The sequence below is a fragment of the Prosopis cineraria genome, unplaced genomic scaffold (assembly GCF_029017545.1).
Source record: "Prosopis cineraria cultivar Desert tree isolate PC_DT_omini unplaced genomic scaffold, ASM2901754v1 PC14, whole genome shotgun sequence".
Classification (NCBI taxonomy): Eukaryota; Viridiplantae; Streptophyta; class Magnoliopsida; order Fabales; family Fabaceae; genus Prosopis; species Prosopis cineraria.
In genome coordinates, this window is record NW_026555345.1 from 23,581,836 (window position 1) to 23,709,360 (window position 127,525).

The 127,525-nt window shown below is 31.7% G+C and overlaps 9 protein-coding genes and 1 pseudogene across 17 annotated transcripts; 4 read left to right on the forward strand and 6 right to left on the reverse strand.

Annotated features, from left to right (window-relative positions):
* Positions 1-11,764: 11,764 nt before the first annotated feature.
* LOC129292383 (uncharacterized) lies at positions 11,765-17,513 on the forward strand. The gene is made up of 7 exons (XM_054929946.1): positions 11,765-12,411; positions 12,519-12,668; positions 12,953-12,994; positions 14,274-14,408; positions 14,527-14,700; positions 15,524-15,906; positions 16,758-17,513. Exons 1-7 carry the CDS (start codon positions 11,811-11,813, stop codon positions 17,358-17,360), a joined length of 2,088 nt encoding a protein of 695 aa, XP_054785921.1. The 5' UTR covers positions 11,765-11,810; the 3' UTR covers positions 17,361-17,513.
* Positions 17,514-22,785: 5,272 nt separating this feature from the next.
* LOC129292384 (uncharacterized) lies at positions 22,786-29,751 on the forward strand. The gene is made up of 8 exons (XM_054929947.1): positions 22,786-23,389; positions 23,973-24,122; positions 24,466-24,585; positions 24,930-25,022; positions 26,218-26,355; positions 26,457-26,633; positions 27,277-27,659; positions 28,864-29,751. The coding sequence occupies exons 1-8, from the start codon at positions 22,786-22,788 to the stop codon at positions 29,464-29,466; spliced, it is 2,268 nt and encodes a 755-aa protein (XP_054785922.1). The 3' UTR covers positions 29,467-29,751.
* A 7,761-nt stretch (positions 29,752-37,512) lies between these two features.
* Positions 37,513-41,602, forward strand: LOC129292021 (T-complex protein 1 subunit epsilon). Of its 2 annotated transcripts, none has more exons than XM_054929513.1 (9): positions 37,513-37,892; positions 38,636-39,008; positions 39,137-39,485; positions 39,642-39,774; positions 39,910-39,962; positions 40,322-40,424; positions 40,748-40,914; positions 40,983-41,096; positions 41,187-41,602. In XM_054929513.1, the coding sequence occupies exons 1-9, from the start codon at positions 37,694-37,696 to the stop codon at positions 41,355-41,357; spliced, it is 1,662 nt and encodes a 553-aa protein (XP_054785488.1). In that variant the 5' UTR covers positions 37,513-37,693; the 3' UTR covers positions 41,358-41,602. The 2 variants fall into 2 exon arrangements, with proteins under 2 accessions (XP_054785488.1, XP_054785489.1); XM_054929514.1 differs by having other exon boundaries at positions 37,514-37,892; positions 38,636-38,954.
* A 9,996-nt stretch (positions 41,603-51,598) lies between these two features.
* LOC129293132 (ultraviolet-B receptor UVR8-like) lies at positions 51,599-55,774 on the reverse strand. 5 transcript variants are annotated; one of them, XM_054930935.1, is made up of 7 exons: positions 55,517-55,774; positions 54,669-54,707; positions 54,312-54,558; positions 53,821-54,170; positions 53,329-53,730; positions 52,779-53,166; positions 51,599-52,148 (listed from the first exon to the last, which is right to left on the reverse strand). In XM_054930935.1, the coding sequence occupies exons 3-7, from the start codon at positions 54,495-54,497 to the stop codon at positions 51,906-51,908; spliced, it is 1,569 nt and encodes a 522-aa protein (XP_054786910.1). In that variant the 5' UTR covers positions 54,498-54,558; positions 54,669-54,707; positions 55,517-55,774; the 3' UTR covers positions 51,599-51,905. The 5 variants fall into 5 exon arrangements, with proteins under 5 accessions (XP_054786910.1, XP_054786906.1, XP_054786911.1 ...); XM_054930931.1 differs by having other exon boundaries at positions 54,277-54,558; XM_054930936.1 differs by having other exon boundaries at positions 54,669-54,724.
* Positions 55,775-60,518: 4,744 nt separating this feature from the next.
* LOC129292546 (ALBINO3-like protein 1, chloroplastic) lies at positions 60,519-65,565 on the reverse strand (annotated as a pseudogene).
* A 5,367-nt stretch (positions 65,566-70,932) lies between these two features.
* LOC129293356 (photosystem II core complex proteins psbY, chloroplastic-like) lies at positions 70,933-71,800 on the forward strand. The gene has a single exon (XM_054931268.1). It carries the CDS (start codon positions 71,071-71,073, stop codon positions 71,671-71,673), a length of 603 nt encoding a protein of 200 aa, XP_054787243.1. The 5' UTR covers positions 70,933-71,070; the 3' UTR covers positions 71,674-71,800.
* A 1,891-nt stretch (positions 71,801-73,691) lies between these two features.
* LOC129293205 (uncharacterized) lies at positions 73,692-79,577 on the reverse strand. 2 transcript variants are annotated; one of them, XM_054931025.1, is made up of 6 exons: positions 79,394-79,577; positions 78,937-79,004; positions 77,455-78,853; positions 75,555-77,273; positions 75,015-75,072; positions 73,692-74,179 (listed from the first exon to the last, which is right to left on the reverse strand). In XM_054931025.1, the coding sequence occupies exons 1-6, from the start codon at positions 79,521-79,523 to the stop codon at positions 74,035-74,037; spliced, it is 3,519 nt and encodes a 1,172-aa protein (XP_054787000.1). In that variant the 5' UTR covers positions 79,524-79,577; the 3' UTR covers positions 73,692-74,034. The 2 variants fall into 2 exon arrangements, with proteins under 2 accessions (XP_054787000.1, XP_054786999.1); XM_054931024.1 differs by having other exon boundaries at positions 77,440-78,853; positions 79,394-79,576.
* A 3,434-nt stretch (positions 79,578-83,011) lies between these two features.
* Positions 83,012-85,745, reverse strand: LOC129292492 (very-long-chain 3-oxoacyl-CoA reductase 1-like). The gene is made up of 3 exons (XM_054930042.1): positions 84,973-85,745; positions 84,727-84,796; positions 83,012-83,460 (listed from the first exon to the last, which is right to left on the reverse strand). The coding sequence occupies exons 1-3, from the start codon at positions 85,611-85,613 to the stop codon at positions 83,203-83,205; spliced, it is 969 nt and encodes a 322-aa protein (XP_054786017.1). The 5' UTR covers positions 85,614-85,745; the 3' UTR covers positions 83,012-83,202.
* A 19,208-nt stretch (positions 85,746-104,953) lies between these two features.
* Positions 104,954-107,942, reverse strand: LOC129292043 (very-long-chain 3-oxoacyl-CoA reductase-like protein At1g24470). The gene is made up of 2 exons (XM_054929553.1): positions 107,170-107,942; positions 104,954-105,304 (listed from the first exon to the last, which is right to left on the reverse strand). The coding sequence occupies exons 1-2, from the start codon at positions 107,814-107,816 to the stop codon at positions 104,977-104,979; spliced, it is 975 nt and encodes a 324-aa protein (XP_054785528.1). The 5' UTR covers positions 107,817-107,942; the 3' UTR covers positions 104,954-104,976.
* A 12,055-nt stretch (positions 107,943-119,997) lies between these two features.
* Positions 119,998-124,181, reverse strand: LOC129292257 (uncharacterized). Of its 3 annotated transcripts, none has more exons than XM_054929827.1 (8): positions 123,932-124,181; positions 122,651-122,709; positions 122,320-122,556; positions 121,858-121,918; positions 121,123-121,247; positions 120,895-120,957; positions 120,682-120,806; positions 119,998-120,416 (listed from the first exon to the last, which is right to left on the reverse strand). In XM_054929827.1, the coding sequence occupies exons 1-8, from the start codon at positions 124,011-124,013 to the stop codon at positions 120,281-120,283; spliced, it is 888 nt and encodes a 295-aa protein (XP_054785802.1). In that variant the 5' UTR covers positions 124,014-124,181; the 3' UTR covers positions 119,998-120,280. The 3 variants fall into 3 exon arrangements, with proteins under 3 accessions (XP_054785802.1, XP_054785801.1, XP_054785800.1); XM_054929826.1 differs by having other exon boundaries at positions 123,917-124,181; XM_054929825.1 differs by having other exon boundaries at positions 123,890-124,181.
* Between the last annotated feature and the right edge of the window lie 3,344 nt (positions 124,182-127,525).

Sequence of the window (127,525 nt, forward strand, 5' to 3'; positions counted from 1 at the left end):
GACACCATGTGGACATGTATGTGTGTATCTGATACTAAGAGAATGTACATGCAAAGTTTGGCAAATGTCTAGCATTCCTTGCCCACATTCTTGTGCAGCCATTAAAGAAGTACATGGGTAATGTGTATAACTATGTCGATGAATGTTATCTTCATAGCTCATAGGAGAAAATATACCATAGCATTATGCATCATGTTGAGACCCATGAGATGTCAAAGCCAAATGCATTGACAGTATCTAAGCTCATAAACCAAACCTTTTTATTGCCTCTTAGAACATCTCGATCAGCTGGTAGACCTCGTTGTGTGAGCATTGAGTCTCAATATCAGGAGAAGAAGGTTTATCATTATTCTTATTGTTATGAAGCAGGTTGTACACGAAAGAGGTGTAGAAATCCAAATTCAAGTTGATGTTATTGTAAATGGGTTACTATATGAGCTTGGATTTAGGTGATATACATATATGGGTAGTTTTAGATTAAGTTAGATTTGGTTAACATATATAGGTTTTTGTACATATATATTGGTAGTATTAGGGGATTTTTTTTTGTACATACCAGCCCCTCTTTTATAAATCCAAGTTCATGCTTTTGTGTATGTGGACAACTGATATGTGCAGATGCATTAGATGAATTAATACATGTAGCTTATCTGTACAGTTCATATCTTCTGTAATAACTAAAAGTGTGTTGTCTTAAAATTTCGAACAGAGGTTACAAATTATTTGTAAGGCAGTTGCAAAACTTGGTATGTCAATTGCAAATTACTGGAGCCATGTCCTAAAATAATTTGGTAGCTTTGCAAGTTTAAGAATTCAAAAGTTATTCCACTCAAAATTTCGAGAATGAGTTACAAATTATTCGTAAGGAAGTTGCAAACTTTAGTATGTTAGTTGCAAATTATTGGAGTCATATTCTAAAATAATTTGATAGTTTTGCAAGTTCAAGAATTTAAAAGTTATTTCACCCAAAATTTTGAGAATAAGTTGCAAATTATTCGTAAGAAAGTTGCAAAATTTAGTATGTTAATTGTAAATTACTAGAGCCATGTTCTAAAATAATTTAGTAGCTTTGCAAGTTCAATAATTCAAAAGTTATTCCACTCAAAATTATGAGAAGGAGTTGCAAATTATTCGTAATAAAGTTACAAAATTTGGTATGTCAGTTGTAAATTACTGGAGCGTTATTCTAAAATAATTTGGTAGCTTTGTAAGTTCAAAAATTTAAAAGTTATTCCACCTAAAATTTTGAGAAAGAGTTACAAATTATTTGTAATGAAGTTGCAAAATTTGGTATGTCAGTTGTAAATTACTGGAGTCATGTCCTAAAATAATTTGGTAGTTTTGCAAGTTTAAAAATTCAAAAGTTATTCCACTCAAAATTATGAGAAAGAGTTGCAAATTATTCGTAATAAAGTTACAAAATTTGGTATGTCAGTTGCAAATTACTAGAGCGTTATTCTAAAATAATTTGGTAGTTTTGTAAGTTCAAGAATTCAAAAGTTATTCCACCTAAAATTTTGAGAAGGAGTTGCAAATTATTTATAATAAAATTGCAAAATTTTGTATGTCAGTTACAAATTACTGGAGCCATGTCCTAAAATAATTGGGTAGCTTTGCAAGGTCAAGAATTCAATAGTTCTTCCACCCAAAATTTTGAGAAGGAGTTACAAATTGTTTGTAAGAAAGTTGTAAAATTTGGTATCTCAATTGCAAATTACTGGAGCATTGTCCTACAATAATAACTTTAAGAATTCAATAGTTCATCCACCCAAAATTTTAAAAAGTTGTAAATTCTTCATAAGAAAGTTGCAAAATTTGGTGTCTAAATTACAAATTACTAGTACGTTGTCCTAAAATAATAACTTTCTTAAGAATTTAATAGTTCTTCCACCTAAAATTTTGACAAGCAGTGGCAAATTTGTCTCGAGATAGTTGCAAAACTGGGTACCTAAGTTGCTTGGAAACTTGATTGATTGGATATAATGTATAACTTAAACATTACAAATACATTTCAATATTAGAAGTTAGGAATAAAATTGTGAAAATAAATTACAGAGTTACAAAGTTGCAAACTTGATTAATTGGGTACAATGTATAATTTCGAACTTAAAATCCATTTGAGCATGTCCTCACTTGTACAAACTATATAATCCCCCTTCAATTAAGACACTTAGGGAAAAAAATTGAAGAAGAAGCAATTTCTACATAATCGAAATGGTGAATGTTGATGAGGATCAGACTCTTCAACTAGGCAAATGTATCACACCTATCAAAGATTAATGACCAAAACAGATTATAGATTAATGACCTAAGCAACTGATCATTTAGGGCAGAGAAGAGATGTCAAATAGGACTAGAATAGAGATGACAGATAACTTTACTGGATAGCCCAGGGAAGAGACGACAGAGAACTTTACTCGCTTGCAATGAGACAGAGAAGAGATGATAAACAGGGCAAGGAAGAGACGACGAACAGGGCAGGGAAGAGTAGAGAAGGAGCAACTTCAAATTTTCATCAGCCAAATAAGGGTATTTCAGTCATTTTTCATTATATTAAGATACTACTCAAGGACTTAGAGACTTAGCTGGCCTTTCAAAATGTCTTGAGACTTACCTTGAATAAAATTGGTCCTTTGGGACTTAATTGTCATTTTTCTTTTAAAGTATTATGATGAAGAGGTTTTGGAATGTTTTGGAGATAAGATAAAGAAGACTATCAAAGTTAAACATGTCTACTACTATGAGATCTAAAGGAAGTTATACGAGGATTGCCATCCAAGTAGATTTGAATCAACCACTGTTGCCTAAGTACATTATTGAAGGTAAAGAATGATTGATTGAGTATGAAGGTTTGCATTTACTATGCTTTGAGTGTGGCAAGTTTGGTCACCTTGAAAAGGAGTGCCCAAATAAAAGGTAAGGATAATGGTGAGGGAGGTAGTTTTGGTTCAAGAGGGCAGGACAGCAGTATTGTGAAAGAGCAAATGTTGGGTTCTTAGTCTGTGGTTCAGAAAGGGAGAAGGTAGAGACCTAGTGAAGATGGTCATTTGGGGGGTGATAGATAGAAAAGAAATGTTCCTTTAAGGCAATCCTTTAATGATAATGGGTCACGTTTTAGGGGGTTAGAGAAGGAATTAGTTGGGGAAGAGGAGTTTGGTCGGCATAATGTTAAAGATCCTGTTATTCAACAAAATGTTAATGCTACTAAATTAGTTGTGGCGGCGGCTAAACAAATGATGGGAAAGTTAGTAACTTTAATAAGGGACAGAAGAGGAAGGGTAAAAATGGTAAAAGTGAGGCAAGGGATAAGGAAAATGAGTTTCAGAGTAGTATGGTTTAAGTGAGGCCTCAGTCTGCTGTTAGGAATGAGGAGCAGCAGCTTTAGTGGATGGTAGGGGATGAAATTACATGGGTCTTATTTTTGTTAATAATGATGTTATCGAAGTCTCTAAGAAGGCTAATGAGAGGTTTGTTTTGAAGGATGTTGATATGAATATACCTGTTGAAGGCAGGCAGATTAAGGTGGGGGCTTGATTACCAGTTCTTTTAATGCTAGACCACCTGATCCAGGTGATTTTATGGAGGCAGAGCAAGAGTTTAGAGATTGTGAAGGTTTTGGTGGTGATGGAGATGCAGTGATGACTGTAAGGGTCAATCTCTTAATTGACTAAGGTATTCTTTTTATCCTTGTCTTTTATGGATAAAAATATCTTAGTTTGGAATTATAAAGGAGCTGGAGGAAGGGAGTTTGAAAGAGGTTACAGAATGGTGGTTAATGACCATAGAATTGACCTGTTGGGTTTACCAGAAGTTAGAGTTCATTGTTCTAGAGCCAAAGATTTTTTTTTTCAAAAGGTGAATTTTGATGAGTTTGTTGCTATTAAAGGTTATGGTTTTACGAGAGGTATTTGGGTTGGGTGATGTCTAGTAGGATATCTGTCAACATGGTTGAGGAGAATATGTAGTTTGGGCTTTTTGAAGTGACCTTTCTCAATGAAAGGCCTTGATTTTTAACAGTAGCTTATATTGCTCCAAGGGAGGAGGGGAAGAGCTGTTTTTGGAGTGATATGCAGCATTTATCCCAAACAATGAGATGTGCTTGGTTAGTTGTTAGGGATTTCAATGATATTAGAAAGGAGTCAGAGAAATAAAGGAGGCTCCAGTCAATATCAATACATGTCTTAAATTCCAAGATTGAATTGATGATTATGGATTAATGGAAGTTAGGAGTTTTGGTCAATGTTTTACTTGGAAAGGTCCTTTGATCCCTAGTTATTAAAGGGTTTATGAGAAACTAGATCGTGGCCTTTATAATGATGTGTGAAGAAGTCATTTTGAAGATGTTGATGTTAAAATATTGCCAAGATTGGGTTGTCCTAATCATAATCCTCTTTTATTAAAGAAGAATGAGGTAAGGAAGATTGGAGGTGGACAACCGTTCAAATTTCAAGCTGCCTAGTTGATGCATAAGGATTTTTCACCTTTTTTAATGCACAGTTGGAAGAATGGGTATGATATGGGTGCGAATCTAGTCACTTTGAAGGAAGAACTCGAGATGTGGAATAAGGATGTGTTTTGAAATATTGAGGATAGAAAGAAGCATTTGATTGCTTGAATTGATGGGGTGTAAAAAAAGATTAATCAGTTGAAATGTCTTTATCCTCATTTGTTTAGAATGGAAGCTGATTTACAGAAGGAGTTAGATTTGGTATTGAGTCAAGAGGAAGTTTTATGGTTTCATAAGTCTAGAACTACTTGGTTGCAAGATAGTGACAAAAATACATGATACTACCATCTTAAAACTGTTAAGAGAAGGTGGAGGAATAAGGTTAAGATGTTGAAACAGGATGATGGTTTATGGGAGGAAAGTCAAATTGTTTTGAAAGATATGGCTTTTAATTTTTATAAGAATCTATTTACTGATGAAGGATATGAAGGGGAAAATATTGAAACTCTTTCCACCTTTAAAAGCATTAATGCTAGGGAGAATGAAGCATTGGGTCAACTTGTTATTGATGATGAGGTTAAAGAAGCTATGTTTGCTATTGGTGCTTTCAAAGCATCGAGTTTAGATAGCTTTCCTGTTGTCTTTTACTAGAAGTTATGGAATGTGGTGGGTGATGATGTGTGCAGAACTGTGAAAGGTTTGTTTAGTGGCGAGTTAGACATGAGGAGGTTTAACAGTACACTACTCTCTTTAATTCATAAGGTTGATCAGCCTGACAACTTGAAATAGATGAGACCAATTGGTCTGTGCAATGTAATCTATAAGTGTGTGTCGAATATTTTGGTGAAAAGATTGAGGTTTTTGCTTCTAAAGTTGATTTCTCCAAACCATCTAGAAGACATATTCAAGGGAATATTGTCATTGCGCATGAATTGTTGCACATTATGAAACGGATAAAGGATAAGTCTGGTTTCTTTGCCATTAAAATTGATCTAGAAAAAGCATATGATAGGGTGAGTTAGGATTTTATTAAAAGGGTGTTTGAAAAGGTGGGTTTGACTGCTAACTTCATAAATGTGGTTTTAAAGTGTGTGGAGTCTGTCTTTACTGGTGTTTTATGGAATGGAAGCTACTTTAATATGTTTTTTTCCTACATGTGGTATAAAGTAAGGGGATCCACTTTCTCCCTATATTGTTGTGTTGATAATGGAGAAATTGTCTCTTTTGATTAGTGATGCAGTAAGAAGTGGCTAGTGGAAACCAATCAGAGTTGGTAGAAGAGGCCCAATAGTAACTCAATTGCTATTTGTTGATGATCTTTTAGTCTTTCGAGAAGCTTCAATGAGTCAGATTGATTGCATAATAGAGTGTCCTTTAAATTTTGTAAGATCTCGAGTCAGAAGGTGAATGAAGGTAAGTCTGCTATTTTTTTCTAAAGAAATGTTTCTACTACTCATAAAAGGGAGTTGGTGGAAAAATCTTGTTTTGTTGAAGTTGATGATTTAAGGAAGTATCTAGGAATGTCACTCCAATATGGGCGTTCCAAAGGAAGAGTTTTGATTTTTTTAGTAGAGAAGGTGAAGAGAAGGCTTGCTGGCTAAAAGAAAAATACTATAAGCACAGCTGGGCGTGTGACACTTGCTAAATTCATACTATGTTCTTTGCCTATATACCATCTAATGGTAGCTAGTATTCTTAAGTCTATATGTGAAGAGATGGAACAAATGTAAAGGGCTTTCATTTGGAGGCATAAGGTAGAGGAGAGAAAATTGTGTTTAGTTAATTGGCATCAAATTCAAAGGCCAAAGGAGTATGGAGGTCTTGGAGTCTTGAATTTAAAAGCTATAAATGATGCATTTCTTTAGCATGGAAACTTTATTTAAATGATGGTAGCTTGTAGGCAAATATTTTGAAGTGGAGATATAATGGAGGTAAAAGTTTTTAGGATAAGATTAAGGTGAGGATGTCAAATTCTGGTGTGTGGAAGGATATTGGTTCAATGTCAAAATATTTAGAAGGAAATACATGGATAGAAATAGGGAATGGTAATAGTACTAGTTTTTGGGATGATGAATGGGTTAGTTTGGGTATTGTTTTAAGGAACAAACTTTTGCAGACTGTTCCTGAGATGTAGGGAAATTGGAGGGTTATCAATTTGGTTGATGATGAAGGGAAGTGGAATTTTCATTAGGTTGAGGAATTTCTACCTATTGAATTAGAAGAAGGATTGGATGTGTTTTTCCACCAGTTTTTGATGAAGATGTTGACAGGTTGAGGTGAAAAGGTGGAGTGAATGGGGAGTATGTTGCAAGGAGTGGTTATAGGCTGATTATGCAGGATTAGTGAGGGTTGAAGGAGAGCAAATGGGATTTGATTTGGAAGTGGCCTGGATTTGAAAGGGTTCAAATATTTCTCTAGTTACTGATGTATGAGAAATTGCACACAAATAATTTAAGGTGTGAGAGATGGGGTGCCTCAAATATGTGTAGTTTTTGCAGTAACGTTGAATCTACTTTACTTGTTATGAGGGAGTATGTGGTAGCTAAGGAGGTTTAGAGGAAAGTGGTACCATGTGAGAGGAGGAGTTATTTTTCTCTATGAGTTTGCAAGACTGGTTGTGTATTAATTTGAAAAAGGATAGTAGGAACAAATCTAAGGTGTAGTGGTGGATTTTATTTGCAATTATATGCTATTTTTTTGTGGAAGGAACATAATTTGAGAGTTTTTTTGGCTAATTATCAATAAGTGAATGCTAATGATTTATGTAAAAGGGCGGTATGTTTTTGTGTTGCTGTGGTTAATGTAGAAAAGAGAAAAGTTGTGGCGATGGGGCCAAGGAGAATGAGAGGTTCCTTCAGGTGGTTACCATCTGATGAAGGCTAGTTTAAATTGAATACTAATAGGGCGAGTTGGGGAAATCCTGGTTTGAGTGGATGTGGTGGGTTAGTGCAAGATTGTACAAGGAAGTGGATTTTTGGTTTTGCCAAGAAGCTTGGGAGATGTACTGCTCTTGAAGCTGAGTTTTGGGGTGTAGTTGAAGGCTTGGAGTTATGCTGGTCTGCTGGTGTAAATAAAGTAGTGCTTGAGGTTGATTCCATTGTGGTTTTGAAACAGGTGGAGGGAAGAAGCAAAGATCATTTTGCTAAAGGTTGTTGCTTGCTGAGAAGAACTTAGAGTTGGTTTGAGAGAGATTGGCAATTGTTGGTGGTTCATTCTCCTAAAGAAGGTAATGGCTGTGCTGGTGCTTTTGGCTAATATTAGTTTTAGACTTAGGAGGAGTTGATTGTTTGGGATAATGTTGTTGAGGAGATGCGATTAGCTTATTTAGTAGATTGTTATTTTAAGAGAGGTTGATTTGTTCTTTTTGCATTTTTGTTTTAGTTTTTGCTTGGGTGTTTAGCCCCTACTTGTACCAAAATAAATAAATTATATAGATATAGATTCTTACATAATTTTTGGTTAATATATTTTTTGTGACCATTGGCCAATTTATTCTTCTTAATATTATAAGAGGTTAACCTGTAAATGTAAGAAGTTTGAAATGTAAATCTTGAATATCTATTTATAAATATGTGAGAAAGCCATTGTCCATTAAAAGTTAAGCAAATAAATGAAAAAAGATCACAATTTCCCTACTTGGAGAGAATTGTATTTTCCACAAATGTACGATGCAAGTGAGAGCTGATATCAAATATAGTCACTTTAAGGATGTATGATCATCTTTTTTCCCCCTGGCCATACAGATGTATAATCATCTAATTCCAAACACATAAGTAAATTTGAAAAATGTTCTCTCTCAAAATTTTCCAAGCACATTATTTTATAGCCATTACTTTTTTTATCACAAAATATCGCTTAATTAACTCTTTTTTTTATTCTAATGGCCTAACATCCTAAAAAGCCTAGAGGTATTATTAGTATCACTATCCACCCAGATTAATTTGGATAATCGCTATGTAGGACCTAAGGTGTTCATAGGTTTGATACTAATCAATTCAACCAAGCTTGGAACCTACCTAGTTTTTACTTAATCGGTTTGGTTTGGTTTTCTCAACTATTAGGTTCAATTTGATTTAAATGTGGATCCAGTTTGAATGCTTTTTATTTTATTTTTTAAATTTATTTTTTGTTGGAATTTATAAAAGGCATTATTGTTGATAATTTTTAATTATTAATTAGCACAATTAATTAAAAAAAATCTCTTGAGGACAAGTGAGAAAAACATTTCAAGATTTTATTAGCATCATCAATTCCTTTTTCGATGAAGGAGAAGGAAGCAATGAAACAATATAAACTTGTTAAAAAAAATGAAACAGTATAAACAATGATTTTTTTAAAAAAAAGTATTTTGATTTTGGGCTCATGGGCTTTGAATTTTGGGCTTATTGAGTGAGAGGGTGGGTTAGTTTAGAATGTTTACACTGGGTTTGAATTTAGGGAAACTTCTGAATAGGTTTGGTAAAACAAATTTTATTGATAAATAAATCTTCTAAAATTCAAAAGTATAGCCAAATCTCTTAGAATTTGAGTAAAATTTGTGGTTGAGATGTAAAGACAATGCTACCCTTATTACTCTGACTTTCACTTATAACTGTAATTTCAAAATTTACCAGTGCAAAATTCAATTCATAAGTCAAACTTCTTGTTTAATGCATGATATAATATAGAGTTTTCATGAAATTAATTATGTCTACTAAATGTTATAATTGGTCTAACTGAGATGTAAGAAAAGTAATAGAGTTCATTTGGGATATACATATTTAGCATACAGCTTGTTTAAAGTTAGACTTAATTGATGAGACCATTGATAGCTAATTTAATTTTCACTTACAATTGCAATTTCACAATTTTCAAGTAAAAATTCATAATTTACAAGTTAAATTCTTGTTTAATGCTTGATATAATATAGAATCTCCTTGGAATTAAATACATGCCTAAGGCCATAAATGGTTTAATTGGGATATAAGGGAAGTATTAGGGCTCATCTGGAATTTACATATTTAACTTATGGGTTGTTTAAAGTAAGATTTAATCAATAAAGCTCTCAATAGTTAATGTGGCTTTCACTTACAATTATGACTTCATAATTTACAATTAAAAATTCATAATTCAAAAGTCAAATTTCTTGTGTCATGTTTGATATAATAAGGAGTTGCCATTGAATTAATTATGCCTAGTTACGACTATAATTAGTCTAATTGAGATTTAAATTTGTAATTCACTATGTAATTATAGGTTTGAGTAGGCATAATCAACTTCATGGAAACTCCATATTATATCAACAATTAAATAAGAAATTTAACTTGTGAATTACTTCCTCCGTTTAAAAATGTAAAATATTTTTAAAAAATTGAATGTTAAAAAATATAAAGCATTTTTAGTCTTTTAAAGCGTAATCATTGCCTTTTTTTAAAAAAAATACCCCTATTAATGAATGATTTTATATTTATTATAGAGTATTTAATAGGGGTAAATATAAAAAGATTGGGTTAGTTTAAAAGTAAGTAATTACTTTATTGGAAGGTGAGATTCAGTTAAAAATACCTTACATTTTTTAATAGAGGGAATACAAATTTTTACTTATAAAGTGTGAAGTTACAATTGTAAGTGAAAGTCAAATTAATAGGAGAAGTATTGTTTTTACACCCTAACTTCAAATTATACTCAGGTCCAAAGGGGTAATTTAGTTGTAGTTTCTGATCATTTTACAGGATTTATTTGTACATAAAATTCCTATATGGTGCCTATTCGTAATTTTTCTTTGAATTTATTTTAGGGATATTAAATAATATAAAAATTAAGAAGACATGATGATTTTCATGTTCAAAACCAAACTGCTCGATTTATCATGTTAAAACCATAATAGACCTTATTTCTAGTCGATTTCTTTGATTTATTTTGGTTTTGAACATATTTACAGTGATTTTTTTATCAACAGCAACCTCACAAATACCTCATGCTTTTGACATTTTTATTTAATATATGTATATATTCTAGGACTCAAATCTGAATTTTAAAATAAGTTGATCTAACTCTTTTGATTAGTCAAATTAAGCCTCTCTCAGTAATTATAACTTGTTTTTACCCTCTAAAACTTGAGGGCGCATCAATTCTACTGTATCTCATGCTATGCTCGCCTTAATTGGCAAACAGCATGTAAACAATATTGCTCTTGCTGGCCCAAAAAAAAAAAAGCATGTAAATATTGCTTCTTTTGCACGGCAACTTTGTAAAAGTATATCCCTCGCAAAAGTGCTGTCTCAATTAGCTTAGTTCAATTTGTCGCCGGAAAAGTATTAATTCATTTTTGTAATTTGCAAGATTGGTAAATCAAGATGCTTAATAATAATATATAAAGAGAAGAAAAGAGAATAAAAATATATTTTGTCCGTGATAAGTTTCATAGATTTATTGCTTTTTTTAACTTCTACACTTTAACTTTTAACCTGTATTCATATCAACGCTGTCTCCCCAACTCCGCCAATTTATCATATTTTCATATCTGAAGCTTAAAGTAGCATTTGGATGTATTGATCTTTTGTTAGAACAGCACATTAAATTAAATTTAAAATTATTTGTCGACAAATGATGATCCAATTGATAAAGATTTGACCTATAACTCACAAAATTATGTATTCAAATCTCATTGTTAATATAAGAATTTTGTTAATGAGCGATTGGTAAGTGACTTTGTAAGTATTTTTTGAGAATGGATGCATGCATGCACATCTTAACTTTTATAAGCTACCAAGGCCCAATTCATCCTAAACTTTCATTCATTTAAAAAGAAAAAAAGAAAAGTTTAAGACAGAGTTAATTACCAATAATTGTTATTCTCAAAGTGAATGTAATCAAATTTTTCTCAAACAAGGGCCGCCAAGGATTAAATCTTATTAAATAATACTCCTTTCATTTTTATATATAAGAAAAAAAATTGTATCACACTGTTAACCATAATAATTATGTCTGAAAATAAAAAATTAGACTAAAATATTCTATATTAATTAATATAAGTATGTATGAATTATTTTTTATTAATGTAAATTATGAGAGGTGATTTAAAAAATGTGTAATAAATGCTTATTAAAATATATAATTTTGCTTATATAAAAAAAAGTAAAAAGTGATAGTTTCTCTTTTAAATAAGTATGGAGGGAGTATATAGAAAAGACAATCATAAAAGACATTCCAACAATATTTGAATTAAAACCACCCAAAAGAAGAAAAAAAAAAGAGCAGCTTAGTTTGGTATAAATTGAGAACCCGTATCATCCTCTTCAAGAGTGAATTGGCATGTGTGTCTTGGCTTTGATCATTGATTAATCTATTCTTAGAAAAACTGGATTTTCCAGCTCCATCATCAATGATACCAAAAAGTGCCTCATCAAGTTTGGAGGATTCACCATATCTGCATCGTCCACCAGAGAGTAGCTATGGAGGAATTAGCATCGAACTTGCCATCAAGTCCAAAGAACTATCCCGGTACCTACGGCAGCGCGATTGGGGAAACGTGGTGCGACTATGCAAAGAGTGTCCAGAGCTTTTGAGTAAAGGGACGGAAAGCTCGAAGGACACGGCCTTGCATATTGCCATCAACGACGACAGAGGCAATATGGCGGAGACATTGGTGGATATAATCAGAACTCACAGAATAGAGAAGGCTCTGATAGCACAAAACAACAGGGAAGAGACCCCCTTGCATTGCGCAGCAGCCAGAGGGTCTGTGCAAATGTGCAAACTGATCCTCAAGGCAAGCGACGATATGGATATGGACAAGGATTTGCTGTTGAGTAAAACTAACAAATGGCATGAGAACCCGATCTTCGTGGCGGTTGTCCACAACCATAAACTTGCCTTCCAATGCCTCTGCGAAGCATTCCCAGACGGAGAAGTCTTCACATTCTTGTTTGGAGGCCCTGACGGAGATACTATCCTTCACTCCGCCATTAGGAGAGAACACTTGGGTAATGAGCATCCATCTATCATTCTCTGTGGTGTGTGTTTATTATATCGATGATTATCTGTGTTGTGTTATTAATATATTCATCTACGTACATACATATAAATTTAGATTTGGCATTTCAAATAATCCAAAAGTTTCCGGAGCTTTCTTGCCACTTTAACCAGAAGGGAAGGAGTCCTCTTGAAGTCCTTGCAAGAACACCTTCTGCTTTTAGAAGTAGCTACAACCTTTCCTGGTGGAAGCAAATCATATACTTTTGTAAGTATACTTTTTTGCCTTCAAATTGCAAGACATTTTTCATATATATATATATATATATATGTTAGTGTTTTTTTGTGAGCAATTAATTATATTTTCCCAAATATTTCAAGTTAATGAGGTTTTTATATTTATTTGTAATTAAGTTATTACCCTATTAATTATAGATATGAATAGAGCATGTAATTTTTAGAGATGGTACTTAAAAATACCTGATAATTTGGTGGATTTTATGAATATTGATAATAAATTAAATAATTGATTTTCCTTATTCTGCAAGCTAGGCATACAAGTTGATCCGCTGAAATATGATCATCACTTACATGGTAAGGTTTACTTTTATGTGATTTGGATACTCTCCATTTATACTAGACGTGGATCATATATAGTCTATCCAAAATTAATGAAGTTTATATATAATATAATAACAATAATTTAAAAAACTTTGTTAATTTAACAAGTCGTATCATTCATGAGTCCCAATTAAAAAAAATTCTATGGAAACGTTTTTTTGTTTTTAACCAATGAAAGCACTGTGAAAATGCGCAGTGTGTACATAAAGTTTAGGCCCGTGGACATTGCTTACCTATATGTTCACCTTATCACAATTATACATAAATGCTTCGACAACAACATTCCTTTTTAGGGTTTTTTTTTAATGATAGTGAGTTATATATATATATGTATGTATGTATGTATAGTTGGAACTTATTTTTTAAATTTTATATATAATATAAGAAAAATATATCTATAAGTCTTTATAGTTTTTCTCAATTTTTAATTAAGTATTTATAATTTATTTTATTTTAATTGAATTCTTATAGTTTGATCAATTGAATTTTTTAACCCATAAAAATTAAAATCCTTGAATTTTTTCTTTAAAAAATAAAATTAAGAACTTCTATATTTTTTAAATGATTATAAAACTTTAAAATTAATTACATAATTTTTATAACCTAGTTTATATAAGTAGGCTTTCTTTTAAATAATTTGTAATATTCATAGAATTTTCATAAAAAAATTAATAAAAATGTAAATAGTTTATAAAATAAAATTTTTATTTTTTTATTTTGGCTAAAAGTATTAAATTAAATTTTCTATAAACTCCAAAAGTATTTTTTTTTGGAAAATTTAATAAGGAGTTTTTGCAAATATAATCTATGTTATAAGATTGAACCAAGCAAACTGTCCAACATTTATTATATTTTGTATTATAGTTTAATTTATTATATTTTTTAATAATATACCATTGTACATCAATAATAAATCTCTTATAAATTTTTAAATTTTTAATAATAAATTTCTTGTATATTAATGTGAACTGGCTACAACTTTTACATTTTTAAAAATTTAGTCCATATTTTATGAGCATAAGATTTTTTTGGCCAATAGGCCAATTTATCCATTTAATAATTCACAACTAATTTTAATCTTAAAGCATTAACATATTTAATAAATCAAACTGTAAGGGCTTAATTAAAATAAAATAAACTAGTGGGACCTAATTCAAAATAAAGAAAAACTATAAGAACCTGTAAATTAATTTTCCTTACAATATATTCAATTGTCATCTAACCATGCTTCGATTTTTTTTTTCCCCGGCAGGATTAGAGAAGGAAGAAGGGGAATCAGCAATCCCAAATAAGCATGTTTTGAATAAAAGCTTTCCACAAAATTATGCTACATGTTTTGAGTTTCTAGCCTTTGTCTACCTACATTTTCTTGGCGTGTTAGGATTTGGTATGACACCTTCAAAATTTATAATTTCTTCATGTGTGTGTGTGTGTGTGTGTCTATCAAGACTAATAATTAATTAAGTTTCTATATCATATATGTAAATAAAAATGCATGCATGCAGGGAGGATATTTACCGACATAAAGAAAGTGAAGCAAAATTATAAATGGAGTCTTCAGCTATTGGATGAACTCTTGGAAAAGTCTTCTAATGAAGAATACATGAAACATGGGAATGACCTGGAATCCGCTTTCCCTGATGAATCTGAAACGTTTCCATTTGCTAGAAATCAATCTGGTAATTCATTTTCGTTTCATCTTCTCAAACCCATATGATACCTTGGGTGGGTTGGGGCCAGTAAAGCTCTTAGCCAATGTCCTAATTTACAATTAGAATTTTTGTCTACAATCAATTATCTGAATCAATATTTGTGATTAATAATTTTCAAACAATTTTAACTCCCTTTGTAGGGACTTTAATGGTGCATTTGGATTAATTGAGATTTAAATTTGGATCAAATCCTTATTAGGACACACAAAAATTCATAAATTTGGATTTGATTCAAATCAAAATTCATTTCTTATTATAAATTCTTTGTAATTTTAAATTCCCTTTATTTATATCTTAGTTATTTAAAACTTTAATAACTTCAAATATCTCATTCTTTTTATATTTTCATTATTGATACCTCTATGACTTTTGTATATTTATTTTCTCATTTCTCATTATAATCTTTCATTATTCTCAATTTTTCATTTTTGTCTGGGATCTCAACTCATCTCTCTTGTTTATTTAAAATTTTTTATATTATCTAATAAATAAAAAATTTTAAATACATGAATTTTAAATACAAAATTTAAAATCTAAATTCATCAATTCAGTGGCTACTTAAAGTCATTGTTTCCTAATGTTGCCGGGGGACAGGGACGAATGTCCCCCCCGCCGGGGGGGGGGGGGCTTCCCCCCTCACGATTTGATTGGCAACTTGACAAAATTTTAGAAATATTTTTATTTTACTTGTTAAAAAAAGTGAAATTTAATATCAGCTCCCCCATATTTTAAGCATTTTTCATTTCTCTCCCCCCCCCCATGTGTTCTTTTCTGGATTCGTGCCTGGCAGATGACGCGGTCAAAGGCAATAAGGTTGAGAGAATAAATAATAAAGCCCTGTTGGCAGCAACAAAGAACGGCGTGATTGAGGTGGTGGATGAGATTCTACGCAGATTCCCAGGAACGATCTCGGAAGACACCTTAGGATCATCGGACAAGAACATATTGATGGTGGCGGTGGAGAATCAGCAAGCAGAGATCTTCGTGGCACTTCGGCAGCACGTGACCAAAGTATTAGGGAAGCCTAACCTGTGGAGGGACCTCGTTCATGACGTCGACGAAAAGGACAACACCATTTTGCATATAGCAGCAAAGTACGACGAATCCTTGTCTCATGGTTGGCAAGCTTATGGCTCTGCCATGCAGCTGCAATGTGAAATCACCTGGTACGAGGTAATTACGTAATTCTAATACTACGTAGTAGTATACTACACACACACACATCATGATGTTGATCTAGAGTAAATATTCTTAGCCCTGATTCTAAAATTATCTTATCTTATCGAAATTACTTCTCATAATTAAAATGCTCTATAATGAGACAAAACTATATTGTACTCCACCTCTGGTCTTTATTAAGCTTATTAGGTATCTTCTAAAAGAGATTAATGATCTTTATAAGTACAACGCACTTGGTGGAATGTTAATTACATCTTTTTCAACATTACTTCTATTTAAACTTATTAATTATGAGAGATATATATAATGTAAATTTAAATTTTTTCATTTAAATATGGATTAAGAGTCATTTATTTTTTTTCTCAAATAAAGTTAATAATTTAACTATTTTTTTTAGTTCCGATGAAGTGCTTAAAACTGTATAGTGGCCAGAAGGAATATATCTTAATCCCCCCCCCACCCCCAGATTTTCACTTTTGCCCTCAATTATTTTGCTTACCGAGCATCTTATTAACTTTATTCCGAAGTATAGGGAAAGGTTATTAATTATGCTTCTAACATTTTGCAAATAATCTTTAATGTGTGTGTGTGTGTGTAGATATATGGGTAAACCACATTCTCCAAAATTTTATCTTATATATAATTAGGAAAAGAGAAAGTACTAATTTCTCTCTGGGATATTTTTGAGAAAAAACATATTAATTATTGTCTTTAGCTTTGTAAAACGTTTATATAAGAAGAAACACTAAAAACGTTTTATAAGAATTGTAAGAAGGAAAGAAAGGAGTATCAGATATGCTGATATCCTTAATTTAACTGTTCTAACAATTGAAATTGAAATGCAGTATGTGAAATCATTTCTGCCATCCCACTTCCTTTTCCTTGAGAACAGTGCTGGTCAAACTCCGGTGCAGATCTTCACTAAAGGCCATAAAGATCTCGTTGAAAAGGGCAGTACATGGCTTAAGGATACGTCTCAGTCTTGCTCGGTGGTGGCGGCGCTAGTGGCCGGAGTTTCCTTCGCGTCGAGAACAGTCCCCGGAGGCACGGACAACAAAGGTAAACCTACCTTGGAAGGACATCCAGCATTTGACCTTTTTGCTATCAGCGGACTCATGGGACTAGGATTCTCGGTCACTGCACTGGTCATGTTCCTCTCCATACTCACATCTCGAAAACAGCCTATAGATTTCAAAAGGAATCTGCCATTTAAGCTTCTCTTAGGGTTGAGCTCGTTGTTTGTGTCGATCGTGTCCATGTTCATATCATTCTGTGCTTCACATTTCTTCGTGCTTGAGGACAAGTTCAAGAAAGGACTGTTTCCTCTTTATGCTGTCACTTGCCTTCCTATTTCCTTCTATGCAATCGCTCAGTTTCCTCTTTACATGGATCTCTTGAAAGCCGTCATCAAGCACGTTCCTCGGTCACAAAAATATGTTGAGTTATGAACGATCTGGGGAATCTCTTCCCTCCTTTTTATTGTTTTTTCATGAATTTTATGTTTCCCAATAAGTTTGATTATATTTATTGTCTTTCTCCAACATTATTTTATTGGATTTTTGAGGTGTCAGAAATTTCATCTAATTCTCTTCTGAATGAAAGGCTGAGATTTTATATATTAGACACACAGTGGAGAGAGCAACAGACACCCCAAATCCTTTTTTTTTTCCTGATGTTATAATAATTGCTTTTCCTCCATTGATTTTGGAAGAGTCTTTATTATATATTGTGCTATTTATGCGGGTTTGTGTATATATATATATATATATATACATGACTCAAGTTACAATCTTTTTAATTTGCCCCAATTTTTATATTTAGTTTTCAGTTTGTAAAAAATTTATTTGTTAAAAGTTGATTTGTCACCAGTGAATTTGATATATCCAGGTGCTTCCAGATCATGCAGGAAAAAGCACAGAACATAAGTACTTGAAAAATTAAAAAAGAACTTCCATATTCTACCCTACTTCAAACCAAACAGAAAAAAGAAAGCCACTAGATAGCACAGCAAGCCTGCTCTGCTGGAGATATGTATGCAAATAATTTGAAAGTTAAACTTAGCAGTAGTATTAAAAATCATGAAACCAACTACCAGCATTATACTATTTGCTTTTCAGAACCAATCCAACGCTGAGACTAATTAAGAAGTGGCTTCATCACATCAGACCTAAACTGATGCTGGTCATGTATATATGCCAACACGTTAAACTCAGGCGTTTCTGTATCAGGGCCACCTTCTATGTTGTCAGGTTTCAATAAACCAGCCTGAAAATGAGAAGACAAAATATAACACAGATCATAAACACTTGACATTGGAAAATTACCGGGGGAAAAAGATCAAAGTTCGAAAGAAACTAATATGATGAGAGGAGCTCTGATCCCATCGTGAAGAAAGATCACCAACATTACGATCCCATATATAACCTGGTTTTAGGTCAAGATCATCACAAAGCTCTTTGCTTCTGTTCTCTCTCATTTTAATTTTCTGGTCCAGCGTCTCCCTCCCATGTGTGAATGTACAAAGCAATCAGTAATCAATAAGAATCTATGGAAGAAATGGTCTTCTATTTATAATTAATAAACAGAAAAATCAAGAAAACATCTTAATGAATGCACGTTCAGAAACATGTGAACATCTAACATACGACTTTGACAATAGCACTATATTGCACATAGAATGACTCTCATTTTATGTAAAAGATGATGATAAAAAGAAAAACTAAATCGGTTATGTGAGGCGACAAAAGGCCACTAGATCTGGGTGAGTAGTCAAGCCAATACTTTAGCAACTTTGACTATTAAAATTGACTTACAGAGTGAGAAATCTTCACTACATATATCACAAAGATCTCGTTCAAAAGGGTGGGACATGGCTTACGAACGCGTTTCAATCTTGCTTGGTGGTGGCTTCGCCGGTCATCGGAGTTTGCTTTGCAACGTCAAGCTCCTTAATTCCCCTGAGGCTTCAATATATAAGAAGGGTAAGCCAAACTATGAAGGACATGCATTAGCTTGCATTTAAACTTATTTCAATATCACTGCACTAATCGTCTGCTAATATTGTAAAAGTATTATGCTATTTTTGCTGGTTTCTATGTTGAGGGATTTCGAGCTTTATGAGGTAAAAAAAATAAAAAATAAATGCTCTCAATTTAAAAATTATTTTTGATAAATTGGCTAATTGGAAGAAAAAAATTTTTGTGCCCATAAAATATGAACCAAATTTCTGAAAATTTGAGAATATGACTAATTTACATTGATATATAAAAGGTTTGAAAATTTACATGTAGTTCATCATTAATGTGAAACAGTATATCATTGACAAATATAATAAATTAGTCATAATATAAAATATAATAAATGTTAGGTTGTTTATTTGATTTGGTCTTATAACATGGGCTATATCTGCAAAAATCAAAAATATTTTTGTTAAAATATCAATAATTTAATCTTTACAATTCAAATATCACATACTAACAAATAAATATTCAAGATTTGCAAGTAAAACTTATTACATTTAAAAATGAGGAAATTAGCTTAATAACTTCAAAAAAATATAGCTCCTACAAATTATGGATGAGATTTTTGAATCTTTTAAAATATAGCCCATTCATAAAGTCAATTAGATATATTTTACTCTTTTATCCTTAGATTAAATTTATTATTAAAATGCAATATATCTATTATTAGATTAAATTACTAGTGCCTTTTTTCATTGCAGAGCTTTTCTTCTCTCTTCTTCTCTATTTTTTCCAGGAACACTAGGAAGAGGACATTAGATATTAAAGAGGAATATCCATTTCTAGAAGTAAAAGGCTAAGCTGAAATCTATTATTTGTTATCAGATTTTCACCACCTTCACATTTCTCAGTAACATTAAATTTTTTATGGGTTGTGTTTGATTCATTTTGGGCAAATGATTATATATTTTTTGTGTTGCTGATATGCAATACTACATCATTAATATACTTGATAAACAAATTTATGTTTAATTGTCTAGTTATGTTGATCTGTGATAATATATCAGTGATATACAATAGTATATCAACAATGTAGTATTGTGAATCAGTAACACAAAAAACATATAATCATTTGTCTAAAATGGATCAAATACAGTCCATAAAAATTTTTGGACTTTTAATTTATTACAGAGAGTCAAATACCTAAACTAGTAAAATAAAAAATCATGAATTTATAGCTCCATTTCCTCACCAACGTGATCTGTTCCATCGAGTACCATCAATATATCTCACGTCGTGTTTGTCTCTCACGATCATGATTGTGGCTCCCTCACACTGCTGTGTTGTCTCATGTTCATCTCTCTTGTGTCCAGTTCTGTCTTCTCTCTCACATTCATATTTAAAAAAGGCCATTTTAGACTATGTATCTCACATTCATTACGTCAGTTTTAGAGATTTCTTGCATTTTAAATCTTTTAATATTTACAAAAGGCAGATATTAAAAGGGCAGTTTTGTAAATTAATTAAAACAAAATATTAACAAGGCCATTTTTGAAATTTAAAAAATGATATGCTATTTCTTTTACTTAGTCTTATAATATGGGCTATGTGTGCAAAAGCCCCTTTAAAAATTAATCTATTACAATATTAATATTTTAATATTTACAAATAAAAGTTCACAAATTTATAAGTTATACTTACAAATTAAAATGTTTAACTTGTAAATTTGGCTTTCTCTTACAATTGTAACTTCAAAATTTACAAGTAAAAAATTTTAATTTATAAGTCAAATTTTTTATTTAATGCATGATATAGTATGGAGTTTTTGTAGAATTAATTATGCATACTTAATATTATAATTGGTCTAATTGAGATGTAAAGAAAATAATAGAACTCATTTGGGATATAAATATTTAACATACAGCTTATCTAAGGTTAGACTTAATTAATAAAACTATAGTGGCAGTTAATTTTGCTTTCACTTATAACTACAACCTCATAATTTACAAGTAAAAAATCATAATCTATAAGTCAAATTTCTTGTTTAATGCTTAATATAATATAAAATCTCCATGGAGTTAATTATGCATGCTTAAGACTATCAATAGTATAGGGATATAAGGAAAATAATAAAGCTCATTTGGGATTTACATATTTAAGTTATGGGTTGTTTAAAGTAAGGTTTAATAAATAAAACTTTTAACAGTTAATTTGGCTTTCACTTAGAATTGTAATTTCATAATTTACAGTTAAAAATTCATAATTCAAGAGTCAAATTTCTTGTTTAATGTTTGATATAACAAGGAGTCTTCTTTGAGTTAATTATACCTACTTAAGACTATAATTGGTCTAATTGGGATGTAAAATTTGTAATTCATTGGGTAATTCTAGCCTTGACTAGACACAATTAACTTCATGAAAACTCCATGTTTTATCAAGGTTTAAACAATGAATTTGATTTGTGAATGACAAATTTTTACTTATAAATTATAAAGTTACAATTATAAATGAAAGCCAAATTAACAGGAAAAATATTATTTTTACATCCTAACTTCAAATTATACTCAAGTCCTAAGGGATAACTTGGCTGTAATTTTTAAAATTGTACGAGACTTATTTATAAATAAACTTTCTATGTTGGCCCTATTATTAATTTTCCCTTGAATTTATTTTAGGTGATATTAAATAATATAAAAATTAAGAAGACGTGGTTCCGTTTATCATGTTGAAAAACCATAATAGACCTTATTTATAGTCCATTTTTTCAATTTAGTTTGGTTTTGGACATTTTTAGTGTAATCTTTTTATCAACAACAGTCTCACAAATGCCTCATGTTTTCGGCATTTTTATTTAATGTGTGTGTGTATTTCAGGACTCAAATTTAAATTTTAAAATAAGTTAATTCAACTCATTCTATCAGTTAAACCAAATCTCTCTGAGTGATTATAACTTTTCCTTACCCTCTAAAACTTGAGGACGCATCAATTCAGCTGTATCTTATGCTATGGTCGCCTTGATTGGCAAGTAGCATGTAAACATTGCTTCTTTTGCACGGCAACTTTCATTTCTCTCTCGAAAGTGCTGTCTCAATTAACTCAGTTCAATTTGTCGCGGGAAAAGTCTTAATTAATTTTTGTAATTTGCAAGATTGGTAAAGCAAGATGCTTAAGAATAATACATAAAGAGAAGAAAAGAGAATAAAAATATCTTTTGTCCATGCAAGTTTGGTAGATTTATTGTTTTTTTTAATTTCTACACTTTAGCTTTTAACCTTTATTCAAATTAACGCTGTCTCCCCAACCCCACCAATTTATCATATTTTCACATCCGAAGCTTAAAGTAGCATCTTGATTCTAGGTGTATTGATCTCTTGTTAATTAGAACAACAAATTAAATTAAATTTAAAACTATTAGCCGGCAAATGATAGTTCGGTTGATAAGAATTTGACTTATAACTCAAAAAGTTATGGATTCAAATCCTATCGTCAATATAAAGATTTTGTTTGTGGACCATTTTAATAAGCATTCTTTGAGATTAGATGAATATCTTAGCTCTTGTGAACCTCTTAGAACCCAATTCTCCTTAAACTTTTTTTTTTTTTGAGAAAAAACCATCAAGTAGATAGAGTTACCAATGATTGTTAGTCCCAAGTGAATGTAATCAGATTTTTTTTCAAACAAGGTCTACTAAGGTTTAAATCTTATTATTAATGTATAGAAAAAAATAATCATAGAAGACATTCCGACAATATTTGAATTAAAACCACCCAAAAGAAACCAAAAAAAAAAAGCAGCTTAGTTTGGTATAAATTGATGGGGCACTTATTGAATCCATATCATCCTCCTCAAGAGTGAAGTGGTGTGGTGTGCGCGCGTGTCATTGACCATTGATTAATCTACTGTTCATTACCAATGGATTCAATAAGTGACTTATCAGGTTTTGAGGATTTTCCATATCTGGATCTTCGAGAGAGTAGCAATGGAGGAGGAGGAGGAACCGAACTTGTCTTGTTGAAGTCCAAATCAGAGCTATCCTGGTACCTATGGCAGCGCGATTGGGGAAAAGTGGTGCAACTATGTGAAAACCGTCCGGAGCTTCTGAGTGTAGGGATGGGAAGCTCAAACGACACGGCCTTGCACGTTAGCATCAACGATAACAGAGGCGATATCGCAGAGACATTGGTGGACATAATCAGAACTCACAAAATAGAGCAGGCACTGATAGCACAAAACAGCAAAGGTGAAACCCCATTGCATTGCGCCGCAGCCAGAGGGTATGTGCAAATGTGCCAACTGATCCTTGATGCAAGCCACGATATGGATAAGGATGTGGATTGGCTGTTGAGTAAAACTAACAGATGGCATGAGAACCCGATCTTCGTGGCGGTTGTCCACAACCGTAAACTTGCCTTCATATGCCTTTGCAAAGCATTTCCAGAAGGAGAAGTCAAATACTTTTTTGGAGGCCCTGACGGAGATTCTATCCTTCACTCTGCCATTAGGAGAGAACACTTAGGTGAGCTATCTGTCTGTGGTCGGTAATGTAGATTTTTGAATATTTGTCTTGCAAATTTAATTGATATTTTTTTTTAGATATTTGTTTTGAAAATGTTGTTTTTTAGTTGATATGTTTTTATTGAATATCTTTATACTGGTCTTTAGAGCTGTTGTTTATATATTAATGCAGATTTTATAAGTAAGGAATATGTATAGCTATATGTGATTTTTTAATTAATGCAGGTTTTATAAGTAAGTAATACATGTAGTTATAGGTTTTTTTTTTTAAAAAAAATAGTATTTATGACCATAAGTGTGGCTATAACTATCACCATAAATAACTCCTTACTCTTTTTACGGCCACAAGTTCTAGATTGACCTATAGTAAAAAGTGTTATTTTTGTCACAGTTTTGTTATGACTTATTGCAAAAACTTTTCATTTGCTATTACATAATCTTCTACTACACACCATCTTTTGTCGTGAAAAATACCTTTTAATTATGGTGAAAAATACTTTTACATTAGTGGGTGTATGTTTAATATATCGATGATTATTTGTGTTGTATTATTAACATATTCATACACACACACATCAATTTAGATTTGGCATTCCACGTGATCCAAAAGTTCCCGGAGCTTACGCACCACTTTAACATGATGGCAATGAGTCCTCTTGAAATCCTTGCAAGAACACCTTCTGTGTTTAGAAGTAGCTACAACCTTTCCTGGTGGAAGCAAATCATATACTCTTGTAAGTATACTTTTTTCCTTCAAATTAAATTACAAGACATTTTTTAATAGATCCAATATTGAAAAATATAAGTTATTCTAGTGTTTTTTTATGAGTAATTAATTAATTATTTTTCAAAAATATGTATCCTTCATGAATATTTCAAGTTAATGAGCTTTTCATATTTATTTGTAATTAAGTTATTAACCTATTAATCATGGATATGAATAAAGTAAGTAATTTTTAATGATATTAACTGTTTTCTTAGAGATGGTACTTAAAAATACCTCATATAATTTGGTGGATTGTATGAATATTATTGATAAGAAATAAAATAATTAATTTTTCTTTTTGTGCAAGCCAGGCATAAAAGTTGATCCGCTGAAGTATGATCCCAATCCTTCTTGTGAAGCAAGACCAGATCGCAGAAGCTCCAAATCTTATTGTCCTGAAAACTACCTCTTGTGTCATCACTTCCTCTCATGTTGGTTCCCCTGGTTATGCTTATAATTATATATTCCAATTATTAACTTAATTTTTTAATTTCTCATTATTATTATATCTTGGGCTGATTCGGCTTTTCTGTTAATTATATTGTTTGTCGTCTGCACTTCAAAATATAATATCTTTTGTGATGATGGAAGAAAAGGGTAAATATACTGTCTTTATTAAGATTCTTGTAACAATCATTTTTACGTTATGATCTTTTATTTTTGGAAGATATGCTATATATGAGCTTTGTTATTTGCAACAAATCTTCTATCTCTCTCTCTCTCTCCCTATATATATATATATATATATATCTTTTGACGCTAAATATTATAACAGCTTTTGAGAGAATAGTCTCAAGAACTTGGAGGAGGTCGAACAATTCTTCAAACCACGAAGCTAAAAGCCAACATCCTGATCATCACTTACATGGTAAAGTTTACTTTAATGTGATTTGGATACTATAATCTATACAAAACCAGTGAAGTTTGTATATGATAAAATAATAATATAAAAAATTTATTAATTTAACAAGTTTTATCATTCATGAGTCACAATTATAAAAAAAAAAAATCTACAGAAATAATTTGTTTTTTTTAAACCTATGGGAGCACTTTGAAAATGCTCGACATGTGCAGAAAGTTTAGGCCCATGGACATTGCTTACCTATGTATGTTCACCTTTTCACAATTATACATAAATGCTTCGATAACAACATTCTTTTTTAGGTTTTTGTTTTTGTTTTAATGATAGTGAGATTATATATATATAGTTGGTAATTATTTTTTAAATTACATATATATAATATAAGAAAAATATATCTGCAAGTCTTTATAGTTTTTCTTAATTTTGAATGAGGTATTTGTAATTTATTTTGCTTTAATTAAATCTTTATAGTTTGATCAATTAAATTTTTTAACCCTTAAAAATTTAAATCCTTAATTTTTTTCTTTAAAAAATAAAATTAAAAAAGTTTATATTTTTAAATTATTATAAAACTTTAAAATTAATTACATAATTTTTATAACTTAGTTTATATAAGTAGGTTGTCTTTTAAATATTTTTTATACAGCTTATCGATTTTTCATAAAAAATTATAAAAATGTAAATAGTGTATAAAATCATTTTTTTATTTTTGCTAAAAGAATTAAGTTAAATTTTCTATAAACTTCAAAAGTATTTTTGATTGGAAAATTTAATGAGGATTTTTTGCAAATATAGTATATGTTATAAGATTAAACCAAGCATATTATGGTCGGTTTATTATGTTTGTCAATCATTAACATTTTGTAAATTTTTAAATTTTTAATAATAATTCTTTTGTATATTAATGATAAATTCTTGTATATCAATGTGAACTAACCACACTTTTAATTTTTTAAAAATTTGATCTATAAACAAGATTTTTTTGACCATTAGGCCAATTTATTCATTTAATAATTCATTATTAATTTTAATCTTCAAGTATTAACATATTTAATAAATCAAACTGTAAGAGGCTCACTTAAAATAAAATAAACTATTGGACCTAGTTCAAAATCGAGAAAAAATTATAAGAACTTGTAAATTGATTTTTCTTGCAATATATTCAATTGTCATCTAACCATGCTTCAAATTTTTCCGGCAGGATTAAAGAAGGAAGAAGGGGAATCAGCAATAATCCCAAATAAGCATGTTATGAATAAAAGCTTTCCACAAAATTATGCTACATGTTATGAGTTTCTGGCCTTTGTCTACCTAAATTTTCTTGGCATGCTAGGATTTGGTATGCCACCTTCAAAATTTATAATTTCTTCATATATGTCTATCATGACTAATTAATCAAGTTTCTGTATCATACATGTGAATAAAAATGCATGCATGCAGGGAATATATTTACCGACATAAAGAAAGTGAAGCAAAAGTACATGTGGAGTCTTCAGCTATTGGATGCACTCTTGGAAAAGTCTTCAAATGAAGAATACATGAAACATGGGAATGACCTGGAATCCGCTTTCCCTGATGAATTTGATATGCTTCCACCGTTTGCTCGAAATCAATTTGGTAATTCATTTGCTTTTCATCTTCTCAAACCCATATGATATCTTGGGTGGGTTGGGACCAGTACCTCTTAGCCAATGTCTTTGTTTACAATTAGAATTTTTATTTATAATTGTTTGAATCAATATTAGTGAGCGATTAATGATTTTCAGACAATTTTGTCAAAGGGACCAAATTGTCATTAATTTCTTCAGTAGGGATTTTAATTATATATATTTGGATTAACGGGGATTTGTATTTAGACCAAATGCCTCATTGGAACCCACAAAAATTCATGAATTTATATTTAATTTAAATTTAAATTTATTTCTTATTATAATTTCTTTTAATTTCAAACTCCCTTTACATTTTAATCATTTAAAATTTTAATTACTTTAAATATCTCATTCTTTTCATGTTTTCACTATTTACATCTCTATGACTTTCATATATTTTTTCATTTCTCATTATAATCTCTAGTGGTTCTCAATTTTTCATTTTTATCTTGAATCTCCACTCTTTTTTTTTCACTTGAAATTTTTTAAACTATTCAAATAAAGAATTTTAAATATATGAATTTTAAATATGAATTTTGAAATGCAAGATTTTAAATCCAAATCCATCAATCCAATCGCTATTTAAAGTCATTCTCTCCCAATATTGGCAGGTGAAGTGGGCAAAGACAATAAAGTTGAGGAAATAACTAATAAAGCCCTGTTTGCAGCAACAGAGAACGGTGTGATTGAGGTAGTGGATAAGATTCTACGGAGATTCCCAGGAATGATCCCGGAAGATACCTTAGGATCATCGAACAAGAACATATTGATGGTGGCGGTGGAGAATCAGCAAGCAGAGATCTTTGTGGCACTTCGGCAACACTTGAACAACGTATCAAGGAAGCAAAACCTGTGGAGCGACCTCATTCACGCCGTGGACAAAGAGGACAACACCATTTTGCATATAGCAGCAAAGTACGACGAATCCTTGTCTCATGGCTGGCAAGCTTATGGCTCTGCCATGCAGCTGCAATGTGAAATCACCTGGTACGAGGTAATTACTTACTTATAATACATCAACACTACGTAGTAGTACACTGCACTCACACACGTGGTGATGTTGATCTGGAGTACTAAATATTCTTAGCCCTGATGTCTCTGAAATTATCTCATCTTATCGAAATTACTCCTCATAATTAAAATGCTCTATCTCTTCCTTTTTAATGAGACAAAACTATTGTACTCCCTCTATTCTTTATTATGCTTATTAGGCATTTTCTAACAGAGATTGATGATCCTTAAAAGTACAAGGCACTTGAGGTATTAATTATATTTTTTCATCATTACTGTTATTTAAACTTATTAATTGTGAGAGATAATATAATATAGTGTAAATTTAATTTTTTATTTATTTAAATATGGGTAAACTTAGCAATCATTTATTCTTTTTTAGACAAAGTTAACGATTTAACTATTTTTTCTTAAATATACCTTATGATAAAAACTGAAAGGACTATATCTTAATCTGCCCCCCCCCCCCTCATATTTTTACTTTTGCCCTAAATTATTTTGCTTGCCATGCATTGTCTTAACTTTATTTCAAAGTAGGCCCAGCCATTTTATTCACTGATTAGGGTAATTTTAGGGAGTTGTTAATTATGCTTCTAACATTTTTTAAATCATCTTATATATATATATATATATGGAAATACCACATTCTCCAAAATTTTCTCTTATACTCCTTTCAGACCAAAATATAGGGCATTTACAACTAATTTATTATTATAAAAAATGTTAGTTGAAACTTTAATTTTTTTCAAAAAAATTTACATATTTTCAATTTCACCCTCATTAAATTGTAAGTGCATGATAATAATAATTAAAATTTTAATACATTATTTTTTAAAAAATAATAACAAATGAAGTAGGAGTATAATTTGAAAAACAATTATAAAAGTTATTCAATACTTTATATTTTAGATTAAGTAAAATTTTAAAAAAATGCCTTATACTTTATATTTTAGATTAAGTAAAATTTTAAAAAAATGCCTTATATTATATTTCAGAAGGAGTATATAATTAGGAATAGAGGAAGTACTATTTTCTCTCTCGGACAATTTTGAGAAAAAACATATTAATTATTGTCTTAAATTTTGTAAAACGTTTTATTAAGAAGAATTATAAGAACGAAAGAAAGGAGTATTAGATATGCTTATATCCTTAATTTAACTGTTCTAACAATTGAAATTGAAATGCAGTATGTGAAATCATTTCTGCCATCCCACTTCCTTTTCCTTAAGAACAGTGCTGGTCAAACTCCGGTACAAATCTTCACTAATGGCCATAAAGATCTCGTTGAAAAGGGCAGTACATGGCTTAAGGATACGTCTCAGTCTTGCTCGGTGGTGGCGGCGCTAGTGGCCGGAGTTTCCTTCGCGTCGAGAACAGTCCCCGGAGGCACGGACAACAAAGGTAAACCTACCTTGGAAGGACATCCAGCATTTGACCTTTTTGCTATCAGCGGACTCATGGGACTAGGATTCTCTGTCACTGCACTGGTCATGTTCCTCTCCATACTCACATCTCGAAAACAGCCTATAGATTTCAAAAGGAATCTGCCATTTAAGCTTCTCTTAGGGTTGAGCTCGTTGTTTGTGTCGATCGTGTCCATGTTCATATCATTCTGTGCTTCGCATTTCTTCGTGCTTGAGGACAAGTTCAAGAAAGGACTGTTTCCTCTTTATGCTGTTACTTGCCTTCCTATTTCCTTCTATGCAATCGCTCAGTTTCCTCTTTACATGGATCTCCTGAAAGCCGTCATCAAGCACGTTCCCCGGTCACAAAAATTTGTTGAGTTATGAACGATCTGGGGAATCTCTTTCCTCCTTTTTATTGTTTTTTCATGAATTTTATGTTTCCCAATTAGTTTGATCATATTTATTCTCTTTTTCCAATATTATTTTATTGGATTTTTGAGGTGTCAGAAATTTCATCTAATTCTTCTGAATGAAAGGCTGAGATTTTAGATATTAGACACACAGTGGAGAGAGCAACAGACACCCCAAATCCTTTTTTTTCCTGATGTTATAATAATTGCTTTTCCTCTATTGATTTTGGAAGAGTACTCTTTACTATATATTGTTCTATTTGTGCTGGTTTGTATTTATATATATATATATATATACATATATAACTCAAGTTACGATCTTTTTAATTTGCCCCAATTTTTATATTTAGTTTCAGTTTGTAAAAAATTTATTTGTTAAAAGTTGATTTGTCACCAGTGAATTTGATATATCCAGGTGCTTCCAGATCATGCAGGAAAAAGCACAGAACATAAGTACTTGAAAAATTAAAAAAGAACTTCCATATTCTACCCTACTTCAAACAAACAGAAAAAAGAAAGCCACTAGATAGCACAGCAAGCCTGCTCTGCTGGAGATATGTATGCAAATAATTTGAAAGTTAAACTTAGCAGTAGTATTAAAAATCATGAATCCAACTACCAGCATTATACTATTTGCTTTTCAGAATCAGTCCAACGCTGAGACTAATTAAGAAGTGGCTTCATCACATCAGACCTAAACTGATGCGGGTCATGTATACATGTCAACACGTTAAACTCAGGCATTTCTGTATCAGAGCCACCTTCTGTGTTGTCAGGTTTCCAGCCTGCAAATGAGAAGACAAAATACAACACAGATCATAAACACTTGACATTGGAAAATTACTGGGGGAAAAGATCAAAGTTCAAAAGAAACTAATGATGAGAGGAGCTCTGGTCCCATCCTGAAGAAAGATCACCAACATTACGATCCATATATAACCTGGTTTTAGGTCAAGATCATCACAAAGCTCTTTGCTTCTGTCTCATTTTAATTTTCTGGTCCTGTGTCTCCCTCCCATGCGTGAATGTACAAAGCAATCAGTAATCAATAATAATCTATGGAAGAAATGTTCTTCTATACATAATTAATAAACGGAAAAATCAAGAAAACATCCTAATGAATGCACGTTCAGAAACATGTGTGAAAATCTAATATACGACTTAGACAATAGCACTATATTGCACATAGAATGACTCTCATTTTATGTAAAAGACGATAAAAAGGAAAAAGAAAAACGAAATCGGTTATGTGAGGCCTTACAAAAGGCCATCAGATCTGCGTGAGTAGTCAAGCCAATGCTTTAACAACTTTGACTATTAAAATTGACTTGCAGAATGAGAAATCTTCACTACATATATCACAAAGATCTTGTTAAAAAGGGTGGGACATGGCTACGAACGCGTTTCAATCTTGCTTGGTGGTGGCTTCGCCGGTCACCGGAGTTTCCTTTGCAACGTCAAGCTCCTTAATTTCCCCGGGGCTTCAATATATAAAAGGGTAAGCCAAACTATGAAGGACATGCATTAGCTTGCATTTGAACTTATTTCAATATCACTGCACTCACTAGTGCAAAAATCATCTTTCGCCACAGTTAAAATGTATTTTTGACGACAGAAAATATTATATAATAAAAAATCATGTGGTAGTAAATAGACATTTTTCACCATAAGTCAAAAGAAACTATGGCAAAATATAATATTTTTTGCCATAGGTGCCATCTGACCTGTGGCAATAAAAATTGCCACAGGTCCAAGACCAGTTGTGGTAAAAAATTATTCTAGAGCTCATTTATGACCATAGTTCTATCAATAACTGTCGCCATAAATGGCTTTTTACCATAGTGTAACAACTATGGTCGTAAATATAATATATTTTTTTACTTATACAATTATATCTAATATACATTCCCTTACTTACAAAACTTGTATTAATTAAGAAACAGTAGCTCCAAAGACCAATACAAATATGTTTGGTATATGAACTAAACTTACATTTCCAATACAAAATATCTAAAAAGTTTATACTCTAATCCTGTTAATTTTAAGAAAAAACTAAACCACAAATTGCATATATATCTCAACTCTTGCTTAGAATATGGTTCTAAACTTTGAAAGTGCTGTAAATTCAATAACAATATATGTATGAATAATAACTCAAGTATATGGAAAACTTCATAATTATAAATTGTTATTTATAAATTATTACCTGATCAAATGAGTGAACAATACCTTGAGTAATGATTTTATACATAAAAATCATCACATAATAACCGCATTCTACATTTCCTAGTTGTTGAGGACACTATAAAGAAAATAGAAATAATTAAATTCATTAAATCAATATTATAATCTTCATTATAATTAAGGAATAAATTTAAAATACTTACTTATATTGGTACAAACTTGATTTCATTTTTTTATTGTCAACCATTCCCGCTAATTTTTAATATGTCACTAAAGATCTATTTATCAAATATACACACTTAGAAAATATTAAATATATATTATTAATAATACAATGGAATTATTTAAAAACTTACAATTCAATCAAAGACTTCATGTCATCGCTTACTTTCCTTTTCAATGAACAAAACTAGTATATAGTATTTTCATACGAGCAAATGACAGGAAGCATCCAATGATAACTACAATATATTAATTTATATTAATATCACATTATTAAGCAAATATTTTTATAAATTGAGTGACGAATTTAAAATTTGATACCTCTCAATAATTGGTAAAAATCAGCATATCTTTTTTTGCTTACATATCGTCTTTTCAATATAAGAAGCTCTTTGATTCACTTTGCTAGTGGAGGTTAAAAGTGGAGATAAGAACCCATAATTCTCATCGACATCAAGTTCAGTGCATATCTTGTGAAGGTACCTTTGATAATTAGACATATATTAGTAATAAAATAAAAATATCAAATATTAATTTAGAAATAAAAAAGAATACTTACATGATAAAAACTTGAATTATTGACAAGTCCAACTACTAAAAAATAATGAGGTCATTAATATCTTTTCTGGAAACTTTAAAAGTAATAGGCTTCCCAATAATCTTTTCGATTACGTTAATTTTATTAGACAATTCATTTATATCAACCACCACTGAAGCCAATCATTTCAAATCATCTTGTATCGGTTGGGGATTGAAACCCAAAGATTCTTTTGATTGTAAGAGTTCCTATAATTAACATATAATAAAAATTAGAAATACCTATGTTATTAATTAAAAAAATAAAAAATTATAACATTTTCATACCTCTTCAGTAACTTGTCGGACTAGCTTTTTCAACCAAATAGTGAAATTCAAACATACATTCTTCGCGCTTGTCATCGAAGATGTCTGAATTTCAAACATATTAATTATGTCTAAAATTCAGACATATTAACCTAAAATAAGATAAATTAATTTCAAAAATACTTAATTAATTTAATTTATTTAATAAAAATTAATTTACCTAAAATAAGAAATACTTAATAAATATAATTTATTAGAATTATATTATTAATTACTAAATTTCATTTTAATTTATTAAAATTAAATTTTTTAATAAGTAATTTACTTATTTATGTCTTAATTAATTTAATTTATTATAGTTATTTTTAAAATTAATTATATTTAGGTAATAAACAATTGAGTAATAATTTACTTTAACTAATTAATTAAATTAAATGATTTATTTTTTAAAATTAATTAAATTAATTTACTTTAACTAATTTCATTTATGGCGATAGTTAATTTTGGGATTGTGGCTATAAATGAAATACATAAGCATTTAATTATGAAAAAACTACTTGCGCATATATTGCCACAGGTTTTTGAAAAACTATAGTGAAAAATGTGTTATTAAAATTTTATTTTTGCACTAGTGACTAATCGTCTACTAATATTGTAAAAGCATTATGCTATTTTTGTTGGTTTGTATGTTGAGCGATTTCAAGCTTTATGAGGTTAAAAAAAATTACAATTCTCTCAATTTGTGATGCATGCATGTGATTTTTTAGATAAGTAGCTTCATTTGAAATGAATTATAAGAAATATATATTACATTCCTATCATTCAAAGAGGGGGAAAAAGTAACAATCCAAATCTATAATATACACATAAATTAAGAGAGAAATAAATATTGCCTAAAATTTTTATATATTATATGTACCATCTTGGTGAATTATGTCTTGCACTATACCAAGTTTTATAGATCAGTTATGGTATTTTTAATTTAATTTATGAATAATATAATCTATTTCAAAATTTATAATTTATACTGGTATTGAAATTGATTTGATTTTGTTAATATTAGTGAAAATAGGTACTTTTCAATTGACCCAAATATAAAAATGTAAGAATTGCTCGCTTCCACAAAAAATAATGACGAGGATGAATGAATAATATAAGTATATCTGAAAAAAATATGAGAAAGAAATAACCAAAAATACAATCTTTATAACAATTTTGCATGATCACCACCATATGAACACGCACACATGCTTTCCTCTCCCATCATCATCATGAAACTACATGCACGCATGAAGTTTTATCAGTCCAAGCTCAATTAGAAGTAGAGGGCGCCGGCGAGAGCGGCAGCTCCGGCGACGGAAGAGAATCGGAGAGTAGATGCATCGCTGGACCCTGAATCAGTAGAATCGTAGGCACCGGGAGGTACTGGTCCGCCCATAGGAGCGGCGACGACGCTGTCAGGTGAATCAGCAGCTTCTAGGACTCCAATGGCTCCGCCGGTGGGAGGCTCAGCGAGGTCGGCTTCGGAGTTTGAGGAAGACGGAGCTGGAGTGGATGCGGCGGCGACGGCATAAGCCTGAACGACGGCGAGCAAGAGGAAAGCGAGGACCACAACCTGCCGACGAGCCATTTGGAAGAACGAATAATTTGGAAGAAATAATAATTAATTATTCCTTTTCTTATTATTTTTTATTGGTTGTGGTTGAGATTGTGAATGAGAAATGTTTGTTTATATAGGAAATGGCGAAAACAAGTGATGAGGGAAATGTTCCGAAGGCTGAGGGAGACCACTAATACTGTGTGGTTAATGTAAGCTTTTAAGTTGGTAATTACTATAATGACGGGCATGTATGTGTGTGATTTTTAGCGCGCGCGCATATATTCATATATATGATCTCGTGTTTACAATTATTAATTACTGGTTCTTATACAAATTACTTTATTAAAATAATTTTAAGAACTAGCTAGCTTTACTTGAGACTTCAGGGAGACAATTCTGTACAATATCTATTATCTATCTATTAATCTAGAGAAAACATAGCTTTTAATTTTTATACTTTACTCGTGTTTTACTTTTAATTCATATATTTTTTCTAGTATTTTTAAATTCTTACATTTTTAATTTTTTTATTATTTTTTATTCCTCCAAAATCCTTATACTTTATTCATATGGGGATCAAAGATAATAAAAAATAAAAATGTAAGAATCTAAAATATAAAAAAATACGAACATAAAAAGCAAAATGAAAGTAAAGTGAAAAATCAATATATTTTCCCATTAATCTATTAATGAGTTGCAAAGCATATGGACTGATTATTACTATTACATTTTAATTTTAATATTTTAGATTGTCATTGTCACAACGATTGTTTTTCCTAAGGAAATGTTTTTATTTGATGGTTTTTTAAATAAATAATTTTTCCCTCAAAGACTGTCGTTAATTATATATATATATATATATATAAAAAACTATTGAATAAGTTATGAAAACTACAATCAAATCAAAATTTATTATCTTCTGACAAAAAATCAATTCTTATTATCCAGGCATGAACATGTTTGATTTGCTCAGATATGAATTAAAATAATAATCAATATTTGAATATTTTAAAAACAAAATATTTCCAAACAAATCATGGTAAAAATAAGTTTTAAAAGGGCATTTTTATCTCACTCATCAATCGTGAAGATGTGAATTCAAATTCACACCCTTCATAAGACATGAAACTCATTTTTATTGGTTGAATCAATCTTTACTTCTTCCACACGTTGGGAATTGGTTTGGGTGCCATGCTGCTCGTTATTGTGGTGAGATTTGGATTATTTAAATTTTGATCTAGATGATTTATATTTAATGAATTATTATATATTATATTTTTTAAAATAAAAATTATAAAATAATTTTAATAAATTTTTTATGTTTAATATAGTCTAGGTTTAATTTGAAAGATTTAATTTAATATTAAAATTTTAATTATTAGTATATATTGACTATTCATGCATACTCTGCATAGTCTAGATTAACACTAAATTAAATTTGAACTATGCAGAGTAAATCTGAATAATCAATATATATTTATTATAAAAATTTTATTATTAGATTAGACTCTTTAAATTAAATTTAGATCATATTAAAATAAAAAATTTATCAAAATTATTTTATAACTTTTATAAATTTTTGTTTTAAAAAGCATAATATATAATAATGGGTTAAATCTGAATGGTCTATACCCAAATGGGGTCCTCACACATTGACTCTATTTGACTAATTCTACAATATTCTTATATTTTAAAAGAGAATTACTCTCAAGTTTTATTCAATACAATTAATTTCTCATAAATTTTTTGACAACTGAGTTTGGGTTGTGTTGTCATTTTTTCAAGTTTAGTTATCAATGAATATGAGAGTAATTAATTGTATTGAGTAGAATTTATATGTAATTCTTATTATATTCTAACGTAAAACTACATTCAATAAATATTTTTTTAGAAAACATTTTTAGGAGAGATACTTCTAATTGAACTTAACAATGTTCAAATTTGATCCAATTAAATAACCATTAGAAACCCTTTGAAAAAAATATTAATATTTAAAAAAATATTACACATGCCAATGGCTAAAGTCAAAGGAAAAAAACCCTTTGAAAAAAAAAACCCATGAACACGCAACCATAACAAAGAAACTAACAAGCAGTATAAATGGGCTTCATAATCATTTAAATGAATTAAAATGAGATCATATGATATTTAATTACCAATAAACAAAAAGTATCTCAACCAGTCTATTCCTTCCTTCTTTCTGCAGCAATTATCATAATCCATATCAAAAATTTTTCCAGCTGGTAGACGTGCAAGTAGATTCCTAGACCAAAAACATATAGCTTAAATTAAATAGAGAAATTTTTAGATGAACCCGGTATACCATGTTATCCATAATCTATCTAATAAAAACATAATATTTAAATATAATTAAATAAAAATTATTCTAATATTATTGATAATAGAGTGAAAAAATGTAAGAAATTAAATAAATTTTTTTGCTGAAATTAAATAGGCATTTTATTAATTATAAAAATAAAGTCATTAAAAATAAGTATAATTTTATTGAATGGATGATGGATGATGGATGATATGGCACACCTGATCCATTCAAGAATTTATCGCTTCAATAAATGTTATTTATGTAAATGTTCATGTAAATTTATACCACATTAACTGGTTGTCATGGCTAAAGTATATTTTTTTGGTCTTTTAACTTTATATAAAATTTTAATTTGATCATTTAATTTTGTAAAGTATTTTTTTTAGTTTTTTAATCCTAATATCATTAATTTTAAATAATTTTTTGTGTGTTAATTATTGTCATATTGAAAACAAATTAAATATAATATATCAACATTTGAAAATATTTTATTAATATTTAAAATTTCAACATAAAAATTTTTTGAGATAAAACTAATAATGTTAAGGTTAAATGATTAAAAAAATACTTTATAAAGTTAAGGGATTAAAATGAAATGTTATGTAAAGTTAAAAAATTAAATATATACTTTAGTCAGCTGTTCACATAAAATTAAATGATATCATAATTATTAAAATATAAATACAAATGAAGATTCTGTTTTTCTTTTTTGCCAAAATACATATCAAGATTCAAATTTTTATAATATATATTAAAAAAATTAATCAGGACAAAAAGGAGAGAACATGTATTTTTTCAGGTCCAGCAAGCCGGGGCCCAAATATATCAATGTCCCTCAAAGCTCCGATTCGAGAGTCGAATAGCGAGGGAGTGAGAAGAAACGGACCGATTCGTGAGGCGTTAGGGCTTTTCTTTCCCAGCGGAACACATTATCGTTCACTTGCGGTGCCTTCCCAGAACTCGCACAACAACAGTGTTTGCTTCTGAGAGGGGCGTAACAGTGAAAGTGATCGTCTTCATCTTCAAGTAATGGCGTTGGCTTTCGACGAGTTCGGAAGGCCCTTCATTATCCTCAAGGAGCAGGAGCAGAAGACCAGGTTGAGGGGCCTCGATGCTCAGAAAGCCAACATTTCTGCCGGCAAAGCTGTTGCTCGCATTCTCAGAACCTCTCTTGGACCCAAAGGCATGGACAAGATACTTCAGAGCCCTGATGGCGATGTCACCATTAGTCAGTTCCTTCTTTTCTCTTTCTTTACTTTTATTATTTTTGTTTTTTTCCTGTCTTTTTGGGATCGATTTTGCTTACACCTAGAAAATATACTTTCTTTTCTTTTCCTTTATTGGGTTATTTTGGTTTTGCAATTTCGATATGTAACAATGACTTCGCCTATTTGTATGAGTTTGTAGTTGCAATGTTATTTGTAATCACAGTTCGGTGGTTTCCTTAGAGATCTATGAGTTATACGAAATGAAATTGTGACCATTGTAGAAATGGTGAATTTAATATAGTGTTACCTCTAATTTGAAGTTGGAAACCACTAAGATATTGAGAACATTAGTTCTTATTGGTTTCATTAAAGCTACTACTGGCTAAATGATTCATTAACCTTAGAATTCAAAGTGATGTGCTCAATTTGGATAATTATCCTTGAGGAAGAGTAAGATGAAGTTTCCTAACGTGGCAGTTCAGCTAATTTTGAATAGTCAACGTGTAGTGGCAGCGCCCATTCATTTGATGTCGTTTAGTATGCCTCTGAGTTAGTAATTACCTAAGTTTGATACCTACATCCCTATCTTGGGATGGATGGCTGTACTTTGCAGACCCAAACTGAAATTGAATATTAATTTGACATTTGAGATGGTGAAATGGATTCTCCATATTATAAGATTATTTGCAATTCATGCAAGGTGTGTGGCTTTGCATTCTTATTGCAACTGAGATTCCTGAACAGTGATATTGTGAGTTTACAGCCAATGATGGTGCAACAATCTTGGAGCAGATGGATGTTGACAACCAAATTGCAAAACTGATGGTTGAATTATCTAGGAGTCAGGATTATGAGATTGGTGATGGCACCACTGGAGTTGTTGTTTTGGCTGGAGCACTTCTTGAGCAAGCTGAGCGGCTGTTAGAACGAGGAATTCATCCCATTAGAGTTGCTGAGGGCTATGAGTCTGCATCCAGAATTGCTGTTGAACATTTGGAGCGTGTCGCTCATAAGTTTGAATTTGGACCAAGCAATCTGGAGCCTCTGGTTCAAACTTGTATGACTACCCTCTCCTCAAAAATGTGCGTACAGTTGATTCCATTTTGTGATACTTCATGGAACCATGAACCGAATGCGTGAGATAATTGTTGCTTTACACTAAATAATAATAAATTAGTCATACATGTATGTGTATTGATAAATTAGTTATATTATTATAAAGTGGCAAATTTTAATAGTAGAATCAATCATCTTGATTTTGCAGTGTGAATCGGTGTAAGCGTAGCTTGGCTGAGATTGCTGTCAAAGCGGTTCTTTCTGTTGCTGATCTGGAGAGAAAAGATGTTAACCTAGATCTAATTAAAGTAGAAGGAAAGGTTGGGGGTAAACTGGAAGACACAGAGCTGATATATGGAATTCTTGTTGACAAGGATATGAGCCATCCACAAATGCCAAAGCAAATTGAAAATGCTAAAATTGCTATCTTGACTTGCCCCTTTGAGCCTCCTAAACCAAAGACTAAGCACAAGGTTGATATTGATACAGTGGAGAAGTTCCAAACATTACGGAAGCAAGAGCAGCAGTATTTTGATGACATGGTTCAAAAATGCAAGGTAGCATTTTATTATCAATCCCATGATTTTTCTGTCAACTTTAGGTTTTGGCTGATATATAAATTTTCTTGTTTAACAACAGTAGCAACTTTTGACTTTTTCTTGCTAGAATTTGTTTGGATTTTTATAAAAGGTAACATTTACTCTTTTTTGTAGGATGTAGGTGCCACTTTGGTTATCTGCCAGTGGGGTTTTGATGATGAAGCAAATCATCTCTTAATGCACAGGAACCTGCCTGCCGTCAGATGGGTTGGTGGTGTAGAGCTGGAATTGATAGCAATAGCAACAGGTTTGGTTTATTTAAACTTCTAATGTTTCGAAGATATCTTCTTTAAAATAACTTAACTTTATTTATGAATGAAACCATTTCTATAGTATTTATCTATTGGCCTATGTCAATATGATGATCTGTTTGTTGATGCAGGAGGAAGAATTGTGCCTAGGTTCCAGGAATTGACTCCAGAAAAGTTGGGAAAGGTATCGTGTCATCCATTATTTGTCAATACTTGTTCCTTTTTTGTTGTTGGAAATAGAACTTGTTTTCTTTTCTGTTCTGATGTCAATATTTTTTTCATCTTTTTATTGGGGGGAAACTGATACACCTTCCACTCGTTATTTTTACATGTTGATTTTACATGCATATGTGAGGTAAAGTTGTTGAAACTCGTAGGAGACACCTTTCCCCAGAAAACTTGGTTGAATTTCCTAACTGTGGTATCATTTTTCCTGTCTCCGTTGTTGGGTAGGAATGTTAGAATGTTGTACACCAAGAACTCATTCTTTATGTGCATTTGGTTATAACCTACATTAATTTGTGATCTTATCTTATATTTAAGGCTGGTCTAGTTCGAGAAAAATCATTTGGTACAACAAAAGATCGAATGCTGTATATTGAGCACTGTGCAAATTCAAGGGCTGTAACAATATTTATTCGAGGAGGTGAAGACATGTACCTATTATTGTATTTCTATCTGACTGGTTTATATTGTATTTCATTTAGTTTTGATTAGCCATTATGTAACGAGTTACCTGTTTGGAGAAAACAATTGAGTGTCAAACTGTTCAATATTCCAGTTGGTTTTGGATTTTAAATCTCATTCATTCTTTGTATATATGGTCCTGTATTATTGGCCTTGCCAATTTGAGTTCGTGGGTTGAGGCTTTGAGAGTGCAACTTCTTTAAGATACTGTTTACCAAGGAGTGATTAGTTAGTTCTGTACAGCAATCTTGACAAACTAATGGAAGCTGTCTATTTTGGTAGGTAATAAAATGATCATAGAGGAGACAAAAAGGAGTCTTCATGATGCCTTGTGTGTGGCTAGAAATCTCATTTGCAACAATTCAATTGTATATGGTGGTGGCTCGGCTGAGATATCTAGTTCTATTGCCGTGGAGGCAGCTGCGGACAGATATCCTGGAGTAGAACAGGTTTGAGATTATTGTTTTTGCTAATTGTAATGCAGTATTAATTGCTGACAATTTCCTTTCTCCTGCAGTATGCTATCAGAGCATTTGCCGATGCACTGGATTCTGTCCCGATGGCCCTCGCTGAAAATAGCGGTCTCCAACCCATTGAAACTCTATCGGCTGTGAAGTCTCTGCAAATAAAGGTAAATCAAGCATGATGATTGTTTTACTTGCACATGTCTGTCAATTTCTGGATTCTTGAATATGTTGTAGCACTAACTTCGAATTTGCAGGAGAACAATCCCCACTTGGGCATTGATTGCAATGACATTGGCACGAATGACATGAGGGAGCAAAATGTCTTCGAGACATTGACCGGAAAGCAGCAACAGATTCTGCTTGCTACTCAAGTCGTCAAGATGATACTGAAAATTGATGATGTTATTTCTCCTTCTGCGTACTGATTCATTAGTTGTAACTCGGTATTTCTGATGGGTTGATTTGGTTTCTTAGAGCAGGAGACTCATATGGTTCCCCTGATTAAATTTGTATCATGGATTTTGTCTTGGCTTTGTGTTGGAGATGCTTGACCTTTTTTCTTTTGTTTGATGGTCCCATTTTTTAACCTTGAAAATTATGGATTAATTTATTGTCGTTCTGAGCTTGTAACAGTCGACAACAGTGGAAATGAAGTGGGCTTGTTTTTGTTGGTCTCGCGTGTTACTATTGTTTCAGAGTTTCGATTCCTCACATCTTACTTTTATTGGATTAGTGGTTTGTACTATCCGTTTGATAAATGTGTTACTTTTTGTAGGATTTATATTTATTGATGTTACTTTTTTAATTAGAATTATCATATCTGACATTTATAACACCAAGCTTCAATTTCACAGTTCTTTGTGCCAAGCGGATGTTAATCTTGATTTTCAAGGATCGGTGAGTCTTATATTTGGTAATTTTATTTTTCATGTATTGAGAAAACCAAAGATTTTAAAACTAAACTTGTAATTAAATCAGATAAGGCATTGGTTTGTGGATTACTGATTAGAAACGTGATTGAACAAATTATAATTGAGTATTATTTCTAATTTTGCAAGTTATATGTAACATTACAGGTAAGATTTTATAAAATATCATCCTACAAAAATAGATTTATAGAATGAGTTTTAATAATTTTGTTTTTATTATTAAATATCATTTTATTAGTACGTAAAAATTGAAAGGTAAAAAAAGAGGGGGGTTGTTTTCTTTTCAAGTTGGCAAAAATGTGATCATAGCGCAGGACTTCAAAAATATAATTAAAAAAAGTTAATTAATATTTTACAATTTTAAAAATAAAAAGAAAATGAGTTAAGAGATATAATATTTTATGATGTATATAATTATTTTAAATTTTATAGTCTTATTATAAATACACCCCCCAACCATATTTCTTATACATTTTTCACGAGTCTTCTTTAATGTTAATAATGTATGGATATGCATAAAATATAAGGAGAATTGCATTGAGAGCTATTGGAAGAGAATTTATAACATGAAAGGCCTATGCATTTTGAAATTAAATAAAGGGCCAAAGTCCTTAAATATAATTAAATTATATAAATCAATTACCTAAATGCCCATAAGAAAATATATTAGCAAAGCTACTTGTGTCCAAGGGTGGGCAGATGCACCCCTTGGAATTTTAGAAATATACATATAATTAATGTTAGAGGGCGTATATGTTTTAGTTGTCTCTCTCCCTGGTGTTCTAATTTTGCACCCTCTAACGTCTAGTCTCCACTCCGTCTTTTTTTTTTTTTTTTTGAGGGGGGGGGGGGGGGCCGAGGCAAGTGGCTGCTTGGGTGATTGATGGGAAATTGGAAGATATAGTTTTTTTTTTTAATATTATATTTGTGATACTTGTAAAATTTTGAGAAAACAAACATTTTTTTATATTTGTTGTTTAAATACTATCTTAAATTTGTATTTTTTTACTTTTTAATTAATTGAATATTAAAGATACTCTATATATATGTTAAAATATGATTTACATTAAAGTGAAATTGTCATTAGAGCTTGGAGGAGGAATAATCTTTAAACAATATAAATCTAATTTGTATAACAATGAATTAAAATAAATTTTAAAAAATCACTATCAAAATCAAGATCATAATAAGATACATAATTTATATATAATTAAAATTAATTGTTTAATATTTAAATAATATCATGCCCCCCTTGGCTAAAGATCCTGGCTCCGCTACTGCCGATTACTAGAGTTCTAGCACTAACAAAATAATCAATAGTAGTCAACTTTAAAAACTAAAGAATAGGGGTCCAAGGGAGTTTGAACCCAAAATCCTATGCTTCTCTAAAATGTTAAAGACCAGTAAGCCAAGTAATTCTTTAAAATACATAATGCAAAATAATGTAAGTTTTGTTACCAAGCATATCCATGACCATTATTAATTCTTGACATATTGTTCAAATTTGAATAAGCATTTGTTAATATTTGGATTTGGCTTGTCAACATTCAAAAAATAAGTTGTTAATTTTCAAAAGCCAACTTGTTCATTAATTATTGACAATATGTATGTGTTATAAGTTTTGTTCCAAGCATTTCTGTAACATCCTAGATTTTAAGCTTTGACAAAAATTAAGTGCTTACAAAGAGTAAATTGGTAAATTGAGTAAATTATGAGTTAACAGTGTTTTTAAAATACCATCTAAGTAAAAATTCAAGTAACAAGGTTAGGGTTTGTTCAAACCCTAAGTAAAAATTGAAAGATTGGAAGTAATGTAAGAGGAAATTTGTGTTTATTTAAGTGTTTGGGTGTTAAGTAAAATTAATGGAGTGTGATAGAAGTGTTAATGGTGTTAAAGTAGAATTCTTTGTATAATAAGTACCTAAAATTAAAGTAAAAATGAGTTAATTGGAGTGAGAATTGATGATCAAATGTTTAGTCCCTAAGGACTAAGGGATATGACTGGTGGCATATCCACGGCGACCTAGTAGTAAGAGGTAGTCAGGCTCTTTTACTAGATCAGATACCCCCTTTGTTGTTGTCGAATTTTATCAGCCAGCTACCTTTTAGGAAACCTAAAGTTTCTCCTTTGTCTAAACAGCAACTTTCCTTGAAGTCGAGGCATGACTTTGTTCAAAAGTTACCCAGGGGAGATGTATAGATTAAATATTGTTCGAGTATTGTTACGCTAGTAGACACTTATGGAGCTAGTATTTGACCACATTAACTCTGTTAGTGACAAAAGGATTGAGGTAATCGAATTATCTAAACTTTCTATTTGTGTGTTTGGATAGTTGTGTGGATTTGCGAAAGCTATGCTACTATTGTTTTGGACTAGTATATTATTATTATAAAAAATGATTGAAATTTAAAAATTTTATGTGAAGTGGAATGTGTATCTATGTTGACACATTTGGGATTTTGAAAGATTTTTACTAAAGCCTAAATTTACATGTATACTTGTGAAATCATATGATTTGGTATAGAAATAAATCGTTTGAAAAGAATTCATGTTTAAATGGCTATATGTGTGGAATGTTTGAGCATAATAATTGTGAGAGGGTCCGTGTTCACTATAGAGTTATCAGGGGACATTGTTTGAAATCCATATGGTACATTGACACCTTGAAAGCCCCGCTGTACAATTTTATTATTGTTTAAAAGTTTCAGTACTATTTGGGATAGATTGGGCATATGACACCCCAGGTATTCGAGGAAAAGGGAAATTTGTGGTCCATAATAGGTGAAGGCATTCTTGGTTGTTGCCTCCTATAATTGGTGAGCTTGAGCTGGTTCAGTCACATAGACCTAGTTCTAATGAATTGTAGCCCACAAATTCAATCGGATGAAATAAGGAAGATATAAGGCGGTGTGAGGATTATGCCTGTGTTATAGCTGTATAGCCAATGTGCATGATATATGTTGATTAAATCACATGTTTTTGCCACTTCACATACCTATATATTGTTCTTCCAAGTAAGTTGCTAGTTTAGATTATTTAGTTACTGAGTCATCGATTCATTCCGTAGTTATATTTTATAGGTAAAGGTTTCGATAGAGGCAAAGAAAAGGAATGGGCTATGGAGAACTGAAAAACTTAAGTTTGTATGGCTCTTCCTCTTCTTTTGATAATTTATAACAAATATTATATGATATTGATGCCAACTTGGGATCATGTTATGTTTTGGGGCTACTTGCATGAGAATATGTGATTTTTAAGGTATCTCATCATAGAGAAATGTTATTGTAATGCAATTAATGTAAGAGGTCATGACACTAGTGCAAATAGTGTGGTGATGGTGTTTGTATGTGTTAGTGAGTCTAAGAGATTATTAATTGTGATTAATTGTTACCCTTTGAATTATTATGAGAAATGGGGTTTTGATGGTCATATTGTATTTGAAATGTATGTAATGACGTATGATTGGTTAATTGGGTTTTTTGTGGTCCATTTAAATTGGTTCAAGTGGTGTTAAGCTTATTGGATTAGGTTAGAGAGTTGGGACACTCTTATATGTGTTTTGAAAGGAAAATGGACAATTTTATGTTCGGATATCCAACTTTTAAATGATTTAGTGTATGGTTGTGAAATTATGTCAATAGCTAGGTAGCTTAAATAGCTACGTGTGGATACTTGAATTGCTTGAATTGGACATCAAATGGTAAAACGATGTGCTTCGAAAATTGGTCTTAGAGTATTGTCATGATAGCTGGGGTGTGCTGCAATGTAGGGTGTGTGCGCCGTTGCTCACTGCATAGCAAAGGGCTACCCACTTTGTGCCATTTGCCATGGTGGATGATATATGAGCCGCGGCGAATGGAGTAGTTTGGCAGATGTCTAAATTGCTCTCTTTGGTGCTTAAATGTAATGTTAATTTGTTTTTAAGCTTTCGCTATTTCTTTGCACTTGTTTTAAATTATTATTTGAGCTTAAACATCACTTCAAAAAGGGTTTCTTGAGATCCAAATATTTCAAACTTATTTTGTTAAACCTTTATTTATGATCACTTATGATAAGAAAATAATTAATCTCAATTATCATAATGATGTTGTGTGTTTTGTTCTATGTCCTGACAATGTTAAGGTGAACATTACAATTTTCAAATCCATTATTAATTTTGGACCAGTATTAATTTTAGATGTATTGTTATTCAAATCCAAACAATTACTTGTTAATATTTAGACTAACTCGTCTATAATAAAAAAAAAATAAGTTGTCAAATTTTTAAGATCAACCTTGTAAGGTCTCCCTTATTAATCTCCAATTAACTTCAAAATCAAAGAAATCAAGAGGCTAACCTAAAAGATTTCCAAAATTGTAAGTCTTAGAAAACAAAATCTCAAGTTTACAAAATTTAAAACACTTCAATATACCATCATAAATTCAAAAATCAAAGTAGAAAGTGTACATGGAACATGGGATTTTAAACAAGTTAAAGCATTTCCAATATGGTGAAAAATAGCAAATGCTGTGACTTGTTGTATGTGTGTCGCAACACATTTGCCTTTATGCCATATGTTGGGATGCATTACCTATTTTTTACAGCATTGTTGCTATTATGTGATAGCAATTGGGGCGAACTTCCCATGTGCCCCATTTCATAGTGCGACAATTGATTAAGCGATTTAGGTGTCTATAAAAAACTTTTTTCTAACTCTAGCTAACGGCACTAGTTTCACAATTAAATTATTTCACAGTCAAAAATTGAACACTCATTTCTCAACTTACTTCTTTTCATAGCTTAAACACAACTTGGGCGTCCTAATTTTGTTCCAAGTGCCAAAAGCTCAAATTACCTTGGACCACACTCAGTAAACTATAATAGACTTGTATAATACACCATGTCTTACAAATAACATATCTAACACATTTTCAATGCTCAAAACTTTAATTGAAAAAAAAACAAAAAGGGGAGCCTCAATAGCTTAATCATTCATTAATCATTATCAATCACATGCAATATTCATCTCTCACTTATATTAGTATTTTAGCTCTTTTCCAAAATTCACAATAAGCACATACATAACCTAGGGCCTAAAATGTATAATTTAACTTAACATTTACATAATGTAAGTAAGTAACCATGAATTATTCTAGTTAGCAATATTAAAGTAAATTATACACATAAGTAGTCAAATTGAATGAGGCTTGCAATTTATGATAGAAATTCTAAGTCTCAGTCTATTTCCCTCCACTTTGTCCCAATGAGCTAGCTCTTATAACATTGAAGAGAGAGAGAGAGAGAGAGGTGAATATAATTACTCAATAATTAAAATATGTCTAACTTATACCAATGAATGTCAATTAATTTAGATGTAAGTGGCAATTCATTATCATACTTATGTCATTTTAGCATGTTCAAAACACACATTTGCAATTTTCATCATTAATAGCATAAATTCATGAAATGACAACACGATAGCCAATTTTTCATATTAATATAAGAGTAACTACATGTTTTCATCACAAGGTCATAATACAGGCAACCATGTGTCCTTTTATCATAATATACATGATCACGCCTCCCTTATATCTTCTTTTTACCTTTGACATAAAATCATGGGATATTACATACTAGGATCATCTATGTAATGAGAATACCCTAACTAGTCACGGTATGAGAAGCTAACTAGCCAAGATTGCTTAAATAGCTTGTGGATCATGATTTTCTCCAAATCTCACACTTGAGGTGTCTTTCTCCTTAAAGTAGTTTTCTCGTCGAACAAATAAAAACTAGAGTAAGTTCAAGTCCCTTATTACACAATGAAATAGTCTCTTTTCGAACAAATGAGACAATAAGTATAAATAAATTTTAGCAAACCATCAAACTCCAATAGTAGCCTTACCATGTAGATTTTAAACTCATTACTCTCTTCCTAAGTAAACTCCTACCTCTCATGATCATGCAATGCATAAAATGAGATATTCCTTTGTATGCAAAATACTCAATTTATAAGCATACTTAATATTATCATTATACTTACATCATATATGATTATCATATAAACACAAAATAATAAATCATTAAACACCATATCATATTACATTATTGAATTCCACAAAACATCTCGTTGAACTCCACTTACCAACATTCATTGAACTCTACATTTTACACTAGTGCTAGTATTTCAAGTAACCCAGGCTCAATCCAGGTTGGGTTTATTCGGATCGGCTTGAAGTATCCTACCCTCTTAAAAAAGCCCATATAGTCAAGGCTAGCTCTAAATTTTTTTAGCTAAGTTTGAGCTGGCTTGTCAAACTTAGCCAAAATTATCTACTCTACATATATAAACAGTCAAAAATTCTAAAGGTTGGGCTCAATTCAGGCTGAGCTTATTCGAATCGAGTTTAAAGTATCATATCCCTTTAAAAAAAACCTATATTGCCAAACTCAGCTTTGACTTTTTTCAGATGGGTTCGAGTCAGCCTATTAGGCTTGGCCTGAATTACTAGTCTATTTTACACATCCACATTTCATAGAACTCCATACGATTCATGTCATTAAATTCTCCAAATTCATGATGTTTGATTTTCAAATATTTTATGTTGTACTCACATTTCAAATAATTTCACACATTATAATGTATAAATTAATAAATCAATTAATACACAAAAGTATAAGAGAGATTTTTCCTGCTTACCTCAAACCTTTAAGAGGTCAAAGGTTTATCCCTTAAATACATACTTTTAAAGTTTTTTCAAAACTTGAATGGTACCTATAATTGATTAGTTTAAAATTAATCACATTAACCATTATTAATATCATTTTCAAGAAAATTTTCAATATTTAAGTCAACAGTTTTAACTCTCATAACTCAATCTCCTCATACAAAAAGGTACCTATAGGATTTATTAGCTTTTTCTAACTCACATTAACTTCGTTGAACTCCCAACTAGCCATTAATGGCTTCACATTGCTCCAACCACCTTATTTATGGTAGAATTTGGAGCATTTATTATCTCATAACTACCAAAACTCATAATGCCATAAATTTTAAGTTTAAATAACTTAAACAATTCCTACTAATTCTATTTAAGTAAATGGTTTCGGATCATAGCCTTTATAGGCCAAAAGTTATTTTTTCTAATAAACCCAAACTTTCAACATCAAGAAAATATAAGAGGAGGAGAGGGAAAGAGCTTAAGAACCTTACATTTGATGGTTAGAGGCTTAGCATTGCTCCTAATTCCTCAACTTTGCAAGCCCTAGTAGAGGAAATCTCAAGCCTTTCATTTTTCTCCTTCTCTTTCTCTTTCTTTCAGTCTATTTTGCATTCTTATTTCTTTAAAAATGTGATCATGCATCGTGGCACATGCACTACACTTCATAGTATGTGGTATAGAGAAGAGATCCTTGCATTCTGATGGCTTTTGTACCGCGGCATGTGGCACAGAACCATTCTCCTTTGTTTTTCTCACTTTTTGACTTCGGGTGGCCCGATTTTGCACTAAACTCAATCCTAGGACTAAAATCACAACACATAACATCCATTAGCTTTATGTAACCACACACCACACTAATTACTTAATTAAACTCATTTACTCAACTAATTAGAGGTTAAATTTTTCAGGATGTTACAAACTTATTTCTTAATTATTAACAAGTTATCAATATTATATTGTATCGATTGTGACAATTGAGGAATTTAGATGCATGTAGGCATCAACAAGGAGAGAGATGGTGGATGGTGCGATGACAATGATGATCTGATGATTCTAATCCCATGAAGATTATTGTAAATTGTTGACCTCCTCTAAATAGTAGGTACCATGTGAATATTCTAATTGTTTTCTGAAAAAAAAAATTGATTGGAAGAGTATTCATTTGTTATTTTAACTAGGGCGTTCACGTTCGATTTGGTTTGATTTTGGATAAAAGTCAGACCGAACTGAACCAATCAGTTTGGTCATGGGTGAAACTTGATCGGTTTCTATAGAAGTCGGTTTAGTTAAGGTCTGAATCAAGTTTTGATGAATTTATTTGACTTTTCCCCCCTTTTTTCCTGTTGTTATAATAGCTGGTTTTTTTTTAAATTGATTTATGCATTGTTTTCTCTTTTATTGTATAAAAGGTCCTTGCTTATCTCATGTTTTATTTCAATCATAACATATTTATGGAAGGTCTTTGAACCTTGATTAATCACATATCTTATACATACATGTTCATTCTTTTTTTTTTTCATTTTTTTCATTTATTTATCTTACACCTTTATTTATTTTTTGCAAATTAATTTTATAATCGCAAGCAACAAAAGATCAAAATAATGATGGTGATCAACTAATCATTTTCATGATTATATTAAATGTACTATTTAAATCTTCATGGAAAAAATTCATCACCAAATAGCAAGTAGCAAACTTACAAATATCTCAAGTCTAAGTATCCAAAATTCCAAATATATGCTATTTAACATTAATACTTATATTCATAGTTCCATACATATATATTTAAAACATAATATTGATCTCTCAATGTCATAATATCAACTTAAACTATACCTATTGTTTATTATAAACAAACTGATATATTTAATTACAACTTATTCTTAAACAAAAAAGAGACATTAATATGCTTAAAATTATCCAAAAAATCATTCCATGTCAAGCATCAATCTATGATTATATGAGGCATAACAACTAAAACGAAGGAAGAAAACAAGTCAACACAACTAAAAAAATATTGGATTGGGTCAATGGGTTGGGTGACTAGGTGTTAGAATTAATTAGATAGATATTATATAAACAAATATTATTTGTTAATCAGGCTTGGTTCAAGTTCGATTCGGTTTTTAGATCTCACCACCAAAACCAAACTGAACAAATCAGTTTGTATGTCATAAAAATTGAAGTAAACTTAATCAATGGTTGGTTTTAGTTAGTTCATTTCAATCAGTTTTAAACACCCTTAATTTCAACCAAGTTGTAATATTTCTTAAGAGAAAAAAAACTAGAACAAATGTTTTGCCCAAAAATAATTAGATAAATATTTCTTCGTATAAAAAATGTAGGACATTTTTTGTTTTTTCAAGCTATTGTTGATTTAAAATATAAGACATTTTATAGTTTTATGAAATATTTTTTTTCATCATAGTGTTGATTAATGTGTGTTGAGTAATTATTAATGAAAAATTGTGAGTTTTAGTCATGGACAAGAGTAAACTTAAAAAAAAAAAATCAATTTTTCATAAGACTTTTAAGGGGAAAAAACCTAGAACAAATGTTTTGCCCCCCAAAATACACTAGGTAAATACTTTGTGTCAATATTGTAGGACATTTTTTTTAAAGTTATTATTGATTTAAAATATAAGACATTTTATTGTTTTTAACAAATATTTTTTTTATCAGTATCGATTAATGTGTGCTGAGTAATCATAAATGAAAATTTGAAGGTGTTAGTTGTGTAAAAGAGTAAAGCATTAAAAAAAAAAGATCAAATTTTCATAAAAATTAACAAAACATTAAATTTTTTTAATGTACATTTTATAATAACTAATTTAATTTTTTTTTAACTAAATGATATTTTATTTAAGCTCGTCGAAATTGGTTCTCATTTTTATCCTCCGTCCAAAACTGGATATTAGGCCAGTTCCCAATCCAATTGATTGGATGTTTGTTTGGATTAAAAATCCAGCTGAGTCACCACCTCGGCCATGAAGATTCCTTACCGTGCAAGTAACATTAGTTTTCAAGACCACAATGAGAATAAAAGGCCAATTTTAACCAAATTGTTGCTAAGCAAATGATCTATAAAAATAAAACCAGCATGAAACAACAAAAGCAGTAAATGAAAGCTTCAACAATGTATCAACTATCAACAACTAGTTGGAGCCTATGAGTAATCATATCAACAATCATAGTGCAGCACCATGAGGCCCTTGTTAGCTGTTTTCCCTACCATACTCCTTTCATGATGCTTTCTTTAATTCCCAATTTACAGAATGCTAAATGCTAAACCATGCATTGTGACCATAAATTAGTGGATATAATATATGACCCACAGAAATTTAACTGAGATCAATATCAACCCTCTCTGGTTTTCCCCTCTCAGTCTGGTTCGCAGTGAGCTCGATTCCTAGCTGTCCTTTATCCCCGGCACCAAACGCGTATAGCTTGCCTGATTCGGTGAGCGCAAAGGTATGGGCGTTCCAGTATATAGAGTTGGTCAGGCTGATCTGAACCACCCTTTCATTCTTCTGTTTCAGTGATGTTACAAGCTTTGGACTTAGAACATTTGAGTGGCCGTTGCCCTGTACACGTACAAACATTGAATAGATGAGCAACTTAGCAAAGTCAATATATTATTGGCAAACAAGGAACATAACTTGTAATAGAATGTGTCAATAATAGCAAGTAAACAATATTACAATCTGGTTTTGAAGCTACAATAAGATATACAGTCTAAAAAAGAACTTAGCAATAATGTATAATGTAAACTTGAATTTCGTTATTAGAAATCATCTACTAGTCTACAATTGGTTGCTTGGATCAATTGGCTAGAGGGTTGATCCAACTTAACCAAAGGTCTTGCGTTCGAGCCTTAGGTATGCAGTAGCGATTATATTCTTGATAAGAGGTCTGCCCTTCAAAATGGTGCTTGCAAGTTGTCAACTGGATCACTCTAGGTTAAAGACCTAAGATACCAGAGCTAAAGTAAAAATCGTAGACTAGTCTCACGAAGAGAAGCAGATTATATGTAAGATTTCTGTCCTCAAGATTGTGTTTTCTCACCAGTAGATCTACCTTGAGATCCAAACTCTAATATTTCACCCAACAGTAAAGTGATAATCTCAAAGTGCATCTAATGGTGAGACTTGAAAGGTGAAGCTCTCCATAGAATCATCCAAGAACATACAAAAAAGTGCAAAAGCAAAGCAGACCTGTCCATCATCATTTCCGGCGTTATGGCCAAGACTAGAAGATTCTCCACAACCAAATGAATACACATCACCATTGTCGGACACTACAAAGGTTGTGTAATCTCCTGTAGCAACATGAACTGCTTTGACATCGCTCAACGCTTCCACCACCTTAGGTACTGATTCACAATCTTCATTACCATGACCCAAGCAGCCATAGCGGCCCCATCCCCACGTGCAAACACGGCCGTCCTGCCCCACTATAGCAGCATGCCACGCACCAGCTGCAACTACCATGGGTTGAAGATTTAAATTCTGGAACTGTTCGATTAAACGAGGATACTTCTCATCAGTTCTTGAACCATGTCCAAGCTTCCCACCTAAGCCACACCCAACTGAGTACACTGACCTGTTATGTATTCAAGAGAGAATCATGAGATCAATAAAACTCAGCTATAAGTAATAACAATGATCTAAACTACATTCATCAGGTTCTCATGCAAGAACACGAAGATGTCAGAAATTCTGTATAAATTGACAGTCAAGGTAAGGAGTCACAGTTGGAACTCACATTCCACTAGGTTGACATGCCAGACAAAGTAGGTAGCAGTATCCAGCAGCTATTTGCACAACTGGTATGTGTTCAAGAGCTCCTAACAAAGGATGGGGTTGCTTATCATTCAGATCAGTATGATGACCGAGTCTCGCATCACTGCCCCAAGAAAATGTATAAACCCTGCCTTCTCTTGACAACACAGCTGTGAAGAAGTTTCCAATCACAGCTTGAACCACGAATATGTTCTTCAAAGACTCAACTAACAAGGGAGTTGTAACAATCTTTGGTCCTTGAGCTCCAATCTCAGCTTCCCCAAAGGAGTCTTTCCCAAAGGCATATACCTGCCCAGAATCACTGATTAACATTGTCCTCCCAGCCCCACAAGCTGCTTGTATAATTCGAATTCCTTGCAACGATCTGCAAAATAATGAAGCTCTGTAAACATTTAATCAACTATTGACCTTCCAATTAAGCTGCAATGAGTTAGATAAGGCCAAATGAACTAGCCTGATAGGGCAAGGTCGCCATTGCTCTTCAGTAGTACCATGCCCAAGTTGTCCTGAATTGTTGGAACCGAATGAATAAACAACCCCTTTTGATGTCACAGCAATACTATGACCAGGACCTGCTACTGCCTGTGATTTCTCCCTCCTACTACATGCTTCTCCTGCAAGCAGAAATCTCAGAACCAGTTTCCAAGAATCTCCACATATTTGCTTCAATTCTTGCTTCTGTTCTGTTGTCATTGGCCGAAAAATGGCTCTCTTTTGGCACATGTCGAATGCAGCAATCTCTGACAGGGACAAACTAAAGTCGGGGGTAAAGTTTGCAGGCTGTCTAAAGAAGGAGCATGTTGCCTGCAGCATCAGCAGCCGCATTCAAAATGGAACCAGCATTTTTAATATTAGTATCGCCATTCAAGAACAACTTCAAAATTGAAATGCAGACAAGTATAGCACTTGCCTCTAAATTAGCAAGGTCTTGAGGATCCAAATTACATGTTGTAAGGACATGAAGTACAATGGAGGGATTAGCGGACAAGGGAAATTCTCCAGGACTAGAGTCCCCATAGCAATGGCGTTGTTGTCGTTCAAATGGTGGTAGAGGTGAGGCAACAATGGCAGTAATTGGCTGGTCAGGAATGTTATGGTATTGAATAGCAGGGGTTCCGCTAGTTGTGGCATCCATGGGCACTGCTGATCTTATGCAGTGCCCAAAACTTTGCAGAAGAAAAGGTCTAAACTTCTGGGAATTATGAAAATTGTGCAAATTTTATTACTACATTAATTTCTCAATTAGTCCAATTATAGTATCTGAAACTCTAGATATTCTTCCAACTTGCAAAAAGTGTGTACCTCAAAATATAATTGACTAGCAAATCTCAGGTCTCAAACCTACAAAGAGAAACATGCTAATAGAAACTCATTATGTGACACAAACGTTAAAAAGAGAGGGGAAAAGAAAAAAGAGAGAGACACACACACAAAAGAAACAAAGAGAACTGAATTACAAGGCAATCTTTCACCATCTAGTATATTAACTAATAAATTTAATGCACCAGATGGCATACACTTGGACCATGGAAGCGGAGAATCAGAAAGCCATATCATCCCACAAAAAACCACTTGAAAAATCGGAGCCAGACAAGAAAATCAGGAGCCGTGGTTTAAGGCAACTTTTAGTTTATGTAACCCAGAGGAAGGAAAAGCTTGAAAGATGGAAGGTGAAAAACGCTGAGGCAAGGCGAACCATAAACGGAAACCTTGAGAACAAGTATACTATTCCAAAACGATGGGATATTCTATATCCAAAAAGGAATTTCAAAATCGGAGTCGTTAAGTCTAGTCTATTCATTCACGTGAAGTCATCATAACTCGTTGAAGTAAAAAGATCCCAATCAAAACGAACCAAACCAGCAAAATCATCCTCCATGGCTGAAAAACCCAGAAACAGAGATTGTAATTGCAATCGGCTTTGCAATCAATATTTCTGGAGGGAAAAGCGAAAGAAAACCACTTTTTTTTAGCTTTTCCCAGATCAGAGAATTGTCGGTGATCCAATCAACAAGTATACTTGTTGAAAACGCAACCAGAAAAAGGGCATTAGAAAACAAAAAATCTAAATCACAGGCTTAACAAGTTAGCGATAAGTGGATTATGATCGTTAACAGATCGAGGCATAAAAAACTCGGAAACGTGATTACATATCAGGGGCATCCACGATTCCTGAAAATCAGTCAGCATCCGTCAACGATTGCACAGAAATTCACGTTTTTCTTAACCAAAAGCAGCGAAATTTGGATCATTAAACAGCAGCAAGGTGGGTGTTCGATTAATGTCTATATCTATTAATGCATGTATGTATACAGACAAGTGAAAGTGAGGGTGTTTGAGTTTCAAGGAGATCAGGAGGAGAGAAACGAAGAGAGGATGGAGGGTTTTGTTTCTTGTCTTGTGTGATGTGGGTGGATGAATTGAAAAATTCTAGCTTTATCACGGGAAGCTTCTCTCTCTCGTTTCTCAGAGGTGATGATGACGTGTAATTTAGGATGAGCATTATTTACACGCAAGCATTCCCTCTCAATTAGAGAAAAAATTACTCATTTGGATTTCAACGAACAAAAATGGAATATAAAAAAATTAATTAACAGAATATGATTATATATGGATAATATTTTTTAAAATTGATTTTGATAATTAAAAATGTTTAAATAATTTTTTTAAAATCAATTATAAAAGCTCAAGTGGAAGGAAAAAAAAAGTTCAATTGATAATAATTGATTCTCAAATTCAAAAATAAAAATTAATTATTTGATACTTATAATTTTAGCTTAATTATAATTCAATTGTTAAACTTTGACTCATTATAACTTTAGACTATGAGAGCTCTCAATCATATGAATAGTTCAATGTGCACATTGGCACCTAAATGTGGATCATCCAAAGTACATTAGCATGGCCCCTAAATTTTTGACTCGATTTTAAATCAATTTTTAAATTTTAACTCTTACAACTTAATCCTTATATTTTTAATCATTTAAATATTGATCCTTATATCTTAAAAAATGGAATTATAAAAATTAAAATTATGTTAACATTTATTGTTGATATTTTAAATTACCAAACACTTTTAATCTTTAGAAGAATCAATATTTAAATGGTTGAAACTATAAAAACTAAATTACAAGAAGTAAAATTCAAGGACTGAATTAAAATTGAATTAAAACTATAAAAATTGAGTTATAACAAATTAAAATTTAAAAATGAGTTATAATTTAGTCAAAACTAGAGAGATCAAATAACTAATTTTTCTTTAAAAAAAAATTTGCCAAAAGAAATTTTATAAGGCAAATGAAATTTGAAAAAATTAAGGGTGTTGGATAATATTTTCCAAAACTATAGTTTTGTAGTAAAAATTGATTCTATACATATATCCAAACAAATCTCACATCATTTTAAGAACAAGGCTAATATATTTAATATAATTTTATCCAATCAAATTAAGACATGTAAACTTTAATATGTTAATAGTATTAATAAAAATTTATTATAGAATAAATAATTTATCATAGATACACATTTTTGATTTAATCAAAAACAAGCATATTAAATATATAAAGTTAAGTATGAAAGTTTTTTCTTTTAAATTCGTGTTTAATTAGAAATGGGTGTTGGTCCTAGGATAACCAAGTGTCATCGTCTAAATACCAATGTAAAAAAAAAAAATATATATATATATATATATATCTATATATATATATATTATTGTGAGAATTATTTTTAATTTAACCTTACAATATTTCAATCTAACCCAATTATATTATCATATTTTTTTTAAAAAAAAATCGTTTTGATTATCTCTTTCTTTCCATACTCTTCTTTCTCCTGAAATACATTAGTACATATTTTATTTTATTTTTCTCTATTTCAAAATATTATCTGTTATAGGATTATCCAACCAGAAATGGAAGGGAAGGGAAGTGCTGTGAGAAGAAATTCGTGAGTTGGATCATTTGCTAGTCTTCGAATCAATCCAACAATTCCTATCACCAAGAGATGGCTTCATGATTGATTATACAAATTGTGTAGCATTCTTTATTGAGGTCAATCTCATTATCTCACACATCCAGTGGAACTTTTCCCAGTTAAGTAGGTCAATAACTTCCATATTTAATACTAATAGAAAACAGTAAAATAGAAGATAAGGACATGGCAAATAATGTTCGGTTTGTATTTTTTTTTTTTTTCTTCCAAAAAACCATTTTTTAGCTATAATGATTATGCAATTAGAGATTTAGGTCAAGTTAACACGTGTTTTGTTTTTATAAATCTAGGCTTTGGAATGAAGTGTATGTGTGAGTAAACAAGGAAGCATCAGACATGCGATGCGTATTAATTGGCTTAACTTGAGGGCGAAAGGTAGTTTTGATCAAAACCAATGCAATATCAAGCGAACTAAAAGTCTTTTTTTTCTTGATATGGTTACCTAAACAAAGCAAATTCAAGTATTATTAAGCTCGCTTGAGAGTAGCTTTTATTGTTAAATTTATTTGAAGATAATTCTTTTAAAAATATTTTCTATATTTGTATATTTAAATTTCAAAATTAAAACATTATATTTGAACGACAACAATTCTTATTAAAATCAACATCTGTTTATAGCACATTATAAGTCTTAAATTGTGTAAAACAAAAAGTTTTTTTAACATTTGAAGAAAAAGTTTAAACAGGTTTGGCTCAACGACTCGCCAAGATCAAAATATATCTTTAAATTTAATGAATGCTTATAAAAGTGCTTATACATTACCCATTAACAACCATAATTTTATAAATTATGAGTGAAATTTTATCAATTAAATCAACTTTTATTGGTTGAACAAAAGGTTTTCTTTGTCTTCAAGATGGGAAGAGAGTGAAGATGAGGGAGGTAGATGAAGAGCATCTAATGAATTCATGGACAGACAAAAAGGAATGAGTGCTTTGTTCTCAATCATTTCATCATGTAAGCCTTCTTCATAGCCTTCGTAGAAAGAAATTAAGTAGGATCTGACATTTGTCCGAACGTAAAGCCAAGCTAGTTTCCCAAACATACGTAACTCGCGCAATTGATCAAATCCGATTGTTATTAGTATCATTTTAACTGGATCACGCAATTTACTCCTTTTCAATCCTGGCCATCAGCAACTGAACTTTCATTATTATCATATAGACATAATTTCTTTAGAAATCACTTAAACAAAATTATTTTATACACGTGTTTAACGATCATTGGTTGGATGTTGGATTTTTCCACCCCAAAAATACTAACCCCTAGTGGCTTCTGACATAGAACGTTGACTAAATAACGGCGGCGTGATAATCATGCCATTAAATAAAACCAATTTTTGAAATTGACGTCTCCTCGTCTTCTTATATATTTCTGAGGCAAAACTATTGGAAACAGTAATACATCAACATAACCAAAAAAATTAAAAAAAAAACATAAAATACAATGCAGTAAATCATGTTGGGTACCAGATAAAATTAAATGACTATAAACATATATATTATTAGTATGCAACAATCGATATAAGGAACATTTGTGAAGGAGAGAGAAGTGTCCGGCAAGTTTTTTCATGCTTAGTTTTTGCATTCATCACATGATGATATCATCAGAGTTTTTATGAATCTTACTCTATAACTCTCTATCTTGATTACTTGACGTTGCAGTTACAGTATACACAATGTTTTAATTATTGTTAACATCTATTGAGAATTTTGTTCATATAGATATATATATATATATTTAAACATGATGTATTAAGACCGATATGGCTCTGTGTTTTGCTCCCAATTTAATGAACAAAGTTTATTTTCTCTACCAAGTTGAGCCTAGTTCTAAATAAAATAATCGTGCGCACATTCCTTTATTCTCAGGCACAATATGGAGAACCCATGTTAGCACGTTTATTTTAAATCCTCTAAACATGAAGCTCATATTTCATGCCTAAAATAAAAAAGAATGGCAAACAAAATTTAAATATATAATTTATTTTATATTCTCTCTCTACTCTCCTAAGGCATGACGCTTTCAAGGGGAAGAAAAATACAACACATTGCCCAACTACATCCCTTCTCTTAATTATTGAGCATGCCAATTGACATTAATGATCACTATATCTTCCTAAAGTGAACATAGAAGCTTCCTGATCAGTTAAGGATCAAATAATGCAAAATTCCCACATATAACAATGAGTTATATGATTTCCAAAGGTTGCCTGTGTTCATATCGTGTATGTGTCAATGGCGAAGCTGGGAAGATCCATGTGAAAAGAAATAGCTTTGGGCCTCATGAAGAGAGCAGTTTGATTCCACAATGTTCATGAAGAAAGCTTTCTAGTGTATAGGAACCAGCAACAAATCTAACTACTCAATGCACACAATTGCCTGAAATAATAATAGGATATAAAAAGGGCCCCATAAATTTCCAACAACACGACTACAAATTGAGTATGAGATCAATGCCCAACACCCATAAATTCCCAGCAATAAATAAATTCACCTGCAAGTTATTGTGGGCTGTGGTAGGCTGACTAAAAAACACAAAATATAGTAAAAGGAACAAGCAGTCAACTTGAAAACGATGGACTAAGCCAAAAAGAAAATTGAAAAACTGTGGAAGCCTTCATTGTTTCATTTTGTATAATTGTCTCTAGAAATAACTTCACCTCAAAGTTGTCCTAGAGCATGGCCGATCTTGAACTAAACCCTGAAAGTTCAAAACATGCAAATTAATACAAGTCAATGACCCAAAATATCCTGGAAAATTTTAAATTGAGAAAATATAATTATCAATTCTTATAATTTAATTAAATTTTAATTTTAATCCTTGAAATTTTTTTCAATAATTTCAATTCTTATAGTTTTAAAAAAATTAAATGATGTTTGTTTCTTAAATCCTTGTAATTTCAGTTTTTTTAATATTTGAAGTCCTTATGAGGACTGAAAACACTAGAAAAAAAATAAAAGAATTAAAGTAAAACTCAATAAAATTATAGAAATTAAAAATTATATTTTTCTAAAAAAAGCAAACGTCCGGTGTCATACCACAAAAAAATACCTTGAGTCATGGAAATTCCTGAACGAAAATATCTCCTCTATAAGATCAAAACCAAGGCACGTATAAGAATACTTTAGGCGACAAGTTGGCAAAGGTAATCCGAAGCATCCGTTTCTAATAAGGATGCCTTTATCATTCTTTTTATTCATGGAATTGAAGGGGGAAAAAATTACATATAATACAAACTCCAACTACGAAGCTACAAAAATCAGCCATCATGATGACACTCACATTTCTATCACGCTGATGATACTACCATTTCTATCAGGCTGATGGACAATGGCAACCAGGATTCCAAAATGCAAAAGGAGGCTGTGTTTTTAAAATTTCTCTAGTTGGAAAATGGGCCAGTCGTTCTTGGCACAGTGAAATTCCTATATCTTCTGGTTTCTCAATCCTTTGTTGATTGATCTCCGTCTTCAGCAGGAGCCTTGCTGTCTGTGGCAGCAGGTGTGTATGCTTCTGTTTCCTGTGATATAGTGAATTTGGCTCATAAAAAAAACTGCATGATCTGTAAAAATGTTAACTTAAACAACAACAACAACAACAAAAACAACAAGCCTTTGTCCCACTAGATGGGATTGATTATATGGATTGCAAGACGACATTGTACTCTATCATTTACTAAACTTTTAGAAATATTATTAATTAAGAGATAGCGTTCAACAACTTTCAAAAATATCCTCTTAGACCTTTCTCTACTCTTCTTAATAGGGCTCAAAGTTATATGTTCCACTCTTTTTATTGGTGCCTCCTGCGGTCTTCTTTTTACATGCCCAAATCATCTCAAATGATTTTCTATCATTTTTCCTCAATAGGTGTTACCCCCATTTTTTCGAGTACGCGCTCACTTTTTTTTTTTTAATCATGTTAACAATTTTTGTCACATCATTAACTTCAAAGTGACAAAAATTGTCAACATGATAAAAAAAAAAAAGAAGTGCAAAAAAGAATTCAAATTCCAAATATTCTTGTCATATTCTCAACCAGAAGATATTTTTGTCAAATATAATATCATTTGGTAGGCTGATCTATTGCATATTCTCGACCATCACAATACCTGAAAGCATCGTAAGAGCAAGATATTGCACTCTAAGAATGATCATAAAATAAGTGAGAAAAATTGCAGAGCAAACCATCCAAAATAGAGGACACAACAATGCGCTTAGAATGAATTTGGACATGCTTTTAAGGTTCCAATCAAATAATAAACCCTTAGAAAAGAAGGGAGTGTTTGAAACTTCCCCAAACTTCCTCATTCTCATACATTGTGACAGGAACCAACAAACACATCTGCACCATATTGAATGTTTTATACACCAATTTAAATGAAAATAGCAATCATACCTTTTCTAGACTTCTCTCATTCCTTTCATTGAACTGGAAATTAGCAGAACCATTATTTTCTGCCTGCAATGTAGATGTGGCATTTTGATGTCTTCCAGAATCCTCACTAGATGGATTGCCATTTACAACAACACCAGAAGTAGAAGGATCATTATTTGCGGTCACAGCCTCAGACTTCACAACAATTAAATCATCTCCATCCCCATGTCCCCCCTGAACTGTTTTGTCCCTTGCCTCATGTACTTCAGTTGCTTTACCTGCTGCCTCCTCTGCTTTCCTTTTTTCTTCTTCTCTCTGTCGTCTTCTCTTTGCCTCTTGCTCCTTTATTTGCTTAAATCTGCAAAAGGAGAGTAAAGCAGTGTTATGATATGAGGGGTGGAAAAAATACTAAGACATGGCAAAATGAGGCTGTCCACAATCACTTACCTGTCACCTGGTTTTGGCCCCTCTGATGTTGACTTCTCAACTAGACTGGCCTCTCCTTTAGGGGGAGGATTTAGCTCAGAGACTGACTTCTGGATCTGCATTAAGTCATCGTTTACTGTGCTATCACGTACTTGCATCACTGGTTTTTAGCCCCTCCAAGTTTTTGAAGCCATACTTGTTGTGCTGTGCTCAATATATTATTTGTGAACCTGCACAACTTAAAACAAAATATATAAATATATATATAATATATAGGTAGGGACAGCAGATGATCAAATAAATAATGCCAAATTAAAGGCCTTCTACTTTTGCCTACCAGTAAAGGCTTAAACCAGAAGGAACTGACAGGGCAAAGTAACCAATCATTAAAGGAAGGACCTTAGTTAGGGCCTGAGAACTCTTCATATTGGGATCATTAGGCTGAAAGTCAACATGAAAAACAATGAGAAACTAAGCTACATAAATGGGCAAACACAAAAAAGGAACCTCGTTTTCTTTCCCTTCATGAATAGGATGAAGCTTAGAACCTGGATCTATCAGATTGAATTATGCATACAACAAGACTAACCTGTGACGACTGCATTATTTGGACAGAAATGTACTGAGTGACAACCAGTAATACAGGCAACACAAGGTAGGCCAATGTATCCGACCATCCAAGAGGTGGGTGACCATCCTGATGAAAAAAGAAAGAGTAAAGAAACCCATTATGGAACAGAGACCACGCTGAGATCCAACCTGAAGCACTAGAAAAAAATATATAAAAATTTAAACAATATTATCTTCTATTCCATTCGTATAACAAAAAAAATTGCAATTCAACCTCAAATGATTTAAAGATGAAAAATGAAATATAATGGTAGCCATAATACACAAACACTAAAATCCTCGAAAGATGTGACATACCACAAAAGGAAACAGCCAGGAGATACCACTTCCATTTTGACGAGCAGCAATTGTAGTTGGGCCAGCAAGGAAGGAATCCAGAAGAAGCCCTCTGTAAGAAGTCCCTTGTGTATTCAACAAAAGTGTAAAATCAGTCGTGGAAAGTAGCAACATATAACCTCCCTCAACAAGTCAAAATTAAATTTTGTAGTAGCAAATCAACTTAAATGCAAGCTACCTCATCAGCCACATTTGAAAGTGCTCTATATAGCCCAATCCATACAGGTATTGTTGCAAGCGTAGGCAGGCATCCTGGAACAGAGAGAGGTGGAAATATTACAAAAGGAATTACCAATTTAATTTCATGAGCACCAGCTTAATGCTTTATACATGGTTGGTAGATGCCTACCACTGCCTAAGCCATTAAAAGAGTTCTTATCCAATCAAGGATACAATGATGCTTGCACTTTTAGATGAATTTGAAGAACATACAAAATTACAGGAGCAAGGTTCTGAAATTAGTCACAGGAAGCCTCATCCTGATTTACAAACTTTGTTGTAGTCAAATTATGTCATGAATACCTGCTAGAGGATTAATGCCAGCCAATTTATATAACCGAGCAGTCTCAAGTTGGATCCTTTCCTGCAAGGAGAAAGGTTATATAACATATGGATAAACAAGATCACATTGGTGACTAGTATTGAAAAGCTACCAAAAGAAGTAATAGGATTGAAATTTGATCAACAGTGTAGTAGCCACTTCATTTTTTTTAATAATAAAAACAAAAATTAGGTTGATTTAAAGCTTCCTTGGTTAAAAGGTTTCAATGGAACATCCTAAAGTTTTTAAAGATTGTTTCCCAACACCACAGTAGTACAGTCATAAATCATAAAAGAAGTTTCATTTGAGAAAGTAAATTAAAGAGGCCAAAAAAAATTACCTGATCACCAGCATAACGTTGCTGAATAGCCTTTATTTGAGGTTGCAAAGACCGCATGGCTAAGGAAGATTCTACCTGTACAATGTCATTCACTTTTACATAATGAATTGATGATAAATATGAAATGAGAAACTACATAGCCTGTTAAGGCTTGAGAACCTTGCTATTGTCAATAGCAGTGTTATTCAGAACCACACATTTTTTATGAGAAAGAAAACATGCAAAAAAATTCACAAATGCCATGGATTATTATAAAAAATAAGTCCTTCAGAAATACAGACATGAGATCGGTTATTTACTGAAGTTTGCAAATCAGCAAGAGTGATTTATATTTCAACAAGGACAAACCTGTTTCTTTGTCAATGGAAATGTAAGAGCCTTAACGAGAATCGTAAGGAGTATAATAGCAAAACCATAAGCATATGGTACGTGCAAGACAGAAAGCCCATCCTTTAGTACCTGAAAGTTTAAGTTACTTCTTAACATAAGTATCAGACCTTGACAGAATATGATGATAGATTGCAGAAATACATTCATTAGATGATTGAAGGGCAATGAGATGATTAAGTTGTATTATCTTTATTCTAATACTCTCTTCTATTTTAGCTGGGTTCCAATAGGAAAGAGGAGGCATTCAACTTGTATTACTTTTAAATTATTAATAATAATCTACACATAACGAGGAATAGCTGAAAAGTTTTGCTAAAATTCTTCATATACATGATATGCTAACCCCCCATCCTTCTTCTTTTTGTAGTTTTCCACACAATACTCAAATCTGGATCCGTCCCTGATAATAATTCTAAGTCTTGAAATGACATGGGAACGAAAACTGCGGAAAGGCAAACGCGGAACTGCCTTTCAAGTTATTAGCTTAAGCTCAGATAGTCCATCGATTGTTCAATTGGTGTTTTCAAAAACAAAAAATTTGACAATTACGAGGAAAGCAAATTCAACAGAGTCAAAGAGCACAGGAGTTCAAAGTTCAAACCTTGAGAACGCTCTCCATGTAACCGGTAATACCAGAAAGCCAGTCGTTGCTCTGTTTGGCGGTGGTAGTCACCGTATCGGAAGATGAGACAGCGGCATCGGCAAGAGTGTACAGAAAAGCGTCAGCTCGATCAAGCAAGTCCTTGACGAGCTCCTCAGCACCATGAGGTTCCGGAAGGAAACCAGGCTTGAAGGCGAACCTGGTGACGGAAAGCGAACCAGGAAGGAAGTGCCTGGAATGGAAGAGATTAGTATGGTGATGAGGTCGATGAAGGAGAGGGCCGGGCGTTGAAGTCGGCCGGCAAAAGAAAGGAGAAGAGGTCGCGCTCGGCGCGAAGAATAGCAGAGTCGCCATGTGGAAGAAGAAGAAACCCTAGCTATGAGCTACAGCTATTGATGCTTGTGGTGAAGAAGACGGAGCATAGAAGAGGAAGAGAAGGAGACTGGGCGGGTTGTCTTCAATGGCGGTATGGTTAGAGTTGCATTCGAGTGCTTTTGTTGTGTGATGAACTGATGATATCTCTGGAGCGCAAATATTGGAGTCTTTTTTCCTGAGTTTCTGGGTTTTAGGACTTTTGGGGAAGGACAAATATTAAAAAATAAATAAATAAATATCTCCTTTGTTTAGTAAGGGAAAGAAAAATATTTTTAAAAAAACAAGTCGCTCATAATTCATTAAGTGCAAGAAGCGCTATATTTCATATTAGGATAGGATTCATGCCGCTAAAGTGAAAATTTTCTAGTTACAATTAAATGAAATTTAATAATAAAATAGTTGTGCTTTTTTATATAATCAAAAGTATAGGTGAGTTATATTTTGATGGCTCATTGAAAGTATGATATACCTCCATGTGTTTAAAAAAATATTTATAGGTGTATTTATAGATTCTCCATTAATAAAAATTTTATATCAGTAATGATATTTAATCTCATAACTTCATTGATTATTGATCAAATTATTATTAACTGAATTAATTTTTACTGGTTAAAATGATTGTGTTGCGAAAAACTTGTAAATTGAACGAACACATGATTGTTTCAGTAAAAAGTCTCAAGATTTTACCTTTTTTTTTTTTAATTTTTTAAGTCTACACATGTCTTCAAGTCCATCATGATAGTGATGATGCCCTTTACTTTAATTAACCTTTATAAATGCAGAGAATTTTTTTGAAAAATTTACTCTCAAGTAAGTCAACAACATTCAAATCTAACTCATTGAATGATCATATAAAAATTTGTAAATTGAGATGGATGCAATATATATATATATATATATATATAAACTAACACATTAATACTCAAACATAAAGATTACCATATGGGATCACACATTTGAATTTCAAAGTTACAGGAAATAAATTGCATATGACTTCCAATTAAGAAGGATAACGTGTAAATGGATCTTATTAAAGTGTTAATGATTAATGAATTTTTTTTTTTTTACATGACATGTCTATTGTCCAACTCCCTGTCTATAGAAAATGAGATTATTCAGCTTTAATATTAATATTATATTTTAACTAATGCAGAATTTAAAATCAAAATATTCTTTTAATTGATATTCTATAAAAAAATATTTTTATTTAAAAAATAGCTAATTAAAAGTTTTGAATCTTTCTTTTTAGTTACCTACATGTATTTTTTTATTAAAAATAATTTTATTTAAAATATTAGTAAATAATAAATGTGAACACATCTGCTAGCAAAACTTAATTCTTAAATTTAATTATTATAGTGATATGCAACCAAAAGCCCAAACCATACCATACCCATTAATAATTTGTTGGATAAAGGAGTAAATTTACTGATAAGTTATTTTTCAAAAAGCAAATTAAAAGGTGGAGCAAAGAAATTCCTCAAGGGTAAAAAAATAGAGCATTTAACACCTTACATCCATTCTCAACAAACAACTATTATCTTTGATTGGAATAAAAAGCTGGCATGCCACGTGTGGTCTCTCATCTTCCACTCACTCACTCCACGTCTACACTCTCATTCTCTCTTTGCTGTCTCCTCCTCTCCCTTCCATGATGCCAGAACCTGCGTTGCTCGTCGGAATGCTTGGTGCCTTCTTCGGGTTCCTACAAAATGAGGAGTTTATAGAAACATGAGATCATCAAGCAAGCCTCATTTCTCATGCACAGTTAAACATACTCGAAGTCGGTGGCAAAGGATACAACTTAACATTTGCCGATTAATAGACAAAGCCAAGTAATCAGAACTCAGTAAAAACGACTAACAACTTCATATTTTGAAGTAGGACTTGACATTGAAACTAGTTCAAATTCAATTATAGCTAAGCTATTTTGTGATGATGGCTGAGATGTTCATTGGAGAGGCATAGCTTTGTCTAAGGTCAAGTCTTGCCTCTTTACAAATCTTCTCTTTTCACTTTGGGTTGCTTCTCAGTGTAAGCCTTCCTGTAAGCATATCTGATTCTCTTCTCGAACTTTCTATATTTCTTCTTCTTCTTGTATTTTTTCACTCCAGCTTTCCTGTTCATCTGCCTAAAGTGGATCTGCATTGGAACTAAAACACTCAAGAATATCTCTATTCCTTTGCCAAATCTGCAGCCTGCCATGTCATTCCAGTCCCTCTCTACAGACATTGCTTTCTAGAACCTCATTTTGATTCGATCAAGTCATTACAAAAAAAACCTATCAACAATGGCAGAAACATTTTTGTCAATGCTCCCGGATGATTTTGTTCTCCACATCTTCCTTAGCCTTAAACACAATCCTTGACATCGGACTTGCCTTGCCTGTGCACCAAAATTTCCTCCTTGATTCGCAATTTTTGCTAGAAAATCAAGTGCTCCCACAACATCTCATCCATCGTCTCTGATTCTTCTGTTCTACTCGGCAACTAGGGTTCCCTACATAAGCTCTCTGTTTGTTGTCTCGGCCTCCTGCATGCTAGGGTACTCTTAGAGATCTCGGATTTTAGGTTGATGGTAGTGGGATGCTGGCAGTGAAGGAGTTCCAACAAGGTGTCGTGGAAAATGTACAAAAGGCACTAAGTTGAAAAGGTGAATGAACGTGGGCTCTACACTTATGTAGAAATCCCCATTTGTGGAAAATAAATTGAAGGTGCCAGATGCTCTCTGCTTTTAGTATTTGATAAATTTTTTTGCACCACTTCATAATATAAAATATTAAATAATCTTTGAAAGATAATTCACAATTAAATTTGCTCATTTATCCTAATTTGTTTAAGCATATTAAAGTAAACTCATTTTATTGAAAAAATAATAAAATTAGATCACAAAGTCTCTTTAAACTTATTTATCACTCACGGATGACTTATTTAAAAGTAAAAAAATTAAGTAAAATATGACCTAATTAATTGGGCCATCTTTCAATACTAATGTTTTCTTTGATCAAAAGGAAAATTTATCTTAAAAAATTTCTGCTAGGTGCAAGTGATATTTTTAACTTTTCATCGATGTAATGTTATCTTAAAAATTTAAAAAAAAATGATATAATGTTATTTTATAGTAACATTTGACTAGCTTTAAATGTTATTATGACCATTAAAGGATAGTTTTGTCCTAAAAATTTACCTAAAAGAATAAGCAATATTTTAAACTTTCGATTGATATAATATTTTTTGGGTTATCAACTTTTAAATTAGAAGAATGATCCAACAATCCATTACCCAAAATTAGAAAAAAAATTTTAGATTAAATTACATTGAACACCTATAAATCAAAATTCAAACTAGTTTGTATTACTCATGAGCAAATCCGAACATGTCTATATTTCCTTATGGTTAAGCCTGCACAAGTCAAGGGCTACTCATGAACACATGAATAGACTCTAAGCTGTCTTGTGAGCAAAATAAGAGTAAGTCCGAAATTTCCTTGAGGGAAAATCCATCAAACACTTTCAAAGAGTTGGTTTAGTGCTCAAGCAACATTGGGGAAGGTTTTAGTCAAAATCTAAAAATACAAACTATTTTTAAACATTGATAACTGATTATTAGATTTTTCTTTATTTAATTATTGATAATTTAAAAATATTACATTAATCAAAAGTTACCATTTACTCTTAAAAAAACTTTCAAGGGTAAACTTACTTGCTTTTGTCTTGTATTTTCCTTGTATAAAAAAAAATTTCAATTAATAAGCTACATTTGTCAAACATTATTATGAAATGATATTGTATCATTTTTAAAACTTTTAAAATAATATTACACCAACCAAAAACTAAAAACACTAGCTTTACCTAGCGAAGAAAACTTACCGTGTAAATTCACTTTTTAACCCATATTTGTTTTATTATGTACGTATATCACTTTATTAAAAGTAATTTTATTTAAAACATGACAGATGTTACAAAAGTATGGGCACATCTTGCCGTGCATATATCACTCTATTATTCATGATAAGCTCATATCTTTTGATTATGTATTGTTTGTGTGTGTGTATATATATATATATATTTTGGGCAGAGGTTATGTAATATTTTTTTAAAAAAGCGGATTATCTTTTTGATTCTGCCGATGGTTTTGTAGGATGATAGAGTTATTATGTTTTGTGCCTTAAAATAAAAAAAAATAAGAATTATTTTAAAGTCTCACTTAACGTAATTAATTCTTCTTAATTTCATTAGCAATTGAGTTTAGGAAGGGATTTATATATAATTTTTTCAAAAAAAAATCCAAAGTCAACGATTCGTAATGCTGATAATAATTTACCAAACTCTTAATGCTGTTCAGATTACCATTGTGCGTTGATGTCAACAAGAAACAGTACCTCCACATTTTTTTGCCCCAACATATTTAACTCGGACATTGACTTATTTTTGTGTCATCTGATTATAATTTATTTATTCTTCTTTCTTCGTAGAAAAATGGGTCTCAAGAAGTTCATTTGTAATTTTATTCCCTCATTAATCATTGAAAAGGCCTTAGTACTTGTATCTTCACCTTTAAAATAAAACTTCTTCAATATATATAATATTTTTTTTTACAAAATTTATCAAAATTACACATATTTCCTTTTCATTTTCACTATTTTCATATTTTTAAAATAAAAAAATTACGTAAATCTCTCGTGAATGTAATTAAAAACTACGCGGAATTCTATTTTATAATGCGAGGATACTTGTAAGCATATATTTAAAATAAAAAATATATATAATTTCAACAACAATAAATTAAGTTAATAATTGGTGGGAATAAATTTAAATTTTCCATTCAAATTATTATTGATTAATAAGATATCTATCATAGTTTCATTTTTTAATCATTATATATATGTATGTATACATACATTTCTTCTGTTTAATATTATAAGATATTTTTTAAAATTATCATATTTAAAATATAAGATATTTTGGATTTTTTAAAGTGTAGTTAATAAGATCTTTTTTAAAAAAAAATACACTGAGTTATGAGGCGTAATTAATAAAAAAATTTAATTAATAAATTATATTAAATAAAGATAAATATGAAAAAAATGTGTAATTTTAAGACTAATTAACTACTTTATAAGAAAATTAACTAATTTATAAGAACATAAATCAGTTAAAAATATTCATAATGCGAAACAAAAAGAGTACTGTATACGTGCATATTATTTGTGTCTCTGGACTCTCTTCCAAATAAGTTGGGCAATGAGGCCTAAAATTGAGTTGGGCCCAATTCAAAAGAAGTCCAAAACTATACGGGCAAATCTGCTACAATACCACTAAACCCACGACACGACATGTCGTTTCTCTAACTTGGTTTTGGGTGATGAGAACGTCGTTTCTTGAACTCTCTACTAAAATTTATCATGCAACAATTCAGGTGGCAAAATGTCACGTTGGAACAAATGTGATAAGAGAGGTCGGGGTGTGGAACGTGAGGTCCATAACTCACCAATAACAATATTCGGATAAGAAAAGAATCCAGAAACCACAATTTTATTGGTTCTCATTTCTCACACTTGGCCTTAGCTTAGCTTTTTCTTCCGCAAATCTTTATTCTACTTCCCTCCATTCATTCCTTTGCTATTGCTCCATATCACATAGAAGTGTATCATCCATCATCTTCATTGCACGAAGCTTGATTTACAGGTCCAACAATGGCGGCAACCGTAGCAGCAATGGCCATGACCAGCGCAAAATGCTTCAATTCATCAAAACTCCCCAGCCCCACCAAGCTATCCTCCAAACCCGCCTCTCTCCTTTCTTTGCAAAACCTCCCAAAGGGCCTAACCTCTGAAACCACCACCGTCTCCACAAACCCATCAACCACATTCGCCGGAACCGCCATTGCCGGGGCTGTATTTGCCGCTCTGAGCAGCTCCGACGCGGCCTTGGCAGCCCAACAGATCGCTGAAATAGCAGATGGAGGGGATAACAGGGGGCTAGCTCTGCTGCTACCAATAATCCCAGCAATAGCATGGGTTCTGTTCAACATTCTTCAGCCAGCACTGAACCAGCTGAACCGGATGAGAAGCACCAAGGGGGTGATCGTTGGGTTAGGGCTCGGTGGTTTGGTGGGGTCAGGCCTCTTGGGGTGGGCCCCAGAGAGTTCAGCTGCTGAGGTGGCAACCATTGCTGAGGCTGCAAGTGACAACAGGGGCCAGCTTCTGCTGTTTGTGGTGGCACCAGCGATTCTGTGGGTGTTGTATAACATATTGCAGCCTGCTCTCAACCAGATCAACAGGATGAGATCTCAGTGAGTTTTGGTTCGTGTTGATGATGGTAAGAGGGGATTTTTGTGGAATGTATAAAAATTATACAGTTTCATCTTTGTGACTTGTATTGTAAGGTACTGAATGCTGGAATCAACTTTTCCATCTTGTCTTACTCTTGGTTTGGATCCTTAGTGCCAAGGATTAGCTTTTGATTCTCTAAATATGCACTTTAAAGCCAACCATATGACTAGTTAAGGGGATATATCTATAGTAATATTTATTGTTGAAATGGCCTCTGCGTTTCTGTTCCATGAACATGGATGATCATACGTGATTTCACAGTTGGCTTGAAATGGTTTTGCAACATCTTTAAATACCCTTTTTTCATAAGGCCAAGTCTTAACTCTTGTTCATGCATGATAATGTCATGAACCGGTATGGCTCCATTTGGAGTCAGAGATTTTGACTTTTGAGTATTAGAATGTAGCGAGACCTTCTTGTAGAAGGAACAGCTATAGAGACAACAGCTGAGGTTGAAGTTTCTGAGAAGGAAAAACCTCTTAAAAAGTCTTACCCTTTCTTGTTATTTATCTGACCTTGCAGAGTATAGATAACATGCTCTAAAATATTCATAACCTTGCAGAGTAGATAACATGCTAGTCATACTACTAATACTATAGAGTACCATACTGTTAACAAGTGGTGGATGATGGGAAGCTGCAATCACTTTCTACGAACTGATTTGTAATCGTTTTTCTGATTAATGTATCTCTTTTCCCATTCAAATATATAAATATATATAGCGTGTCTATGCTAAAGTCATTACATGTACTTCGTTTTCTTGAAGAAAGTAAGAAGGTTAGCTAATTTGTTTTCACTTTTGATTTGATGAAACTGGATGCATGAGTAATGCAACTTGAGAATATTTTTGGTCATGAAATAAATTCTTATGATTTATGTCTCTGCATGAATGTGGGGGATTTTTTTTTTTTTTTTTGGTTGTTCCACTTAACTTTGGTCTTTATCAGTCAAGGTTTACCAATGGAGCCTTAATGAAATCACTATTTAGAAAATAAGCTTTTGACAGATGGTAGCTGAGACCAGGGTGTTAAGAAACAATTATCATGAAGCCTTCCTTCTTCCTGGCCAATCTCAATTTTTATTTTATTTCTACGTGGTTTCATATAACAAATCAGAACAACTTTGATGCTTCAAAACATACAATGCTCAGTTTAATATTGTGGAACCATAGGAATTCCTGCTCGGTCAAAGAGTGCCATGTGATAAATCAGATGCAGATTTCATTTGATTGTCACTCAAGAATTTTGACTCTTACAATTCACTTTCTATAATTTTAACCATTTAAAATATTAACCTCTATATTTTAAAAAATAAATTATAAAGATTACAAATATTTTAAAATTTTAATCTTTATAAAGATTAAAAAGATTTGATAATTTAAAACATTAATCCTATTTTTTTAACAGTTTAAATCTCTGTATCTTTTTTTTTTAAACTATAAGGATCAATATTTTAAATAGTAAAACTATAAAAACCATATTGTAAGAGTTGAAGTTTACAAAGTGAGTTACAACTATAACAAATCAAGTTATAACTAATTAAAATTTAAAAATTTAAAAATTAAATTACAACTGAGTTAAAATTAAAAAATTAAATAATTCATTTTTTCAATAATATATAAAGAATGAGTATTTTGGTCAAGATATTTTTTTTATGAAAAAACACAATCATCCATTCCTATAGTTTCATCAAGTTTTTAATCCCTACAGTTTTTCTTTCATTTTTTTCCTCATAAAACTACAGGGATTTAAGTAACAAATATCATCCAATCTTGCAAAAATTGTAAACATTGAAAACACTAAAAAAAAATACCTATGGGGCCTCAAAGCAAAATATGATAAAATTACAAGGAATGATAATTGCATTTTTTTTAAATTAAAGTAAATTTAATGGATGAGATGACAGAACTTGAGCATAGACAAGAGTTCTGTAGAACTTTTGGGTTAATGGAACCTTGAAATGCTATCATTTTCGCATTGTCATTCAACATTCATCCAAACTTCAACCAAAGCAATTACTTTGGCAAAACGCTTTCTTTATATTTTGTATCCTCAGACCAAAATTTAAGTTACTATTTGTAACATTTGTAATAAAATGCACCAATGAGACATAAATTGACCCATGATTGGTGTCTGAAGAACTTAAACAGCAAACCAAACTCAATTTTCTATGCTGAAACGAGGTAAAGGGAAAATCGCTCCAGCAAAAGTAGAGTTTTTGTAGGCTCTTCTTACATGATCTCATGTGAACAAAATCTTGTAGCTGCAACGAGGATATAGAGAAAACACCGGCAGAGATAAATGAAGAACGACCAGAACTCAATGCTTACATGTCTGCCAGGCTGTCTGGAACAAAATCAACGGGTTGATTTTCACTTTCTTCAAATTGAGAGGCTGTCAGTTTAGCCTTCTTATACCTGCGAGAGCTTCTAAGAATGCTATCAATGGGCATCCCTTTTTTGACTGACAAGCTGCCAAAGTAAAGAAAGATTCAGATACTGCTCTAACCAAAGCATGCGGAACACACAACAATGGAAATTCCCTAAAACATCTACTCAAGTCAAGTGCATAATGTATAAAGGAACAATATGTAAAAGATAAAGGTTAAGAATCTAATTAGGCACACTTTCAAGAATCTTGACTCTAACACAAACTTCTGATCAGTTATAGTTGCCAACTAAATGAAATCACACCATTCACACTTAAACAGTAGATTTTGATTTTAGTGCAGAAGGGCTCAAAGACTTGGTCAAATCAGATTCTACCGCAACACCGAAGGGTAAATAGTGCAACTCCAAATGATGTGGTGACCTTTTCAGAATTAATTCTTGGGCAAAAAAGTTCAACAGTTCTGTCCTCTAAAATCTGTTGTTCTTTATAATTGTTCGTTCAGCGGAGGAACATATATCTATAGATACTGCAAATACCCAGCCCAACTCTTTGAAAACAAGATAATCTGTCCCATGAGAAATTGAGATTAGATGGGAAAGGCTCATTCCATTGAATAAACCATCCAAATAGCACGCATATGCACAATAATCTTGACCAAGTAAATTGAGCCTGTGCCTGACTAAGATTATAGATGATAGACATATATCTTGGAAGATATTAAGTGTATCTCGTCTATTTTCAGCATATGTAAATAGCATAAAATGTATTTTAATATAGAGATGACTCAACATGTTATACTTGCATGTGCTTTTAGTAACCACCAAAAAAAAACATGAAGATTTATTGAGGAAAATAGCCATTTAATCATTTAAAACTGCCAAATTTTAGCTGCATGAATGCAATAAATTAACTTACCGTGATTCTTCTATACGGCTTTCTCCACCATTTTCCAGCCCTGTCCCACCATGTGAACCTGTTGCAATTTAGTTAGAGAGAGAGAGAAAGAGAAAAGAAAACAAATTAGTTTGAGGTCCCATAATCATCAGTTCTATGAAGAAATGAAGAAAATTGAGAACGAAGCTGCATGAATATTTCGTTCAACATTTTTTTTTTTTTTGGTTGGGGGGCGGTGGGGTGGCTCCAAAATTGCCATCCAAACCATCCACATCAAAATCCTAAAACAGAAATAGAACAAGATCCATGTTCTAAGTAAAAGAAACAAAAAATGATGGAACGACAATACTTCAGAGATTAATACTAACTTTCCACTTCTGGTTTCCCTTAACTTCAAAAGTAACACCTTGAGCACATTAACCTAAGAATTACCAAAACCAGAAGTCATTGAATTTTCTACCTGTTCCTCAATCATCCACCCAGGGTCCAGCCACATACAGACAGACAGAAAGTCTCCCAATTAAAAAAGATTTCAGTTTATACTTTGTATAGAATTCACACCTGCATCACTATCATCATCTGAGTAATCAGGCGAGAGTGAAGCATCTGATGGACTTCTAGTGCTGGAACTGGAATCATTAACTTCTTCATCTTTGTCATCAGAGGTGCCACTACTATCATCCTTGAAAATTGTTCCTGCTAACAAGCTCTTCTTTTGCTCTTTTTTACCCACAACTCCCTGAATATTATTCCTAGAAGCTTTGCCAACTTTAGTTTGAACTGTTTTCTTTAGGGCTTTCAGCTTAGAATTTGATACAGGAAAAACTTCACTATTTTTCTCCAAATTCATGCTTTCCCCAGAAGATTTGTTATCTTGAGGCCTTTTGTTTTCTTCAATGGTGGACGTGAAACTATTAGACTGACTAGACAAATAAGCTTCTTGTCTAGTTCTGCGTGCTTTTGGAACTTTCTCATCAGGATTAATCCCAAGTCCATTACCCACCGTTGACAATAGTTGCTTTGTGGATCTTAGTTTCCCAACATGAGTATTTCCTTTCATTACGTCATGCACTTTTCTGTTCTTTCCAGGCATTGGCTCAATGTCTGTTCTATCAGCACCATTCTTGTCAACAAGAATGTCATCTGATACAATATCTTTATGCTGCTCTTGCCCAGATGAAATATGTTGTTCAGCATTAATCATCTCCGTTTTGGTTGGAGCTTTCAAGTGGTTATCATCTTCATGTCCAAAAGAAGACACTGAATTTATATCAGTTTCTTTAGCTCCAGAAGGGGATTTGTGATTTCCTTTGGGCGCATTTGAAGGAGAATGGGGAGGTTCAGTTTCAACATCTCCCACAGGTTCCAAAATTGGTCCACTTGATTTATTAGTGGACTTTGTACTAGTGGACTTGCTTTTCTTTTTCTTCTTAGATCTTAGTTCCATAGTCGCTTCACAAGCAGGTGATGGCTCTTTACAATCAAGAACTTGATCTTTTGTCAGCATTTCTGACACATCTTTTGCGGTAGGAGTTTGTTTCTTCTTGGCTTTCTTGCTCCTTTTCTCACTTGGATTTTCAGCACGAGCTTCAGTTTTGCTGATGTTTTCCATGGAGCCAACATTTATGTCATTTACTTCCTTGTCAATATCTGAAGTCCCTTTTATTTGTTCTGGAGGTACCTCTTTCCCCTCTGTTTGATTTAAAAGACTTTCCTCTTTCATTGTGTCTGCAAAGGTAGGATCATCATTTGTTGCTTGATACGATTCCATTAAAACAGTATCATTCTTAGAAGCATCTACATGGCTAAAGTCTTCTGTAAGTAAAGATCCTCCATCTGCATCCTTAGCCTTTCTTTTCTTCCTTCTCTTCTTCTCTGATTTTCCACATTCAGTAGTTTCATTTGCCTTTGGAACCTCTGAAGTCTCTGACAACTCTCTGATGTTTGCATGTGCGTTATTCTGGTTGGATGTCATGCAATTTTCTGACAGCAAATGCTTAGGATCATCTAATGGAGGTAGCTTTCTTCCTTCTTCTGCTAGCACAGTCTGACCAGCTTCACTTACATGACAATTGTCAAGGTCAATATTCTCATCCATGTGGAGGCCGTTACTCTCAGTTAGCTCCCTTGTCTCATCCAAATCAGAAGGATTTATTCCCACATCAATGGAACAATGATCCTTAGAATTTCCCGTTCTTTTCACTTTATACATAGTGACTTCTTTGGATGTGTTTGTTACAACTTCAAAGTTGTCACCAGCATTTTTACTGGCGCTGTTATCTACAAAAGCAAAAACGTATATCATTAGAATCAGAAACATATATAACATATATTTCAACTTTAAGATTCTTTCATCTACATAAAAATGCCCTCTTTCATTTCTGTTTCATTTCAAATGAAGTAATTATATCAGATTTTTTTCCAAACCAATCCCAAGTAGAAGCACCTTTAGAGATCTGACCATCTTTGAGTATTTCCTCCTGAACACCATATAGCCTGGAATCCTCTGCATCACCATTCCTGGAAGAAGTACTTGTGGCTGTTTGATTATTTGATGAGTTTTTCTTTCTCTTCCTCTTAGAACCTATCACACTTGTTCTCAGTGGATCAGCATCACCGCATTGCTCGGTTGGTTGGCCAGCACTGCTGTCTTTAATCTTCGGTAGGTCTTCCAAAGAGTGCTGACATGCATTCTCTGGCCTCAAGCTCTCTTTATTAGAATCACCAACCAAAGATCTCTCTTCCTTCAAAGCACTTTCATATCCACTCCTCTCTTTTCCCTTCCGCTTTTTCTTTGCAGGAGATCCAGCATCTGAAGGTTCTTGAGAAACCATATCATGTTGAAATTCAATCATGCCCTCAGATTTGTCATGGTTAGTTTCAACATGTTCCTTTGGTTCTTCAATTTTCTTTTGTTCCTCATCGGACTTGTGTACTTCAGCCTGCTGAGATGCACCCTCTACCTTCTGCATCTTGTCTTCTAAATCATGAGTCAAAGATCTCTTCCTTTTCTTATGTTTTTTACTTACAGTAGATGCATGTTCAGAAGGCGCTGTCCTTGACTTATCATATTCAGCATTGATGTTTTCCTTACCATTATTCCTGCATTCAGACTGCTCCTTTGGAGCTTCAGTTTCCTTAACTGCATCATTTGACATCTGTACTACAGATCTTGTGTTCTTTAAATTCCCGCCTAGTTCATCTCTGCTTGCATTCTCTGAAGGGTTTTCAGGGACTAAATTACCTTCCTGCTCAGCCATTGATATACCAGTTCCCAGAACAGAAGCATTATTGTCCTTGCAAACATCATCCCATACTGTGTCTTCCTTTCCCCCAATACCCTTGCATTTTTTCTTTGCACTTGATAAAGATTTTAAGGTTCTTTCATCATATAAATTGGTTTCATCTTTATTTCCCTTACTGAATCCATCTCCCTGACATCCAGGAATTGAACCAGTTGATGGAATCACAGTGTCATCAGTGCCAGAGAGTTTGACAACTGTCTCAAGATTATCAACAAACCCTTTTCCACTATGTTCTGAAACACGTGGGCTAACACAAGAAACCTCCTTTTCACCATGTCCATTCTCTAATTGTGGCAATTTGAAACAATTGAAGTCAGACGCCCTTTTAGAAGGATGACTGGGAGGAATATCAATAGCACCAATCGAAGCATTAGTTGCAATGCCATGACAAGCTATCTGGTTACTAGAATCAGGAGAAATTGAAATCTGGGTTTTTTCATTCTCCGTTACTGCAGATGCATCCATGCTAAGAAACCAGGTCTTTTTGAACCCACTAAATGCACTTCTCACCAACATGGAATCTGCTAGGTGATAAAAGTAGCCCCTGCGCTTTACCTAGCATAGTAGAAAATTTTGTAAATAATATGATTTAGTCAAAAACCATGATTACAACAGCGGAACAGGATCAAGAAGCATACCTTTATGGCATGGATCTTTATCTGTCCAATCTTTGGAAAGCACAATGGGTGTTCTAACATAATTCTCTCTGCGTGCCAACGGCAGGCATATATCATTTGAACAGGTCAGAACTTGTACAAAAAGTAAAAGAAGAGCACTGAAGTCATGCCATACTAACATAATCTTATGACTAGGCACAGAGAATATAGGGAAATGTTTCTCACAACTTATGCAGAGCGCAGAGCAAGACTAAGTTAACTTCATGTTATCACCATTCTGGGTGATCGTCTAAAGTCCAATAAAGGATGGGAAAAAAAAAAAACATCCGAACCAACGCTCAATAGAGAATCGCTTTGGTTTATTGAACTTAAATTCATATCAAGGAAATAAAGAATTAAATCATCAAGAACAGAGAACCACTCAAGGTTAAAGGTAAGAACAGATTCGTAAGCATGAGAAAGGAGAAAAGGGCATTACTTTTGAGATCAGAAACAGTGTCGGCGTCGTAAGCAATCATAGCGAGGTGAGTGTCGAGGCTGGTGTCTATGAAGACCGTGAAGCGGTCGGCCTTGCCGTCGCCGTCAGAAGCTGAACTCTGAAGAGCCATTCAGAGGGAGGAGCTCCGGCTTGAGGTTTATGGATTGGCGGCAAGCTGCTACGATATTCAAGGTTTTACATTTATAGGCCCAAATCAAGCGAGTGAATGGACCTTTTTCTTTAAAAACAGAAATTAAAAAAATTGAGCAAAAATGACAATTAGGGACCCCCAAGGCTATTAATTATAATTAAGGATCCTAAATTATTGAAATTTTAATAATAGACCATGATACTTACTTGGAATTAAAAATATACATGAGTTTACAAAATTGCCCTCCACTTGAAAATTAAAGAAATGACACTGCTGAAATTATTATCATATAAAGAAAATATTGTTAATCTCAATTGAAAAACTAAAGAATAATAATTGAGCATGGATTGCTTCTCAATATAAAACTAAAATTTACTTTTGAAATTTTTTAATGACACTTGTAAATATAGAATAGTTGTTATTTAAAAATTTACTAAAGTCACTTTTGAATATGAACCTAATCACTTATAAATTTTTATGTTTGTTAATATATAGGCAGATCGCTTGAAAAATAAAAAAAAATGACATTGCTAAAATTACTCTTATGAATAGAAATATTTGTTAATTTTAGTTACGAAACTAAAGAGTAATAGTTGAGAATGTATTGTTTTTTAATATAAAACTAAAATTTATTTTTAAAACTTTCCAATAGCACTTGTAAATATACAATAACTATTTGGAAATCTACTAAAGTCATTTCTAAATATGAACTTAATCAACTATGAATTTTTACACTTGTTAATATATAGACAGACCACTTGAAAAAAAATGACATGGGATTGAAATTTTGTTAATTTTAGTTAAAAAACTAAAGAACAATAGTTGGAAATTGATTGTTTTCTAATATGAAACCAAAGTTCACTTTTGAAACTTTCCAAAGGTACTTATAAATATAGGGTTCGTTTGGATTTCAGTTGGATATAATAAATTATGAAAATAATTGATTAAGTAGTAAATTTTAATCAGAATTGATTATGTTATAATGCAACCTGTTTGGATATTAAAATTGATTTCAACTGCGCAAATTATCATAAAATACATTGCTTTTTGAAATTAAATTATTAATAAAGTTGCATTTAATATTAATAAATTTGTTAAATTTTATTTAACACAATTATGAATTATTTACAAATTATTTATTATTAACATGGTAAAATGGAAACCAGAAGCAGGTATGAATAGATTAACAAAAAAATCAATTTCAGCATGTTTAATCGATTATGTCATTATTATGCTATTTGGCAAATTTTGTTTTGAAAATCGATTAAACCCCAAAAATTGATTCTTGACGCAAACCAAATGGGCACATACAATAGTCATTTGAAAATTTATTAAAGTCACTTTCGAAGAGTATTTTAAACTATTCATATTTTTTTAGTTCCAAGTAAAAATCATATTCCATTATTAAGATTTCAATAATTTAGAGCCCCTAATTGTAATTGATGACCTTAGAGGGCCCCTAATTGTCATTTTTGCAAAAACTAATACATGGTCTTTCTTTTTTAAAATTTTAAATTATATTTTTACACTTTATTTCAAGGATAACCAAACTCTTAAGCTAGGTTTGGTAGTGTGAAATCCTTAACATGGAAAAGGAATTGATGTAGGAATCCAAATGCATTAATTATATTCCATCCTTGCCCTTATGGAATTGGGTCAAACACCCTGGAATTCAACATTTTTTCTCTTCTAACCTTAAACTCTTCATCCATTGTTGTCGAACTCTGCAACCGTTATTGGTTCACTGCCATTAATCTACTACCTCGCTTTGTTGTTGGCAATGAGAAAGGAAGGGAGCACCATCACAATTCACTGCCATTTAACTCCATCACTACTATCGCAAGTTGCCATGGAACAGCAACAATAAGCTTCTCGGATCTCCACCTTTAGTCTCCATCAACGGCGATAATCCACCTTAGATTTGTCAACGACTAACACCTACTATAAACCATTGAGGAGGACAAAAGATCTTTGACGACTCGTCGAGCTATTTACTACTATCGTAGGTTTAGCAAATCTTGAGTTTCTTCATTGTTGAGATGCTCTCCACTAATCTCTTCGATCTTCTTCACAAGTTTAGTAGCAAATTGCATATGATATATTTTTGTAATTTGTTTTCAAATTTGTGAAACAAGTATTTGTGATTTCTGGATATAGTCGATTATATAGGTTATGATATGATTCTGATTTCTAGTTCAATTTTAAATATGTGGCTAGCTTTGATTCCATAGTAGACAACAGTTATTTTTCAATATTAAGGGTATTTTGGACTTTTGCTAACATAAACACATTTTTTTAAATAAAATTTTATTAGGATTACATTCACTTACCAAACATATATTCATAATCCAATTCTATTCTGATTTTGATTTTGATTTCGATTCCAATGCCATAAAAAACTCTTCCATCATACAAAACGAGGCTATAGTCCTTTAAGTTTGTCTCAATTATCAATTGATCTCTTAAATTTAATTTTTATCTATTTAGTCCTTCACATTTTCTTAAATTACTAAGTTGGTCCTTTAAATTTTAAAATACAAATTGACTTTCAAAATAATCTAATGTTAAAATATGTCAATGATTTGACATGTATATGTAACTAAATGAGAATTAATTAGCATTTAAATCAATCTAATTTTACTAATATAGTCCATCATACTACATTTTATTCTTTTATTCTTTGAAATTTTTCAATATATTTTTCCCTACATAAATAATTAAACTTCTTTCTATTAATTTACATAGATATTATCAATATTCCAATATCTATATTAGTAGATTTTAACAGTGTTAAATTCTTTTTAAACAATAAAGACAAAATCTATTACTTAGGTAAATTCAAAGAACCAAATCAATAAAAATTAAATATATTAATTCTTGAAACTTTAAATTATTAATAAATAATTAATTTTTAAAATAAAAATATTTTTAAAGTTTATCAAAAATTGGTTTATTATTTTTGGTCAAAAGAGAAAAACATTGATTTAATACCATGTTCATATTTTTAATAATTTTTTATAAAAATTCTATATGTATACCATACCAATTATTTGGAATACATAATCTAATTATATAAATTTTGAATTGTAAAATTATATAATAGTTGTAAAGTTATATAATCTTGTAAAATTATAATTCTAAGAAACATCCTTTGCCAACATAATATATATATATATATATATATATTGGAAACTCACATTTTCGACCCGGCTGCTATAGGAATAAACTTAAGCCATTAACCGGCTACTTTTCTCAAGCTAAAAGCTCGTTGAATTTCTACCAAAGCAAATACTAAAGTAGATTTATGCATTCGTTTGTACATTAGAAGAGGTATCGTGTAATTTATACAGTCCAACCCACTTGGTAGAATAAAGTTTCTTCTTGTATTTGGACTTTAGAAAAGGGTGTGATGTTAATACATGTGAAGCTCAAGTCTATCTTTTTTTTTTTTTTTTGCCTTCAATCCCTCCACAAATATCCATGTTCATTTTTGCAAATATAGAACACTCACAGTCCACAAGTACAGTAAGCTGAAAACAGAAACATATAACCAGCATTTGAAACTTGAAACATATAATGAATGTGCTAACATTCTTGGGAAAAGACCAAGAAGGAGAACAACATGCTCTAACATTATAAAGAACTATCAAATCTTCAATCATTCCTTCTTTATTCTGGAGTCTTTGAGTTGGCCTCTCTTGCGGATACCAAGGCAGAAACCAAAGCGCCAAGTATCAATAATGAAGTCAGGCAATACAGATGTCAACGCCCAGAGAAGAGAATGAGGCCAATATGGCGTGCAACGAGGCTCATATCCTATCCACCTCAAACCTGCTTTTGCATATCCATCTGTTGATGGAACAAAGAACGACGATCTCCTTATTGATGCCATCTTCGTCGCCACGTATAAGGGAACCTGAGTTTTCAGAAATTTTTTACCACAAATAACACATGCATGGCCTGCTAATTGAAGAAGGTACTCTATGCCAACGGCAAGCTGTCTCAATAGCACTACCTCTCTTACCTACAAGAGGTCCTGAGTTTCGACCTCAGCATTGACATGATTGTGTGCATGTTTAATTTGAATGCACTTCTTTGATCCTATTTATAAAGCAAAAGGAGAAAAAAAAGTTGATCCTATTTATAAGGCACTTGTCAATTTTTAATGCTCTTCTTTACATCTTTTGTTTTATTAAATGCTTTGAATAAAAATATCAATAATAGAATTTAGAGGTAAAGATGAAAACTTATTAAATTTTAAGACAAAATTAATGAGATTTAAAGTTTTTTCTTAGTTTCGGTGAAACAAACTAAAAGTGATTTATAAATAGGATCAGAGAGAGTATAAAAAAAAAAAGCTATTCTTGCATATATGCAAAAGCCTATATATTCAGGTCACAACGATATCAATCAGAAGAGAAAATTTAGGAACAGGAAATAACTACTGGCATCTAAGGATCTTACACCTAATAATTCACAACTAAATAAGTTTTTGGTAAATTCAATCCATAGAAGACAATTAATTAGATGATGCTCAGACTAATCAGGTTTAGTAGATGAATGTTTATATGTTTGTTTATGACTGAAATCATCCACCTATATTTTGTAGAATATCTTAATAATGATCTCCCTCCATAATCAAGTAATTAATTATATGCAATTCATTTTTGCAAGTAGTCCACTATGATTGAGGCCGGAAAACATCTGAGATGGATCATTCTTTATCAATACCAGGTCAGAAACAGGCTTTGTTAGTGCACATAAGCTTGTAGTTTTTAAAAAAAAAGTGCTAATGAAGGGCAGAGAAGTAAGAAAGTACCCCCCCCCTTTGCATTAGAGGAGCCAGCACTTATGAATTGAAATTACAAACGAAATTGAATTCACAACCTCTCACTTCAACGGGAACTTTCACGTCTTCACTGGGTCGTACGCAAAAGAGTTTTGGTTAGAAGCACTAAATTGATGACTTCTTTGTTAAAAATCACTAATAAAGATTGAATATTATTTGCAAATAAACAATAGTCCCATATTAGACATATGCATACTCTTAATTTTTCCAAAATAATGTGATCATTTAAAGGAAAGCAAGCATATGAAATTTTTGAAAGAAGTACATAATTTTAAACAGAAAGAAAGAGCCAAATCAAAATCATAATCAAATTGTGCGTGTAAAAGATAATACCTGACATTGCACATCAATCCCACTCTTCTTGTACTCAACATATAAGCATCTCGAAAACTGATCGATGTACCTGAAAGAAATGATCAGAGCACCTCATTTCAGTACATATAAAACATAATATTGAAAATTAAGTCAATCCGGTAATCACTAAACTCTCTTGAACCAGCGCCCGTATAAAACAACAAATCAAACAAGAAACTAAACATAACACGTCATTGCTTGAAGTGAAACAATCAAGAAACTCACGCTTTTGTGCCTGCATATACAGAATAAAGTGGATCTGAAGGAATCACAGTAGCTGCTCCAGAGCCAATGTTTACTATTGCTCCCTTCTTCCTGCTAAGCATGCCGGGAAGAACAGTTTGTGTGACCTTTGTAGTACCCTCAACATTTATCTTAATCAGATTCTTCAAGAGCTCGTCATCTACTTCATGGAAAAATCTGGCATAAGGATACGACATTCCCACGTTGTTAATCAACACTCCCACATCCAATCCTTCAATCGCCTCACGAATCCTAACCATACCCTCTGAAAGATCGCCGGAAAAATCAACAACGACAGATTTAATCTGGATTTTCCCGAACTTGGCAAGAATCGAATCGGAAACATCCTTCAACTTATCAGGATTTCGACCCACCAAGACAAGATTAAGCCCTTTGCGAGCCAACTGAAACGCAAAACTCTTTCCAATACCGTCGGTGGGTCCGGTAACGAGTGCCCAAGCTCCGTATTTCTTCAGATTTTTGGGAGGCCTGAGAAAATTTGCGTACACCCATCTGACAAAAGCAAGTGAAAATTTCAGAAGCGAGAGGGAACCCAAAGCGCAAAGCACGAGAAACCAGGAAGGGTGATCAGTTTTCAGCTTATCGAAGAAACAAGACTCCATGTTCCTAGTGAAGCGAGTGTAATAGTGGACACAGAGAGAGAAGAAAGAGGGGATATAAGAGTTCAAATGAAGGAGAAGAAAGAGTGGAAGGTGGTGATAGTGGTGAGGAAGACGAAGGAGGTAATGGTATTTATGGTGGAAGGAATCGACGTGGGTGAAGTAGATGAGCGAAAAACAACCAACATTAAGAGTGGCGTCGATTGATTCGATGCAGAGTTGAAGAATTGCATTTAATGGATTAAGGGGCACCACATGGCGCGCGAAGACTGTGAATTTGGTTTGGCTCTGACCTGCTTTCACAATCAAAGCAGTTGTTCAGCTTTCAAGAAGTAGTTATGGCGTTTGGGAACCTACTAGTGGTCCTTTAATTTAGGATTTAACAATCAATTAAAAAAATATTTAATTAATTCAGAAAAAATTTTAATTAAGAATCATAAAATTTAATTATTAAAAGGTCTAAAAAATTTAAAACTTCACTTCAATCCAAAAAAATTAAGTGAAAATAATTTTAATGGTAAAAAAAATAAAATACTTTTTACTTATTATATAAATTATTAATTATTAATTTTTTTACTTTACTTATTAATTTACAATATGAGTTATAAATTATATACATTTACATGTTAATAATTATATAATACTTTATGTTAGTTGTTCAATCACAAACTGTATTATAAATTATTAAATTATTAATTTTATTTATTAATTTACTAACATTATTTATAAATTACTAATAGATATTATAACTTATAATTGATATTACTACTTTTGTGATAAATGAATATAATTTATAACTAATTTTTCATAGCAAGTAAAGTAACAAGTGAAATAAAAAATTAATAATTAATAATTCTGTATAATAAATAAAAAGTAATTTAATTTTTTTACTGTTAAAATTATTTTTATTTAATTTTTTTAAATTGAACTAAAATTTAAATTTTTTTAAACCTACTAGAAATTAAATCCCATCTATGATCCTTAATTAAAATTTTTACAATTATTAATGATTAATAATTAATTATTAACATTAAAGTATTCATTATTATTACTATTACTATTACTGTATTGTCTCTCGGTGCTACTAACTTTCTTTTCAAACTTTCAAGAATTATAAATTTCATCTCAAACTATATATAAAATTTACTTTTTAAAAGAATTTATAATCTTTTATAAATCATGTTTTATAAAAGTATAGATTATTAATTAATTTTATTCTTTCACAATTTTTAGGTAATAAATTAAACTGTTATAGAAAAAATTATTTTTAAAGATGATATATTTAAAATGATAAATTGAGAAAATTTTTCAGGCAGTATGAATAATTTAATTATTTTTTAATTTTAGTGAGAGAGTTATAAGTGATGTGTATATAAGATCGGAAAAGTAATTTTTTTAGGAGGAATGACATCAAAATTTATGTTGATATTTTTTATTTTCAAAGTGAGATGGAATTTTTTTATGAAAAAAAATACCCTTAATCAAACTTTTTTTTTTTTACAGAGGAAAAAGATACATGCCAAGACCTCTTAGAAAAAAAAAAAAAAAAAAGAGGTGGTGCAACTGTTGAGATAATAGCCATCAGTTGGCTTATGGATTATGTAGAAGTTTAGAGTTTGAAACTTAATATGCATGAAAGGAGAAGCCATTGGCATATTTCATCGATCTTGGTTGTAACATTTTTCTCATTTAAGTAATAAAATATTAAGTTTTCATTAAAAAAAACTTAATTATGTAACAAAAAATTCATGTAATGTTAAAGTATGCAAAAAAATTAAGAAAATTGGTTTCTCATTTTCAAAACTTACACACGTGTTGTACCAAAAAAATATATATACAAATATGTTTGTTGAATGCAAAAAACTATAGAATTGAAATTTTCATGGTATAATTTTATTAAGATGTTAGAAAACTCTTAGTCTTGAACAAATCATGCACTTGCTTGTTGCCACTCGCATAACGGGGCACTGATTGATTAAATTATTGTTGTTGTTTTTGTGTCCACCAAGCGCTTATCAGGTTATGAGCAATCCTAACTTTTTATTTCAATCTAAAATGATCTACCGTGCATTTAAATTAATTTTTAAATATTTTTAAATTTTTTTATTGAATAATAAAAATTAATATTAAATTTGGATTATTTAGAGTATATTTAAATAGCTAATTTGTAAAATTTATAAATTTATAATATTAAATTAGGTTATTCATATTATATATAAATTGTCTAGATTCTATCTAGATAATAAAATTATAAAATTATAAAAAAATTTAATATTAAATTGGAATGTGTAGATTAAATTTATACTGGCCATATTAGTAACAAACAGATTTATTAAAATTTTTTTATTTTTTTATTTTAATACATATATAATAAAAATAAAAATTTTAAATTTAAATGGTTTAAATCTCATCAAAAGTGATAAGTACTATAGTGCTTTTTCCTGATGAACACTGAAGACAGCCCAAATTTAATTTTAAAATTTTTGTATTTTTTATATTAATAAATAAAATATTTAAAAATTAATTTAAATGATAAGTAGAAATCATTTTAGGTTGAAATGGGTCTTGGCCTGACTAGTACTGCAAGGCCATGTTTGGTACATAGCATTGAGGGCTTAGGTCTGGGACTAGTATTGGGAATGGCCCAATTTAGTGTATTTGGTACAAGGTATTGAGTCTTACTTGGGTTTAAGCAAACCCACTTAGGAAGGATTACTCAAACCCACCTCCCTCTTGATATTGAGAAACCAGTCCCAGGATTGAAAAATTATTGAACAAAACTATCCTTGTTCAAAGTAATTTCAGACAAAACTGCCCCTCTAAATTTTGTCCAGATCTCCATCGCTGTGCGTCGTACAAAACTCAATCTCCATCGTCAATGATGCCCTTACTTCGTTGATCTCCATCATTCCATCATTGTACATCACCGATGAAGTCCCCAGTTTGTCAATCTTCTTCGATCTCTATCATTCCCTTAACATCCAAGAGATTCGTTGCTCCTTTAATTAATTTCTACCACATAGTAGTAATAATAACAAAAGCATGATTAAAAATTAAAAGAGCAGCAAGAAGAAGAATATGGGGAGGAGGAAGCAGAAGAGGAAGCAAGGGCATTTGATTTGACAGGTTGAAGAGGAAGAAGATAACTATGAGAAGCGGTGAAAGAGAGTGGTGAAGAGCAAAGGCAGAGACAAGGGGAGACAACGGCAGAGGCAAGGGGAGATGATAGTGAGGAGCAGTGAAAGAGAGTGGCCAAAAACCAGAGGCAGAGGCAAGATAAGGAGCGGTGAAGAAGATGAAAACTTGGGTTAGATGAGGGTTGGGTTATAATTTTTTTATTTTTATTATTTTAAAGGGTATCATTGTCTTTTTCTAATTTATGTTTAATTATAAAATAAAATAAAAATAAGTATTCCCTACAAATATTATTTCATACCAAACATAATTTTAAAGCCTCATTCTCATTTCCACTCTCAGTACCAATCTCAATCCCAATATCAATTCCAATCCCTCTAAATTGAGGTATGTGTACCAAATAGAGCCTAAGTTTGTACTCATCAGCAGACGCAATACTCAATTCCTTGCTATATTATACCATGGAGCAATTATGGGCCTATTTGAAATTGTTTTTGTTTTATTATTATGAGAATTGATGTTTTATAGAATATATTTTAAAAATAGTAATAAAAATGGATTTTTTTTTCATTATTCTTTGTTTTTCAAAACAATAATATCAAAACACCTAAAAAATATTTTTATTTTTCAGAATAATATTTTATTTTTTCTAAATTTTTTTTTAAAAACACATTATCAAATAGATTTTTTTTTTTGTCTTAGAGAATAGAAAACTGTTCCTAAAATAGGTTGTCAAACAAGCTCATCTTGTTGAAAAAAAAAAAATCATCTCAAAAGGACCTAACTTGTGAAGAAGTCAATTGGTCAAGTTATGGTTGATCAAACTATATTTTTTATATTAATAAATAAAATATTTAAAAATTAATTTAAATGATGAGTGGAAATCATTTTAGGTTGAAATGGGTCTTGGCCTTACTGTAAGTTTGTACTCATCAGCAAACGCAACACTCAATTCCTTGCTATATTATACCATGGAGCAATTACGGGCCTATTTAAAACTATTTCTGTTTTGATATTATGAGAATTGATATTTTGTAGAATATATTTTAAAAGTAGTAATAAAAATGGATTTTTTTATTATTTCTTGTTTTTCAAAACAATAATATCAAAACACCTAAAAATGTTTTCATTTTTCAGAACAATATTTTATTTTTTATTTTTTAAAACTTTTTAAAAAATACATTACCAAATAGATTTTTTTTATTTTAAAGAATAGAAAATTGTTCCTAAAATAGATTGTCAAACAGACTCATTTTGTTAGAAAAAAAATCATTTCAAAAGAACCTAACTTGCGAAGAAGTCAATCGACCAAGTTATGGTTGATCAAACTATGTTTTTAATTAGCTTTTAAACTATTTTTTTTCAAAAAATATTATGTTTTTAACTTTTAAGCTCTTATAAACTATTACCATTACTACTAATAATAAAGATTATATAATTTATGGATAACTTCAATTATTAAAAATTAAAAAATATTTAAAATTTGTCAAAATCTTTAATTCTTCTTGGCAACCAATGCCCATTACACATATCCCCAATGTCTCTGTTACTCTATTAGATGGGTCAACTGTAAAAAAAGCTTGTCGCATGAATAAGTCCTCCCTTTTTTGGTGGGCCAAATAGGAGCCCCACCTGTCGCCTAATTTCGATGTTTGAATGTGTGTCTTCATTTTATTTTGTAAATAATTCAACTTTCGCTTATATTTAGAAGAGCCATTGATTTGACTCCTCTAATCTATTTTTTTAAATGTTCCTATTTTGAATATCAAGTTAATCATATAAATTTTACAAGGCATATTAGTTGTGAAAAAAAGTTGGCATGTAAATTAGGTTGTTGATGTTGAATATACATGTGGATTAATAAAATTATAGATAAAACTAATATAAAAGTAAATATTTAAAATTTTATACGATGATAATAATATGTTTTTGACTATCAATATCTCAACTATTTAAAAATATATATAATTAATTATAAATGATTCTACAATATAATATTTTTAGTTAAATGACATTTTAGGAGAGTTAATTTTAAATTTTTAAAGGTAAAGGAGGTAATATATTATTTTAAAATTCAGATAAATTATATACATTTTAACCAAAAAAATAATGTTTCTTATAATATCAACCAATTGTTTTTTTTGAGTTTTGACAATTTCACTTTAAAGAATTGACAACCACTCTCCTAAAATTAAGAACTTTCATAGAAACATTTAAAAGCTAAATTTATAATATATATATATATATATATATTTTATTTTGTATAATATAACTGAAGGACTTTGTTAATCTAATGATCAAAAATCTTTTCGTGAGCCATGAGATCATAGTTTTAACCCCCTAATAACCCTAAAAGAGTTTATTACAGTTGACGACCTCGTTTGTGTTGGAACTCTAGTGACAACTTGTTACTCCAGTGACAATGATGCTTTTTTAATCACTGAAGGGTATTGTGACAATTGAACACCGTAAAATTATTTTCAATTAAGGACTTAAAGCATTTAATAAATTTTTAGACTATTGTGTACTCTGCATTTAATATGTTGATCTTGGGGTTCTAAATGATATTCTCCCCTCGTAAATGCCTCCATGAAAAAATATTTTTACCATTGTGCTCTTCCCTAAAATAATTTTGGACCATTTGACTCTTACCTCCCTTTTTTTTTTTTTAAAGAAAATTTAGAGGAGCAAGCATAACTAAACGTTACAAGTATGATTGAACTCACAAACTTTCACTTGTAGGCCAGTGTTTATCCTACTAGGCCATAAAATTATGGAAAAATGTCATTCAAAAATCATTATAGATATTTAATATCAAATGAGGACAAAAATCTTCTAAAATATTACTGTAGAATCAAGAGCTAATTTGAAAATAGTTTTATATAAAAAGACTATAATACCATTGCATTTCTTTTTTAATTGATCATTAATCATTCATTAATTAATAATATCCATTTACATTTGACAATAAGTCATTTGCTAATCGACAAGTCTATGAATTTGAAAGAGTTTAGTTGTATGAAGAGACAAGTGTAAATCATGTTTCAATAAGTAACATTCATTAATTAACAAATACTCATTCATATTTAACTAGAAACCATTCAGCAATTGACAAGTTTAAGAATATGAAAGAGCTTGATTGGGAAAAGAGATTATTGTATATTATATTTCAATAAGTAGTCATTCATTAAATAATAAATACCCATTTATATTTAATAAAAAATTATTAGCTAATTGACAAGTTTAAAAATATAAAAAACTTGGTTGTGAGAAGGGACATGTGTAAATTATATTTCAATAAGTGACCATTCATTAATTAATAAGTATCCATTCATATTTAATAAAAAACTATTCATTAATTGATAAGTTTTCTTTTTTTAAAAAAAAAACAAGAGTATTATAGTCCATTTAATCTAAAATTATTTTCGTATCAGCTCTTTTGATCCTACAGCAATATTTCAAAATATTTTTATCCTTATTTAATATTAAATTGCTTCAATAGTCTTTGAATGAAATTTTTGTAAAAATTATTGGCTACCTCTCTCTTATATGGTTCTTGCCCACTCCAATTTTCCGTTTGCCTTTTCTCTCTCCTTTCCCTCGCTTTCTCTTTCATCTTTAACAGGATTCAAATGCAAGTAGGTTGATGGACCAAATCAAAGTCGATCAATCGTCAAATTATGGTTTCAAGATTCTATAATGAAAAACTAAACTTTTAGTTCTTACACATTGTAATTTACTCTGTTAATCACATCAATTAATGGAAGAATTTCATTTAAGGACTAATGTAGAAAATTAATTTCAAGTAAATTTAAAAAAAATTTTAAAATTTCAGTTCAGTTCAAAGAAAAAAATTAAAAAAAAATTGATGGTAAAAAAATTAAAATACTCTTTATTTGTTATACAAAATCACTAATTAATAATTTTTTTATTTCACTTATATAGAATCACAATGATCCTTAACTAAAATTCTCCCTTAATCCTTACAACTCTAAATATTGAGAGGTGTAGAAGGATAGAAAGAAAGTTTTTTTTGTTATATTTTTTTATGGCATCTTTGTGATTTTTGCATCTGCCTTTATCATTTTGCCTCTATTAATTAAATTCTGAAAAAGTTATTAAGTATTAAAATATTTTAATTTTAAATTATATATATTTAATAGTAGTAAATATAAAAATTTATTAAAGTTTTAAAAATATTAATGATGTTTAAATTTTTTTAAATTATAATAAAATATGCTACAAATGACTTATAAATAAAATTAAAGAGAATAAATTGTTAGAACCTTCTCTCCTAAAACAAACTATAAGGACATATTTAAAAGTTCACTGAAATTATAGAAACTAAGAGTTAAATTCCAATCATTAAATATTTTCAATTTCGATATTTAATTGAATTTGTTAAAACGTTTAATTTTTCTTGGTACACACAGATTTTCCTAAGCTTTGGTTAATAAGGCTATTTTTAAGAAAGATCACCACATTAATGAGCCCCGCCTTTTCTTTTGGGCCAACAATGAGCGCTACCTCACGGTCCTATGATCCCTACCTACTAATGCCAGCGTCTAAATGTGAAACCACAATTTTTTTCAAAAGAACGTGGAACTGCAGGTTTGTTGTGGTTTTAGTGTGTGTTTGTGACTTTGGGTGCCCGTTTTGGAATATTTTAAATAATTTTTAAATAAAATTTTACATACCAATAAATTTTATCAAATATTTTTAATATATTTATTTTTAAAAATAAAAATATAAATTTTAAAAAATATATTTCATTTAATATATTGAAAAGCAGGATAAAGGAAGATAAAAATTAAATAAAAAGAGAAAAAATATTAGCATTGAAATAAGCATATTTGATGAAACCTTATTTTTTTAAAGTACCTTTTATTTTAGAATGTAAAATTTCTTCCAAAAGTATCATATAATTTGGGATGAATTAACTATTATTTAAGATATTTTATAAATTAAAAATAATAAAAATATTAATTTTTTAATTTTTTTAAGAAAAATATTTATAGTCATATACTCGAATAAAATATATGGTCTCTTGGTATAAATTAAGCAAAGACTTAAATGAACAAATAATATTTAATAAATTTATTTATTTTTAAAATATTTTAAAATGCTATTCGAGTGTTTGAGTTTGACCCACATTTTTCAAGGACATTGCAAATATGTAATTTTACTATTCCTGATCCTAAATTCATTTAAATTTATTTAGGTTTGACTTGAATTACCGACTATAATAGCTTACAAAAGTAGCAATTTCTTTTTTCATTTATTTTGACTAGGCATGGTGCTGCTCATATCAAATTTGCTCCATACAATATTTACTTCAAATTATCCTAAAATTGCTCAAAATTATAAACTTACAATTTTATCAACAACATCAACAATTCAATTTGACTTCTTATAGATAAATTGGTGGGAAGACTTAAGTCCAGTTTGATTCGAAATTTGAAGTTACATCCAAATTATTTGGTATTGATCTTTAAGTCAACTTGACTTATCGATGTTGTTATTAAAACTGTAAGTTTATTAATTTTTAACAATTTCAGATAATTTGAAGTAAACATTATTTGAGCAATTTTACTAGGACTAGCTCGCACCATGTCTAGCCAGCATAAATGCAAAAAAAAAAAAAAAAGGTTATTTTTTAGGTTAGGTTGGGTTTTATCAACTCACATTTTTGGCTAGCTAACCCATGCTCTGCTCGTGAAAAAATAACTCGACTAACTCAAAACCCTTGTTTCTAATGCTATCCATGTGTAATGCCAATGTCGTGGTGTGCTCATAATCATATGTCTTGCTCTAATGTAAGAGTGTTCATGGGACGGGATGGAATTGAGACACTCTCGTCTTGTATCCCATCCCAAAAATTGAACGGGATTTAAATTTTATTTCATATCCTTTCTTATCCCAAAAGCTGTCCCATTCTAATAGGAGCCGGGACAAGATTGAGATGGGACTGGGATATCCAGACAATTACCCTTATTTATGTTGGCCACCCTCACTTGTATCTTTAAATGACTAGTAATACTTAACCAACATGTATAAAGAATTATACTTCTCTATATATGATTACTCAATTGAGTTTTAACACATAAATAAATAAATGTAAGGACACAAGTCACCTAAATACAAGAGCCTTTATGCATGTGTAGACTATTTGGTTAGAGCCTATTATAAACTTAGATTATAATAAGCAACAACAATGAGGCATAAACTCAAAAAATAAACTCATTAAATTACTTGAATTTAATTCCTTAAATCTGGGTTTGTGTTTTTAATTCCCCAAATCAATATCAACAATGAGAAAACATCTCGCAACTTGCTTGACCATACCAAGTATCACAGAGCAATGCAAAATTAAATAAAGAAAAAATAAAAAAAATATAAACAATAAAAATAACATAATAACTAATATATATATATATATATATAATATATATAAATATTGGGATGGGATGAGAAGTCCTAAAGGGTATCCTGAGTCTCATCCTGTCCCTACTCCTTTTTTGTCCTACAAGTGTCCCATCCTTTCTTTTTTTGAGCTGAGACAAACTCATTTTGACATGATCGGAGTAATATGGGCCAACCGGAATGGGTACAACTTGAACATCTCTACTTCAATGTTCTTTTTCCATTGTTAATTATTTCCTAACTATTATATTTTTTAAAATGTTATTAATTAATATTCATTATTGCCTTATTCTCATTTCATTTTTATAAGTTTTGTCATATTTCTTTTTACAAATCGTTTTGTGAAATCTATGAAAAACCTAATATTTTCCCAATAATACCTTTCTTACGGGTATTACTGAGTGATTATATTAGATTAAGAGATTGACAAGGATAAATAATAGTGTTATGGTTTATTATATTTAATTAAGTAATTGTCAAGAAAGCAATATAAACTGATGTTAACAAATTTTCAGAACTTACATGAACTAATTAGTTAGGTAAAAATATAAAATAGGCAACGTTGGAACATAAAAGATAAAAACAACTCTTCATTTATAGAGCAATTGGTAACTAGACATGGGTTAATTCATTTTCTTCTTAAGGTTATTTATGATCACAGGGCTATTCACCTTCAATTGGGCTTACTATAATCATTGAGCCCAATGGACAAGCTTTTTAGATTCCTTACTTCATGGATTCTTTACTTTGATTTCTCACAACTCGTTAAGCACTGTTGGTCTCTTAACCAAAGCATCTGTGAGAACAGGAGAACAAAGAAGAGAAGGCTTCTATCTAGAATCTCGGGTGCACAGAAGAAACTTGAAGCCTTTCCTTTTTTTGCTTTTCTGATTGATCTGGAAAAGCAGTTGAGAGAGGAATTTGAAGATACCTGTTTTCATGAGGGGCTTCTTTGGCTCCAAAAATCCTCCTCGAATTGGCTTTGCTTGGGTGATCAGAACACCTCCTTCTACTATACTAATTAAAGCCCTTATTTGCTGACATTGTAACTGTATCATTAGGCTTCGTTTGGATTTGGGCGATTGGATTTCAGACAAATAGGACCTTTTAGATTTGGCTTCCAATTACTTCCACAGCTTATATTCTCTCAATGATACCAATTTTACCCTCTATGGTATCTCAAGGCTTTGTTCCAAATGAAATCTTTCAAATTACTAGAATTGATGGACTTTATGGCATATTTTTTCAAAGCCCATGGAAAACAATGGTAGGAGGTAATCTTTTCAACCTTGTCAAAGATTTGTGGCTTGGGGGTGGTCTTGATCCAGTTTTAAATCGCACCCTTATTGCTAAAGTAAGCAGACCATAATACATAAGAGAATTCTACCCAGTTGCGTACAAAGTGATCATAAAATTGCTTGCAAATATCTTAAAACCTTTTATGTCTGTAATGTCCACCTTGACATTACATGAACAAACCACACATAATCACTTTATCATAATAATTATGATTTAACTGATCCTTTTCTTAACTATTATAATAGAAATGGTTGAACAAACTTTATAAATGAAAACATTCAAAGCTAAGATCTCATTAAACCCTTTTTTAAAATGTGTTAAGTTTAAACAATATTTGAGAAATTAGAAAAATAAAATAGTAAGAAGCATGAAGAACCAATCACAAAAGATAAAATACAAAAATTATCACTTTTTCAAAACCTACTAGCATTCAAGTATCCCCAAATTCAAATCAAATGCCATTAGCCACAACCGAGACTTGAACCACATTTAAGGGACCAAAATTTATCTAACTAAATAGCTATATAGGCATCCATACATACTACCATCAATTTGGCCATCAAACCCAATATTCAAACATAATTAGGCACATTAACATTCAACATGTTTTTCAACTGGTGACATAGCCATTTTGACACAGCTAATCATACTTAGCATACACATGCAATAATATCTCAACCCTACCCAATTTCCACAACATTATCACCAATACAATCTAAGCCAAAATACAGCATCCCACATATTTCATCATGCAAGTAAACTAAAATAAACATGTAATCTTGGCTGGTAATAACTATGTGTGTGTGTATTCAATTTACAAATTAATCAAAATAACAAAAAGGGCTTACAAAAGTAGTAGCACTTGTCTACTTTGCCCTAAGCTCCTTCCCCTTTATCCCCATCAGCGCTTTCACCTATAAAATAGTAATTATGTGGTGATTTAATCCTAATGGGATCTCATTAAGAAACATGTATTTAAGACTAACAAAATGATTAAAAGGGTAATTAAGAGCTAAGCATGGTTCTTTAAGGACTAAGTTGTCCAACAATAAGTTAAAAAGGGATAAGAAGGTCAAAAGGGATAATTTTAGAAATTAGAAAATCAGCAGGGGCATTTCTATTTAGGATGTGTCATGTACTATATGTCATGCACTATAGTACATGACATAGAGAAATAATTTCCTCCTCTATGCCATACACCACGGCCAATGAGACATGCACAATACTTGACAACACCATTGATAGCATGGACAATATTTTTGAACTTTAAACAGGCGTAATTTCTAACACACACATTCAATTCGAGTGATTCAAGTGTCCACGCAAAACTTATTAATGGCTTTAGATTAGTACAAAAATTCCTCCATCTGAGGATTTTATCCACATTAGGGACAAAACTTATTTCCAAACAATTTTTACACTTAACGAACTAAAAACCAAAGCTAATGACTATTGTATGGGAAACTTGACCACAATATACACATACAAAACAACATTTCCTACACATGAATTTAATAATAACAATATAGATTCCCATAGTTAGGTTATAGCAACACAGTTAATATAAAAAATTCATGTTAATGAATATCAACAACTTCTTTACTTTAAACACTTTGTAATTCATTTAGTCATATCAAAATATGGCCATAAAAGTCACAAAAACCCATTTCATAGCTATCAAATACATGTATCAATAAAATAGGGAGCCATATGCTCATATTACAAAATAATACTTTGAGATTGGCAATGCTTACATACAATACTAAAGAGGCCTTATAAACAAGTAGTATCCATACACACTAGCTAAGTCTTGGGTGCTTCTCCAACCTGACCTTTTCTTGTAAAAATTATAACTATAGGAAATGAGACTTGAGGTCTCAATAACCAAGATTAATATATAACGATGTATGTAATGCAACTAACCATGCGATTGATAAGTGGGGCATACAAAATATTTTTCCTAACACATATTATCCAAACAATTCAAGCAGTAAAAGCGCATGACAATATCTTATATCCCTCCATATACCGCACTTGAAATGAAGTCAGTCAACTAAAAGATGAGTTAGTCTAAGCTATTAGCCATTCATTGGATCCAATGAGAGTTTACCACATGGTAGGTAATCTCTAAACAAAATATCTAACAACACATATTTCAAAAACCAACAAGTCATGTATATTACAAACATATCCAAACAAGAAAATATATTGATAGAACTCATTTATTATACACTTTTCTATGTCAATTAGGATCATTTATCATATGTTATTAGTTTAAAGTGCACACATATTACATTAGAATTGAAAATTTGCCTAAGTGCCTAGATTTTGTGCACTAAAAGTATTTTAGTCCAAAAATTAAAATTTTGAGAAAATGTATGAGAAAAATTATCAAAATGTATTTGAAGTGAAGAAGAAGAAGAGTGGTTAAATTAGATTTTACAAATTCATTTTAAGTTGAAAGCAATTAAATAAAAGTTTATACATGTCATTGATTTTCCCAAATGTGTTCTTTTGATCTAGTTTTGGGTTTATATTTGTGTGTAAATTTTGTATAACTATGTGCACCCATTACTTGGATATTTTTAATAAATTTTTTCTTCTAAATATGAATGTAATGCTGTGCTTTAATTAAATTTCATGATATCACATTGTATTAAATTAAATTATATGTATTTTGTGACATAGATAAAATGTGCACATGTGTATCAATTGGGCAAATCTTCAAGGAGGAAAATATGAACTTAAGGTGGCATGTAAATGGTTTAATAGGGTAGAGTAGATCTAATTAAAAGGTAGATGAAGCATAAGATTAATTTGACATACTTTGGAATCATCTACAACCCAATGGAAACATTCCACCTTATAAGCCTCTTCTATGTGACTTAGATCTATTTGCATTTTATTTTTATTTTATTTTATTTTAATCTTTTGGGAGGCTAAAGCAAACAATCTACATTTCATGTCAAATTCATTTATTCACTTCATCCTTTCACATTCTCTCACTTATTCTTCATTTTTCACCGCATTTTCTCTATACATTCTCAATCAAATAATCACAAAACACACACCAATCTTCTCCTCTTCATTATTTCGTCCATTTCCATCCATTTTCCTGAAGTCATAAAGCTTCAAATCCTTATTTTAATGGCTAAAGAGTTGGGCTATCTCATGAAGATCAAGAAGACCATGAAGATGGAGATGAGGAGCTAAACACTTTGGAGGAGTCCTAGAGAGAGAAAGATGAAGGATGAAGTATGAGCAACTTTGGCTAAGCTTTTCTTATTTCCTATCTCTTCTCTTTTGACTTGATGATTAGATATCTTGGTTGAGGATTTAATTATCATGGCTTTATAATTCTAATTTCAATTTAGTCTTTATGTAAAGAGAATATACTTATGACATTGAATTCTCTCTCATTTGTTCTTAGTTTAATCCAACCACTTGATGATTAATGCACATAATTGTGTTTTTCAATTAGTGAATTGCTTGATTTAATGTTACACAATCTTTTGAGATTGATGCTTGCACTTGAGTAGCTTTACATAGTCTTGTGATTACTTATATTTTGTTCTTGGCTATGGCACATGAGGGAAGAGTTTTAACTGTCACACATGATCAACACTTGCACCAATTAGTGAAATAAACTGAGGACTTTAGTCTAAGACTTACTAAATTGAGCTAGTTAGGTTAATTGGCTTAGGATAGTTGTTTTAGGCTAATACAATTTGGTCAAGGGAAAGAAGAGAGCACTAATTGGCTTATTTCATCAAGAAGATAAGGATTCTAATATCAATCAATCTCTAGAGTTCCAACTCTTTGAAAGGAAATTTTCAATCTACTCACTTTAGGCAAGAATTTAGTTATTTATTTAGTAGTTTTAGATAAATCATTCCCAACACTTGATTTCATTTATTCACTAATTGACCTTATAATTAAAGATTAGCCACTCACTAGGGTGATGACCTAGGTTGATCCTCTACTACATTTAGGTTTGGTTTTAGTTATTATTTTGAGAGGTAAGCGACTACCCTTATCAATATTTGAACAATTTCATGCTTCCGAACAATAGTTATACTAAACATAGTATTTATATACATTTCATTCCACTTGGTAATTAATTTTCCAAACACTATAATATACTTTCTAAACATAATTTAATTTGCTAACACCATAAAATCACACATGATCACACACACCCATCACACATTAATAATGGTTACATTTGCTTCTTGCTATTAGAGCTCCCCGAACAAGCATACTATCACCATCAACAGTGTCAACATCATAATCTACATACAACATGACACTAATTATTGTTAATATAATGCTAATATAGCTAATCAAAGTCAACACACTAATCACACCTTAGGGTTAGGTTAATTAACCATATTAACCTAAACTCTTACACACACTTAAATCATCCACTTAGTCCTATTAATCATTATTATACATCTAAATCATGAATTAAATCTCTACAACATCAACACACTATCAATAATTATTCAATCAAGCTTAAGGGTTTAGATTCAACACACCTATTGCCATAAATAACATTAAAACAATTTAAATTACACTTATTTAACCTTATAACACTCTTAAGACTCATAACCAAGGGTTAGAGTTACTCTAACTACAAAACCCTAGTCTAAAGACCCAATAAAAAAAATGCTTAGAAATGTAGATAAGGGATAGGAGAGTGATTAATGAGCTTACCTTAAGGATTTAATGCTCCAAAACATGTCCAAGGAATCCTTTAACCAAAACCCTAGCAAAACTTAATATTTTCACACATCTAACTTCTATTTTCTCCTCCTCTTCTGTTTGGTCACTCAACAGAATGTTGAATTTAAAATTCTAGCTATAAGTCACGATACATGGCACAAATCTAGCCACCTTACTTAAGCCCATAATAATTGAGCCAGATTTGGCCCAATACTTGTTTTGGACCCCATTTAACCTTAATATATCATCTTAGGCCAATTTGAGACATATTTTAATGCCTAAACATATCATTAACCTAAGATACAAATTTGGCCTCCAATCAAACCTTAAAATAATATCAACCTAAATTTTATATCCTCAATCAAACCTCAATTTCTACAATTAATTTATTTCGTATCTAAAAATCAAGATATTACATAATACAACATTACTTACACATACAAGCCATACATATGTCCATTTATCAATCAATATCATTTATGATCACATAACTTGGTTACAAACTCATTTAATTAAATATGTACATCTATATAATGTTATTGTTTCAAGACTTCTTTTCCATTTCTCATAGATTTTCAAAACCAAACAGACCCACACCCACACACAAACATTTACATACATATGAAAATACCATTTTATTTCTCAAATATTCATAAACAATCTAATATGCAAGTAGACAAAAGAGATTATCCGATTATCTCAACTCTTTTGTTACCTTAGGGTTACTCATGAATTTATACTATCTCTTTGAGCTTCTTCCTTGCTCAAAGAGGCCCAAACAACTTTAATCTACATATACCAATATGTCAATCACTCCCCCAAACATAAATATCCATAGTCAAACCTAACCCACACTTCTCATCTTTAACATAACCTAAGCCTTATTATCCAACCACTAGCTCCATTTAACTTCCAATAGATTGGATTATACCATTCATTGGCCCATATTGCACCTAATCTTCCAATTTTGGGCTAGGCTTCATCCAAACCCAACCACAAAACTATATAAAATCACAAAACCTAGGTATGAAACTTTAAATTAACTCTCAATAACTCCATTTAAGCCATTAGGTTTAGACCAAGCCCTAGAAAGGGATGAAAACATCACTTCCTTCTCCAAAATCAACAACCAAAGAGTAGAGGGAGAGGAAAATGAAGAACAAGATTTACCTTAGTGAATATTAGCTTAAATAACTTCCCAACAAGCCCTAGCACATCCACCATCTTCTCTCTCACATTAATTGGTTTAACTAAATTATGCACTGTCCACCACGATGCATGGTGTGTTCATTACGGCGGATGGTACAAAGGCCTAATATATTGTTTTTATCCTCCATTTGGACTTGGTTGGCCCAATAACCATCCTAACCCATTTGAAAGCTGTCTAAACAACCCAAAAATTAAATTAGAAATATGAAAACATAGTTAACTTAATTAATTCATCATACACTAATTTCCCTTATTTAGTTCATAATTTTCAGATTAAAAATTTGGGATGTTACACCTTACCAGTCTAGCTTTATGTAGGATATAAGTATCATTGACAACATCTTTATAGCCTAAGAAGTCACGCGTTCAATGAGGAAAAATAGGAAAAATGGATTGGATGGCCATTAAATTTGATTTAGAAAAGGCTTTTAATAAGCTATGGTGGGATTTTATTGAGGGCACCTTGAAGGATGTCGGGCTTCACCCCAATATGATTAATCTCACCATAAAATGCATTACCATTCCTATATAAAGGTATTATGGAATGGCAAGCCATTCTTTTCATTTTCACCAATGAGAGGAATTAGACAAGGGGACCTATTGTTTTCACATGTTTTTGTTTTATGTATAGGGTGTCTCTCTTGAGCAATTACTGTTGAGGTTCATCAACATAGTTGGCATACTATCAAACTAGGGTGTAAGGGCATTCCTCTCTCCCACTTATTTTTTCCTGATGATCTAATACTTTTCAGTGATACTTCAGCCTCCCACGGTGATGTTGTCAAGAGAGTGTCACATCAATTTTGTCTGTCTTCTAGGCAAGCCATTCGCCACTCAAAAACCCAATTTTACTTTTCAAAGAATGTTTCTGTGTCAACGTGTAACGCTATTTGCTAGAATCTGCTGTTTCAACGCTCTGAGTCTCTTGGTTGGTACCTCGGGGTGCCATTAATCAATAGGAGAGTTACCACCAATACATACAATTATAGTGTTGAGAGGTCGCATCAAAAGTTAGGTGGGTGGAAATCCATATCCCTTTCCTTAGCTGGTCGTATTACTCTTGTCAAGTTCCAAGTAGTAAAACAATTGAGAAACTCATCGAGAAACTGATATGGGGTTAATCGGAAGAGCATCGTGGCATAAGCTTGATAAGTTGGAAGGATCTTTGTTAACCTCTCAAGCATGAAGGTTGTGGAATTATTAATCTTGAAGCTCAAAAAAACACCTTATCGAAGCTTGTTTATATTAAAATTGTTACTGAGCCTGATCTTTTATGGGTGCGTCTACTCAAGGCCAAGTACCAGCTACAAGATGCCACCAGTCATGACATTGGTAAAAACCATTTATTTCTGGCGAAGCATTTCAAAGCTCTGGCAACACACATTGATGCATGTCCAATGGAAGCCAGGTAATGGTAATAATATTAAATTTTGGTCTGATTTCTTGGTAGGTGATTTTGGTCCTCTAAAACTTCCATACTTTTCTAAAATCAATGAATCTAATCTGCTTATTTAATTATTCTGGTTTTAAGGTAGACATGGCATTAATTCTAGGTCGTTGTGGGGTTATTACAATCACTAATAACTAAGAGGGACAATGATACATGATATTTACGGAGATGGAGGGAATTATGAAGACGTGGAGTTATAGAGATCGATAACACTCAATTCCGTTTCATTTCTTCTCTAATTTATTAATCATATCCAAATTAAACTGGATTTCCCTCATGCTTTTTACTTGTGATAAATAAGGTTATTTTCTCTAGTCATGTTTTATCTCACTCCCTAAAAATATCCAAATACACACAGAAGTATAGGAGGATAAAATTTGTTAACAACCTAGTGTTTTTAAAACTAGGTAATTTGAAATTATATTTATAACCTAAATTAATTAGGTCATTATTAGTAATCTCTCTAATTAAGGGCTTCTATGGAGGTTGCAGAGTTAATGGTCCATAATATAAGACATTTTTTAAAAATCTTGACCTTGAGAAGTTCTTGTAATTTTTTTTAATTATGCCTTACTTCATTTTTTTTTTGAAAAAATAGTCAATTAAAATTTTAATTGTCATTATCAATGTGCTTATATAAAGTATTTAAAGGAGATCGACAACACATATAGGGAGTGCTTTGATCGATATGATTATTTTGAATTTTTGGAGAGAAATGTGCCTTAATAGTTTTTAAATATTCATAAAATTCAATGATTGTAATTAAGATACTCATTAAGTAAATAAACTTAAGTCACTCATTGAATCTAAATCTAACAATATACAAATGTCCAATGTTGTGGACTAGAGTGTAATAGGGAGAAGGGACTGGGATGAGTTTCAATGCTCATTACTCGCATGAGATTTAGACACTGTAAATTTATAACTTTTATCTTATATATATTTTTTTTAAAATCATTGAAAATTATAGAAGGTTTCAATATTATAGATTTTCACTGTTCAAAATAAATCTGAACAATGAATTCATAAAATAAAATTTTTTAATTTTAATATTAAATTTTAAACTATCCGAACTCAACGTAACTTAGTCAAGTTAGTGATAATTAAGCACTATCCTGGTAGCAGCTAACTAGTAATATTTGTGATGAAGGCGGGGGTTTCTACAAAGAGCAACATGGAGACGCCACGCGTCAAGGAGGAGTGAGGGAGGAAGGAGGCCAAGTAACATTGAAGAGAGTGAGGCCAGTAAGGGCTACACTCTGCTTCGTAGCCTATGCTCCTTATTCCGGCCTCCGCGTATTTCTCTGCCGACGCTATCCATAACGACGGCTTCTCTATCGCCGCCACTCTCGCCACCATCTTCGTCGCCACATACAGTGGCACCTGACATTGCACGTGGATCCCATAATGTCCATACTCCACGTGTAGACACTTCGAGAATTGTCTCACGTACCTGCATGCACATGCATGATTCAATGCTCACCTTCAGATTAGGCTTACACGTACTTGCATATTTAGAGTATGATTTTGAAGCTTCACTACCATCAACAAAGCAAAAGCCTCGTATCAGGTTCTTGATTTCTTTCCCACGTGCTCATAAATTAAATCACCAAAACTAGTAACTCGCTCTCTTGAAGCACGTTCGGACTTCAGGTGCCTGTTGTTGTTTAATTTCTTTATTGTATTCTTTCTGTTAAAATATATGAGATATTTTTAACTGAATTTAAAATTAGTTAATTATTTTTTAAACTAATGCTATATTTTTTTAAACAAATAAATATAAAATAATTAATTTATTAAGGATATTTTTGAAAAATATATATTTATTATACCTTAAAATACTAAAAAAGTCTTATTTTTTTAACATACAATTCTTTAAAAAATACTTTATATTTTTTAAAAGGAGAAATGATAGATTTGGATTGCCTACATTAGAGAACAAAAACTAATTTATCAACAGTCAAAATAGATATGAATTTTTTTTGAATAATAATAAACTAATTAATCTGCTAGCTAGTTAGAATATCAACTAAACGTTGCTGATTTATTATCATCACAAGAGTTGGTTGTTCCTGATGGCATTCCAAAGCTAAACAATCCATCAAAATCTATATATTTATATTTATTTTGTTTGTGCATGCTTAAACACAAGTTAATTTTAATTTTTAATTCCCACAGTTAATGTTTGTGACAAAATTGAAATCATTTTAAAGTACATATTTAAAAAATGTAATATATATACATACATACATACATACATACATAGTAGAAAGAATCACGTCTAAGAATCTGATATGAAAAATTTATTCATAAACAATAATTAATAACAAATCTCATTTATAAAAATTAAGTTCATATTTTTATTTCAATAACAATTCATTTAATATTAGTTGTTATCTATAAACAATTTTTTTGTCAAGTCGTAGGATGTGATTCTTCCTCTATAAGGTGTGTATGTATAATGCTATTCATTGAATGTGATCGATGACAAAGACTGCACCAAAAAATCAAATTACTTTTGCAGGTCGAAAATATTCTTTGAGTAGGGAGAGTGTAATTAGTAGGGACGTGATTCTCCCCATGCAGTGAATATGTGCGTGTGTATAATGCTATTCATAAATGTGAATGTGACAGATGCAAACACTGCACCAAAAAATCATTTTACTTTTGCAGTTCTAAAATTTTCTTTTGGAAGAAAAAATTATAGGTTATCCAAACCCATCATAAATATAGTACTAATATTAATGATCAAACTCGTTGGTTGGATAAAAGAAATAATTAATACAACCTTTTTTTTGGCCAAATAATACAACCTTAGTTTAATTTAATATATAGATATTTTAGTCTAGTTCTTTTATTTAAAAACACAATTACTTTCTACAAATTATAATATAAGATATTTTTTAAAAAATTTATTTAGTTTAAAATATAAGATATTGAATTACTTTTACATTTTTTCTCAATTATACACCCCAACTTCATTTATTATGTTTTTTAAAAAATCATGCACTCACATTTTAATTACTATTATCAAATCTTATATAAAATATTTAATAAAAGTATAAATAAAAATATATTAATAATTTTAAGAATGTAAAGTTTCAAATAATTTTATTCATAATCATGAATTAGTTATGTATGAATCATATAATGTGATCCGAGTATTATAATTAACTAAATTAACTTAATTTTCTTAAGTTGCGTGAGTTTACCTGTGGCGTTGATTTCAATGCTATAATCCATGTATCCATTTGCAGTGTAAATGCTATAAATGGAAAAGAAGTGAAGACGAAGAAAGATCGAGAAGGAGCTTCTTACGCCTTTGTAGCTGCATAAATGGCGTAAAGAGGATGCGAAGGCACAACGATCCCAGCTCCGGACCCAATGTTGACGACGGCGCCTCTTCTTCTCTTTATCATTCCCTCCACAACCGCCTTCGTCACCGCCGTAGTTGCCTCCACGTTCACCTTCACGATCCTCATCCACACTTCCTCCTTCACCTCGTGAAAATACATCGCTTCTGGATACGTAATCCCGACGTTGTTCACCAAAATCCCTAGATCTGCCACACCCTCGATCGCCGCCTTCAGTCGCTTAATTCCTCCGGCAGTGTCGCCGGCCAAGTCGATCTCCACGGTTCTGATGTTGCAGTTCGGGAATTCGGCTCGGATTTCGTCCGAGATTGTTCGGAGCTTGTCAGAGCTCCGACTGACTAGGACCAAGTTCAGGCCACGGCGGGCGAGCCCATAGGCGAAGGCTTCCCCGATGCCGTCAGTGGCTCCGGTGACGAGAGCCCAGGAGCCGTAGCTTTTGATGAGGTCCTTTTCAGATCGGAGGAATGTGCGGAAGATCCATCTGAGAAAGGACAGAGATTGCTTCAGAACGACGCAGAAGCCGAGGCAGATGGTGATGGTGAGAAGAAGCCATTGAAAGAGATCGCTGCATGCAAGGACACGTAGCCCCATTTTCTTCTGTGTAAGGATGGGAGGTTGAAGAAGAATACATAGAGAGAGAGTATATTACAACAACTCAGATCAAACTGCGCAACATACATATCTCACATGTACTTGCTGAAGGATGTGTGTGTGTATATATGTATATGCAACACTGAACACCTGAGAACAAGTTTGGAATAGCATTTATTGGAAGTGGCTTTTACAGTTCCGAATTAGTTAAGAAGATGCATAGGGCTTTGGCTAAAATTCAGAGACCTGGTACAGTGGCACACAGGCACTCATTACACTATGGATTCGGATCCTCTGCTTCACGGGTTTTGCAGTGAGAACTAAATCAAAACCTAACTTTTGGTGGCGAATAAAGTAGAGATGGAGATGGCGGCTCATGAGCCATTGATGATTTCTAGTTAATATGGCAATCTAGTACATTGTTGACAAACCATTCGCAAAACTTCTAGAATTCACAAAATAATAAGAGTTTTTTTCTTGTGTCTCTGATCAAAAGCTTTCTTTCTTAATTAAGAGATGGGGTTTGATGAAAGATGAGTAGTTTAAGCTTTTGTATTTGTCACCGCAACATTTTTGTCTTATAATATCAGTTGATAATCATAACCAAAGGCATCACAACTGGTGCGAAAAACTAAAGGCAACATTTTTAAACTTATTTAATGTTAACTTATTATAAAAGGTAACAGTTTTTGCACTCTATTTGTCATACATTTTAAAAATTGTTGCCTATATTTTAGAAAGAAGCAACACTTCTTACATCAATTTATTGCAATAGTTCTAGAATGTTGCATATCATATTTTATAGGCAACAGTTAAAAACCGTTGTCTATATGTAAAATACGAAAAATTTAAAATTTCCCTCCATAATTAATATTCAAGCCCCAACTTCAAGAAATTAAGGAATAACTCTTACCACTTTTCAAAGCCATTGTCAAGTCATCTAATGCAAATTATTTTATATATAGATGATTTTTAAAGTTATTATTTAATTCAACTAATTAATAATTTAATAAATCAATCAATTAATTATTTAATTAATAAAAGTAAAAAAACTATATTAAAAAGTTTAAAAGTAAATTGTTTTTATGTATAAAAACACAATACGCACCAGTTATCAAATGTTTCAAAAGAAACATTTAAATGCAACATTTATGCAATTGTTGTCTATTGAAAAAAGGGAACAGTTTTCAAATGTCATGAAAAAGATAATTTTATAAGCAACAGTTCTAATTTTATTCAAAGAAAATTATTTTAATCCAACATATATAATTTAACTATCAATTAGTGGTTGGATGGATGAAAATAAAAATTTAAAAATAGAAAGAATATTTGTATTTTGCATCTATTAATTTTAAAAGATGTTTGTATAGATTTTAAAAACACAAAAGAAGTATCTACAATATAATCAAGATAAAATAGAGAAAGGACAACATATTTTATTTTAAATTATAAATACTCTAAAATACTAGCCTTGTATATTTAATTAAATCAAATTAAATATATAAGACTAATACTGAAGAGAGGGAGTAATGAAGATAAGACGGAAGGGAGTATATAAAGCACACAATCAGTCGGTGGAGTGTTCATCTCAATGAGGTATTCATTGAAGGAGGTGGGGCTTCCATTCTGTTTGGGGCAATTTTTTTTTTTTAGGGTTAAATTGTACTCTAAAATTCTCCCACCTTTTGATATGAAAGGTATCTTTTCTATAATTATTTTTCATTAATTAGTTCATTATGAGATAGCCATGTGACAACAACGAACCCAAAACCAACCGGTTAACTTCACCCACCTTTAACAGCCCTCACAAAGTGCAACTAATTTTTTTTCAAAATTTTCGGTTAGATATCCAAAAAGCTAATACATGATGAATTTGACATATACTCTTCCAAACATAATACAAACCATATTCTCTTTTAATTTTATTTATAAATCACTTTTAACATATTTTATCGAGATTAAAAAAAATCTTAAATCTTATTAACTCTATTTTAAAATTTAATAAGTTTTCACCTTTATCACCTAATAAAAACAAAAGAACTATTTTTAATAATTTTTCCTAACATTTAATAAAAGGTCAAGGTCCAATTTTGCCTATGTCTTTATTTTTTAAGAGTATTGGACACCCTAAACTCTTAACTGAAATAATTTTATTTTTGAACTATTTTTTCAAAGAGCAAAAAACTCCTTTGTTAGTCAACTGTTAATTTTTTTCATTTTCTACTTACGTTGTTATGTGCACTAGGCCCACGCACAATGACATGTAAAATTTTAATTATGTTTACCCTTAAACTCTTTTTATAAGAGTGTTAAACATTTTAATTTTTTCTAAGAATATTGGATACCTTGAAGTCATGTTAAATTAAAATTTAATAAATACTGTTAAAATATTATGTATTTTAATATTTAATAATTTAAATATTATTATTTAAAACATTACACCACCCAATTTAATATTTTATTATTTTTAATATTTTATAATTTTGTATTAAAAATAAAGGAAATCAACCTTTAAATTAATGAAGGAATTTTTTTCTTATCTCTCCATTTTTCTCTTGTTAAGTAATTTTTTTGTTGTATATTAATGAAATAAGTGATATCTTTCATATAAATATTTTTGTTAGCATATTGTTGATCCTGATTTGTTATATTTTTGATTTTACTCCTAACATTGCAACAGACATAAAGTATTAAATTTAGATAATGTAATATTTTGGGAGGAAGAGGTTAGTTGACAAAAAAATTACAAAAAATGACATAAAAATTTAAAAAACTTAACCAATATTAAAAATATAGTTTTGATACGCACAAAAGGTATAACTATTTGGACACTGTCTCAAAAAAAGATTAAAGATTGATATATAAAAAAATCATCTATAAATTTATAAAATTCTAGTTTGAGTTGTTAATATTTTAAAAGTAAATTTTAAATGAATATTTATAAATAATAATATTTAAATTATTAAATATGTTAATATTTTGGTAATACTTGATTAAATTTTATTTTAATAAAACTTCAAGATACATAGTATTCCTAAAAAAAGACTTTAAAGCATCCAATGCTTTTAGAAAAAGAGTTTAGAGACAAATTAACATCAAAAGGCATGGTTAGAGTAGTGCGCGGGTCCCACGCACATGCCATATCAGCAAAAAATAACAAAGTTAATGGCCTCCAAATAGAAGGACATTTTTGGACCTAAAAAAAAAAATACTTCCAAAAGAAAATTGCCCTACTTAATAGTATAGAGTGCCCAGCGTTCCTAACAAATAAGTACATAAATAAAATTAGACTTTAATCCTTTAATAAAGGTAGAAAGGTAAAAATAGATATAGAAAATAGTGAAATATTGTATAAATAAGATCAAAATTAATCTTTTCTTTCTACCGTATAAATAAGACCAGAGGATTAGTTAATTAATTTACAATTTATGAACAATATTAGCTAAACTTTAAATTATTTAAAATGTCTATAGCTTTGCATTTATACTTTCATTAAATATCCTATATAAAAGCATTGATAATAATAATTAAAATTTAATGCATTATTTTTTCAAAAAAAGTAACAAATGAAGTAAAAATATAGTTAAAAAAATAAATATAAAAGTTATCAAATACCTTATATTTTGAACCAAATAAATTTTTTTAAAAATATTTTATATTGTAATTTGGAGAAAGTACCTATAAAATGTGAAATATTTATTGAAAAACTAAAGAGCAAAAAAATTCCAAAATTCTTTTCTAAAGAATAATCCCTCCTTTAAAAAAACATAAGACATTTTTAATCCAATTCTACCTTCATAAAATAGTTATTTATCTTTAAATTAACTTTATTTTTTCATATTTGTCTCCATTTAATAGGGTGTTTCACTCTAAAAAACTATAAAAATACTCTATTCAATAGGAGCAATCTTTTTTAAAAAAGATAATAATTATGTTTTAAAAAATTAAAAATATTTTTTATTTTTAATATTTAATTTTTTAAAAAATATTTTACATTTTTAAGACCTATTTAATTGGAGAGGAACGGAGAGGAGGCCTTTTGCAATCTCCCCTTAAATTAAAAGGTTTTTTTTCCTCCTTTCTTTCTCTTTGCTTCCTTTCCCTCCCGTTCAATCGAACGAAGGGAGGGAATATATGATATTCAAAACTTTTTTTTCAAAAACCATATCATCCGGAACTTTCTAATGCTGCCGTTAATTTTGGCAATGACTGTCACTTCACCGTTAACTCGACTCTAATAACCAGTGACTGCCACGTGTCATTTTAAAAAATTGAAAAATATAGATTTACACGTCCAGGCTTCTCTCTCCCTCTCCACACTTCTCCAACTCTCCCTTCTCCATTTGCTTCGTCTTCACCGATATGGAGAACAATAAGAATGGCCTCCACTCTAAGCTCGCCGGTAAAGTTGGTTGCTGGTCCAAACAGCTCTTGGCTTAATTTTGACTTTGATTTCTCTCAATCCTCCTCCTTAGCCCATTCACGTTCTCTTCGAAATTGAGTGCAGAGCACGGCACCTCATTCCTTCATCCATACCAATCCGAGGCTTCGAAGCTAAATAGGTCACTGGTGGTAATCAACATGTTTCAGGGTCCTCTGTGTGTATTTAATTCCTCTAATAAATGGCTTCCGATATGCAAGTTTTCATCTACGAAGAAGCAGCAAAGCACAGTCATATCAAGTTATCATATCTGGGGTGAAGAGTTCGATAGGTGTGCAGAGGGAGAGAAAGGTGACCGTCAAAATCTTCTTTCTTTCTTTTTTTTTTAAATGACACGTGGTAGCCACCAAGCACTTTGAGTTCAATTAGTGGTTGGCTAACGGTCAAGACTAACGGCAACATATTTTTTTTTTTTTTGAAAATTTCAGGATAATATTATTTCAGCAAAAATTTAAGATAAAATAATTTTAAGACATTTTTACCATTTAATCCTTAACTGAAATATGACTTAAGTGTATCCAATCATGAGAGAGGCACACATTAAAGATTTGGTTTTTGTTTTTGAAAACAAAAAAATTAAAAAACTTACTTAGATAAGTATTTTAAATCTAATTGTTTCCAAAATTATTCTTATTTTTTTAAAAAAAGAATGGAAACATCTTTAAATTGCTTTTATTTTATTTTTTTATTTTCAAAATACATTACGTTAGATTATTAAAAATTATAATTATATTGATCAATGATTATAATAAATTGTTACCATTAACTACTAGTAACTATCACTATCATCCAATTTTTAATTTTAAAATTTTTTTCAAATTACACAACTAAACAAATTTTTTTTTATTTTGTTTTAAAAAACAATTTTAAAAATTGTATTGTAAAACAGTTTTTAAAAATAAAAATTAATAATAGATACCAAACATGCCCTAAAACGTGTTCTCTATTGACTGTTGTGAGTTAAATGGACCCAAGTAAATCATGGATTTTCAGCAATCAGTGTCAATTAGAAAACAAAAAAGCCGCTCATATATGAGCATGCTCATTGCCCAAACACAAACTTTCAGAATCATACATATTTATACAAGATATTTGAACTGGACATAACGCTGGAAAATGGATGGACCCAGCCTTATCCATAAGGCCTGTGCCATCAAGCTTGATTTTTTATTTTTTATTCTTTTTTTGAGGCTCAACTTTTATTTAAAGAGTCTAGGGCCAAACCTGCAAATCCTATTTAAAAAAAATTAAAAAATTTAAAATAAAATTTTGCACTACAAATTAATTAAAATATTTTAAAATTAAAAAAATTAAAATTCTCATAATTTTTAGAAATTAAACAACACATATTTAAAAGTTCAATAATAAAATTCAAATCTTGGTTAAAAAAATTTATTTTTTACAAATATACAAACATAATAATTGTAAAAAATAAAAACTATCAAAAAATTTATACTACACACTAATATTTATTAAATTATATTAAATTAATTTTTAAAATAAATTAAAATTAATGATAATATAACGCGAGTAGAATCAGGATTTCAGGCGAGCAGGTTCTTCTTAGCTTCAAATGCATATTTCACTAAAAATAATAATAATAATAATATAACAAGGCTTGAAGGGTTGCCCGAATTCAAGCTCTTTTTTACAGGATTTATCAAAGCTAGACCTTCAAGCTTGCTTACTTTAAAAAATTTAATTTTCAAAGCCAAAAATCTTATTTAAATAGGATTTCTAGACCCGACCCTTGTTCCTGTTTTAATTGGACAAGAAGGCATAGTAAAATAGTCCAAACCCATACCAATTGATAGGTGCTCAGAATAACTAAAATAAGAATAACTCTATTAGGATGATATAGGACAAGAATCTCGTTCTATATTTCTCTTAATAGCCACGCTCAGGAGAATCTCCAAAGGGTTTAAAAGACTATTTTATTGATAAACTGATATGATAGCTTCTAAGTTGCTAGTCATATTTATAATGCTAAATGCAATCTAAAATAATGGATAAAATCTAGATAACTAGATAACTAAATAATATCTCCTATAATCTAAAATAACTAAATAACTAAATAATATCTCCTATAATCTAAAATACTGAATAAAATCTAAATAGATAAACTACTAGATCTAAATAAAATCTAAAGAATAAAATCTGACTAAATAAAATACTAAATCTAAAGAAATATCAAATACTGAGCAAAATAAACAATGAAATCAATCTGAATTTATCTTTTGACGCTTTCTTCTTGGATAAGTCTTCATGGGAATATTATCTGAAATCTTATCATTACCCTCCCCTTGAAAACTCAACTTGTCCTCAAGTTGAAAGGAGGGAAATTGAGTGTGCAAGAGATCATAATCCTCCCAGCTGGCTTCTTCCACAGGTCGGTCATGCCATTCTACTAACAGTTCAAGCGACTGATGACGAGTCCATCAGTGATCTAAGATTCGGTGAGGCTTTACATGTAACTCAAAATCAGCAGAAAGCGGTAAGGGGGTGGGTGTGAGTGGTGGATCTATCCTTATAGCCTGGCGCAAAAGAGAGACATGGAAGATAGGGTGAATACGAGCCTCTGCTGGAAGTTCCAATTCATAAGCCACTTTGCCAATCCTACGAAGAATCTTGTATGAGCCAAAAAAGCGAGGTGATAATTTTTCAAACTTTCGCTTGGTAAGCGATTGTTGGCGAAAAGGCTGTACTCGTAGCCACACAACATCGCCAATATTGTACTCAACTTCCCGCCGATGCTTGTCAGCATAAGCCTTCATTCGATCTTGAACCTTATGCAAATCGTCCCTTAAAAGCTTGAGCATTGCATCTCTGGTCTCTAGTTGTTCTAGTTCAGCCACAGGTGTTTCACCCTTTATATAAGGAAGTAGGGGAGGAGGATCTCGCCCATAAACTAACTTGAAAGGAGAATGGTTGGTTGATGTATGATGACTTGTGTTGTACGAGTATTCAGCCCAGCAAAGAAATTTGTGCCAAGATTTAGATTGCTCATGTGCAAAACATTGCAGATAGGCTTCCAAACCGCGGTTGACTACCTCTGTTTGACCATCTGTTTGGGGATGGTAGGCAGTACTCATCTTTAACTTAGTCTGGCTCAATCTAAATAATTCTTGCCAGAAGGAACTCATGAAGATAGGGTCCCTATCAGAGATGATTGAGTGAGGTACCCCATGTAGTCGGATAATTTCCTCACAAAAGATTGTGGCCACCTTCTTAGCAGTGTAAGGGTGCGCGAGAGCAAGAAAATGGGCATACTTACTCAACCGATCCACTACTACTAAGATGACCTCAAAACTGCCAGACTTTGGAAGACCTGTGATAAAATCTAGTGAAACGTCCTCCCAAATTTGCGAGGGTATAGGTAAAGGTTGAAGAAGTCCGGCTGGTGCCAATGTTTGGTACTTATTTTGCTGACAAGTGGCACAATGTCGCACATAGGCCTTCCCATCTGCTTTCATTGCAGGCCAATAGAAATTCTCCGAAAGGCGTTTAAATGTTTTAAGAAAGCTGCCATGTCCCCCAATAGTAGTCGAATGGGTTTCTGCTAGTAATTTTGGTCGCAATTGTGATGAATAAGGAATGACTACTCGGTTGTCATAGAAAAATTTTTGATTAACCAGGTGAAATCTAGGTCGGGATGACGGATCTTTCTACAAAGCCTGCATTATTTCGTTAGTGAAGGGATTCGATGCCAACTCAAGGGAGAGATTATCCAACTCAGAAGCAAAAGGTACGGCCAATTGAAAAAAATCTACATGCTGTGGACGTCTTGACAATGCGTCTGCCCCTTTATTTTCTACTCCTGCCTTGTAGATGATAGTAAAATTAAAGGGTAAGAGCTTGATGATCAACCTCTGTTGAGTATTAGTAGTAATTCGTTGTTGTAATAGATATTGAAGGCTAGCATGATCCGTTTTGATAAAGAAGTGCCTCCCTAGGAGGTAATGGCGCCATTTTTGTACTGCAAGCACTAGAGCTAAGAGTTCACGATCGTAAGTGGACTTGAAGCGGTTAGAGAAAGAGAACCCTTTACTAAAGTAAGCAATGGGATGGTTGTTTTGCATAAGTATAGCTCCAATCCCTTCTGTAGATGCATCGCATTCAACTGTAAAGTCCTCCTCAAAATTGGGCAACTGTAAGACGGGTGCCCTCACCAGTGCACGTTTAAGGTTGTCAAAGGCCTTTTGAGCTAGTTCAGACCATAAGAAGGCATCCTTCTTAGTCAATTCAGTAAGGGGTCGCGCAATAATCCCAAATTCTTCACAAAACGCCAGTAATATCCTGCAAGGCCTAAAAACCCACGTAACTCCTTTACATTGTTAGGAATAGGCCATTCTCGTACTGCCTCCACCTTTTCAGTCTCAACTTCAACTCCCTGGGCAGAAATTTGGTGCCCTAAAAAGGGAACTTTTGGTTTCCCCATAAAGTATTTTTTCAAATTGACACAAAATGCATTTTCCTGTAGGGTTTGTAAGATGATACGCAAGTGAGCTCGATGCTGTTGAAAAGAGGGACTATATATTAAAATATCATCAAAGAAGACCAGCACAAATTTTCTCAAATAAGGATGAAATAAGTCGTTCATAGCTGCTTGAAAAGTCGCTGGGGCATTAGTCCCGAAAGGCATAACTGTGAATTCATAATGCCCTGAATGAGTACGAAATGCTGTTTTGTAAATATCCTCGAGTAGCATCCTGATTTGGTGGTATCCAAAACGTAAATTCAATTTGGAAAAATAGATTGCACCATGTAATTCATTTAGTAACTCATCATTGTTGGGAATTGGATACTTGTCTGGGATTGTAATGGCATTTAATTTTCGATAGTCAACACAAAATCGCCACGAACTATCTTTCTTTGTGACCAATAAAACTGGACTGGCAAATGGACTTGAGCTAGGCTGAATAAACCCCTTTTTAAGTAACTCCTCAACTTGCTTTTCAATCTTGGCCTTTTGATAATATGGATACCTGTAGGGTCGTAAATTGGGAGGGTTGGCCCCTGGCAATAGGGGAATGGTATGTGAGTGATTTCTAAAGGGTGGTAAGTTTGAAGGTTCTTCAAGTACAGATGGAAATTCTGCAAATAAAGATTCTGGATTGAAACATTGAAGAGGTGTAGAGTTAGCGGAAGCTTCTATTTGTTGCATTGAATTAAATTGAGCACCACTAGTAGCATTAGGAACTCCCTGTAATTTATACCGCTTGCCATTCAACCAAAAAATCATAAAGAGTTCATTCCAGTTGGCTTGCACTGTATTCAGAGATGCTAGCCACTTAATGCCCAGCGCCAGATCGGCTCTTCCCAAGGAAAAAGGGAAAAAATCTTCCTTAATAGTCAGTTCTGTGAGCTTAACTCTCACATCTTTGCATACTCGATTGCACCGTACAATACTGCTATCCCCAATTTGGACTCCAAATGCAGAAATATAATGAGTAGGAAAACGCAGTTCTTGTACCAATGAGTCTGATATAAAATTATGAATAGACCCACTGTCTACCAATAATAGCACTTCTCTTGTAAGCAACATGCCTTTAAGTTTCATAGCTGACCCTATATTGCTACCCAATATAGCATTTAATGAAATTTCTGCCCCTTCTGTCCTTATTTCCTCAGGTTCACCATCTTCAAGAGGAAGGGCAACCTCATCGCCTTCCTCTGTAATCTCCATGAGGGAGAAGGATCCCCGGCAGTGGTGCCCAAGCCGAAAGAGGTCACCACATCGGAAGCACAGCCCCTTATCTCTCCTGCGTTGGTGTTCGAAATCCATGGAGGAGTTTTTGGTCGACACTACGCTGGCTGCTTTGGGTCCCGATGGCGTTGATGTCCTCTGCGAAGACGTCGAGAAGGTAACTTCAGCGTATTTCGGGTCACATGCCCCAGGTGTGCTCGGGTTAGGATAGCGGGTTTGGGTTTGGATCAAGCTGGGTCTCGTCCGGGTAAGCTGCGTTTTGCTTTCGATCTCCAAAGCCAGACTTACTACTCTGTAAACTGATCGTGGTTTATGGATTCTGACATCTAATCGTAATTCTTCTTTTAACCCATTCAGAAAAACGCCGAGCAAGCAGTGCTCCAGCCAATTCTTGACTCTCGACGATCGTTTGGTGAACTCTGTGCAATATTCCTGAACTGAACCCTCTTGCCTAATGCTGCAAAGAAATTCATCCGGATTTTGGTATTCAAGTGGTCCGAAATTCTCTTGGAATGCTGTCACGAGTAGTTGAGTGTTCGTTCATGACTGATCCATGCGAACAGTTCTAATGCGTCATGCTCCAATGCCAGTGAGGTTACGTCCACCTTCTCTTCTTCAGGTGTGTTGTAATACTTAAAGTACTTCTCAGCCTTTAAGATCCATCCCCGTGGATCACCTCCACTAAACTTTGGGAATTCAATTTTGGTGCGATGAAATCTGGTGCGCCTGCGATTTTCTTGCTCGTCTTTGCTCTCTTCATCTTCATAATAGTGCTTGCGGCATGCTTCTCCAGGTTTCTTGTTTTTATTGATTGCTGAGGCTTCGAGTGCTTCTACCTTCTCTTTTAATAAATCAAGAGTTTGGAGTTGCTGCACGATTTTGGCCAAATGATCTGACATAAGTGAATTTAGATTTTCTGGGTCATTGTTGGACGAATTGTCAGAAGGGTTGGTTTCTTGGCCAGTACGTGTGGTAACCATGGCTCTGATGCCAAATTGATAGGTGCTCAGAATAACTAAAATAAGAATAACTCTATTAGGATGATATAGAACAAGAATCTCGTTCTATATTTCTCTTAATAGCCATGCTCAGGAGAATTTCCAAAGGGTTTAAAAGACTATTTTATTGATAAACTGATATGATAGCTTCTAAGTTGTTAGTCATATTTATAATGCTAAATACAATCTAAAATAATGGATAAAATTTAAATAACTAGATAACTAAATAATATCTCCTATAATCTAAAATAACTAAATAACTAAATAATATCTCCTATAATCTAAAATACTGAATAAAATCTAAATAGATAAACTACTAGATCTAAATAAAATCTAAAGAATAAAATCTGACTAAATAAAATACTAAATCTAAAGAAATATCAAATACTGAGCAAAATAAACAATGAAATCAATCTGAATTTATCTTTTGACTCTTTCTTCTTGGATAAGTCTTCATGAAAATATTATCTGGAATCTTATCAAATTTACATTCTAGAAATAGTGTCGTGATGGTTTGCAAGTGGCACTTGTTTGACATGGGTTTTCCCTCCCGTGTGGAGAGAGACCCAATATTTGAAAGCCATTATATGTCTCACTTATTAAAGTGAGGAGGGTTTAGATTAGGATGATTGAGTGAAGTCTTATTCAAGGTAAAAGAGCAGCCATTTATTTAATTGTTTCCTTTAGATTCTTGCGAGATAGAATTTTATTTCCATGAATTATTGGGTTGTGTTTTTCTGATCCGTCCTAAATGGCTAAATTCAATCCACTTCACAGCCATGCACCCACAAACAGAAGACTCAGATTCTGTGCTAACTAGGTTTATAAACATCAGCAATCAACATAAGGGGGGCAGCATCCAAAAAATTCTCGAGTCCTTGGAAATAACTTTCCCACTACATGTTAGCCTCTTTATAATTAAGATCAAGTTGTACTCATGCACTCAAATTTTAAATCGATTTAAACTGTTTAAGTGGTCTTGAGGGTATTTGCTCCCGCATCAGTCATGTCAAATAAGACTTTAGCTCTATAATATTCCGCAAAAGAATTATACTCAAATTTAGCCATTTCAAGACAAAATACAAGCCTCTCTCTCTCTCTTGCCTATTGACCTAGCTCCCTTCAATTCAGCCATTTTCAGTAAGTTATGCACAGAAATTCGAATTGAATATATACTAGCTAGAATTAATCAAAGGAGGTGGTAATCTTAGAACGTTGAAATGATAGATTGAGTCAAGTGAATTGACCAACTACCAGCTTCTTCGTCTGTATATATATAATATTTTATGATTTAAAGAGATGGGAAGCTACCATGTCTCTACTCCGATGTATTTGATGTGTAGCGCCAGAAGATCCCTCCAACCAGATTGTTCACAGCATGAGAAGCCATGGGCACTACAATGCTGGAGGATAAAACTGTGGCATAACCATAAGCAAGCCCAACAAACGTTGCCCTGAAACCCCACCAGCACCAACAATGTTATGGTCAAAATTAATTCAAGCACAACGCCAAAAAAACCAATGCTTCAGAATACCATGACGACAATTGAAGTTGGCTTATTAGTTTACTTCCATTATAATTTGATTTAAGAGTTTGGAAAAAAAAAAAAAAAACAGTAGAAAGAGATATGAAGTCTAAGGACTACAATTTAACTGAAATTAAACTCAACAATATGATCTAGAGGGGAGAGAAATGCACAAAGTGAAAAAGACATGTACCAGATGGCAAAGGAATACTTTCGCCCACCGCCCAAGTGCAAAACACCAAAAACTAAGGCAGCCACCCCGATGCTTATCCAGTTCATGCCCAAAAGTGGCAGAAGTGCCCCCCGGAAAAGTAGTTCCTGGAAACATATTTTAAGGCATGTCAGGATACTCATGGAAATTAACCAAGAGCAAATTAATTAAACAGAAAAGTACTTCTCTTTTAACCTCACTAATCCCAGGAAGGAATGCAACAGCCATGTAATCCAAAGGTTGGAGTGAGGTAAGGACCTGAAAGGGAAAGAAGATCATTGCTGGAGCCCCACAAAATATTTAGACCAAGCCTAAAAAATGACAAGCAGCCGACTGACAACAAAAATCTTCTCATGTTGTAATAGTCATCTGGTCAAACTTTTGAAACCTTAAAACACGTTTCTGAAAATTGACTCGGTTTACCTGCCTGTTGGCTACTTCACTGGACTCAGCAAAATCTGTCCATGTCTTCAATAGCAGAAAGCGGCATGATGATATCAAAACTACCAGTCCTATAATCAACTCAAGATGCCACATCTCAAAATCAACTGCATAGAAGAGGGAAAATTAAAGAGTTTCTTTACAAGTAACATCAAAATGTTAGATGTAGTGGCAAAGAGAAATATCCATGAAGGTGTTTCCTTCATATTTGGACAAACTTTTCCAACAAACTACACAGTAATTGCTAAGAAAACCAAGCACACTCACTTTTGTCATGTACCTTTTTTTGCCACACTTACATTTGTCATGCAGTCAACAGAATCTCACAAAGTATTCTTAATCATGATTAGGCTTTATTGTGCAAGTCATGTTACCTTTCAAGTTTTATGAAAATAATAAATTTGACTTCCATGACTAATGGATTGTATTGCTTAAATTTCCAATACATATATAGTTTCATTATTTTTTCTCAGTGATACCACGTAAGTATTATAATCCAACAACACTTCCATTTAACATAGAATGATTTCTGGTAACTGCAGTCTCCACATGTATGAGGATAGCCATTGTTCTATATATTTAGCTCATAAAAATAGCTTTTTAGATGCCTAATATTGTTGCATGAACAAAAGTACCAGTTCTTAGTAAAGAGTATAAATTAGAAATTAGAAATTTGAAACACATACTAGGAGAAAGAAGTAAATGTTGGTGTAATACATGATACTACTGAAGAGCAGTCCAGTACTGGCAACCCTTCCATTGATGCAATATGAGACACCTGCAAGTTGCAATAACTAAATGAAGCCATGAATAAGACCCTTTGCCATGCAAAGTTCCACTACTCACAGTCCTGAGTTAGTTATGGTAAGTACTTGCAACAAATCTTTCTATCTGTAATTAAGAAATCAACCCTGAAGAATACAGCTTCTACTTTCAATCTCACATCTTCTAACTAACATGTGGCTTAAGAAAAATAGAGGAACCCATAATACAGTCCATGAAAGCTGAAAAAGCAAATAAAAGGTTCTTTTGCAATCATGCTTATATCACCATCATAGCTGGTAGAGTTATTGTAATAAAATGGGGAAATGAGCAAGAAGTTTATTTATATGGAGAAAAAGGATAAAGGGGAAAATCACTCTAGCAATGCAAAAAAAAAAAAAAAAAACAGAAGATCACCTGCCGAATTATGAGTCCAAGAGAAGCTAACAGACCAGAAGTGACCATGCAAGCCTGAAGAACCGCAGTTCTAGAAGGTATAGGATTAGAATTCTGGCAAGTTGAATTAAGATAAGCATCCAACTCATCATTCTGAACAAAATTGTCTTTTGCTGGAGGTCCAGAAGCCTCTTGTCCATTCCTTATGAATTTCCTTGCAGACTTCTCGGCGAAAGAACATATTTTATATCTAAATCCCTATAAAGATAATATGCATTTGAAGTTGAACGTGCTTCTGAAAATGTTGTCATCATAATTCATAATAACTTGAAACTTAAATGTAAATTCTCACATGGAATGTTTTGGTTGGTAAGACCTGGTGTATATTCCAGAGAGCAATAAACTCATCATCTGGCATATGGCACAACCACTTTAGAGAAAAAGAAACAAAAAGACATACTAAATAAGCAAAAAAACAAAGGAAGAGCATGACTACAAATGTAGTTTGTGCAGGAAGGTAAACTTGCAGAAAAGAGATAGACTGCACTGATCCAATTGAATCGAAAATGAAATGAATTATATAGTACAGCTGACATTACACTAGAATGTTGGCATGTCCATCTTAATATGTTTGCAACCCATGGTATCATTGAATTCATTGAATAAGAAAATAATAGGATATGAATATAAGATAAAAGGATGATAAAAAAAAAGTGTATGAAACATGCAGTAAACAATGTACAATCACTCATCTTTTCCCTCCCTCTCTTCATTTTTGTCTCCGTTTGATAAGTACTAATATCTGGGTACTTTCACCTGCATCGTCAGTCTCATTCAGCATATCCAATTACTTAATTCGTGTAGTTAGAAGAAGGCATACTTCCATAGTTCCATGTGTTAAGTAGAAATAAATAAATGAATTTATCTAGCCCAGAAACATTACTCTTCCCTCATTTCAGCCCTCCAAAGATAAAACTTCTCAGTTTATCCCTTTGGGGTAAAAGACACTTCAACAAGTTCGTATCATTCTATTTTTGTATAACCATAGGGCCACAATTTTGATTGCAGGAATGACCAAACTAAATGTAAAGTGATCTTTCAAGGAATGAATCATTAGTTACTCATTAACCAGATATCCTTCTCTCATGTAATGTGCGATGCACGATATAGATAGTAATTCAAGAATCTATGGAAATTGGTACTTATTTTTATAACAAAACTTGAGATGAGATACATTGTTCATGCCTATAGATTTTATAGTTGATTAATTAACTACCAAATAACAATGTGCTTCTTCTCTTAGTTCCTTTCAGATGATTTATGATTAGGATTTGCATCGTTCCAATTATTAATTTAACCTTCCGATAATTTGTTAATTACTCGAAATTGAACACAGTGAAGTAATTTCAGCTAAAGACCCACTTCATCTTTCAGATGACAATGCATAAAGAAACTTAACTCCTTATTTTTGTTTGAAGAGTAGAGTTAGCATATCCTAAATTGAAAAACCAACGGGACACCATTAGCATCTACTTGGCTAAATGAAAATGAATAAATTTGAAAGAAAGAGAGGGAAAACCAATAGCATCACCGAAACAAAAAGAAAAGGTAGACTGACTCATGAACATAGAACCTCGGCAACGCCAGGCTAAGAAGGGTGCTTTCATCGGAGCTTTTACTGTACCGCACGAACAACTTGTAGAGAGCAGAATCATGCTAAGATCTTGCGATTTGAAATCGACGAAATTGGACCTAGACTTGTGGTCTCATTACCACCAAGGAAATCCGAAACTGTTCTTCGATTTGCTAAAAACACTCGTAAATATGATAATTGCGAACGAACTCTTTCGGTCTTGACGTCTGAACCAGTGGAGCAGGGCTTACAAAACATGAAATATGAACGCTTCTTTTTTATCGTGTGCATTATTTTGTTGCCACGTGGAAGTAACGAAAAGTTTCGCGAGTGTTTTCTATGGATATTAAATGTTAAAATCTTAAACATTTTAACGAAAACTATTTTTTTAAGGGAAAATGACAATGAAATACTCTCCAATTATATAACAAATAATCTGATTACTCTTTTAATAAAATCCCTAGCACCTTCTGAGTTAATAAATTTAAATTAAAAAAATTATTTTATTTAATTTTTTATTCAATGCTTACGATTGTTTAAATAAAAGTTGTTATTTTTAATCAAAAATTGTTATTGAAAATTATTATTTAGAGAATTTATTTTTTAATAATAGAAATTATATTTGATAAATTATGAATTTTTTATTTAACTTTTATAATTCACAAAATAAAAGTTATCATTCTTTAAATAAAAATTATAATTGAGGTTTGTTAGTTTGAAAAGCTTTTTAATAATAGAAATTATATTTGATAAGTTGTAATTTTTTATTCAAATTTTATGATTTATAGAATAAAAATTATAATTGAGGCTTGATATTTTTAACAAGAATAAAATAGTCTCTTCACTTTTAAATTTATTAATACAAAAGTCATTAAGAATTTCAGTGAAATTATGACATTTTAAGATATTAAATTATTATTTATATAATTCAAAAAGATTTTATCATCATTTTCTTTTTTACCTCAAGAGATTGGTTTATATTTTATAGAAAAAAATTGCTTATAAATACCTGACCAACAAATTTTTAAGAAATTGCCCATATATTTTATAGGGAAAATAATACTTATTATTTTTAAAAAAAATATATAGAAAAAACATTTTAAAACTGAGGTGAAATTTTCGGTTCAACTGTGCGCTTGATGGTATCACACATTTATTAGCTGAGTGAGAATCTAGTTTAGACTCGTACTCCTTCGTCTCTTAATCTAGATTCTGTCTATTTTTTTTTTCTCTTTCTAAAACTACCCGTAATTAAGGTTTTGTTTGGCATGGGAAGATTATGGAGATATGAGAAAATTCAAAAAAGAAAAGAAAAGAAAAAACATTATCACCCTTGTACGTTCCTAATTTCTCTAATTTTGTGTTGGGTATTAGAGTGTAAAAAAAAAAAAATCTCACATCTAATGATTAGAAAATGAATCATGGACATATATAAACTTAGAAAGTATCTAATCAAATGGCTTAAGTTATTTTGATAAAGTATACTATCTTTGAACATATTTAATATAATAAATCTAACATAATATCAAAGCCATTTAATATTGGGACAAAAAAAAGAAAGAGAAAAAAAATACAGCAAGACATTTAAAAAGAAAAGAGAAGAGAGAAGAAGAAAAAGAAAATGAGAAGAAATTGAATAGATCTGAAGTCTCTAAGATTAAAAAAAAGAACAAACCCAGGCAAGAAGAAGATAAAATGAAAAAAATAAAAAGAAAAAAAAGTAATAGAGAGAATATTAGAGTGTAAAAAAAATCTCACATCTGAAGATTAAAAAATGAATCATAGATACATAAGTTTAGGAAGTATCTAATCAAATAACTTAAACTATTTTAATAAATTATACTATCCTTGAACATATTTGATATAATAAATCTAACAGAAAAAATATCCTTTTCTTTTAAGTTTTTTCCAATTTTCTCTCATTTTTTTCTCACTCCAAGCAGAGAATAAATGTTCTAATGGTTAAATCATTAGTTAGGTTTTGTTATTTAAAAAAACAATCATTTGTTAGGTCTTGGGAAGAAATCATTGATTAAGAATTTATCTCGAAAAGTTTTACAATACTTTTTAGAATAGCAAAAAGATGCTATAAAATGCACAAAGATCATAGAAAACCGTGTACGGCAAAAAGGAACGGAGGGAGTATAAATTCTCGAAGAAAAGTTCTTTCTATTATCTTAAAGAATCATCGTTAAGTTTAAGTACAAAATTTAATTAAGAAATTATGAGGAGACAGGCGAGGATGGAACGAATTTTGTAATGAATTTTTTATACAATACAATTACCTTACATTTAGTAGCACTGATGACTTCATTTTCAAATATTATCATGTTTAAATAAAAATGCACATTTGTACTATCTGTAGAGAAGAGGCTAAAACACTCGAACATGCTCCTGCTCTTATGTAATTGGGCCAAGTGTTGCTGATTTGGGTACCATCTGTCCATTATTATTGATAGAGATGACGTCTTGTATTGAAGCATGGTTGGAGGATTGGTTTTTGAGGTAAAATGACTTGGAAGTTGGTGGAAACTCATTCATTGCTGTGCTTTGTTGGGGAATTTGGAAGGCCAGGTGTGATTGGGCTTTCAATCAAATTAAGGTTGAGCCATTTAAGGTGATTGATACTGCTGTTAAACTGATGGAGGAATGTGGGGGTCTGTTTCAGGTGGAAATAATATATCATCTATTGGTAGACTTAAGACTTGGCTTCCACCCATGAGTGGGATTGTGAAAATTATTTTGATGGTTCTTTAAAGAAGAATGGGCTTGCTGGTGTGGATGTGATTGGTAGGGACAACAATGAACGATTTTGTGGTGGTTTGGGGAAACAAGTAAAGGATATTAATAGCTTTATCGCTAAATGTCTTGCAACTAAGGATGCCTTAAAGATTTGTGATAGATTTGCTGGATAGGTTTGTATTGAAACTGATTGTGAGTTGCTTTTTAAATTTCTCAATGCAGGTTTTAGTTTGGGTTGTGATTGGTGTTGTAAGGCTCTATTATCGGAGCTGCTTTTGCTTGTAGGTGCTAAGCCAAATGTTTCCTTTTCTTTGGTTTCATGCCAAGGAAATAATGCTGCTGAAATGTTAACAGCTTTTGGTGCAAATGAGTTGATAACTAATGGGTGGCTTTCAATAACACTTCCTTTATTTGATGTTTTGTTGGCCAATCTATTGGGCAAAAGTAAGCAACATCGTAAATCTCATGAAATTTGTCTTTTTTTTTCAGAAAGAAAGAGAAGATTATGTTTTATAAAAAATAATACAATGACAAGAAATATAAAAAAAAATGAAAACTTCAGACAAATTCATGAATCTCAATTTTAGAGGATTTAAGTCCAATTTTGACGAAAGTACTTTGGTCATCAATAAATTATTTACAGCGCTTCCCTGCCCTTCTTTGCTCTCTTCCTTTCCCCTCCAATTTTTAGAAATCAAACAATGGGACTTGAACCTCTCTTCTAAAACCCTCAAACCTAATAATACCTGAACATATGTTTCAGAGACATTCAATGATCTAATAATTAGGGAAAGACTGTATTTACTTTCAAAATATACATCTAAAATAATCCAACAAATTTATTTCCATAAA

Bases quoted from the DNA above. Each gene is read 5' to 3' on its own strand.
- LOC129292043 (XM_054929553.1), bottom strand. From the start codon at position 107,816: ATGGGGCTACGTGTCCTTGCATGCAGCGATCTCTTTCAATGGCTTCTT. The intron at 105,305-107,169 runs GTAAGAAGCTCC...ATGTGCATGCAG, and splicing joins ATTTATGCAGCTACAAAGGC to GTACGTGAGACAATTCTCGA.
- LOC129292384 (XM_054929947.1), top strand. From the start codon at position 22,786: ATGGATTCAATAAGTGACTTATCAGGTTTTGAGGATTTTCCATATCTG. The intron at 26,634-27,276 runs GTAATTCATTTG...CAATATTGGCAG, and splicing joins GTTTGCTCGAAATCAATTTG to GTGAAGTGGGCAAAGACAAT. The intron at 27,660-28,863 runs GTAATTACTTAC...ATTGAAATGCAG, and splicing joins GTGAAATCACCTGGTACGAG to TATGTGAAATCATTTCTGCC.
- LOC129292257 (XM_054929825.1), bottom strand. From the start codon at position 124,013: ATGATTCTGCTCTCTACAAGTTGTTCGTGCGGTACAGTAAAAGCTCCG. The intron at 122,557-122,650 runs GTGAGAATTTAC...TTATCTTTATAG, and splicing joins TACCAACCAAAACATTCCAT to GGATTTAGATATAAAATATG. The intron at 121,919-122,319 runs GTGATCTTCTGT...TGCAACTTGCAG, and splicing joins TTGGACTCATAATTCGGCAG to GTGTCTCATATTGCATCAAT.
- LOC129293356 (XM_054931268.1), top strand. From the start codon at position 71,071: ATGGCGGCAACCGTAGCAGCAATGGCCATGACCAGCGCAAAATGCTTC.
- LOC129293132 (XM_054930931.1), bottom strand. From the start codon at position 54,501: ATGGATGCCACAACTAGCGGAACCCCTGCTATTCAATACCATAACATT. The intron at 53,167-53,328 runs GTGAGTTCCAAC...AATACATAACAG, and splicing joins GCATGTCAACCTAGTGGAAT to GTCAGTGTACTCAGTTGGGT. The intron at 52,149-52,778 runs GTCTGCTTTGCT...GTACGTGTACAG, and splicing joins CCGGAAATGATGATGGACAG to GGCAACGGCCACTCAAATGT.
- LOC129293205 (XM_054931024.1), bottom strand. From the start codon at position 79,523: ATGGCTCTTCAGAGTTCAGCTTCTGACGGCGACGGCAAGGCCGACCGC. The intron at 78,854-78,936 runs GTATGCTTCTTG...CTACTATGCTAG, and splicing joins TAAAGATCCATGCCATAAAG to GTAAAGCGCAGGGGCTACTT. The intron at 75,073-75,554 runs GTGTGAATTCTA...AAATTGCAACAG, and splicing joins AGATGATGATAGTGATGCAG to GTTCACATGGTGGGACAGGG.
- LOC129292492 (XM_054930042.1), bottom strand. From the start codon at position 85,613: ATGGAGTCTTGTTTCTTCGATAAGCTGAAAACTGATCACCCTTCCTGG. The intron at 84,797-84,972 runs GTGAGTTTCTTG...CATTTCTTTCAG, and splicing joins GTATATGCAGGCACAAAAGC to GTACATCGATCAGTTTTCGA. The intron at 83,461-84,726 runs GTATTATCTTTT...CTGAAAACTCAG, and splicing joins GGATTGATGTGCAATGTCAG to GTTCCCTTATACGTGGCGAC.
- LOC129292383 (XM_054929946.1), top strand. From the start codon at position 11,811: ATGATACCAAAAAGTGCCTCATCAAGTTTGGAGGATTCACCATATCTG. The intron at 12,412-12,518 runs GTAATGAGCATC...ATATAAATTTAG, and splicing joins CATTAGGAGAGAACACTTGG to ATTTGGCATTTCAAATAATC. The intron at 15,907-16,757 runs GTAATTACGTAA...ATTGAAATGCAG, and splicing joins GTGAAATCACCTGGTACGAG to TATGTGAAATCATTTCTGCC.
- LOC129292021 (XM_054929513.1), top strand. From the start codon at position 37,694: ATGGCGTTGGCTTTCGACGAGTTCGGAAGGCCCTTCATTATCCTCAAG. The intron at 39,009-39,136 runs GTGAGATAATTG...TTGATTTTGCAG, and splicing joins TGGAACCATGAACCGAATGC to TGTGAATCGGTGTAAGCGTA. The intron at 41,097-41,186 runs GTAAATCAAGCA...TCGAATTTGCAG, and splicing joins TGAAGTCTCTGCAAATAAAG to GAGAACAATCCCCACTTGGG.